General features: G+C 48.0%; 1 pseudogene; it reads left to right on the top strand.

The window, feature by feature from the left end:
• The first annotated feature begins 43,776 nt into the window (after positions 1-43,776).
• Positions 43,777-143,187, top strand: LOC149354046 (uncharacterized; annotated as a pseudogene).
• Positions 143,188-144,179: the final 992 nt, after the last annotated feature.

Raw genomic sequence — 144,179 nt, 5'->3', positions numbered from 1 at the left:
GGTCAGCGCGGTCATCCGGAGAACGGGTGGTCGGTTCGGAAGAAGGTGCATCGATACTCCCAAGTAAAAGATTAAAAGTCTGTGGCATCAGTTCTCTCAGCACTACCGTCAAGAGCCAAATGAAGCCAACGTGTAGTATGAGCAGAAAGCCCCAGACATCCAGTTGATCAGAGCTAGTGCGGCATTCCCGGTCGCATGATGGAGCACAACGTAAGCAGAGGCAGCGGTTCCCCTGGTACAGCAGCGACAGCCTATTGTTCCCATCTCGGCTTTTGCCTTTGTCCGGTGGGCTCTGCGCGCTTCCGTCCCCTACAGCCTCGTACGGGGTGCCATTCGAGAGCGGCGCTGTATTCGATGAGATCTCAGGCGTGTCCACCGTTAGCGGCGGCGATTCTTCGGAGTGTTTCGGGGGCCGCAGCGAAGACGTTACGCGTCGATGACGACGCAGGTGTCTGCACTTGTCGCTTCTCGCCTCCCGCTTCTGGCCAGCGTAGCAGCCGTCGGAGTCGCTGTCTTCCTCAATTGGGTTGCGCATGTGGCACCAGAAAACCGCCTTCGCTGTGCGGAGGAAAAGCCAGCGGGGAACAGTGATTAACGAGACATGCGACTTCTGGCAGTCGCAGGCGCTGCTACGCGGTTTCAAGAGCATGATACCAACGGCAAGTGCATTCACGAGAAAAGAGCTTCCGCAGCCTGGCTAATGGTTGCGTAGATGAAAAAGTAGCATCAATAACATACCTTTCAAATGCTGTTCGAGTAGAGGGCTAACACGTCTATGTCGGTGCCTGCCGAAACGATGCAAGAGGATGCAGTCTTCCTCTGCTCTAGATGCGAGGTCAAATACTGCATCACAATCCTGTGCGGTTGCGGATGTAATGGAAGTTTGTGGCGCTTTTATCTCTTTGATAACTTAACGGGGCTGCATTCCTTAATTCTTGGCGCGTGCAACGATACGCGTTGCGACAGGCAGGTGAATACTGTTTTATTTTTTTTATTGTTAAGCTCTTTCCATACAGAATTCACGGGTTGATGATAAACTGCGATTAAGTGCGTGGACATTAAGTTCCATTCAGGCTAAAATTGTGCGTTCTCAAGGTGTTCGTTGCACGTGCGCATGATTCGGCACGTAGGACCACGTGTGGTTTAAAACTGTAATACCGCTCTTCGATAACATTTCCTGCCTCCATTCATGCACAAAATCAGCACAAAACGCAGGGCAATGTGCTTCGCGGAAGCAGCGTGCTTTGGCAGACGCCTGATGGACCGGCAACTTCAAATCCTCCTTTTAAGGCGAAAGCCTGCCTCATCGTTGCCGACAGAAGGTTGTCAGCAGAAGCTTTTCAGCAGAGGTGTAACGCTTTTGACGGGTGTCCATCGAGATATGTGAGACAGTTACTGGGTAATTTCCTGTCCTCAAATACAATTTTTATTTTCTTCATTACGGCCCCTCTTTCTCTTTCTTCTTTCACTCCCACTTCCTCCCTTCCTGTACGGTGCGTTTCAGGTGTCCACCGAGATGACAGAGAATTACTGTGGCTTTTTTTCCCCTCAAAAAGCGTTGCGTTGCGTTCAAAGGGCAAGGCATCACGCCGAACGGGTGGTGGCGTTCCGTGGACTCCCTGGCAGCGACAACATGCTGTCGCGTTCCACTCCTAAAGGCGAAGCTTAAGCGTCATTAATTAGCAGTTAATTAGTATTAAGTCATTAATCTAATTTGTCATTACTTAGCATTTAGTCATTAATTAGTAATTAGTCATTAATTATGTGTGACGTCATCTAGTGGTGACGTCACCAGTGCAACAGAGGCAGTCAAAGTGGTGCGGAAAACGCTTTCGCCTCTACGCACTTTAGACAGTCAAATTGCCCCTTTAATTTTTGTTTTAATTTTTCGCCGGCCCGCAAAAATTTGCTACGCATTCCTGTGCAGGCACTATGATACTGCCCACAGATTCGCTGCACCGGCAACGCATTCGCGTATCTCTCTGACAAAGCATTATCAGGAACGCGATAATGCGTCGCACAGTGCGAATCATACTGCTTCAAAGCGTCGGCCTCAGTTACAGCGTTGACAAAGTTCTTGTTGTACTCGGAAGCTAATAAGTTTTTTTTTTATGCGCAAAGCGACGAGTCCTAATCATCGAAGGTTCGTTTCGAGCGGTTGTCCGCATATCCTGCTCCATTTCCCCACTAGGTGTTATTTCAAGGCCACCAGTATTTCCTTAGAACAGAGCTGTAACAGCGCTAAGACGGGACAAAGGAACGACACATACACTTACCGAGTATAGTATAGCTCGTCAAGACGTTTGTTGCGGGCCGAACATGCTCCTTGAGAAACTGTGCTGACATAGGACGAGTTGCAAGGACACAACATATAGACGCTGCGCCTGTGCTGTGTTCTTGCTTCGTCCTGTGTCAGCGCTGTTTCTACCATTGTCTAAAACCAAGAAGTCCAACTCTCCACTCTTCTGAGAGCATGCTCCCGTAAAGATTTGAAAAAGAAGTGCAGAACTCTGAAAAAAAAGTAAAGATGTCGCTGGTACAAAACACTCACTGAAGACTTTATTATGTCAATTTTCCCGAACGAGAAACAATGTGCAAAAAATATTTCTCGTGAAAATTTTGAGTTGTCTACAGAGCGAAATCTGCATATCCAGTCGCTATTCTTTATCGACGCATTTGGTGGGTTTGGCATTGCGACGGCGTGGTCTGTCATTAAAGTGTCAATAATGGAAAAGGGGAGAATTTATATTTTTAGAATGTGTTTATTGACGCTTTCACGCAATGCTTGCCAATGATCGGTCCGTCCCTTGCGCGAAACGTGAGTAGCCCAGGCTGCGAGCACAGCTTTCTTCACAATGGTCCATAAGTCCTCCTTGGCACCTTCTGCGTTCTTTTAGGGTACCTCGCTGCGCAGACATGTAGCCATACCATGCAATGGATATAGAAATCATTTGCAGGAGTGCAGCAACGGCTGTCTAGCAGGCACGTACCCAGTGGTGGGAGAGGGTGAAGGGCGATGCTCTCCTACCTCTCGATACAGGAATTTGCCTTGGGCCCCTCCCGAGAAAAAATCTTGGCCACACGTGCTTGCTGCTGGCGTCGGCGAGAGATAATAAGGCATTGGTGGGCAGCTTGTGCGCACGTTTCCATCATCTCGAGATATTTGCTCCGACTGCCTGGCAAAGTCAGTGTCCGCATACTATCGAGAATTGTATTCTACGAAAAATCGAGCTCGAGTAAATAAGTTCGCGTGAGAGATGGACCTAAAGGCGGCGTCACCGTCGTTCTGATATAATGTGAGCTGGCAGCTCGATGCGCTCATTGAAATGAGCGCGGGGAATTTTGGGAGGGAATTACTGCTGAAGAAATTGCGCTAGCTGCAGTAAATGATTAACGCATCACTTCACGACGTGCCAGTTTTGAGCGGAAGCTCGAAGAATTCTCAAGTGCTGCGTAAAAGAAAGGCAATCGGCCAGGAAACACTGGACTGTCACGCAGCCACACAAACCCCTGTTTTTCCTTCTATTTAGCTGTTTTGCATGCGTTTGGTTTGCACTAGTGCTCGCGAGACTGATATTTTTGTTTCGCCACACCTACCGCACGACATTTTCGTTTGTTGTTCGCATTTGCCCCGTTCTGCAAGGCACTGCCTGTGTAAGCCTAAGTGATATATGCATATATATGCCCGTGGTTTGCAGTTTGGGCATTTATTCTTACCGTGCGGTGAGGCATAAGACAGCAAAGGACGGCGCTACCGAACGGATGAGTTCTTTTAGCGCGGCTGCGTCGTTTCCGACACACGGGAGCACGCCAGAAATCGATGCATGCACGAGTGTGCTGATCGAATATACCGACTGTTGCGTCGATGAGAGAAAATCGAAAAAAAAAAATCTCTCGGCCTGACCGCAAGCTTCTCCAGGCTAAAATTTCGCACAGAGGTGGAATTTGGAGGTCATTTTTGCTTTTGCTTTATTGTGCTTCTGTGGAGTACTTGCCAGATTCGGTCAAAATTAATAGCAAATCTCCATCGTCTGCGGTGGCCACGAACCGAAACAGCAAACTTTATCAGCAGTGATGCTGGCAGCGCCATCACGTGCTCTCCTGCCGAATGAGGACACTACCGTGCAGGGAGGCTGCGGAGAAACGCGTGGAAGGAACGCAAGGTGCTGGGAGGGGGGCAGTCGCGCGCAAACAGTTTTAGAGCGAAAGCTGTACTTCATGACCAAAGCTGCGGAAGCCGATTCACCGCTGAAGCCTTCACCTTGACCTTGAATAATTAAAACAAATATCGCCGTGACTGGGTTTCGAACCCGCACGCGCGCGAACAGATAAGGTTCGCTGGTCACTGCTCCAGAGCACTATGCAATCGTTGCATTTTTTAAGTATGATATTTATTACATTGAATTATGTTCTATTTACATCAACTATTTACGAAGCTCTCCGTAAACGCCCCGAAAGACATCTCAAAAAGGCAGAGCAGTAAAGCACTACACGGGAGGTAAGGCTGTGCCCATATCCAAGACAGAGTGCCACTCCGGTTTAAAGTCAGGCAGTTATAATTCTCCATACGTTCTTTCTATCTGTCGGCAGGTGGAAGAAGCTTCCCAGACAAGCATCAGGTTACACGTTGAAATTTATTCGTGGACACCATCATCCGAATCAAAAGCCCCTCGCCATCCTTACATGCTAAGTGGTTAAATATCCCCCCCCCCCCACACACACACACAAACAATGCCCACCAATAGGGTCCGAGGTTCAGCCCCGGGGCGGCGACACCCGCCCTCCGGCAATATGTTCCTTCTTTCCATCGGAGATGGCCGCAAATAAACATTGAACACACATCCTCGCCACTCAGGTGACACCATCGCACAGCTGGTCCAAATGGCAAACATCTCGAATAAAAAAAAAGGAGACGGGAAGTATCCGAGGTAAGATAGCTGCAGTGACAGAAATGGCCACATCCAACAATGTGGTCAGGAGTACTGCGAAACAAAAAATAACCGTCACCGGACTTCATACCGGAATAGAAAGGAGGGAGATTCCGGCCTGGGCGCTGGGAATCATCCCGGACAGTCTCGAGGCGCTCCTGTGGCCGCGCGGCAGTGCGCGCACCCGTGACAGAACAATGGTGAGTCTCTGTGCGTTCATCGAGCAGGCGGGCTTGGCTTTCCGCCTGCTCTTCGCCAGGTAGTGCACGCGTGGCATGAACGCTCCGTGGGTGCGCGCAAGATTAGTCCGAGACAGGACGCTACGCGTGGGCGGCTATGTACGTACATGGTTTACCTTTCCTTCTGTAAGTGATTGTGCTCAGTGGCCGCTCGCGCGCATTTATTTTCGGACCAAGCTTGGACATTAGCGCGCGAGCGGCGCGAACTTGATCACTTTTGTATTTTGTAAATAGTGTACAAAGCTCTCCCCTGTCTTGCTATCCCTCCCCTCTCTACTACTCCTGTCCTCTCCCTTTCCCTTCCGCCGGCTACAGCTCGGGTGTTTAAGATATTAGGTAGCAATTGCCGCGGCCGGCAACATTCTTTTCCTTCAGTTTTTTTTAATATTATTATTAAATAAACCACTACCACCACCACCACCAGATTCCGGCTTGAAACCGCAAGTGGAAAGTGTGCAGAACTTGTGGCTCAAAACGAAGCTCAGAAATGCGAGACGCGCGGCACCTGACTGCTGCGATGAGTGCGCGTAGCGAGAAAATGAAAATTACTGACATATCTCGCTGTGCTAGGTCGAGTGAAAGGCGTGTGCGCAGCTTGAAGCGCGTAAGGCATGTCGGGAACAAATCGAGTCCATGCCGTTGCGGGAAACTGAATGGGAAGAAAAGACGCTCAGTGGGGAGCCCGCGTTGTCGAAGGCGACGAAGAGGGAGGCACAGGATAGCCGGCGCCGATTGGGCTGGCAATTCGTTCTGCGCAGAACTCACGAGAGCTTCTCTGTTTTGCCTGGCCTTTGTAAGCAGGGCACAGAGACACGCAAAAGCCAGCGACAGAGATGGGCGGATTAGCTCCGTCGATTGTCGTGACGACCGGACGGTAGACGCGGCCGCGCCGGGCGCGGCTGAAAGAGTAATCACTGCTCAGTTGAAGCGTTCAGATGGGCTGTGGGTCGAAGGTAGCGTGAAAAAGAAAAGGCTTTGACTTGACGTGCGTCGCCGGGGATCATCGGGTGCCCCAGGCTGCAGGGGCTCGGGCTTGGCTTGTGGAGCTGTTCTTGTGTGTTCTGCTGCATGACAGAAAAGCCATGTAGCACATTCGGTGGGGAGTACGCTCGATGCCTGCCGCCAGGTCGCCTGAGGACCGGAAATGAGCGTCTCCCTCGAACCAGCCTTGGTACAATAGAAGAACTTTCCCCCTCTGGTATGGCCGGTCAGCAGAGGACGAGGCGGCGAGACGCGCTCGTGCTGACACAGCTATCTGCACGTGGTGGCGGCAAGTTCACAGAGGCGAGCCGTCGCCGGAGTCTAAAGGGATTAGCCTTGGTGTCGCGCAGTTCGATAACCCCTGTATGTAGGGAGGGGGCGCGGAACAAGCCGCCTGCGTGAAGGCCGCTGGCTTGGCGGTTGGTGGTGGTGGTAGTGGTTTATTTAAAAATAAAAATAAAAAGGTGAGGCAAAAGAGTGTTGCCTGCAACCGGCGGAAATGAAAGGGGAGAGCTTTGTACACTATGTACAAAATACAAAAGTTGTTTTGCGCCGTGTTCATTGCAATTTAATGGCGCCAAAAACCACACACACACAAACACGCACGCACGCACGCGCGCACACACTCACACACACACACACAAGACAAGAGCCGTGCGGCGGAATTTGTTGAAGACTCCAGCTACGTCCTTGCGCGGGTGCGATGCGCGAAGGTTGGCGCCCGACACGAGGTTCACCTCGTGTTCGTCCACGTGTGTGCTATGCTATTAGCGCCTGCAACGACTAACCGGGAGCAGACGACCATTTTTCGGCGGAGCGAACGGTCAGCATCGGTGAGTGCCATGCTCGCAGCTGACGCGTGTATTTTCTGTCGCCTGTTGCCTTTAGAACGAACATGGTATGATGTTGCACGTTGGAGAAACGCAAGCAACGTGTGTTCAATATCGACATCGCGGGAGAGCAATCGAATATCTAGTTTTCCGTGAAGTACAGTTTCTCATGAACGCTCTCGCTGCCTGCTTGGCAATGGCGAGTGTGACAATTTAGATGCAGAGCTTGCGACAGAGTACCCCGTTCACAAACTGAACACTTTGGGAACAACAGCGAGTACATGACCGAAACGAATCCATGTCTGACCATTGCAGTGTTCGTTTGCGGAGATACGCGCGATGAAATTGAAATTCGGCCCTTCCTTCCGCTTGCGTAAGGCTGTTCGTACTACGAGCTATACAAGTTAGTTCACTGAAAGCAATTCGCATTCTCGCCTACTCCGCTCCTGCCCGTACTCACTGGTTTACAAATAGCAGAATACATGTGATTACACGGTCTGATAGGTTGGCACAGGACGAATCGCCGCACCTGTGTTGAGAATTCCAATCTCAATCGGGTAGGGGCACTGCTCAAGTCGTTGTGTTCGTTGTGTCTCTGACACGGTTATGCATAGTGGACTTTTTTACAGTGCATTCGATGTGATTTCAGTCGAATTATTTATTGCAATGCATGGCAGAGTTTGCCGTCCCGTGCATACCATGCGTTTGTTACGTTGCCGTGGCTGCATTTTTGCTCACTTTGCAGTTGGGTAGAAGTCCTTGTCGCCGCGTCCATTCATGTCATGCTTTGAAAATGAAATTAGTGTCATGTTTTTTGTTTTTGTTTTTCTGTTGGCGATGCCCACACGCTCTCGATGTTGGCGAACATGTGGGGTGGCGAAAAGTTGCGGCTAAATTTGTGAAGTCCGCGCATATAAAACAGCTTTGCAAAGGCCGCCCAAAAGCTTGATCTCTTAAAATTGTGCACAGAGTATAGTTTGGCAAGCCAGGCGCTGCGCTTCGTTCCGCGCTCGATATTAAGCACAGGCAGTGGGTTTGTTTCTGTATGCATTTCGTTCACAAAGTGCGCTGATGTGTAAACTGGTTGTTGGCGCAAGCATTTTTGTTCAACAACTACGTCCACTGCCAACGTAACTTAGGGCCGGCGGGAAAGTGTAGAAGAAATAGACATCGCAGACGCGCTAAGATTTTCGCGTACATACTGGCGGCGTTTTTTTTTTCTGCTTTCGTTGACAAATGTCGCAACCGGCAATAAAAGCATTGATGCCTAGAGGACGTTGCCGTTCCGTACATTGATGCCTTTCTTGTATAGACGCAAACACGCGCTTGACCGGTGGCTAAGCGGCCGGACGTTGCTACGCGCGCCAGGTTATCAGCCCAGCGGAGGACGGCAACAGGCCTCTTCGATTAACCGCGCTCGGGCAGCCCGCTGGCGGCCCGCAAGTTCGCCTATGACAGGAAAACGCATCATGATCACGTGGGCTGGCGGCCACCGGAACCAGCCCACCGGCAATCACGGCGGCAAGCAAGTCGCGGATCACGGATGCTCTCTCTAGCTTCGCGTTCTGCGTCTCACGCGCGAAAGGTAGGAATCGGCTGCTTGGTATCGAAAACAACGACTCGCAGTTATTGAGGGCTGCGTGCCGCAGACTGCAGAACATGCAGCTGATCAAGCTCGCACTCGTATACATCGGCGACGACAACGCGAGCGTGTGCCTTCGGTGCACTGTGTAAGCTTCAAGCATAGGACGGAAAAACTGCCCGTGCGTTGTTTATCAAACGACAAGCCGTACTCTCGGATTATTGAGTGTTTGCTTACTACGCAGTAAGTATATATGACTGGTATGACCGCCGACGATCGACCCTGGTGGACTCTGCTGTGGTCGTTCTACGCTGGTAACCTGCTTCCTGTAAGCTGTAAGCAGAAAAGAATCGGGATACGTTCGTTCAACTGTAGTCTGTCGGCCGCCGGCTTTTGCTGCGGGCAAGGAACGCATAATCTCGGCAAAAGCGCATATCAGCTTGTTGAACGTCCACCCAGAACAAGCGGGTGCACTGTATAAATTTAGCTGTGTCGTTTCTGTAATAATACAGCTTTATAGCAGAGAACTGGCACTGGAATGAAAGGCGCTGCAATAAAGCCCTGCGTGTCGGCGCCTCACGTTCCGCGTGTGTTTGCATGACGATCAGCGCTAGAGCTCATTTTTATCTCTTTTTTAAATGAGCCAAACGCGAGGAGGTGCATGCCTAGGGTAATTCTCAGATATTTTGAGCATATGTGGCAGAAGGCCCGAGCATGAAGCTGTACAACAGTTGGCGACGACAGAATCAGCACTTGGTCGGCGCGACAATTATTGCCCGCAGAGATGTCTCGAGCAATGTGCTCGTGAGGGCTTTTAATAAAGGACATGTTTCAGTCAAGCGTTTTTCAAAGCATATCCACTTTAGCACTGTGCCAAACGCAACGAAGACCATATGCTCCTGTATCGCGCTCAAACAGCACTTCGTAAAACACGTTCAGCACATGCATATATGCGCGCGTATGAACGCGTACTCGGAACTGGAATCCGGTTGCTCTCGTGAAAGGCCTCGAACACCATCGCAATATCCGCCGGGCGCACGAAATTAACAGCCGAAATATTTTGTGAATCAGCTGGTATGCGATCGTAATATGAAGCGAGCAATTGTGCTGCGAGGTGGTGAGACGATCGAAATATGATCGCGCATACGCACGCAAAACATATCAATAAACACCGAGAACTACCGCAAAAGGTGCCATTGCAGGCGACACAGTCGATATGCACCGTGGCCTAGTCGAAACAAGCGCCTGCATCGCGCAAAACATCGCATGAAGAACCGCGGTCCTTCTAGTCCTTATAAAAATGGCCGCGCGAGCTTCCCGCTACCTTACACCTCTCTGTCGTCTGCTAGCTGCCCGAGCGCTGCCAGCACAAAATCGTCCTGGCGAGTCTGGCCGCCGGCTGGCAGCCCGAAACCGCCCAGCCAGAGAAAAACGAACGCGTTCCGGGCAGCCACCGGAAGTGGGCGGAGCAACCCGAGAAAATCGAGCGCGCTCGGGCAGCCCGCAAGCAACCCGCGGGCTGCCACACTGCGCGCTCGCCTCCTCGCCACCGTTTGACATTTCGTTGCACCCGCGTGTTTATCACAGTTACTACGCATGAGCAAGGAGGGCTATATAGCGCGCTTGCCTACACCGTTATCGTGGTGCTCCCAGTGCATTGTGCGCGAACTGCGACAGCCATCACGTCAAACAAAGCATGACTGCAGCTTTTCGCTTGTATATACAGGCTTAACCAGAGCTAAGCCACTGCCAGTTTTTTTTTGTGTGTATGGTTGTTCCATGTGGTGTCCGAAGAGTCCCATCATCTGAATATGGCACTTGTAAAACTTGATTTTGTTGTACGTCCCCGCTGCAATAACGACCTCGGGCCCTGCAGGAATCCTTGAATAAAGAATAAATTTTATAGCGCGAGGGTAACAAAGGACATTATGCGCCAGACGCAGATAGCACATAGAGGCAACTGCAAAGCTCGCTCCCGATAACAGTGTGCACGGACAATCCAAAGGCAGCCACTGGGCGCATTTGTTCTTCCAGTCCCGGACTACTTGCTGACAGGTCTAAGCTTCCGCTCTGACAGGAAACAGCGTCATGGTACCTACTTGCCAGAGGCTGGTTGCGGACTCGCCGCCAGAGCCGGGCTCCCCCTCGGTTACCGTACCAGGACGCTGTCATCTGCTAGCAGACGACGCAAGCCATGGCCACCACGACGCCGAAGCAACGCCGTGCGCTCAATCATGATACTGAGTCGATTTGAAGACCATACTGTCAGCGTAGCGTAGGTGCATTACAGAACTCAGCTTCGGAGGTATGCTCGCCGCTACTGCTCGCGGTGAAGTTCGCACAAAGTAGCTCAACTCGTTGCGGGTAGGGAGATAGAGGAAAGCCTTCGCAAAAATGTTGAGAGCAGCGCTATAGCTGCTCCAGTATACGAGTGGTTCACCTGCGATCCTTTCAGGTAAGCGCACAGACAGCATGTCACAAAACAAGCGAACAAGAATCTCTTGACGACACGAGCAAACAATACGCGTTCGCAGCTCCGAACACGCATCCGTGCGCGGTGGATTTCAAGAAAATAGAACGAAGATGGAAGAAAAAAAGGCTCACGATGGCTCAGAAAGCAGCTACGGAGGTGATGTGAAATTTAACGCAAGATATCGTCCTCCAGGAACACCAAATGCACACGGAGTCTAACTCAATATGGCTGACAGCGCGCCGCGCATCTGTCGTCTGCTGCCTTCCCCGCAGCCCCAAGTAGCCCGCGGACTGCCATAGGCGAAAAACGAACGCATTGCTATGGCGATGCAGGTGGGTGGGCGGAGCTTTCGGGCTGCCCCAGAAAAACGAATACCGGACTCGAGTCTGCAAGTAGTCTCGGACAGTCCGGGACTGAAAAACAAATGCGCCTACTGGCACTCACCCAAGTAAGGCGACGTCGGGCGTCTCAGCTTCGCCGGCAAAGAAGGATGCGTCGGCCGGAAAGGCACACCACGGACGAGCATATGTCCGGATAAGCTGAGCAGCCGTCATCCTGATGTCATAGCTTCCATTGGATTCAAGCGTGCAGTAAACAGGACGAGGGTGGTTTGACCGGCTGGTTGGTATTGCGTGGTGTAAATGCAGCGCAAAAGCGCCTACACCCACAGGAAAAGAAATAGCGTTTTAAGCATAAAATACTTTCGGCTGCCATTGTGCACATATAAGCTCAAACATCGTCCGTATCTGATGTCGAATATGAAGGAGAACCTTACTACGAACATGAGGGCAAACTTATCCGAGATATTTTGAACCTTTCTTCCCGAATGATCTCCAGCCGCAAAAATCTGCCACGAGGGGTTTTAAAAAGGCGGCGACACAAACTGATCAGCCACTCTTACCGCGGCCTTAGATCTCCCAGCCATCACTTTTTTTACCCTTATACATAGTATCTATTACAGTGCAATAATATTCGGTGTATACAAAGTATCCGCAAAGTATTTAGGAAGCAATATGAAATCCGGATTAAATCAAGACACGCATAGGCAACAAAGCATTAGAATGAAGGTATGACTCAGCACGTCGTCGGATGCTATTATTATTATTATTATTATTATTATTATTATTATTATTATTATTATTATTATTATTATAACGCCAGCCTAATGATATAGAGCGGACATAGCCGAAGGAAAAATAATAGAAATCAAATGGTTGTAGAACTGCTTCAATGACACTTTCAAGAACTGAGGAGAAAAGCGAACCTGTAAAAGCAGACGCTATGGACCACCTGCCGTAAACAAGGACGATTACAAATATTACAATACACATTAAAGATAGGCAAAACATTATGTAAATTAAATTGCAAGAACGCAGGCAGTACCGCGTATGACGTGCCTCGGCCATCGCCGCAGCCTATCGAACCAGGTCCAAAGTGGCAGCCTGTCGCATTGTCCGTTGGAAATCGTCTTCATTATCAATCATGCGTTCGCCCTGCAGCGCGAATTTTTACGAGGACAGCTCAGTGAAAAATAGGTTGTGAGGAACGGAAAGGCGCAGTAAACTGCGATCTCTAGAGTGTTCTTGCACCATCTCCTTTTCTTCGATTTGTCGGCTCTTGTCAAATGTAGCCGTGCGCTCTGTCGCTCGCTACGAAAACCAAGCAAAAGCGGCTGATGACGGAGGCCCTAGACTTTAGTGAGGCAACCATCACCTTTGAGCCGTCCTAGGATTCGCTGCGCCTTTTCTACAATCCATTTGGTGCATACATCTGATACTTCTATTTCTGGTTAATTTTCCGCTTCATTCACAGGGTGTGTGCATAGTACGCGCTAGAACAATCAGGAAACTTGAAAGCTACTGGCGCACCGACAACTCTAAGTAATCAGGAGTACCACTTTTGGAATACCCATTAAATTACGCTCCGCATGTCTGCTATCGAGGCCCTTTATATTGACTGGATTGCTACACTTCAATACCTAAGCTTTCTCTCCAGTGAACGTGGCCGGAAAAACCGGAGCCCCTGGCGCTCACCCATAAAGGAAGTCGTCGGACGGCAGGCACGGTTTAGATTATCTACAAGGCACTTGCGTCCAAGGGATGTCGGTGGAAAACCGGATGAGCGAGTAGTGCAAACTGCATTCTTTGGGCGAAAGCTCTCCAGCAAGCAGGCGTCGGTGGTTCAGTGGTAGAATACTCGCCTGCCACGCGGGTGGCCCGGGTTCGATTTCCGCCCGACGCATGAATTCCGTTTTATTTCGATAGCATCCCGGGAGCAAGCCATTGCACTAAAGAAAGAAAGAAAGAAAGAAAGAAAGAAAGAGAAAGAAAGAAAGAAAGAAAGGAAAAGAAAGAAAGAAAGAAAGAAAGGAAAAGAAAGAAAGAAAGAAAGAAAGAAAGAAAAAGAAAGAAAGAAAGGAAAAGAAAGAAAGAAAAAGAAAGAAAGGAAAAGAAAGAAAGAAAGAAAGAAAAAGAAAGAAAGAAAGAAAGAAAGAATTTATTTAGCATAAAACATGAAATACAAAGAGACAATTTCAGGGACCCAACAAAATTTGTTTAAGGGTCCCGACCACTATAAGCTATTACATATGACGTAGACGACAGCAACAAATAACGCAACTATATGACAATAAGCATGTTACAACAGTAGGCACTGGATACTAGTGACAATATCAAATAAACATGTTATAATTAGAAAATAAAAACACAAACCACAGCACTAAAGAATGTAAACTAGGTTGAATTTAGTAGAAAATGTTTTAATTGTTTCTGAAAGGCATGAAGTGTAGGTGAAATTTGCACGTTACATTCAAGACTATTCCACAGATAAGTACCCGTAAATTGCAACGTTTGTCGACCATAATTTGTATGTATTGTAGGAAGCAAGAGCCGATGTCTTGTAGTAGACGTGTTCGTGCGTAGTGAGTGACGAAGACTTACTGTAGTTAAATTGAGTGTGTTGTGAATTATCTGATAAATTAAGGAAGCGGTATTATAAGTTACTAGGTCATATACATTTAGAATACCAAGAACGGCAAATAATTCATCCGGATGAGTATGCTGAATGTTTTGCGCGACAATTCGAAGAGCTCTTTTTTGAAAAGCATATAAGTGGGCGATGTGAGATGAATATGTGCATCCCCAAACAGACACACAGTAATTAATATGTGAATGGACAAAGGCGTAATAAAGGTTAACAAGCACATCAACGGGGAAAAAATTTCGGCATTTGGAAAGTGCATGCAGGCCGTATGAGGCTTTTTTAATTACTGAACGAATGTGTAAATCAAACTTGAGATAACTATCTATCACAATACCCAAAAATTTTGTGTTGGTAGCATGCTGAATAGGCCGGTTATTGTAAATTACATCTGTATGCTGAGACACAATTCTTCTGCCAGAGTAAAAAAGGATAAAAACGGTTTTATTAGGATTAAGGTTGACTGCATTCGCCATGCACCATTTATGTACATTTTGTAATTCTTTATTTACTTTTCTAATCAGGGCACTTTCATCGCGATCTGATAATACTAGAGTCGTATCATCGGCATATAATACAGTTTGGGCATAAGTTAATTGGGAAGGCAAGTCATTGATATAAAGCAAAAAAAACAAAGGTCCCAACACGGAGCCTTGGGGAACCCCAATATTAATCACCTTTGCAGTCGACTGTGAATTTCCGAAGAAAACTTGATGGCGGTCCTTTAGGTAACTTTCAATGAGTGTTAGGGGTGTGCCGTTGACGCCGTAACCAATTAACTTTTCTTTAAGAATGCTGTGGTTTAGAGAATCAAAGGCTTTGGCGAAGTCGATAAATATGCCTGCTGCTAGGGAACCCGAATCAATAAACTTCCTAACTATGTCAACAAAGGTCGAAACGGCAGTTGTTGTGGAATATCCTTTTCTGAACCCAAATTGGTAGGGTGACAGAATACTGTGTTTTTCTAGGTAGCTGTTAATTCTTGCTGCTAACAGTTTTTCAGCGACCTTGCTGAAAAACGGTAATATTGATATCGGCCTGTAATTCTGGATGTTATCTTTTTCTTTTGACTTGTATAATGGAAGAACTTTTGCTACTTTCATTTTTGCCGGAAAAACGCCTGTCGAGAAAATTAAATTGACAATATGGGCTAGCACTGGAGATATTATTTCTATCACCAGTTTAGCACTTTGGGCTGAAATGTTATCAATGCCACAAGAAGCATTACGCATGCCGGTTATTGCTGACTTTACCTCATCACCATCTGTAGGAAAAAGATAAAATGAGCCAGTTGGTCGGACGAGGCATGTGGCACAGGGTTCGGTTGGATTTATATTTTCTATTGACGAAAAGTAATCGCTAAAAGCTGCACAGATATCCTCTGGTGACGTATGTGTTGTGCCATTATATACTACTTTATCAGGCAATTGTTGCTTTCTTTCTCTGCCAAGGTATTTGTTCACGATACTCCAGTTTTTCTTTGAATCCTTTCCATTAAAACGGACCTGATCACTGAAGTAGGCTTTTTTTGCAGCAAAGAGCACATTGTTTAAAATTCTTGAGTACTCTGAATACCGGCGTCTTAATTTTTTTATTTATTGATACTGCGATCTTTTACAAGACCTTCGCAGGGTACAAGACCTTTAATGATGCATTAAAGGGTTTTTTTTTAGTTTTCTATACATATTGTATTTCTTTTTAATGCAAAGTAAGACCGAGTTCGATACCCAAGGATTTCGTGGGGTTTTGTGCTTAGCAGTAACAGAGTAAGAGGTGGTCGCAGACGTCATTGCTTCTGTGTAAAGTTGAACAAATTGGTTATAGCTGTCATTAGCGCAGCTAGATGAATATACAGACGACCAGTCAATAGCACATACATTATTTACAAACCGCGAGTGATTAAAAAATCTCCGATTATAATGCTTATTAGAAATTTTCAAATAGTTTGACATTATAAACAGCACAGGATAATGATCAGTAATGTCGGCCTCTATAACGAAAGAACTACAAACACGGACATTAGTTAACAAATGGTCAATAATTGTAGCACTGTGTTCTGTTACTCTCGTGGGTAAGTCAACAAGACACGTATACCCGTAACTAGTATAACAAGAAACGTATTCATAGCAAGACGGGCAATTGTTATTTGATACATCAATATTAAAATCACCCATAATGATTACAGCAGCATTATCATTTAAAAAAGAACAAAGTATGCGGTCAAAATCAGAACAAAACTCTTGGTATAGTGCTGAAGGCGATCGGTAGACCACTCCAATGATAAGATTCTTAGCCATCTGTAAATGCGATTTTTCTATGCATACCCAAACACTTTCACAATTTTCTGATAAGAAATCAACATGATTCAGCCGTTTATAGCTTATATTTTCATCGATATACAACGCAACACCACCATGGGGAAAATTTGAATTAAGTTTGTTTTTGCGACATTGTGCTTCTAGGTTGTAACCGGTTTTGTTAAAAAGTTGCAATTCCTCTGGACTTAGCCAACTTTCAGATATGCCCAAAAAGGCAAAATGAGAATCGAATAAGTTTGTGAAGTTGAATATAGAATCTACATTTTTTCTCAGGCTTCTGGCATTGAAATGCGCACCCAACAGCACATCTTGCGATGCTATTCTCTGATTGATAACGTCAACAGTCGGATAAGTCGCCTGGATGCCCATTGAGATTATCTAGTTGATACTAGCCAGATCATCATCGCAAGTCGCACGAACAATGGGGCTGTCTGTTGTCTTTCGCGCCTTTACTTGTCCTTGATCTGTCCATACGAACTTCCACCCTTTTTCCTTTTTCCTTTTGACCGCTTCTGCCAAGAGCCTTTTGTTTTCTGGAGTAAGGTGCTCATTCACAAACACCAGTTTGTTATCGCCTGAGAAGCCCAAGCTCTCAGTGTCAAGTCGCGCTTTCATCCCTTTTTGATAAAATTCGTTACGTAGCTTCCGAGACACAAAGCGTACAATCAGGTTCTTTTCGTCTGAGCTGTGTCTGAGGGAAACTCGGTGGCAGACGTCGATATCATCGGAAGTGACAGAGCATCCAACTTTTTTTCCAATTTCTTGTATAATCAGCTCGCAGTTCTCGTTTGTAGTCACAGGTATGCCTTTCAATTCAACATTATTAGCTCTTGAATACTGTTCCAGTGAATTGACGCGGTTTGTCAACTCTCGGTTTTGTTTCTGAAGAAGTTCATTGCTAGCTCTGAGGGATGCGTTCTCGCAAATTACTTCTTCACATTTAGACAAGAGGGATTCAAACTTAGAGTTCATAAAGTTCATGCTTTCTTCTACAGCGTCTACCTTTTCCGGCAACCGCCGGAGTGCCTCTAGTTGAAGAACAATGTGGTTTAATTTTGAGTCTACTGAGGGCATATTTTGAAGCCTAGAAGGTGATTCCACTGCAGTATCTTCTTTCTGTAGCAGCTCGTCTACCACCTTGCACGTACTACCTGAACCGCCTAGCAGAATAACAAGTAGGGCATTTCCACTTATTCAACTCTTCTTCACTTTTAGTCTTGAAAGCAGCTTCAGAAATGCCGGAACATTTTCCTAAATGATATAAGTATTCACACTCACAGCACTTCATCTTGTTACCAACATCAGGCACAGCCTTCTTGCAAGCAATGCACGTTTCACGGGTCATGGTCCCCTCCCTTTTAATCACAATGCACAAAAGCTGGCAGCAGCAGCGGCGAAAAATGATAAGTAGAACACAATAGCAAGAACCAACCTGCAAAGATGCGTTGACACAGTTAGGCCTGCGTCCGGTCCCCACCGCTGCTGCCGCCAAAATGGCTCAAACGAAGTGGGCGAGGCAAGGCTTGTAGCTTCCGAAATTGCAGACGGGTGACGCTGCAGTCAGCTCAGCAGGTAATCCAACAAGAGCCATCAGCAGAAGCCTCTCCGAAGAATCCTCAGCGAAGTACTGGGCTGGTAGCCATCCAGGTGTTCTGTGACAAGTTACTGGTTCGTGGAACACAGCGTCCGGGTAGTCGACAACGGTCTCTGCAAAGATGCGTTGACACAGTTAGGCCTGCGTTCCTTTAGCAACCTTACTTTTTCACGACACACACCGCACTAGATAGTCACAGTGTTTTAAGTCATTCTTCTAGCGTACGCTGTTTATCATTAGTTCTTTGTGTTTTGAGCGATCACTTCTAAGCAAAATCGGTTTATTGTGGGGCCGGGTGTGAGGACCTTAACGGAGTTGAGATAGGAAAAAAATTCATTGCGCTTACACCATTGGTAATGCGATTGATAAGCGTTACTTTGCTCCCAAGCATTTTCTTTGAATGCATCTTCCACGCTTGGGTATGTCATGCTTGTTTCTGTTTGGGATTACAAAGAGTGCTTTATGGTGTGAGAAATGTGTGGACACAGGCTTCAGCATTTTGTCGTACAGCGTGCAATCGGCTAGTGTTCCGAGAGTATCTGCCCTCGGTTCGACCGACTTTTCCACATCAGACCGTCTTTTTAATGGCAGTGGAAAAAGTACTCGAAAGTGGCTCTTAAGAATTTACGCGAGGATTCGAATTTGCAAGTTTCTTTCAATCCCAGTGGGCATAGTATTGTGCGAGTTCTTGTGTTTAAAACGATTTGGCACGAACGCATTCATGCTTCTGTGCATTTAGCATAAATACACTAATGTACTCTGCTTTTCATTAGCTTTCCGGTCGCACTGAGCGATAGCCTAGACCCGCAATAGATCGGCGGGTAAGTTTGCTGCAATCCAAGCACGTTGAAAGGTGAACAGCGCTTCATTCCTGCGGAACTTGCGCACACCTTCTAGAAATCGACAGTTTTTCCCTGCGAAAGTTCATCTGCTGTTCGGATCATTGGTTACCGTGCCAGCAATTTAGAACTTCATGGGCAGTGTATCAAAATTATCTTTGACACACAAGTTCTGAAGATCGACAACGTTTCATTGTTGATTTGGGCGTGATTGAGATAAGGCAGACATGTTAACTGAACCCGGCTCAGACGAAAAGGAGCGGTGTTCCGAGTCGGGGACACTTCCCAGGAAACGAGCAGTGACAATCCGTTTGATGAGCCAGCCATTTCAATGGCATGGGGAAGAGAAACCCCAGGTGTGCAGCTGCTTTGGCAGGCGAAGAAGGAGGGTTTTGGAGGACGTTGTGACGTGTAGGAGAGATGACGGTGGCGGACGCGAAGAGCGGAGAAGGAAGAAATCCCCGATTGTAGATCCCGGGGCAGCCCAGCTCTGGACGCGAGTGAGATGTCTCAACACCAAACTTGCCGCGAACGTTTTTTAAGTAATGAATCAACGTGTGTGTATACGCGATTGCTGTGAACCGATGCCAACCCGTGGTCTTTCGGTCCGCAGACGTCCTTGTGCTGCCCTTAACTTTTTTTATAGCAGTGTCTGTCTCCAATACGGAGAGAATTATAGAAGACTGGAATCCGAAAGCCATCAGGCTAACAATCTGATCCCCAAAACTATACACCATGCGATGCATACACGTTTTTTACAGGGGCACTCTGAAAGACCATTTTCACATAATGCGAGTTTCACACGTGAGATGCGCGTAGGTGTTGTCAGACACCCTTTGACATGAACCTCCAACGAGTTGGTCGCACTGCTGCACCATCGGCACGAACGTTGCGAACTGCTCAGCCATCAGCCAAAAGAATTTCAAGGGAGGCCAGCTGCTAGCAGTTGCGTATCTGTTAACCAGCACGAAAAACTATATTTTTTTTATCGGACATGAAAATGAACGAAAGCTCAATTGAATTTGTCAAGGTTATAAAATAAGCACATAATTAGATGTCGAACATTCATATTCACTAAAAATGCCATGACTGATTCCACTAGCATTTGAAATAGCTGCTTCGATTGGAGTAGCAAAAGCATTTCGACTCGGCCGTGTCTTGTCGTGAGCACCATGCGAAGGAGCTTTCAGACAGAAAGGGCAATGCCACTCCTCGTAATATCAGAACAGTCAGATTTCTAGTTGATGATCGCTTTTGCGACCTAGGATCATAGACTCGGAAACGTGATCTGGAAGCAAGCTGAGTTTAATGCCAAGAAAACACAGATAATTTTCCTCAGGCATCTATGATGCAAAAGAAAGGGCAAGGCCGTTTTCTTTAAAACCTTGAGCACGTCATTCACTTGGCGGGACATTTTCCGGCGGTCTAGCAAAACAAAAATGATCTGCGTGCACTAGTAGCCATCCCACTCAAGCGACAGCTGAAAAAGCTGCCCCCTTTTGCTAGGAGGATTTTCCTTAGGGCCGGCATCAGACAGGAACCGATAAACGTTCCGGGCTTCTCTGCGTACTTCACCCATAGAGGCAGGTGAAACATTTAGCGAGTTCTTGGTGTCTCAGAAACTAAATGGATGGGAATGCGACCGAAAGAATGATCAACTAGGGAACGAAAAAATTCCGTCTCGACATTTATTTGTAGCTACCATTTTTGACGTCTTATCGCTTCTCTGTGAGAAATTAGCGGCCAGTCGGACGGTCCTGGGGCAGTCAGCAATCAAGGCGCAGCTCGAAACCCTCTATGGAGGAAGACATAAGCATTGCGCACCAGGCACATCCACGTATGGTGTAGTGGCTCCACAATGGCCACATTAGTTTTGGCAGTCCTCGTCACCATGGAGATGATTGGAAGCCTTGCATTTGTAGCAGAATCACCCGCGTCGCTCTGACGGACGAACGGAGCGCCACACCTGGAAACTGCTGCCGCCATTAAGTGATTACACTTACTATTCACCATTAATCATCACGTGCTGTTACCGGAGTGACAACAGATTTTTAGTTGTCCTGCCATGCCTGGTAAGCTTCATTGCAGTCTTATTGACTGTTGGTCAATGCTGATACTGCTAATGTCGGGAGACATAGAAGAAAACCCGGGATTTAAGACAGCTGAGGTGTTACAGGCAATTATAGATAATCAGGCAGCGTCTGACAGCCGGTTGAATATTATCAGCAAGGTCATTGGTCAACTTAATGAAAAGACTGATAGACTGACGGATTCTCTTGCAATGATACAAGAATTGAACAAAAGAATTGAATATATTGAGGTAACAGTTCAGCAACAGGCCAAAAAACTGATTGATTATGAAAACTACAGTCGTCGTAACAATCTGCTGGTTTTTTGTGTTTCTGAAAAAATCGGCGATTCAGAGACGGGTTTGAAGGCAGCTGTCATTGACAAAATTTTTCATGATACGCGGGGGGTTGAAGTAAAAGGCGTTGAAAAAATTCATCGCATCGGCAAAAAGAACAAAGAACGGCCGAGGCCAATTCTTATGAAATTTTATCATAGCAGAGAAAAGCAACACGTACTGAAGAACTGCCACAAACTGAAAGGAAAATCGGTTAGTGTAAGCAATGACTATGCGAAGAAATCGGTAGCGGTGCGAAGGAAATTGTGGAAAAGTGCCTGTGCTGAAAGGACGCAGGGCGAGAAGGTGTTTTTGATTGACGACAAACTCAAAATAAATGACAAGTTACACGCATGGGACAAGGAGAAGAATGCACGCTTGCTTCTGAACTCCCGAGATAAGTTCAAGCAACGCACTCGAAATGTAGGCAACACGCATGATGCCTCTGACACCTCGGATAGTTCTGGTGAATCCACGCCTGAACCCACCCCATCATAGCTACGAATCTTATCGTTCAATTCTCGTAGTCTTTTTAACAAAGTAACCGAGTTAGAATATGTATTACTGACGGAAAGCCCACATGTGATAGTCGTGAGCAAAACATGGCTAAAAAACGGTGTGCCTAGTCAGTGTATAGTACCCCCAAACTACCAGATGCTCAGATGGGATAGGGATACTCTTGGTGGGGGTGTTGCAATCATTGTGAAAAGATCTATAAATGCAGCAATGATCGAGTGCACTCTACCTGGGGCGCTATGCTGGAAGGCCCGAGTTTGCTGAAACTCGGAATCTTCCCGAGCTCTGGCGACGCCCTCAGGTGAGTGAACTAATGGTAGCAGGAAAAAATCCCACCCTCGTCACGCCTCAAACTTCATTGGGTTATCTGGATATATTCCGCGCTTTATCATCACATCGGCGCCACCTCATCGGCTTCTTGGGCGGTCTACAAAGAACGGGTCACGTGAGCCAACCGCCGGTGCACTTTTCATTTGTGTGTCGCTCCACCAAGTGCACTGCGTGTGCAATTAGACAAACGAGGTTTGTTGAATTTTATAATGCACTTAATACACCTTTATAAACATTTTACAGTGTGCAAGATTTGCATTTAAAGCGCTTTGGAGTAATTTATGCATTATTAAATTTTGCTTTCTATCGCGAGGGAACGCTACCAACGCCCGTCATCAGCTGACCGCCAATGGCGACGAGGTACATGTGCAACGCTTGAAGGCTACGGAAGTAGTCCGCAAAAAAAAAATGAAGAGTGGTGTATCACTCCGCGCAGTTCTGTGGCCGTGTGGTCTAACGCGTCGCTCCGGAGAGTAGACAGGCAATGGGAGCGCGTGGGTTCAAATCCCGCATGGTGAAAGTTTTTTATCTCACATTTTTTTTTCATCACAAGTTGAATTTCGCGTGACTTGAATGAGAAAACTCGTTTTTTTCAGAATCGCTTCAATATTATGCCATGTTCTCAAATGAACTGCATGCATCTGTTCATTACATGCATACCGCGTTAATGTGAGCTGTCCGAAATTCGTTGTCAATGAGCTCGCGCCGGCTTTTGGTCAGCAGTGGCGGTTATCTTCCCGATTCTGCAGCATTGTGACTATACTTTTTAGATGCAAGTGAGAGGTTTGTGCGAAAGATGACATTCATTCGTCGGATTTAATTAATTAGCACAGTGGTGAGTGCTCTGCAGTGGCCCCATTAACAAGTGGTCATCTGCAACTTTCGATTTCGCCGTTGCCGAGGAGCCCACTTTTATGCGTTGCATATCGCAATCACTCAGTTCAGCCCTTGGGCGCGGCCGGGCAGCCACCATTGACCTTGAGCGCAACCACGTGACGTGACGTCACGACAGCCGGAGGAAAAGCTGGGCCCCAACTCGCGCGGTCGCGAGTTGGGGCCCAGCCACCACCTGACTCCCGCTCCTCCCGCTAGTGGCGCTCCGCCGGCGCGGGACGTCTTGCCGAGAAAATCGAGTGCCGCCAAGCAATACCTCGCCCTAAAAAAAAAGACCGCGCAATATGCAACGCATTCTTGGCTTAACCAAGCTATGCCTGGGCATCTTTTATTTATTTTTTGTGGGCCTCTCTTAAGGTACTTGGCATGTTATGAATTGTTCTGTGGAACCGGTTAGCGGCTGATCCAGTCTTCGCCAAAAGAGTCTGGGACCGACTTTGGCACTGTGCTGTAGAGTAGCCCAGAGGGCTTGGCGGGAACGATTATTTTTTACTGATTGCAATGTTCAATGCATAATGTGCCTTCCTCGTGAAATAGTTGGCCTTCACCATGTCAGGGCTGGACTTCGAAGGGGCCTTTAAGCCAATGTAGGTCCCGTGGATGCATCCCACGACGTCTGTGATGCCGCCGCGCAAAATTAAACGCTCCTCAACATACGCACGCTCGGTCGCAGTCGTGGGCAAAGCGAGCCACCGCTTCTGCACAGCCGCGTCGATAAGCGCGTCGGAGACGTCCCTCACACAGCGGCGCTCAGTGCTTTATTGGCGTCCAATAAAGCGTCTGCGCCGACGCTCCCCTGGAAGCTCCCGGTCGCGAAGAACCGGAGGGCGCAGAGGACTTGCTCTTCGACCGAAAGCGAATGAAGCCCGGTACGCACTCTCCACAGGCGTGGGTCGTCGCGTAACTATTTACACAACCATCGTACCGATTTTTTGGACAGGCGAAAATGTCGCTGGAATTCGTCGTCGGCCAAGGCAGTAAACGGGTCCAGCCCGCCGTACTGACATTTGCCGTCAGAGGAAGCGATTACCCAGGCTGCTGCTGCTGCCGCCATGACAGTCCCGAGATGAATTCGGGGCACTTCACCGTTCACGAGTTTAGCTCCGAGTTTACCTGTCAATCAAAACCATTGGTCACGCCACCGGCGTGCCGTACATAAATTATAGGCGTACGCGCTATGGGTGGGCCACTCCCAACATCCCTGCCGGCTACAGGTATGCTGCGCGGCTGTGCTGATTTCTGACAGACATCGACGATGTTGACCATCGAAATACAACAGGAAAGACAGACGTCATCGCTGATGAATCTAAGCACCTCTGCGAAGGACACGCAACGTGGCTAAAGCCGCCGATTTCTTCGCTCGCATACCAAGATTGCACAACACTATAGCCTGTTGCAACCACGTAAGACACAGCAGAACGCTGAAGGCGCGTCACAGGTGCTTGCAAGTCGTCAAACACGGAGCACGACGACGAACCGGTGCTTGCAGCACGTCCTACTCCAACAACATCGCATCACAGGTGTTTGGCATGGCCGTCCTTTCATCGGTTATAAAGCTCAGCATCAATGTGTCAAACACATCTGGGATCGACAAACGATCACTGCTCCAGACCCAGTGCAATAAAGTGTTTGTAATTTCCAGCACGCACGCACTGCGTACTTCACAACCGTAACACCTTTGTCTGTTATAAGTCCGATTCCATTATTACAAACAGGATCCCTCTCCTGCCCGAATGATATTAATGCGATGTCCTTGCGGTATACAACGGCGATCGACGTTAGTGACCAAATCAGTCCGCAAAACCTTGAAGTGCGCGACGTTAACAAATACTTCGCAGATACGCGCGCCACCCCCTTCACAGCTTTTAGTCAGCGTCTGATGACATAGGATGAGTTGTGTTGCTGGGTAGCACGCTCTTCGCATCCGCAGTGCACCAAAGAGGCGTCACACGCAACAGGCATTCGTAATGAATCATTGAATACAGCCAAACAGCAATTTTTTTTTTCTCACACCGCATCAGAGCCGCTCGCAAGGCCAATTTCTACCGCTGAGATTTGCCAAGAGTGTACTAATAACAATGGTTGGCCATAGTGGGGTGCGGCAGCGGCCGTAGCAGCGGAGAGCTCCACCTGAGGTCACTGCAGAGAGCAGCAGTGACGCGGGGGTGCAGTGAAGTTCAGTTTTTTGCTTTTGTTTATAATGCAAGCGAGAAGATGCATGACTGTTATATTTTGATATACGACACAATAAAATATATTATCGCAATGGCCGAAAAATAAGACAGATTCAGCGTGTAGTAGTTGCCCAGTCTTTCCAGTCAAAGGCAACGCTACCGGCGGCGTGTCAGCGCAGGAGCTCTCTCGTTTTCGACACGGTGGGCTGCCGCTCTAGTTCGTATGCAAGCCACGCTGCAAACAATGGCCTCACTATCGCCTCTAGTGGCAGAAAGTGTCAAATCTTTGTTAATTTCCTAAAGCTATGCTTTTCAACAACGCTTCATTGGATTCAGATTTTAAAATAAATTTGGAAATGAACAAAATGTTCATAATATTATCTGTTGCCTTTAAACGTATTCGAGAGAAGAGAAAGGGTTGATACAAGAGTGTTCCTAGTGCGCACTGATCGTCTTCGGAAATGGAGAGACAGATAGAGCCTGAAAGAGAAGACACGCCTTTGACGCGCCCGAAAAGGCGTGTCAAACAGCTGGCGGCGAGTGTGCAGATAGATAGCAGAGAAGTCACGATTTCGCGATTGCTGATATGGCGCTGATAACTTCAGGTAGCGCTGCGGCCTGGTATTGCGCAGTGTATTGTGTTTGAAGTGTGAAACTGGCGCGCAGGGTGCGCTTGTATCGCTTATACGTTGCTTTATCTCTACATTTTATTTTCCGCTGCCTGTGCACGTTCCGCGCTATCTTCGTTCACTGACTGCCGTCATCGCAAACTCGGATGAAACTCGGGCGAGCGCCAAACTCGGGCCTTCCGGCATAGCGCCCCTGAAACAGTCTGGTGCAAAATTACTTATGCGAATGTTGCTTACCTTTTTGGCGCAGTGTATAGTAAACCAGCCACTTCACCAGGGTTTTTGGATGACGTTAATATGTTCTTATGCGCTCATTTGAACCGTACCGCCAGACTAATAATGACCGGAGATTTTAATTTGGAAGCATTAACTGGACAGATTGCTACCTGAGAACGTTGAAATTTCTAGTTTCGAAGCACTGCTGCAAATGATGTCTTCGCACAATCTGAAACAAATCGTGGAAGAAGACACGAGGGTAACACTCGAATCCCGGTTACTTTTGGACTTGGCGTTTCTTTCGGGCAGAGTGGGTGGCTATATTGTGTCTGTTAAAGGCAGGGTATCTGGTCATAAAAGGGTTTCCGTGCACATTCTGACCAGAACAAGCACTCGTGGCCAACCCTTTGTACCTGTGCAACTTAAGGGTTATGGAAAGGCAGACGACACATCTATTCATGATTTTTTAGAAATGTCATTTAGTGAATTTGAACTTGCTTGCAATTCTGAACCGATTGAACACCTATGGCAACGTTTCAAGAATATTATAAAACATTGCGTTGACAGACTCGTTCCAACTCGAGAAAAGAAAATAAAACCCGGTAATCCTTGGATTGATCGACCTATTATACTTATCAAGCGCAAGATAAAGCGGCTGCGCAGGAGAAAAAACAGCTCAGCTGAGGTATGAAATTGCGAAGGAGTTTAAAAACAGCTCTGATGAAATAAAAAGAGCAATTTTTTAATCAAGAATTAAATGGCTTCGTCAAAACGGCACCTCGAAAGTTTTGGCTTTACCTTAGGGGCCATAAAAAGTGGCTTCACCTTAGTGTAAATTCAAATTAGCCATAAAATAATAACAGAAAAAACATAAACAGCAGATCATTTGAATCATTTTTCCTGTCTGTTGTTTTCTAAACCAAGCAATGATGACTGTCACGCGTATCCGCCTTACTCCCCTTCATCTTCGATAGAAGACCTAATCGTGACTCAGGCCGGCGTGTTTAATCAATTGTCACTTTTGGATTCTAAAAAGGCTAGCGCGCTGGATGGGATACCAAACCAGTGTTTAAAGCGATACGCCGAGTGGATATCATTTTTCTTGACGATAATCTTTACAAAGTCTTGAAAAAACAGCGCGAACGAAGACGAGCACAAAAGAAAAGGAAACAGAGGACACAGTGCACAAGTTCGAGCGTTCAATCGATATTTTGTGTCGAGGGCGTCCAACTTGATGTTATGAGATATGAATTTTGTTTGTTGTACATTGCATTGTATACCTTCCCTGTAACGACGCTCAAGCGAGGGTCAACATTATCAATAAATAAAAAAGTTAATATCACAAGTTAGAATAAAACAGACGCGAAAATTAGGGTTTGCTTGTGGTATGCGTAATCTAACAAGCGTATGCCAGAAAGCCTAATGAGGAATTGGCGCGGTATAGCTACGTCGCTACATTGGAGCGGCTGAAATAAACTTGGTTGTCTATGTGTCAAGATTCGTTACTTTATCGAGGCATGGAAATCTGGTTGCCGTTACAATCGTAATTATTGTACTTTGTTTTTTTTTTGTTTCTGACCTTAAAAAAGGGCTGCAGATTACAGTCGAGGGGGCGTTAGAATCGTGTAAATAGGTATGCCTATTTCCTTGCCGGAAATCCATCGCAAGTTCTAGACTGAAAAACGCTAGACTAACGACTATATTGTCTAATGTCAGTCACCTTTGCAACACCTAACACGCCTGAGATTCTGAGTTAATGCCGTTTTTCTTGATTACAGACACACTTCTTTCACGACATTTTTATAAGTCATGCAGCAAAGGACTATAGAAGTTTAAACATCCGGCCTCTGTGTGTGCGGGAGATCCCCTCGATTCGCTTCAATTACTCGCGCCGCCGGGCACCCAGCGTTTATATCATGGGTACAAGCTTTGCACTTGACTGTTCCTTGGCTCCTCTGGGGTGAAATGATTGAGGTAGTGGGTCCGTGATGCTTCCTTACGTAGGTAAAAGGCTCGTTTTATGGCGCAGTTTGACAAAGGTGCCTTTGCGGTATTGAAAGTGGCACCATCTTATCTTGAGTAACTATTGCACTCTCGAGTTCAGTGCGGAAGAATGCGTGTACTGATGACATGAGGTCCACATATCACCTTCTAAATATAAATTTCGTCAAACAGTTAACCTGTTCTAATCCACTGCATTTTCTTTCCAGGGCACTCTTAATGAAGCACTTCTTGAGTATTCTTGAACAGTGCTGTACTCCTTTTAATTCAGACAATTATTGGCACTGATGTAAAGTCCACTGGACGCGTTAGCTATCACTGAAATAATCCCCATGCACAGGCACTATGGATATGGGTGAGGGGTCTGCAAAAAAGTCGCATCTACGTGATTTTAATTCCATAAGAGTTGTTACTTTCCCACAAGCAGATATGCTACTAGGAATGTGCTGAAAACCCCAAATGCACGAAATAAATATTTAATTCCTCTTCAGAAATTTCTCAGATTCTCGCATTCAGTGAATTCAAAACAATGAAAACGTCGCATTCAACAGATTCCAAGTGTCCCTGGAACCAGCGGACCTCCTTGACTGCGCGTCCACAACAACGAGAGCTTCTACGACCTCGATGTCGCATGAACTGCGTAGAAAGAAAAAAATTGTTTGGTAATAAAATCGATGACACTTCCACACATACCACTACCTGAATATACTTCCACACTTATCACTACCTCAACATATCTTTCCAAGACAACCCGCTCGAGTTCAACGCTGCGACAAGTGTGCTGATCATCAAGTAAATGCGACGGAGAGAGTCGCTGTGTAAGTTGTCATGACAAACATATCGCTAGGGAAGACCTCGCATTGCGTACAGGATGAAGACTCTGTATACGCTCTCTGAATAGGTGATGCAGACCATACCAGTGGTATAATTCCGAGCTCCTGTCCTCGGGGACGAACACTGGTGCCGCTCGTGGTAGAGCAAACGCCATCTAACTCCAGAGAACCCGTGCGGTCGACAGTGTTTACATATGCGAGCCCGAGAGGCTCTAGTTATTCTAGTCTTGCGATCCACACTTCGCATTTCACATTTCACCACGACGGCACAGCGGAATGTCAAGTTTACTGAGCTTGGGTTTCCTAACATCAGAAAGCGAATCAATACCAAAATCGATACCTATACTGATACACAAATTATACATCTCTCGGAATCTTAAGTGTTAATTAAACTTAGTTACACACTTTCAATTCTAATTTGACACAAATCCGTCGTTTTTCCGACCATGCTGTGGCAATTTTCACTATGCCGTCATGACTTCCGGTGGATGTGACGTCACATCGTTCCCATAGATATATCGACGTCCGCGCTATTGGAACGCAATTTTGACATTTTTGCCTATAATTAATTAATTAATCTACAGTCATCAAAGAGGTTAATTTTTTCCTCCTCTATCTGAAGCAACCATTCGTTTTCTCCTATTTTTTTTAGTTCCCGAGTTAACATGAGTTAAACGCTGCCAGAGGTGTGACACCCTCTGCTAGCGGACGACAGTATGAACCATTAAAGGCTTCGCCTTAATACCACGTGACAGCGCTCTCCGTGCGCCCGAATGCGCTGCGATTATAGCGCTCTCATCCGTGCTTCGTAAAACATCACTCGCTTCGCGCCTTTCGTGTTGCCTAAGACAGAGCTTCGCGTTGTGCTTGGTTCTTCGGGCGGCAGTTGAAAGAAAGCGCGGCTCCTGTTTCTGCAGCAATAATTGCGCTCTCACGTTAGCTAAATGCATGCGGAAGAAAAAAACCTCGAAATTTGGGTGCAAGACCCCAACAAGCAAAGACGCATTATAACAAGCTTGATAACGTGGTGTGAAGTACGCTGAAAAACGGGAGCCCCGCTGTCTTTCAACTGACGCCCGAACCCACTGGCGCTTATCTTGGAACCAAGCACAACGCGAATGTCTGACCTTGGCGGCACGAAAGGCGCTAAGCGAGTGTTGTTTTTTACGAAGCATGGATGAGAGCGCTGCAATCGCGGCGCATTCGGGTGCACCGAGCGCGCTGTCACGTGGTATTTTTTTTTAACTCCGTGGACTTTCGTTTTTCCCGAATAAAAATGGCCACGCTAAGTCTATCTCGATGGAAGTGCCTGGGTTGGACAATATTTGTGGAGCGCCACAACCTTCCTATTGACGCCTGAACGTTTGAAGCCATATTTAAAAAGTTAATTTATTTATCTCGACTAATTATTGAAGTAGGACGAGCAAAAGAACGGTACTGTAACTTTAGATAAACCTTAACAACATCCGTGCGATTTCAGTTCTGAAGAACGCTTACGTTTTTTTTTTCAAAATCTTGGTCCAACTTAGCTCGGACAGCCGCATGTACAAGACTGGTCGCAAGTGAAGCACTCAAGGCGTGTCAGTTGTTCCTTGCTAAGCTCGTTTTCCGATGCATTCTCGACATGCCCTGCCGCTTATTGAAACCGTTAAGCGCAGTCGGTTAAAGTGGGAGTCCGTTCAGCAGACATATTTACCACTTAAAAGCATTGCAACGCTTTTCTTATTAAGCAATTCCAAGGCATATAAACAAGCCGCATTACTAATCTTTAATCATCGCACAAAACTTTAAAGTAATAGATGCTACATCATTCTCAGAACTCTGCGCACGTTCTGATTTTAAAAACAATGTAAACACAAACAAAAAATCTTTGGACACGAGGCGCAGTACGCCTTAACGTCTGCCCGTCGTGTACTTACTCCTGGAATCTCATTCCGCTCGCAACCTTAGACGGCCTTAGCACTTATTTGGAATTTTCAGGATGTGCCAACCCCAAAAAACACCACTGTCCCCCTCCTCGCGCCTTGCTATAAAAATTAAAAAAAAAACTGTTGCAAAAAAAGACGAGCCTCAGGGAGTGCAGCTGTTGTGTAAACTATGCGTTAAAAAGGAACCGACCACATCGCACTACATTTACCTCCACACGACTCACCCTCTGCGCCGCTTTAATCTCCGCGAGGATGAAAAAGGTCTCTGCTTCTCACCCCCATCCAGATTTTTTAAAAAGTGCCAAATGTTCGCTCTTCTCACAGTATAATTCTTTGGCGGGACCATGTCCAAATTTCTCGACCAAAAATTTTGAAAATGGGAAAATTGTATGATACTGCTATGAAAATATTGAACGTATTGGTCCATCATTCTCTCATTTACTAAAATCTTCCTTTTAAAGCCTTTCCCTCGATGGCGTCGAAAAGATAAGACTGGCATAGAAAACGAATGGCGGACGCTTTTGACTACAGCAGAAACGTTAATAGAAAAAATGTAAAACTCCCGTCTTGTGATCTCCGGATGTATTTATTATTACAATTAAATCTTTTATCATATGAAAAAATTGCGTTCAGAAATGGTTTCGCGCTGAAAAATTGCTTTTGTCTTGAATTGCTTGGTCCGATCGTCCCCTGGTGCTGGCACGAGAGGATCCATTCAAGCCCACACAAATCGGGATCGTAGCACATGTATAAGTGGTGCATTTTCGGTGACCATTACGTGAAGCAAGCAGTTCGTGAGCAGCAGTTTCGTGAGAATCTAAAAACGTGATGCAAGAGTGCTAATTAAATTTTGTTTTTACATACGACCGCTCAAACACGTGGGGCCTAGAATGAAGGGAGTCGTTCCCATGCATTGCTGTGGTAATATCCTTAGGCGGTACATCCGATCCGGCACATAAAAGAAGTATCGAGCAGCTTGTGAGACGTCAACTCACGCAGGTCATGGGCTGCAGCAGGTGCCTGCAGAGGGCCTCTCTGCATCGATCAGCGCGCAAGAAGCGCATCCAGGCCTTAGCCGCACCAACTCTGCGGTGGTGGCGTGAGTGGTGAGGGGCGCCAAAGATGACACCGCCCACAGAGGTACCACGCACAGTCCAGGGGAACGCACAGGAAGCGCAAGAAAGGAGTTTTTCTGCGTGAAGCCCGTGCCGGTCGTTGGCTGCCATAGGAAATTAAAACGCGACAAAATTGCACAAGTTGAGAGCTACACAAGCAAACACACTCGCTCAGAAAAAAAATGGGTCAGCTTTTAACACGCGCGAAGCAGACAGGTACCGGCAGGATTCGCTGCGTTTCATTATGAGGCAATCCACCAGGGTTATTATTCGCCAGAAGTATGATTTAATTACTCGTGGTTCGGTCTTCCGATTGCAGTACTAACTACATAACACCCCTAAGCAAAGCAGTGTTAGGAAGTAGATAAAAATTCACTGCCGAGTACTAGTATTCCGTGCATGATCATGGAACACGTCATATACTCTCATCTCATCTCTTTTTTAGAATCTAACTCCTTTTTCAGCATTGCCCAGCATGGTTTTCGTAAGTCTTTTTCATGCGAAACTCAGCTAATATGTTTCACACATGACCTTCATTGCATCCTTGACCACGGGTCTCAGGCAGATTGCATATTTTTGGACTTCTCGAAAGCGTTTGACACTGTTTCACATGAGCTTCTCTTCCATAAATTAAGCAATCTTAACATAGACCCTAATGTCCTTGCATGGCTACAATGCTTTCTTTCTAACCGTTCACAATTCGTAACAGCGAACAATATAAACTCTCATTCTTTGCCTGTCCGTTCCGGCGTGCCTCAGGGGTCAGTTCTTGGGCCCCTCCTTTTTCTCATCTATATAAATGACTTACCGGCTAACATTTCTTCTTCAATTAATCTTTTTGCCGATGATTGTGTTATTTACCGCGAAATTAAAGATGGTAATGATGTCTCTTGTCTTCAATCCGATATTAACAAGGTTCTTGACTGGTGTTTTACTTGGAACATGCAACTAAACATTAATAAGTGTAAACATGTACGCATTTCTCGTCTCTCTAATGCCCCTTCTTCTTATCACATTAACAACGTGTCTCTCGAAACCGTGTCATGTTATAAATATCTGGGTGTTTACGTTTCTTGTAACCTGTCTTGGAAAACTCACGTTGAATACATAATAAATAACGCTGATCGCATGCTTGTGTACTTTCGCAGAAATTTCTCACGTTCATCTACTTCAATAAAATTATTACTTTATAAAACATTGGTACGGTCCAAGTTAGAATATGCTGCATCTGTCTGGAGCCCTGGCATCGATTCACTCGTTTCAGATTTGGAAGCTGTGCAGAACCGCGCATGCCGTTTCATTCTTTCTACTTATCACCGAACAAGCAGTGTAACCGCCATGAAATCAAGTTTGTCCCTACCACTTCTTTCCCACCGCAGATCAATAGCCTCATTGTGTCTTTCATAAAATTTACCACAACAGCTTTCTCAATCCTAAGTTACTGTCAAGACCATGTAGATCACTATCTTTGTTTCACTTGAACACTCGCAGTCTCCGAAAGAAGGGAGACCAATTAGCATTGTATCTAGAAGAGCTCTCTTGGGAATTCGATGTACTTTGCTTCACGGAAACTTGGTATATGAATCAATCTGATGTTTATCATTTTGACGGATACCACCACATGGGTTTATTTCGCTCTGGAAAAAGAGGTGGTGGGGTTTCTTTATACACAAAAGTTGGTTTAAATTGCAGTTTACTAGATGACTTTTGTGTTATGACCAATGAAATACTGACAGCAGCATGCAGAGATACCGTTATTATTGTGGTATATAGACCTCCTTCGGGCAAAACAAAGGATTTCCTTGAATACTTTGATGGAGTATTAACGCAGTTGACAGTTTCTGGTCGATTTGGAATAGTTGTTGGGGATATTAACATTGATCTGCAAAGCGTTAGTAGTGTACAAAATGAATTCTATACTATGATGCTTTGTTATGGTTATGAAAATCGTATAGGCAGTGCCACACGTGTTACTGCAACATCGGAAACTCTGATTGATATCTGCTTCACTAATCTTGTTTCGGGCCGAATTGTTTCTGGGGTCCTTGCGGCAGATATTAGTGATCACCTGGCTATTTTTTGTATTTTAGAAGACCTTTCCTCTAAGAAAGTTAATGAAACACAGTTTAAAACGAGAAATATTAATGATGATACCTTGCAAGCTTTTAGAGAATTAGTTCAGGAGGTCGACTGGTCTCAGATTATTAACGAGCAAGATTCAAATATTAGTTTCAATCTATTCTACTCTAAGATCAAAGAGCTCTACTCAAAGGCATTCCCAGTGTATTTTTGGAAAAAACATAAAAGGGCTAGAAAGCCATGGATGTGCCCCGCGCTGTATGGTAAGATAAAACAAAGAAATAAATTGTTTGAGGACTGGCTGAAACACAAAGATGAGTTAAAATTTAAGGAGTTTAAAATAAATCGCAACAAAGTTAATGCAGAACTAAGGAAAGCTAAACGTGAGTATTACAACCGTAAATTTCACAGCGCGGATCAACCTCAAAAATTTTGGAAGGTCTACAAAGAAGTCACCAATATGACACCTGAATTCACTTGTCTCTCGGAGTTAAACACGCAAGGTGAAACACTGTGTGGTGTTGAACTTTGTGAAAGATTTAATAGACATTTTTTGACAGTTGCGATAGACCAGATGCGGGATAGATCAGATTTAGATCCAGTCACTTACATTAATACTTGTACACAAGGCACGCTTTTTTTACACCCTACTGATGAAGGCGAGATCAAACGAGTTATTGATTCTTTAAAGAGCAATAGTGCTCCAGGTCCTGACGATATAAAGGCGCTGCCAATCAAGTCAGTAGCCTCAACTCTAGCCTCCCCGCTTGCACATATATACAATAGTATCCTGCGCAGTGGACTTTTTCCAGATGAGCTTAAAATCGCACGGGTAACAGTGATACATAAAGGCGGCTCAAAAGACGATCTTGACAACTACCGCCCCATATCGCTATTAAGTGTTTTTGCGAAAATATTGGAATGCCTTATACATAAACGACTTGCTGCATATGCAACTGCTTTTCATTTAATCTCTCCCAAACAGTTTGGCTTTTGCAAAAATAAGTCGACTGAAACAGCACTAATTCAGATTAAAGAGAAGATAATCGAGAATATCGAACAAAAGCTTTTTACAATTGGTATCTTCCTCGACTTAAGGAAAGCGTTTGATTCCGTAAACCATCGCATACTAATCGAAAAACTAAATGCTTATGGAATTCGGGGACATGCCAATAACTTAATTCAAAGTTACTTAAGTAATCGAAAACAGTTCGTTAAACTGGGTGATTATGTGTCCGAATTGAGAACTATAAATAAGGGTGTACCACAAGGGTCAATCTTAGGTCCGCTTCTTTTTTTGTTCTATATTAATGATATTGAAAATATTCCTTTCACTCAAGACATACTCTTGTATGCAGATGATACAAATGCTTTTTTTTCCGGATCAAAATTGAAAGAAATAGAAGAAGCAGCCAACACTTGGCTATGTAACTTATCGAACTGGCTTATTAGCAATGATTTGCAGTTAAACATCAAGAAAACAAAATATATCCTATTCAGAGCAAGAAACACACCTATTGACTACAAAATTAATCTCACCTTCCACACTGAAAGTTTGCAGCAAACAAAAACCATTAAATTCCTCGGTGTCCACTTTGAAGAGTTTCTGAGCTGGAATGAACATGTAAATCATTTGAAATTAAAAATGTCGAAAGTAGTTGGAGCATTATGGAGGGTGAAGAACCTGATTCCAACTAGGTACAGATTAAATACATATTATGCAATCATCCAATCCCACTTAACTTACTGTCTTTTGATTTGGGGGAAAACGACTAGAGGTAACTTGCAAACGTTAACAATCATACAAAAGAAAGCCATTAGGGCTCTGGAAAGCTTAAATTATAATGAGAGCACAAGGCCTTTTTTCAAGAAATATGGGATTTTTTATCTTGAACAGCTCTATTTATACAAACTTGCACTCTACATATACACCCAAAGGAAACAAAATTCCCACAGCTTTGATAATACATATCTGATGAAAAATGACAGCTTTTGTTTCAGGAAAATAAATTACATATTACCACGTTTACGAACAAATTATGGATTACAAAGTATGAAATACCTTATTCCCAACGCTTTAAATGAGAACGCGGTGTTAGCTGAAGCTATCAATTATCCTTCTATTAATACATTGAAAAGATTTTTGCGCGAAATTTTCATTGTGTGGTTGTAGTTGGGTTCACGGTTTTTGTGAATTTCTATAATGTGTACTTTCTTTTCGAGTGACTGCTTTTGAGTGGAATGGACTGTATTTGATTTATGTTTATCATACTTATTTGTTGTACATTATTGATTATAAGTGTCTCTCCTGATGGATTCTGTATTTTTCTGATGGTTTCTGCACAAGGTTTTGCTAAAACAGTTTTTATTTTGTTTGAATGTTGGCACGAGTGTTGTGCACAATTTCAAATATCATGCTAAATTGTTTTCGCTCAAAGTGCTTTGTTCGTTTTTCTTCGTTAGTTTATGATTTGTTTATTCGGAGTGCATCGCTACCAACTTTGTTGTGGGGTCAGGGGACCCAGCCAGGTACAGGTATTGTACCTTTTGTCCCCGGCCCTTAGTTTTCTGTACTGAGAACTAAAATGTTAATAAACTAAACTCAAACTCAAACTCACATATCAGCACGCGTTGATGACCGTCATAAAGTTGGAATCCCATCTTGTCACACCAAATGTTTTCATGACTCATTCATACCCCGAACTTGTGTCAGCTGGAATCACCTTGCCCACGACATCGCAGGTATTTCTGATAACAACGCATTTCGTAAAGTCCTTAATGTTTCTTTCTGAGTATGTGTCGTTTATTACTGTATAAAAATTGCCTTTCACTGTCTACACACTGCTGCATTCTAATCCATTGCCTTCCTGTGTTTTCACTTTTTATGTATTCCTGGTTTATTTTTGTTTTCTCTCATTGTTGTTGCTGTTTAGGCTGAATTTTTATGTATTCCCACTCCCCTCTGTAATGCCTTCGGGCCCTGAGGGTACAATAAATAAATAAATAAACAAATAAATATGGTGTAATGTTACAGAAACAGCTTTGCAGCATTGGTTGTAAAGCTAGCTTTTACGTTGGTCTTCCCATTGCGCTGCAATTTGATTTCGCCATGGTTTTTCTAGTGTGTGGGGGCTGTCTGCAGGGTTGGGTTCAAGGGCGCTTGTAGGTGTGAAATGCATTTTTATCCGGGGGCGTCCGGAGGTGCACCCACCAGAGGGTGCTCCAGAAGAGACTTTCCTGGCTCGGAGGGTGCAGAAAAGATTCCTCAATCTACTTCGATCGGCGGGGGCGCGACCGGTAGTGGAAGCTTCAGACACACACACACACAGCCCGCTGTTTTCGCTGATCGAGGACAATACTGCTAACGTAGTGAAAAACTGGACCATGGCGCTATGTTACTGCTTCTATCATTGTTATTATTACTTCCTTATCACTGGTGTTCACTTTGCTTACAAACTGCGGACCGCTTAAGAACCTAACAACGATGAGCAACGAGAGGTGGTTGAGTGCCTCTTAACGGTTCACATTGCAGGCTACCGAAGGACACAGCAACGAAGGAAAGAGCCTAAATGAACCTAATTGCAGTCAGTATGTGCAAAAAGACTGCCTAAATTAAAAGAAAGCGTTCAAAGCCACATTACCGGTTTAAGCACCGTGCACATTGCTTTGATAGGGTATCTACACCTTTTTAATTTAAATGTTCTGTGCGCCAGTATTAAGCAGATACCGTGAGAGAGCATAAGAAATACTTCTTAGGTCTGATAGCATTTGGACCATCGAATGTTTCTATAGGATTTGAGAAGAAAAGCCTCTTCTGAAGAAATATTACCGTAGTGACAGTTTGAAGGTCGACTGGAGGCTCTTCCATGCACGGTAAGTAGCCATGGCTGCTCCCCCACCGTCTCTTGATCCCAACGGCGGGGCTGGAGGAAGCCGCCAGCACCGAGTGCTCCGTGTGCGCTGTCGCAGCGCCGGACAGAGACGACGAGGCGCTTGGCGAATGCGGCGACTGGCAGCTGTCCAGAGGATCCCGCCGCACGGACCGAGCTGTGCCCGCTGCTTTCACGGCAGAAACCGACTCCTTTGCCACCAGCACCCAGCTGCGCATGCTGTGCCCGACCTCCAACTGGGCACAGCCCTGGTGGCGTAGTGAGGGCCAGTTCAAAAGGAAGGGCGCGTGACACATGCCCGGTCTTTCTCGCTTGAAGAAACGCTTCTCGGTCGTGACTTCAGTGAAAATTCTCCTACACGGTGAGCAGAGACGTGGCGCAGAGTAACGAACGCGAGTTATTCTTCGTTTTCTTCTGCTTTGTGAACTGCGCGTCGCGTGCAAAAGGAAAAATGGAGATGATGGCTGCACCTGTAATCGCAAACATCCAAATAGCAAAATATGTGGTAGGGTTTCAACGTAGCTAAAGCAAGTATTCGTGTGAAATAAGCGTTTAGCCTGGTTGGCTGAAGGATTTGCTTTGCTGGGTCATTGGTCAGTTTAGCAACGATAAGTTAAGCTGGTCTGATCACTTCGCGCCGCAGTTGAAAGTTCAAGAACACGACTATCTGCAATGCACAGAGCGAGACTGTGTCGCAGTTTAATACGAGGCGTGATGGACAGCGACGATAGCGTAGTGCCCTCGTGCAGTAGCCAGCAAAGTTGGTCTGATCGTGCCGCCGTTGCTTCTAAACCCAGTCGAAGCAATACATATTTTATTTCGGCATGGACTCTGGTTCAGCTAGATTTTCCCAAGGACGCCTTCACGGACAACCTTCACACAAATTCGGTGAGCCGGTTGGACCTCATCAAGTAGCGCTTTCGCACTAAAAAGAAACAGCTGCATACAGAATGCAAAAAAGGCGCTAAAAAACACTTGATTCATTTCGAGGATGTAACTTACGTTTACTGGGTGCTTCTTGTAGAACGCCCAAAGATTTTTTAATGAGGTAAGTTGCTTTACGCTGTTTTCAGCCCTGGAGCTCTATCGGGGGATACTACGGGCACCAGGTTGTGAAGCAGAGTGCTTTAATTATTTCGCTAACCGGCTAAGTAAGTAGATGAAGTTTTCTAATTTTTCATTTTGGCGATATGCTGTATTGTCAGAATTGGAGATCGTCCTAGGACAGTCTAGCAAAGGAAAAAAATGCAGGGGCAAACTTCTAGCGCGCGTTTCGAGACATAAGCTGCCCATTTTAAAATGGCCGCTTCATGTCAGTCTGGTCCTCTATCATTGGCCACTGTTGTGCCTGAACCCTCATTCCGCTGGCCTGTCGGGGAACCAGAGCTGTGCGCCCGCCGTCGCGCAAAGCAGGCACGTATTCGCCGCCATGGCACGGCGTCATCCTGGCTGGCCGGCTGACCCTTCCTCCTCCTCCTCACTAGCATCAGATCGAGCCAATCCGAGCGGTGACCTGTGGTGTGACCTTATCGGAGCAGAGGAACGCCGGGTGCAGAGGAACGCAACGGTCACCGCCGGCTATAGGCTCCGTGCGCTGCAGTTTGGGGAGAGCGCGTGGCGCCATCTGGTTAACAGCGGGGGCGAAAGGTGGGGGCAAACACGGCCGCCTCGATCACGCGCGCGCGCCGCGCGCTCGATCCAGGGTGGCCGTGGGGCAAAAGGTGGATGCAACTCTCGTTCAGTTTGCAGACGGCGATAGTCAGCGGTAGCGATAGCATGAAAGGACAGGGGGAGCTTTGTGCATTATTTGCAAAATGCCGCTGGGCATTCATTTAATCAGTGCTTTCAGGAAATAGCTGAAATAAAAGTCCTCTAACTTTGGTATATACTCGTCAAGAAATGCTTCGTCCTTTTTTATTGTTAGAGCTTGGTTTTTGGGTTTATTGGGGTTTAATGTCCCCGAGCAACTCAGGCTATGAAGGACGCCGTAGTGAAGGGCTCCGGGAATCACGACCACTTGGGGTTCTTTAACGTACACTGACATCGCACCGTACACGGGCCTCTATAATTTCGCCTTCATCGAAATTCAGCCGCCGCGGCTGGGATCGAACTCGCATCTTTTGGCTGAGCAGCCGAGCGCCGTAACTACTGAGCCACCTCGGCGGGGTGATTGTTAGAGCTATGCTTCTCTGAGGAGAATACACATAAAGTAAAGCAGTGTCAATTCTCATGATATACAGCATTATCTGCGTGTAGTACGAATGGGTTTTACGAAATTGTAAGTGCCCATTCACATAATGAATGTCACATAGCTGATTTGTCTGGGTCAATCAGACACTTGTTTCTTTGACTGTAGGGGCACTTAATTTTAATAAGTTGAAATGTGCCGCCCGATGTCACACTGCCGTCGGGACTGCAACACAGCCATGGTTGCTCAGAATCGATGATCAGCCCAACCTGAAAGCAATATAAACTAGATGCAGCATGCCATCATTAGGTTTGTACTGAAGTTACTTCGTGAATTGTTGTCCCATGTGCCAGCTCCAACTCCTTCCTGTCTAGCTATTTTTTCCATCTTCTTTCCTGCATCGTCATGGGGACGTTGGAGCAGAACTGCATCGCATCTTGCAAAGACACTACTACTGCAAATGTTATGAACCACTTGGGGAAATTTGTAAGCCACCTTCTTTGCAAGGTTTGTTTTCCCTTGAAGGCTCTCCTTCCCGGATGACACTCTCGCAGTCTTCGCGGAAACTAAAAGCGGCAGGCGTCTCTTTACGGCGCATTCACATTTGCGAGTCGCTCTTCAAGGCTGAAGCCTGAAAAATGGCCCGAAACCAGTCATGCTGGAAAAGCAAGGCGCTGTACTCTCCCGTTCACCCTCTATTTCACTGATAAATGGGTGGTAGTCAATCCATGCACTCTTTGGACACCCCTCCCTGAGTCATCTTGCAGTCTACTGGAAACATTCCTGAGTTAACATAGAAGGAGGAACTTGCCTTTTCTCGTTTCTTCGAATAATACGAGTGTCTTCGGGGAACGAGACCTTTTGGTTGAGAAAAAAGACTTGTAAAGAAGCTGACAGGGATTACAAAGAGTGCTCAATTTAAACCGCTGTACAGCACATTTTCAGAGGCCAAATACATTAAGCAGGCCACGAAGCTTACCGTAAGAAGTTGCAGCACTACAGAACATCCTTGGCCGCCGCGGTGGCTCAGCGGTTATGGTGCTCGGCTGCTGACCCGAAAGACGCGGGTTCGATCCCGGCCGCGGCAGCTAGAATTTCTTTGGAGGAGAAATTCTAGAGGCCCGTGTACTATGCGATGTCAGTGCACGTTAAAGAACCACAGGTGGTCGAAATTTCCGGAGCCCTCCACTACGGCGTCTCTCATAGCCTTAGTCGCTTTGGGACGTTAAACCCCATAAACCACCAACCAACCACCAGAACATCCTTGGTGACGTAAGGACATGGCTATATACTGGAAGTCGGAAGTTCTTGTTTTTATGCGGTGTGCTGTCGAACTGCTCACGGGCACTTTTCGTTCTTGGTGCCACCTTCATCAACGATTCATAACTTCTGCTCAGGAACATAAATAAAAGCAATCCAAACAAAAACAAACCGTTGAACTGCTGCCAGGCCTTTTGTAATGAAGGCAATTTCGATTGCCTCATCAAGATCTTGTTGGACGACCTTTTTTATAGAAGAACATCTCTCTTTTGTCCAATGTGTGCTCCATTTCCCGCCTTCTCATTTTCAGCGGGGAAAGGCCTGTAATTTCAAACATTGCACAAATCCGCATAAAAGCAGGTCTCCCGCCGAGGTCCCATTCTCGCAACGATGTCACTGCGCGTCTGCTATGCGGACGGGTTGACGGAAACACACTGGACATCCAGGTAACGCGGGGAGTGCCGTGCGGGGGCTCTGGCGACGCGGTCGCTGGTGGCTCCACCATACCAGCGCACGGAGCCTATAAGAGGAGAGCCGCACTGAGACGCGGTAGCAGACGGGCAGCAGACACGCCATCGTGCCAGAGAGACGCTCTCCGCAGGGCCTCGTCCTAGCCCGATGTGCTGACGGCCCTTGTACATCAAAGTAAAAAGCCTTGTAAATATTGTACATAAACGTCAGTTCACTAACCGTCGCATCGACCGTTCTTCGCTCAGGTCTGCTGAACAGAGGCAGCAGACTGAGACGCACCAAGTCGTAACAGTGGATGGCAGCTGCGGGATCGACCGGCGTCAGCTACCTCGGCGCGGTGAGTGCCTGATGTTTTACCCTCAATTCGCCAGACTGCTCTAGCACACGTGATTGTAGTTTAGAGTAGGGCTGTGTTTAGCACAAGAGGGAGTTAACAAGGCTTTGTTGTAAAGAATTGCTTGCGCGTTTCATACTAGTAGTGCTATAGTAGAGAACGGCAAGGGAATTCTAAGCAAAGGGCGAACAGCAAGAGGCTTTTGTGTGCGATGGAGAACCTTAAAGTGAAAGAACTCATCGAAATTTGTAAAGAGCTGGGCATCGGGCTCAGGAAGTAACGGCTGAGGAAGCCAACGAGGCCTGGGATGAGATCAAGGAACGCCGTGAGCGCGAAGACGCAGAGCGAGAGCGACAAGAACGCCGTGAGCGCGAAGACGCAGATAGAAAGGAACGCCAAGAAAATAGGGAACACGAGAGAAAAATGAAAGAGTTGGAGCTGCGGCGAAGCTCGACGGCGTCTAGCGTATCATCAACGACGGCGCAGGCTAATGGTCAAAGAATCCGAGACCAACTGCCACCGTTCGTATCGGTGAGGACATGGCAAAATATCTTGTAAAATTTGAGCATGTCTGCAAGAGAAATGTCCTTGAACGGGCACTCTGGGCACAGAATTTGCTAGCTCTGGTTCCCGGGGAAGCATCTGACGTGATAACGTGTTTGTCGAAGGAGGCGTTCGAGAGCTACGAAGAGGTCAAAGAGGCCCTGTTGAGGAAATATAAGCTGTCGCCTGAGGCGTTCCGGCAAAGGTTCCAGCACGCAAAAAAAGGCAGTGAGTCGCACATTGACTTTGCGTTTAAGCTGAAAGCCGACCTAGATGAATGTCTCAAGGGCGAGGGAGTTTATGACGATCGAGATAAGGTGGTAGAATGCATTGCGCTAGAGCAATTCTATCGCTGCATCCAGGATGATGTAAGGCTGTGGCTGCAGGATAGGCTTACTGAGGTTAAGCTCAATAAGGCAGCCGAGCTGGCTGAGGAGTACTACACTCGCCGAAACCTGCACAGCAGGGCATTACGCATCGAAAAAGCGGAAATAAAGGACGCTTCTCCAAGGAAGCCTGATGGAAAGAAACAGTTCGCGCGTCGCGGTTATCGAAAAGATGTGTCTGCTTTAAAGGAGGCGGTGGGCGAAGAACAAAAGGAGTGAAGGAAATCTGACGATGCTCCTAGGCAGCGCACTGATGCCGCGCGCGCATTTGAGTCACGGAGGCCTTTGACATGCTACAACTGCAAAAAGGAAGGGCATATCGCGGCAAACTGTAGGCAAAGGGTTGCTTTTGCAACGATTCGGGAGACAGACAAGAATATGCGGTTGTTGGAACCCTATATGCAGGAGATTAGTGTGAACGGTAAGAGGTGCAGAGCTCTTCGAGACTCGGCGGAAACTATGGACGTTGTCCACCCGTCTTTAGTTTCTCCGAATGACTTTACAGGAGAATGCGCGTGGATAAGGCAAGTTGCCGAGGAGCAATGTGCTTGCTTACCGATCGCTACAGTGATCGTTGAGGGTCCTTTTGGTCAGCTTAACACCGAGGCGGCCGTGTCTGCCGCCCTCCATGAGCATTTTCCTTACCTCTTTTCGAACAGCTCAGATCAGCTTCTGAAGGATAGAGGCAAATCGTTCTTTGCCAGTATGGCATGCATGGCCCTTACGCGTTCTCAAGCGCGGAAGCTTTCGCAGAAACTGGACCTTGCACCGGAGAGAGAAACACCGCTCGGGAAGGCGGATGAGCATTGTAGCTTGGGTACGATGTCGGTAGATGCTCACGTGGAGGACTCTCGGGGAAGCAGAGAGCTCGCTGTTGACGTAACTGAAAACATCTTCACCGCTAGTGGCAACGAGAAGGTAACAGTGCCACCGCTGAGCGATGCAAACTCAACATTGACCCCAGTTTCTGACAGTTGGCACGAGCTAACTCAGGTTGACAGAGGTACTCTCGTTCGGGAACAGCAGGAAGATAGCTCGATAAAAGCTTTGCTGGATAACGCTAAACTGGGAAAAAAGAAAAAGAATGTTTCATTTCATGAGAAATCCGGCTTGTGGTACCGCAGTTACACTGACGCCCGTGGTCGTAAGTAGGAACAGCTTTTGATCCCACAAAAGTATCGCCGTCAGCCATTGAACATTGGGCATGAAAATGCGTGGGCAGGGCATCTCGGCTTGAAAAAGACCAAAGCTAGGCTCGCCCAAGAGTATTACTGGCCTCATTGCTGGAAGGACATTGAAAGCTTTGTGCGCTCCTGCGACACATGCCAGAGAGTAGGCAAGCCTACCGACAAGTGGAAGGCGCCCATGAAGCTGGTGCCAATCATAACTGAACCCTTCCGCCGGTTGGTAATTGACATTGTAGGGCCACTTCCCGAGTCCAAGAACGGTTCTCGGTACATTCTGACTGCTCTGTGTGTCGCGACAAAGTTCCCTGAAGCGATACCACTCAAGGAGCTCAATTCTCCTCAGGTTGTGGACGCCCTTCTCTCAATTTTCGCTCGTGTCGGATTTCCTTCGGACATTCAGTGTGACAACGGCAGTGTCTTTACCAGCTGCCTAACCTCTACTTTTTTCGAAAGGTGCGGCATCAAGGTCGTACACAGCTCGATCAATCACCCGCAATCCAACCCAGTAGAGCGAATGCACTCTGTGCTTAAAATAATATTGAGGGCCCTTTGCTTTGAGCGCGACCGCAATTGGGAAGCCTGCATGCCTGCAGCTATGTTCGCTTTACGGTCCGCTCCCCATGAGAGCACAGGCTTCAGCCCTGCGGAGCTTGTATACGGCCGGAGCTTAAGAACACCGCTGCGCATGCCGCGAGAGTCTTGGGAAGTCGATGAGGAAGACCCAAACGTGGTCACGTACGTCCTTAACCTACTTCAAAGGATTGGAAAAACGAAAGATCTTGTCGAGAGCCATATGGAGGCTGCACAAGAATTGTCGAAAGAGTACTACGACAAGTCAGCAAAGAAGCGTACTTTCGAAGTGGGTAGCCAAGTAATGATACTGCGACCGTCTAAGAAAAATAAGCTTGAGGTCCAGTGGGAGGGGCCAGCGAACGTAGTATCGAAACTTTCTGGTACCAACTACGAAGTTAAACTAGGTAGAAGGCATAACAAAATCTATCATAGTAATCTGATGAAACCGTAAATTCAGCGGCACGCTGTTGTGAATGTGATTTTGAATGGTTCGGAAGAGGAAGGTGCAGAAATTCTGACCTCTGCGGACATGAAAGGATGCGGTTCGGATGTACTGTTAGAACAGGTCAACTTAGAACCACGTCTAAGCCAAGCCCAGAAGGAAGACTTAAGAAGGATTATTTCTGAGTTCGAAAAGGTCTTTTCGGATCGTCCCGGAAAGACGGCGCAAATTGCGCACGATATCGAGCTAACGTGTGAAGAACCGATCCGTAGTAAGCCATACCGCTGTTCTCCCATACAGAAAGAAATCATAGCAGGTGAGATCAAGCAAATGTGCGACCTGGGAGTCATAGTACCGGGTGAGAGTGATTACACATCGCCCTTGATACTAGTCCAAGTACCAGGAAAAGATCCCAGACCGTGCATTGATTACCGGCGACTAAACGCGGTTACCCGGGATCAGACCTACCCGATACCAAACCTTGAGGAAAGGGTGGAGACAGTGTCAAAGTCGAATTACATATCCACGCTAGACCTCGTGCGAGGCTATTGGCAAGTCCCCCTTACAGAGCGCGCCAGCCGCTACGCCGCGTTCGTTTCCCCATTCGGGACGTTCCGCCCAGTAATGTTGAGTTTCGGACTTAAAAACACGCCATATTGCTTCTCCAATCTAATGGACCAAGTGCTCCATGGTCTGTCCGAGTACGCACTCCCGTATCTCGACGATGTCGCCATCTTCTCTAATACATGGAAAGAACATGTAGATCACTTACGAGTCGTGCTGAGCAAGCTGAAAGATGCAGGCCTTACAGTCAAACCTGCTAAATGTCATCTAGGTTGCGCCGAAGTGACTTACCTAGGGCATGTGGTGGGGCGTGGCCGGCATAGACCGTCTGAAATCAAAGTAGCCGCTGTCGTAAACTACCCCCGGCCAACTACTAAGACCGAGATAAGGAGCTTTCTAGGCTTGGCTGGATATTACCAGCATTATGTGAAAGATTACTCGGCGCTCGCCAGTCCTCTCACAGACGCGCTTCGAAAGTCAGAGTCCGTGAAGGTGAGATGAGACCAAAAGAAAGAGAACGCGTTTCAAATGCTGAAACAAGCCTTGAGCGAGCAGCCAGTTCTAATGGCATCTGATTTTTCAAAAGGCTTCATAATTCAGTGTGATGTAAGTGATCGGGGAATGGGAGCTGTGCTATGCCAAGAGGATGATAACGGCAATGAAAGGCCAGTTTTGTACTTAAGCCGTAAGTTGACATGCCGAGAAGAGGCGTACAGTACCTCTGAAAAAGAATGCGCCTGCCTTGTATGGGCCATTCAGAAGCTTGCCTGCTACGTCGCCGGTTCCAAGTTCGTTGTAGAAACTGACCACTGCCCACTTGGTTAAATAATATGCCGTCTAAGAGCGGCCGGCTGCTCAGGTGGAGTATGACACTCCAGCAGCACAATCTTGTCGTTCGTTATAAGAAGGGCAAGTTAAACGCGAATGCAGACGCACTAAGCCGTGCGCTCTCAGCCAGGCTACCTTAGACCTCTTCGTGACACTTTTTGTCGCTTCGTGAACGGTTGTCAAGTCCGCTCGTAAATTGGGGCAAAATTGATGTCCTCATTGGTGACCTCAGCCGACGGTTATCCTGCCCAAGTGATCTCAAGAGACCCAAATTGATTGTCGATTCATTTATTTCGTGTGTGACATGCGTTTGGCACTTTGAGTTAATTACTTTAGAGTTCTTTTGTCCCACATGTGTCTCTTGTTGAAGAGGGAACAAAAGGGGGGGGCATAAATGTAGCCAGCCGAGTTTTGTGGCATTAAAGTCTGGCAGTTTGACGGGTGGCAGAGGGCACTTGCTCGTGTTGTGTGTTGCCTGTTGTCGGTCGATTCCTGGCAAGGTGCAGAATCATGCACGACCGGTGCCGAGCAGCAAGTTCTTCCGGAGGACCGAGCAAAGCTGGTTCAGACACCTGGGCGACAAGGCGGAGGCACAGCGATCCTGTCCTGCGAGCGGGGCCTGTTCACGGAAAGGAGCATGGAGCCACCTGCGGCTGAACACCGGACGGGAACTGGGAGGAGCCTGGTGTTCGAGCGCGCCCCGCATCCGAGCCACGCGGAAGCAGCTCGTCTTCGTGGCGCATTGTCTGGCGGCGGGGGTGCTTTGTGCCTGAACCCTCATTCCGCTGGCCTGTCGGGGAACCAGAGCTGTGCGCCCGCCGTCGCGCAAAGCAGGCACGTACTCGCCGCCATGGCGCGGCGTCATCCTGGCTGGCCGGCTGACCCTTCCTCCTCCTCCACCTCACTAGCGTCGGATCGAGCTAATCCGAGCGGTGGCCTGTGGCGTGACCTTATCGGAGCAGAGGAACGCCGGGTGCAGAGGAACGCAACGGTCACCGGCGGCTATAAGAGGAGAGCCGCACTGAGACGCGGTAGCAGACGGGCAGCAGACACGCCATCGCGCCAGAGAGACGCTCTCCACAGGGCCTCGTCCTAGCCCGTTGTGCTAACGGCCCTTGTACATTAATGTAAAAAGCCTTGTAAATATTGTACATAAACGTCAGTTCACTAACCGTCGCATCGACCGTTCTTCGCTCAGGTCTGCTGAACAGAGGCAGCAGACTGGGACGCACCAAGTCGTAACACCACTTAGATATACCCATGACTTTCAAGTATCTGTGAAAAGCGACCGGCTGTTGGGTGGTTGGCGACAGGACCTCACCTTTGGCTGGCATCGATTGCTATGTGCAACCACTAGTGAGGTGCATCGCAGCGCTCTGTCAACACCGGACCTCACCAGTGGCTGCCATTGGCTGCGATATCAGCCAACGGTGAGGTCAGGTCGCCAATCATCCAATGGCCGGGTCGCTTACCATAGCCGCTAGAAAGCCGCGGGTGTATCTGGGTGATCAATCACAGAGGACCAGACGGACGCGGAATGGCCATTTTTAAATGGAGAGCTTATAGAATACGGCCCCTGGTTGGCGGCTTCACATCGTAACTCACCGGCAGTGGGCATATTCAATTTTCAGTCCTGGACCGTCCGGGACTACTTACGGACTCGAGACCGGAATTTGTTTTTCTCGGGCAGCCCGAAAGCTCCGCCCACCACTCACAAAGCTGCTTGCAACGCCATAGCAACGCGTTAATTTATCGCCTTTGCCAGTCCACGGGCTACTTGGGGCTGCGAGGAAGGCAGCAGACGAGAGCTGCCAGGTCAGTGACGTGCAGCGCCGACAGGCATATTGAGTTGCTGTGTGCATTTTGAGTGTTTTTTTTTCTTGTTCCTGGAGGACGATGTCGTGCTTCAAAGCTTCACATGAGCTCTTCACAAGATCTTCACATGAGTTATACCTCGACATGAGTTCTTGCATCTTCGTTTTATTTTCTTGAAATCCGCTTCACACGAACGCGTGTTCGGAGCTGCGAACGCGTATAGTTTGCTCGTGTCGTCAAGTGGTTCTTCGCTTGTTTTGCGACATGCTGTATGCGCGCTTACCTAAAAGCATCACAGGTGAACCACTCGTATACTGGAGCAGCTAGCCTTATTTTAAACGTTTTTCCGAAGGCTTTCGTCTCTCTGCCTATCCGCAACGAGTTGGGCTACTTTTTTCGAACTTTGCCGCTAGCAGTAGCGGCGAGCCCCTCTAAGCTGAGTTCTGTAATCACCTACGCTAAGCTGGCAGCATGCTTTTCAAATCGACTCAATGATTGCGATCGAACGCATAGCGTTGCCACTCAGTGGTGGTGGCCGTGGCTTGCGTCGTCTGCTCTCAGATGACAGCGGCCGTGTACGGAAACCGAGAGGGACCCCGGCTCTGGCGGTGAGCCCGAAAGCAGCCCCTGGCAAGTAGGTGATGGGACCACGACGGTGTTTCCTGTTAGGGAGGAAGCCGAGACCTATGAGCAAGTAGTCCGGGACTGGAAAATCGAATATGACTAATGAGCGCCTCTGACGTCGATCGCCCCACCTTGCGCTTTGCACTGCGTTAATGACGTCACCTGAGGCCCATCGCTTAGCGAAAAAGAGGATGTGCTAAAAATGCATTTCAAACGTATTGTATTAATTTCATATTTATTTCGCATTTTTTCGTCCCTATGCTTAAACTGCAATACGAATGCTTTCTAAGTACACTAGGAATAATATTTTAAACGTTCTTAAAAATACGTGAAAAGTACATTTTTGCCCGCTTAGCATATTTATAATGCATTAAAAATATAATCAAAATATACATTAGAAATATACTAAAAATATACATTTAATACATTAAAAATGTGTTTACTCGGGCTTAAAAAAAGTCTACTGGGCGGCTCCATGGAATGAGACGGGTTAATTCTTCAACTGCAGAACAAATCGTACACGGGTATTTAACATTAATCAACAGGAGTCTGATATTATAAGGTGACGTGATTGAATGGGAACGGCAGATACCTACACACAGCATACCAATAAGACAGTGACACAGCAAACAACAAATCCTACGACAAGCGCTATGCTTGGCTTGCCGTATTTATACCCAGCGAAAGCGACGCACTATTTTGCACGCTGAGGCCTTTTTTTGCGCAAATACTGTGGGCTGCCACATTATCGCAGAAGTACCCTACTGGTCGCGTTCGAGGGGTTAATGGAGAACGGAATTGCTAGTTGAAATTTGCGTCAGGCACAAGTCAGGAGTCGAACTGTCAACTAACAGATACATGGGCGTGTAAGGGAGCCGGTCTGCCCTGCCAGACGGGATCCTTTCCGCTGGCTTATTCGGACCCAGAAGTACCCAAGGCGCTTTTGCTGGTATAATGCTATCACGTTCTCACACGGAAATGTTCGAATGACATTGAGTGGAATGACATTCGAGAATAGGAATGACATTCGGACTCGACGGACTGCCGCGGTGCTGCACGACACTTTCGAGACGCATTCGAAAGCCTCAGCTCGTTTTCAGTGTACAGCAACGACGACGACGGCGGTCACACTAGTCCGACAACGACAGTATATATCACGCTGAACAACAGCATGTAATTATAGTGAAATATCTAGTTTACTATAATATGATTCTAGAGGGACACGTTTTTCAGGCCAACGACACCGACGAATCCGGTCGGCGGACGGTCAGCCTTGTCGGCGGCTGAGCGAGAGCACGGTGATGAGGCGGCGGTGTGTATATGCTCGCGCTTCTAAATGAGCGAAACGAACGGCTATATTTCACGTGTGCACACCTGAACACTCACCAGCGATAAGCGCTTGCCAAATCAATTTCAATCGACGACGGCTCTGTTCCCTTCCGCGACGGCTAGGCCCAGCGAGTTCGCAGGGTTGGATCTGTGATTTCGGCGGTTGTCAAGAGCGAATCACAAGCTTTAGCGTATGCAAATGGTCACCAGGTGTAGTTTTGGCAACAGTGACCTGAAATCAACTATTGCTTACATCGCAGGGCACGCATACGATGAACGGGAATCGCCGGTGTGACCCAGACTGCCGAGCCGTGCTTTACGGCCAGCAGCAGTCGTCGCCGTCGCTAGCTTGTGGATAACAAGTTAGGCCGTTTCAGTTAAAGCGAACAGTCGCCAGACATACTTCTGGATAAAGTAGTTTAAAAAAAAGTACTGGTCACGTCGGAGAAAGCCGGGACAAGAAGCGAGAAGCGCCAGTCCTGCGCGATGCCAACAACCCGGCTTTCTCAGGTGTGCGATCGCATCATTACTTCCCACACATTGTCGCACTGCGTAAGCAAGCACGAGTACAACCAGTAAAAAAGAAAACAGATTGTTTAATAGAACGAAAGCGCAGATTGCGTTTTATGTTATGTAAACAAGCCATGTAAACAACAGTATGAGTGCAGTCGTCCTCATCGGCGCACTCCCAGGGAAATTTCATGCTGACGCGGTTAATATTCATTGGCGTAATATTATCTTCAAGCATTCCCTAAGACAAAACGCGTGTAGCATCTTTAGATGACATTCGGCTGGAAGGCATTCGAAGCGCCCGTGTAGCAGGGCTATAAGTGGTGATCACCTTCCTGCTAGAAGTTATAAACGAAAGGATGACAAGAAAGGGAAAGTTTTCACTCTTCGCTGAAACGTCATTTCGAGCCCTAGATTGTTCCACGGTAGCTTGAAGTGTAATGCAAATGTGTTTACGCGGACAACCAATTTGTTAGAATTTAAATATACGTCAGACGTATTAATTGCGTATTTACGAAAGCACGCTTTAAATAGATGGCCAGCACCAAAATGCGATGTCCCGAAACTCGATTTTGAGCATTAGATTGTTCAACGACAGCTTGTAGTGCGCTGCAAACATGCTAATGCGGACTGCCAATTTGCTAGAATTTCAGTGTTCTTTGGACGAATTAATTGCGCATTTACGGAAGTACACTTCCAATACATTGACGACACGCAAATGCCATTTCCCGAAACGCGATTTCGAGCACTCGACTGTTGAACGGCAGCTAGAAGTGTGCAAAGACGTTTAAAAGGACTGCCCATTTGTTAGAATTGAAGTATATTTCGGATGAATTAATTTCATATTTACGAAAGTTCACTTTTAATACATTGACAAGATGCTAAAACTGCATACATATACGTTTACAAGGGCTGCCCGTTTTCTAGAATTGAAGTATACTTTCGATGAATTAATTTCATATTTCCGAAAATACACTTTTAATACACTGACAACATGCTAAAACTGCATACATATTTTTTCACGTATTTGAAAATTGCTCGAAGTATGCTTTAAGTGAGGTATTTTTGGCACATTTTAAAAATATATTTCGAATAGCAAGCATGAAATTTCAGAAACGTATTTCCGACATATTTTTAGTGCATTCATGAATACAAAATATGTTTAAAATACATTTTAAATAGCCCACCGTATATTCCAAACGTATTAGTTTTTGCTAAGGGATACGGCCGGCCAGTGGTATCGCTTCCAGATTTGCTTCCCTGCACGACTTCTCGCATTGCCGCCGGGCCAGAACCCATTGCGCGCTGTCACTGCGCTTGCGATACGACCTCGGAGTGACTGCATGCCTGTTGTCGTTTGTGGCAGCGGCTAGATGCTAGATGCTTATGCTAGTCATCCTCGTTGCGTGTGGCAGCATCGGCCTCGGAAGGGCATCGCTGTGTGAGAAAGGTTACCCACGGATGAAAAAGAGGACAGGGTAGTCGCGTATGCAAAAATAAGAAAGGGCAAGCGTCTGGTGCGTAGTTACACGCTTCCAAGCACTGGAAACATCGGCTTCCAGCAGAGACATCATTTGTGAGGATCTTCTAAAATTTGCTTCTACAGCTTCTCTGGCGTCAACAAGGTGCCCTAAAGCGTATGTTCCGTACAAAGAGTTTGAAATTGGCGTGCTGGCGTTTGTAAGACTGAAACGGAAGCCAGCATTCGACAAACAGTCGACTGTGCTGGCGCAAACAGAGTCTTGTCAAGCACTGCATACGTGCTTTTCGTATGAGTCTGCACCAGCAGCTGAGTGCGGCAGACTTTGAACGAAAGCAGAATTTCTATAACCTGGCTGTTATTCACTTCGACATTGATCCTGGCTCTTTATAGAGAGTGATCTGGACGGATGAAGCACAGTTGCGTCGCATCTCTGTCAACCTGCCAAATGCCCATTGCTAGGCTGACGTGAACCGTAACTGGCTTCGAATCCAAAACAACAACAAAAGTTCACAGTGAAAACTTTTGCGGCATATTCAAGGACCGAGTCATCGGCCCCTTTCGTGAATATTCCCGGGCTGGCAGAAAGGACTGTGAAAGTACAGGCGGTTCAACAAAATAACCTGCAAAGGCATGTATGCCTTAAACCTAATTGACGACGCTTTTGACTGTTTGCAGGAAGCTGAATTCTCCATTGTAGATCTACGCAGCGGGCACTGGCAAGTAGTTCCGACGCTGACGGCTCCAACACCGCTTTTGGGACAACGGGCGGGGTATACGAATTCAACATCATGCCGTTGGAAGTATGTAATTCCCCTGCCACTTTAATTAGGAGCATCTCTGTTTCAAGCCTTTCAGAGCGAGGAAATCGAGCGCATTTTTCTGAACAAAACCCCCACTGAACACGTTAGGCGCGCAGGAAGCTCGGTGCGAACGCAACAACCTATAGTGCTGCGTTGTCGTGCCAACTGCTCGAGACTCGAACTGGCTGCATTACTGTGCTACAGGGTGCCATTTGTTTTGCTTCGTCGCACTAAAAAATAACTACAGCCAAGTGAGTGATAACTATTATTTATTATTTATTTATTATTTATTATTTATTATTACCCTCAGGGTATAAACATTACAGAGGGGAGTGGGTTTTAATCAATAAACAAACAAAAGATATGCACAGCAACAAGAACATGCAAGTAATACTGTAAGTGACAGTTAAGTTTGGTTAAAAATGATCTAAACAAAGTCCCATAACACTTAATATAACACAATGAAATTCGCGATACCGTTTGAGTGTACACAGTGGTGAAATTAAATAATATATGAACACACAGGAAAGAGGTAGGTTTTATACAATGTTAAGAAGAACTCGCATGGTCTATATTGCGCACGGCAGACTGAAATAACCAAAATTTTTCAATTGTTGCAACGGAAGAGGGAAGGCGGTTCCAGTCTTTAGATGTGCGGGGTATGAATGAATCAGAGAAACATTTAGTGTTGCATGAATTTATGCCAACCTTGTGAGCGTGGTCAATGCGTGATGATACATATGAAGGCGGAATGAGCAATTTATCGTGTAAGTCATCATGGTAAAATATCTTATGAAACAGGCATAACCGTGCATGCTTTCGACGAAATGTGAGGGGTAGCAGATTGAGATTAGATTTCATTGAGGATACACTAGCGGTGCGGTGATAATTATGGAAGATGAAACGAGCTGCATTATTTTGAATCATTTCTAGCTGGTTAATGAGATCAGTAGTGCCCGGGTCCCAAACTGAAGATGCGTATTCAAGTTGCGAACGAACTAACGTTTTGTAAAAGAGAAGCTTGGTACTAGAAGGGGCCGAGCGAAAGTTCCGTTTTAAGTAGCCTAGCATGCGGTTAGCTTTGTTGACAATGAATTCGACATGACTGTTCCAGCTAAGGTTAGAAGCGATATGAATGCCAAGGTACTTGTATGACGCTACTGATTCGAGAGCTACATTGTTAAGGTGATACGTAGGTGAGTTGCTAGATGACCTTGATACGCGCAGGAATTTGCACTTGTTAACGTTTAGCGTCATTTGCCATGCTTTGCCTTCTCTTAGCGGTAAAATAAAATAACGCTATGGTCCGGTGCATTAGCGCCGACAGTTCGAATTAGGCTCCGTAGGCACTCCATGACTTCCCGGCGGGAGTTTAGTCAGAATTTAGCTTCTTCCGCGGATGAGGCACTTAGTGCCGGTTTTGTGGGGGAAAATGCAACGAACTTTCTCGCTGTGAAGGGCTTTATACTAAGACTTTCTTGTTTCAAAAATATACATGGTATCCTCATGTCTGTGGCTTCAAACTCAGTTGAAGCTAACCACCAGAATGGGCTAATTAAAAAGGTAATGAGTCTTAGTTAAATGCTATCTTCCTTTATTATCGTAACCCTCACCCGCCGAGGATGGGAGTTATTTATTTCAACGATATATTTTTAGGAATTTTGAGGAATCGCATATTAGCTCTGGAGAAACAAGAGCAGAAGCAGAACAGCAACGAGAGCAGGCAATAAAAAAAACGGAGAAGAAATGTTAACCTCTGAAACTTTGAATATATTTGGCAAACCACATTTGCGAAAATTGAATTCATACGAATTACCAGCTCCGGAGAGTGTAGAATACGAATTTTTACTTTCAGAGAAAATTCCGTGGCTTATTTAATAGACAGATGTAAAAACGATCTTCAGAACAATTCGCAAAGAACATCGAGGGGGGGGATGGGGCGATGACGTTACGGTAGGGATTATGTCAAAATGAAATCCAACACTCCGGTATTTGGTAACGAAAAGCTTCGGCAGTTGTAAGGAAAATCCAGACAAGACGGAGCTTACTTTACTTTTATTAAGTTATGTTACAATAGCTTGTGACTGAAAATTTCTCAAAGAAAAAATTAGAATTTCCCCGCCAACGTCCACTCCATCAGGGCGGGACTCTTCATTTGTGTCCACGGGGGTGAATACAAATCCAACCGTCGTCCTGCGTAGAAGAATGAGAAGTTCCCAATGCTGTGAAGCTGACTCGCTCTATACTTGTCTTCCATGCTATTAATGATTACTGTTGATGGTAGCATATTGCGTTTCAGAGGCGTTTTAGTTCAGTAAAACGGCAATAAGAGGCTGGACCAAAATCCGAACACGCAGATGCGCTACTCCTCCATTGCCTTGCGCGTTATTCATTGCACAGCTTTTATTTTCTCTCTGTGCTCTCTATGCCCTGCGTCTCTCTATAGCTTACACTTTCAGTACCTTCATAAGATCTCCACACTTGGTTTCTAAGACATCCAAACATCACGTGAGCCCTACAATGCCCGGAAATCGCGATTTAGGAGCGAAATGCTGGAGGACATAGCACCCGTCACTTGCCACGACCGTGTACCTGATGGCCGCCATCTTGTTTTTTAAATCTGGCAATGCTACCAACTACTTCGCTATGTCGCACTGCTCTGAAATATTTTCGAACGTCCGCATTCGACAGTATTTTAAGGCCTCTCCAACGACCTCCGAACGGCTGGCGCTAAACTAAACTTTGGAGCTATGCTGTTTTTGTTTCCCGACGGTAAACATTTCGAATTTTATTAACCGTAATGTCACCTACCTATACTCCATAACTATTGTGCTTGGTAAAAATTTAGCATTTATACTGAATGGTGCACGTGAACAACGGTATAATTAGCGTAGCTCCAGATGGCAGATTTTCGGCAGCAGCCTCATTTAATTCCAAGCAAAAAGATATAGAAAGAAGGTGTCTTAACGACCTGTAAGAATGTAACTAATTATGAATCAGTTATTTTATTTTATTATTGAAAGTAATTCAGAAATACCCAACATAATTATATTATTTTGGGAACAAAAAAGAAAAACATATTTGTACACCTAATTTTATTGCGGTAAATTTAATAGTAGTGATGTTAAATTTAAGGCCCGCGTCTACCGCTAATATAAAAAGAGCGCAGCGAGTAGTGGAAAGAAAAATAAGTTCAACGTTAAGAGACAAGAAGAGTGCAGAGGTGGTCAGGGATCAAACATGGGTTAATGACAATCTAGTCGAAATTAAGTGGAAGGAATGGACTTGGGCAGGGCGTGTAATGCCAAGCCAAAATAACGGATGGTCCGTAAGAGTAACGGACTGGATTCCAAGGGAACGGACGCCAAGGAGGGGGCGGCAGAAAATTAGGTGGGTGCATTGGATTAACAAGTTTGCGTGTATACGTTGGCTGGAACTAGAACAGGAAAGTGTTAACTGGTGAGATATGGAAGAGACCTTTGTCCAGCAGTGGGCGTAGTCAACCTGATGTTCACCGTAACGAGATGACACGTCCCCCGAGTCGGCCGGCACACACTAAGCAGTTTTACATCGACTCAACGTTGGCCCCCCGTCTTCATTACAGACAACGCCCCTTAACTTTTTCATTGCTCTACACACAGAGCAAACGTCACAAAACTAGGATGAAACTCCACTCTGCAAGAATCGCTTCAGGATAGGCACTAGCCCCTTACAATACTGTTGCAGAACTGAGCGCGCGCAGAAATGAGTATGTGAATACAGGTCCACTTAGCTATAAATGATAGGAAGCGAAGGGGAGCAGACAACGTCGCATTGCTCTTCAAAGCACCGACCTTATAAATTTGCGCAGTCTTCGCCCTATCTCTCTGTCCCTATATATGCTCAAAAGTAGTGCAGGCGAAAATTGACATGACCTGGCCGAAGACGTTTGGAGGCGGCGGCCATATGTTTTGACGCTAAAGCTCCGAAAACTGTCCGCTTTCGCAAAGCCGCTGGCCACTTCCACTCATGTTGCAATCGGCATTGTGGTTTGAGATGTCGGACGAGAAAAACAGGCTTTTTAAATTCGTAATATCGGGCTTCCGGAACGCACATTGACCAAATGGCTGCCATTTAATTTGAATGCAAAAATTCTTACGCTGTTCATATTATGGCGTAGAAGATGTCGATGTTTCCCTGACGGTACTACACGCAACGACGCCATTTGATAACTGTACGAGATACAGCCAACTTGAGTATTGGAAGATATCTTTCTTTCGTTAAATATCTGGAACGCCTTCGTCCACTCATCAATTTCAAAAAGTGGTCTCGCTTTTGACGTAAAACATAGGATTACAAAACACGACCTTTTCCCGTGAAAAACCATTTCAAAAGGTGAATAGTTATTTTTAATCAATCCATGGTCTTTTAGTCCTTTTGGCTCTCGTGGATTCGACTGACACTGCAACACAAATGTTCCCCTGCCGCCCCATTAAATGACGAAAGTAGCATTCATTTTGCTCCGGAGTCCCTCTTGATATCGGCATCACTGCTCTCGCATTTTGCATTAAGCTCCGCGGTCGAAGGAAGCAGAAGCAAAGTGCGATAAGTATGGCTGAAGAAGCCGAGGAACAGCAAATTTTTAGATTTGTATTTCACTCAATATTCCTTCTTTCCCACTAAAACATTTGTTTTGTGAAACGCCTTTCCACATTCATATCCCCGTCGTAAATATATTTGATTGCGTACAGTCCTCGCTGCACTGTGCTTTCGACCTATGCGATTCTGACGCCACCAGCACAAAATGGTAACAGAAAATGGCGATCCATTGATCATAGGTAATCTTAATCTTTTACATTTTTAGGTTGCGCTTGTACTTATCAGCTTTGACAGCTGACTAATATTTGTCGCGGCAATTCTTCTTTCTGTGGTTAACGTTGTCGGAATTACGAGCTGCCCAACAACTGCAAGTTACCAAGCGGGCACTCTTAGTTTATGTACTTCCAGCAGCAAACTCGCAATAGTGGCACGCCAGAAATTTACCTGGTATGAATTAGCTGGAGGTAGTTGGGCGAGATGTATCATTTTTTTTTCTCCAAACACAATACGCGCCTCTCCATTTAGAGTGAACCAGCTAGACGAAATTTTTTTTCAAGAACTGGGCATTCTCTCTCGCACCAACAAAACTACATAGCTCTGTGTGCAGTGAACACTCTGCTCACATGGCTTTGTCCATAGCCCGACCCATTTTACTGCGCATTGCTCCGTACCTTCTTGGTGCGAGGGTAATAGCAAGGACTACCCGAATCTGAAATCCAGAAATGTTTTCTCTGGTATGCGAGCTCCATCGCCGTAAATCTCCGTGTTAAATATTAAAGACAGAGTAGTGGACCGCTCTGAATTAACTTCAGCCACCTGGAGTTCTTGAGCGTGCATCAACATCGCTAACGACACCAACATTTTCGCACGTCAGCCCTACCTCTCTCATTCCTTCCCTCCTTTTTTCCTCGCGTCTCGTAGCATGCCAGGGTAATGCTTCTCTCGGCCAACCTCTTCGCCTTTTTTCTCATTAAAGTTTACTTTCTCTCTCAGGGGAATGAAGTGGGGCGACTTACTAGTTGAGCGTGAAGTTTTCGCCGGGAAAATCATGAAAAGCATTAATATTTGGGGGCCGAAAATCTCGAACAATTGCAGCGCGCAAATGCGACAGCCATACAAGAATTTCCCATAAGTCCCTGCCCGGCGCTAGTGGCTCGCTTTGCAGGACACGTTCCCAAAATCTGGCTGTAGGGTAGTAGACTGTGCGGTTACAAAAATGAACCACTGTAGAGAAGGGGAACCCGCATTCCTCGAGTATGACGTATAATTCGCGCACCCCAGCCGGAACAGGTAAGAAAATCAGTTACCGTGGTCGGTGCTACGAACACGGCTGACAGACCTCCAGGCAACGAGCTCTTCCAGTTGCGAACTTGCCAATCCATCGGCTGCCATCGACCTGGAAAGTGGTGGTGATGGCAGTCCCTGGCGCAGAGCTCCGAGAGAGCCTACCCGGAGTGCCTAACCGAGACGACGAGGGGCTTGAATATGTCGACGATCCACTCTCGCCAACAGAAACATGTAACATGGACCAAAGTGTGTGCGTTCCTTTCGCCTCGGGCGGCCACCGGTGATCAGATGGCGGTAATTTACTGCCGACGCCACGGAGAAAGTCCATGACCGCGGTGCCAAGAGGACGAAGCTGGGACCAGCCGACACACCTTGGGGGATCAAAGGTGGGGTAGCCGCGTTTCCCGCAGAAAGTGTGTCTCGTCATTGTCCCTCTGCGAATCTTCCCATTGCTGGAGGTGCAAACGAGAAACTTCGCGTCATTCCTCTTTGCCTCGAGCCTCGTATTCTTCGTGGCTCTTGCAGGAGGAATTATGTTCACAGTGATAAGCAGGAGGCGTATTATACCTAAAAATACGTTACTGATTGAAAATTATGCTTGTGCAACTCCAGCAGTCTTCTTCTCAAAGAGGTGAAATGACGACAATGGAGCCAAAAATGATCGATAGATTCAGGCTCACGGCAAAATGTACAGAGGGGAGCTAACGCCAAACCAGACCTGTGCAGATAGAAATTTAGAGGGGGGATGCGGAAGCGCAACCTCGTCAGAGATAATTCTAGCTGCTGAGATTGACAAATTTTCCTGCTCCGGGAATATTTCAGATGCTGATATTCCGCCGATGTTTAAAGTGCTGTGTTTTGCGAGCTTAATAACGCTCGTCGCCGGAACCTAGATGCTGCGATATACGCTGTAGCCGGGATGATGGGTAACACGGAGGTGCAAACGGGTTGGTTGGTTGACCTCGAATAAAATGGCACGTACCCACTACGGGGGAGTGGCCAAGACACAGGCCACCTCGCGCCATTCCTCTTTGTCTTCTCCCTCGTATTCTTCGTGGCTCGTGCTGGAGGAGCTATGCTCACAGTGAAAGGCAGGAGGCGTATTATACTTAAAAATACGTTATTGGTTGAAAGTTATGCTTGTGGAGATCTTTAGGCAACTCCAGTGATTTTCTGGCTTTAGTGAGTTAATGGTAGAATAATACTGTTGAACTCTTTTCTTCACAGCACGTGACATCATTTTCTTACACCGAGGCCTGGAGAATCGCTTTGCGTGACGTCACTGATGACGACACAGGTTGGCAGCATATTCGCCCTGCAGTGCTGCGCGATAAACGAAACTCTCTGCGAGCACCATGTAGAAGGGAGCATCGAAAATCAGTCATTCTTCAACAATATAATTTGCGAGATTTGAAAATAAATGCCCTGAAACAAGTTGGTGGGCAAATGGTTTACGACAGTTCCACCAGATTCTATCAAGGGCGCGAAAAATTCTGTAGAAGCACAGGCTCCGTTTGATAGCGCCCCAGACCTTGTTCCTAGCAAAATGTTGCGAAGCAACATCGCAACGAAGATGTTGCTGATTTGTGTCCGTGCAGAAACGATGCGTTCTCACCCCAATCAAGCGTGCTGTCATATTTTTTTATCAGAACAAAAGATTTCGCCGTCATCATAAAAGGCAAAGTCATAATTTCTCACTGTACCAGCGAGAATCCACGGTTAGCAGTGTGTTTGAAGATACTGGGCTGCAGGGGCCCGAGATATATAACGGTAATCACAAAGGTGATATCGAAGACGTGATTTAAATACCATATATTCGGTAAGCTCTGGTTTTTAGGGAGAACCAGTGCCCACCCTCGAGGCTCTCGTTAGGTGGAAGACGGGCGATGTAGGGGTTTTCGCATATTCTCGCGCGATGTAGTAAAGGGGCGTGGGGCGGGGGGGTGACTGGTAAGTCTATTTTGGGGCGAAGGAAATGTATTTGTATATAGCTGCTGATACATGGGAGCTTCGTTTCTCAATAGTCCGTGGGAACGTAGAGGCCACGTGCGGCGGCGGTCATGTTGGCGGCCACGTAAGTGCACTGCGTACGAGATATTCCCGACTGACTCGAGTTTGAGGGGAGAACAATTACTCGCTCTACGGGGTCTCAGAAACTGCACAAGCTGGAAGGTTTTGAAGATGCTAAATCCAGCGGCTTCTGACCTTATACGTCATCAGACGGATTATAGGGTGGTTTACATTAATTTCGAGTTCATTTCAATTTGGTGCTCTTCTCTTAAATTCGTCTTTTTCGACGAACAATAAATAAAGTGGGTAAAGTGAAAACATCTCGCATTAACCAAATTTTCGCACTTTTATTTTATATATCGATGCGCTAGAAAAAAGCAAACAGCATAACAAAGTTGATTAAAACCCATCTACGTTCTCTATTTTTCTTATCTTGAACCCGTTTGACCGGTCCAATACGGTCCGAACCGAATAGTGAACTGAACCCGAAAGGCGTGAACCCGAACCTGATACGAACCTGCAAAAAATTCCAGTTGGACACCGTGCCCCTAACCCTTCACGGACAGCAGACGCGTACACGCGATGCTTCATTCCCGCTTCCTTGCTCATGGATTATCGCACTTCATCACACTGCTCCAGACGTGGTGATGCCGAAATTCTAGAGCATAAGCTTTGCTCATGCATACCTCACTGTAACAATGCACTGCATACTATATCAGGGGAAAGCAATGCAAGCGCACTTAACAATTGATTACCGATGCAAATTGCCTCCCATTTTCTTTTATTCTGACGTGGTCGAATTGCAAGCAACCGAAGGTTACGTGTCCCGAACCAACTCAGACAGCGCCTGCACCGTTATGAGTTCAGCCTCAGGAAACAGGAAAGGAAACGCAAGCATTCATTTTGAAAATGGAAACCTTTGTAAAACGAATCACATGGTAGGCTGGCTATTTTGAACGTAGCGACAAACATGGAATGCCCTGCGCCAGAGCCACTGTCGATGGCTGTGGCTCCCGCACAATCACTACCCACGTCCACTGAACTGAACACCGTTTTCTGAAATTCCTCCCTTCTGCAGTCCCAGCTAACACTGAACATCTGTGTTTCCGACTTGTAACCGCCCTCCGAGTTTTTTATTCTCCAGTTTTGAATTAGGGTTAATATAAAGGACTTTGTACAAGAGCAACGATGCTCATATAAAAAAAAAACGGCGAACTAATAAGCTCTGAAAGTTTGCACTTATTTGAAAAACCACATTTTCAAAAATTGAATTAAGAAGAATTACCAGCTCCAGAGAGAGTAGAATACGATTTTTTTCTTTCAGGGAAAATTCCGCTGCCTCTTTAGTAGAGAGATGCAAAAACAATTTTCAGCTCCTTTCGCGAGGAACATCAAGGAGGTGGTATGGCGATGACGTTACGATAGGGATTATGTTAAAATGAAATCTAACGCTCCAGTATTTAGTTATGAAAGAATTTGGCAGTTGTTACGGAAGGTCCAAACAAGACGGAGTTTACTACACTTTTATTATGTTAAAATAGCCTATGACTGAAAATTTCTCAAAGGAAAAAGTAGAATCTCCCCGCAAACGCCCACTCCACCAGGGCGGGACTCTTCATTTTTGTCCATCCACGGTGGCGAGTACATATCCAACCGTCACCCTGCGTAGAAGAATAAGAAGTTCTTGATGCTGCGAGGCTGACTCGCTGTATACTTGACTCCCATGCTAAGAATGATTACTGCTGATGGTGGCATATTGCGTTTCAGAGGCGTTGTATTTCAGAAAAACGGCCTCAAGAGGCCCGATCAAAATCCCAATACGTAGATGCGCTACGCCTCCAGTGTGTTGCTCGGTATTCATTGCACAGCTTTTATTTTCTCTCTGTGCTCTCTATGCCCTGCGTCTCTCTATAGCTTACACTTTCAATACCTTCGAAAGCTCTGCACACTTGGTTTCTAACACATTCAAGCATCACGTGAGCCCGACGGTAGAAACTTCAACAGTTTCTCTAATACTAAAAAAGCCCGATACATTTGTTTCACTTTATACTTCTCAAAATAGCCTTAAAATGAAAGCAAACGAATAAGGCTGGGTGCTTGCGGATGTCAGTATGATATCCATAGACCACTTCTGCTGCTTTTGTATACTCACGTCATCTGCTGGCAGAGGTGAATCTGACAGTCTTGAGCATAGGGACACTAGAGGCGCATGGTTCGAAGCTCACAGAAGCAGCCAACAAGTTACCAAAAAATTGGACCCCAAGCGAGAATGTTAAGAAAAATATTTTCAAAAAGTGGCTGTTTTCTGCAACATGCTCAATTTTCACCCGAAAAAGAAGGATCTCTGTTGGCATGAAAGTGGACAGGGTCTCTTTTGCTGGAGAAACCTGTATCGCGATAGGTATACTCCCACTGAAAACGCGCTACCCAAGCCCATAGAATTACTCCGAGAAAAGAAAAGGTTCCGGTGTCGCCTGAAGGCTTTTAAATAATCATTCACCCAGCCCTACCGATTTTGACTGCGACATTTGGTTTCCACTGATCGCTCCACACCCCAGGGGTGACATCATGCCTACTCAAAATGCTGGGAAGTGGCATTGCCTTCCTATGTCACTCAATGAGTTTGATAGGCAGAACAGTACTGTGGATTGAAAAATTAATTATGCAGAAAACCAAAGTAATCAACAGCCTCGGAAGGCAAGAGCAGTTTACAATTGGTAGTCAGGTTCTGGAAGTGGTAAGGGAATACGTCTGCTTAGGGTAGGTATTGACCGCTGATCCGGATCACGAGAGCGAATTAACAGAAAAATAAGAATATGGTGAGCCGCATTTCATATGTTCTAAGAGATCATGAACGGCAGTTTACCAATATCCCTCTAGAGAAAAGTATATAGCAGCTGTATTTTAGCGCTACTGACCTATGGGACTAAAACGTGGACGCTGGAGAAAAGGGTTCAACTTTACGGGAGACGCAGGTCTTGAAATGATAAAAAAATGCTAAAGTTCATTTTGAGAAAATGGCATGTTCGGGATCAATGCAGTCTAAAATTCCTGCCTAATAAATTTCAAGTTCCAAATTAGACTTTTACACCTTAAAATATCTATGTATTACACCCCTAGAAAGAACAAAGGAAGAGGGCAGAGTTGGTCAGGGATCAAACACGAGTTAATCAAATTATAGTCTAAATTAAGCGGAAGAAATGGGCTTGGGCAGGGCATGTAATGAGAAGCCAAAATAACGGACGGTCCTTAAGAGTGACAAACTAGATTATAAGGGAAGGGACACATAGGAGGGGGCGGCAAAAAATTAGGTGGGCGCATGAGATTAAGAAGTTTACGTGGATACGTTGGCTGCAACTAGAACAGCAAAGTACTAATTAAAGAGATATGGAAGAGGTCTTTGTCCTGCAGTGGGCGCAGTCAGCCTGATGGTCATCATGAAGAGATGATACGTCCCCCGAGTCGGCCGGCGCACACTAAGCAGTTTTACATCGACTCAACATCCGTCGCCAGTCGATTGCTTCCATCTGTATTTCACACAACGTTGTCGGAATTGCAAGCTTCCCAACAAATGTACGTTAGAAAGCGGGCACTCTTTGTTTGCGTACACCCCGCAGCAAAGTCGCACTAGTGGCGCGCCAGAAATTTACCACAGAGAAAAATTGGTTATATGCTAAAATGTCAGCAGTCTGTACCCTGGTTTGAATTAGCTTCAGGTAGTAGGGCCAGATATATCAATTTCTTTTCTCCAACACAAAATACACGCTTCGCAATTTAGACTGCACCAGCGAGACGAAATAGTTTTTTTCAAGAACTCGGCATTCACTCTCGCACTAACAAAACTGCATAGCTCTGTGTGCAGTAAACGTTCTGGTCATACGGCTTTGCCATAGCTGAAACCATTTCCCTGCGCATTGTTCCGTACCTTCTTGGTGCGAGGGTAATAGCTAAAACAAGCTGAAATGCACAAATGTTTTCTCTAGTATGCGTGCTTCATCGCCGCGAATCTCCGTGTTCAATATGAGAGACACAGCAGTGGACAGCTGTGGACTAATTTCGAGCACATGGAGTTCTTAAACGTGCATCAACATCGCTAACCACAGCGACATTTTCGCACGTCACCCCTACCTCTCTCTTTCCTTCCTTTCCTCTTTTTCCCGCGTAGAGTAGCATGCCAGGGTAATGCTTCTGTCGGCGGCCTCTTCGCTGTTGCTCTCATTAAAGTTTTACTTTATGTCTCAGGGTTAGAAAGGGGGGACCTGCTAGCTAAGCGTGAAAGTTTCGTAGGAAAATCATGAAAAGCATTAATAATGGGGAACCAAAAATCTTCAACAATTGCAGCGCGCAAATGCGACTGCCCCTACAAGGATTCCCCATGAATCCCTTCCTAGCGCTATTAACCAGCTTTGCAGGCCACATTCCCAAAATCTGGCTTTAGGGTAGTATACTGTGTGGTCACGAAAATTAACCACTGTCGAGAAGAAGAGCCCGCATTTCTCGAGAATGATTTATCATCCCGCACCCCAGCTGGAACAGGTTCTAAAATAAACTACCTTGGTCGGCACTGGGAACACGGCTGACAGACCTCCCAGGCAGGGAGCTCTTCCAGTTGCGAACTCGCCAAAGCATCGGCTGCCATCGGCCTGGAGAGTGGTGGTGATGGCAGTCCCTGGAGCAGCGCTCCGAGAGAGCCTACCCGGAGTGCCGAACCGATACGACGAGGGGCTTGGAGAAGTAGACGATCCACTCCCGCCAACCGGAACATGTATCACGGGCCAAAGTGTGCCAGTTCCTTTCGCCTCAGGCGGCCGCTGCTGATCCCATGGCAACAATTTACCGTCGACGCCAAGAAGGAAGGCCATCTCCATGATGCCAAGGAGATGCGCCTGGGACCAGCCTAGGCACCCCGGGAGATCAAAGAAGGGGTAGCCACGTTTCTTGCAGAAGGAGTGGCTGCTCACTGTGCCTCTGCTAATTTTCCGATGGTTGGAGGCGCAAACGAGAACGAAAACCTCGCGCGATGCCTCATTGTCTTCTGCATCGTATTGTTCGGGGCTCGTGCAGGAGGAACTATGCTCACAGGGATAGGCAGGAGGCGTATTATACCTAAAAATACGTTAGTATTTGAAAATAATACTTGTGCGGATCTTAAGGCAACTCTGGTGATTGTCTTGCTTTAGGGAGTTAATGGTAGATTAATACTGGGGAAGGCTTTTCTTCACAGCACGTGACATCATTTTTTACACCGCGCAAACAATGTTATTAAATCAGCAGATACCCTGAATCAAAAGGATACTCCCACGCGAGGCCTGCAGAATCGCTTTGCTGACGTCACTGATGACGGCACAGGCTGGCAAGCAAATCGCCCCGCCGCGCTGCGCAAAAAAACGAATCTCTGTGCGAGCACCATGTCTAAGGGAGCATAGAAAATCAGCGATTCTTCAGTAATAATTTTGCAGTGACTGTGACGATTGGTTAATAAGTTGTTTTAGCGCAAGCAATGCCCCATTTGCCAACGCCTCGCAGCGACGCCCAGGTGGGAAGCGGGGGAGGGGTGGGGGGGAGCGGGGGGAGCTTAGCGAATCCAGCGCGCCGCGCTTCAAGAGGACTGCGAAGGGCAATTCCTCACTTCAATTTCGCATTATAAAACGTACAACGTATAGATTTAATACGTCCTACGCTACCCTTAGAGGTGCACGTGCGGCGAATGCCAGCCGTCGCTTGGAGAGGAAATGCAGTGCTGTCGGCAGATCACCGCTATGGACAATCTGGTGCCCAACATCGCTTGTGTATGTCACCACCGGCTGTTGACAATGTAGGGCTTTGGCCGCGAGACAATGGACATAAACTGATGCCAGTTACAGCTTTACAACCCAGTTACCTGAATCACCCCAATGAGAACTGGTATGCACTCCATCATGAGAGCTAAAATACTGCCATTGGACGCATATTCGCTAGAATTGTGAAGACATTTATACGCTCTGACACCTTGATGCAAGTGAGATATCACGTCCAACAACGAAAGTACGATTATTATGGCAACCGAACGTTAATGCCAGTACACATTTCCTCTCTTGCATGGGCAGCAACAGCCTGAATTAGCTCCGTTCTTTTCGTGTTGGTTCACTTCTTTCAATAATTTTAGGAAGTCGGTTTTAATTAACGATAAGAAGACGCATTCTAATCTACCCATCTCTGCTCGCTTCCCGTTCATTGCTGCCCCACGGTATATTGGCGGTTTAGTCGGCATCGCGTCAGGAAACAACGTAGGCATACGTGTGCCCAAAGGGAGGAAGGAGGAGTGGCTTTCCTAATTATCTTAATAGGATGCCAAGTGTGCCCCATACCTTTACTCTGCCGGACATGCCCCTTAAGAGCAGGATTACGGCTGTCCAGGTTTTTTCACAATACATGCATCACCATGTTTCAGGGGCGGTAGAGATCCCATACGCAGCGTTTTCAAAGGTGATAGCAGCACACCTGTCGTCCTTCTCATCACAATTCACCCCAGCCGCATGGCGCTCTTCTGCGCTGTGGTTTCTGTAGGAGCCAAGTGTGCGACTTACAATTACGGAGTTAGCAAAGAAATTGAACTTATCGACGCTGGCTCTTAATCAGTTGACACTCTACTTACACCACGCCGTATGTAATGACGGCACTCATCAATATACAGAAGGCACTGTCTCATCTCTAGTTCCGCTTGCGCCGTGGTCATTCCTGCGAGACAGGCCACTATTAACCAGCTAATTTCACATTGGACAACCCCCACTGGGTCAGAATTGGCGGCTCTTTGTGCGGCTGTGCAGTACATAGGTGCACAAATACGCCACAAATGGCCTGTGTTGTGCGAATGAAATGCTGCCCTAAAATGTCTGAATTCTGCTTTAACAACTCGAAGCGGAGATAAGATATCTTAAACACCATGTACTAGAAGAGGGTCATGGCATCATCTAGTACTGGCTACCAGGACACTGTGGCACCGTCGGAAACGACGCAGCTGGCGCTGCAGCTCGGTCGGCCTTCGGCAGCACCGGCATTGTCCGGATACCACTGACAGGAGGCGACTCTGCAAGACATCTGCGACTGCTTGGGTGGAATGAGATTGTAGCGTCATGGTCTATCGCAGCAAATTCGGCATGCTGTTTGCACCACCTCGACCCTTTACTTCATCTCAATCCTCCATCCGGCCTCTCCCGCTGCGATGCTACGCTCTTTTGCCGCCTGTGGCTGGGAGCAGCGTTTACAAATGCCTACTCCCTCTTAATCGCAATGGTAGACTCTCCTTCGTGTGAGAACTGCGGGTGCGACGAGACAATTCAGCACCTACTTTGTGAGCGTCCCCGCTTTGAACGTGAGCGTGTCGTCCTGCCTGCAACATTCATCCGCTTAGATCCTCTGCCCCTTACAGAAGCAAGAATTCGGGGTCCTTGGAATAAACCTTAATTGCAGAGGAAACCCGAGGAAGCGCTTTTCCCGTTCTTGAAGGACTTAGAATTGAGTTCAAGGTTGTAAAGTTTGAGAGTATGTCCAGTGTACCCTGTTATTTATGGACTTCGGACACGTGGAAAAGTGATCTAACTTTCTCTCTCCCCTTTCATTTTCTCCCTCTATTACCCTACCCACATGTAGAGTGCCATTCCGGGCGTCGCCTAGATAAAATCCCAGCCTTTCCATTACCTTGACATTGCCGGAGGCCAAGGACCCGCGATGTTGCGTTCCAAGAACTATTTACTTCCCACCTTTGCCCCCGGAAAGCCAGGGCAAAAGGCAGACCGTTGTGAGAAGCGCATCAACGCATCATTTTAATTGTTTTATTTTTCTGCGCAAGCCTGACGCCATCTGGTAAATTGCGTTACTGGCGCTGTGAGTACAGCTTCGGCACTCGTATTGTCGGTTGCAGTAGACTAGAGACGAACTAAAGCAGGAGCCAGTGAAAAACTTCGTTTACAGAGAGCATTTTCACGGTCTTCTTTCAAAAGAAGGGGGCAGATGCCTGTCTATCTGTATGAGAGGGAAGTTGTTAAAGGACACAGTAGGGTAGCCCAGAAAGCATTACATTGAGTACAGAATTACCACTGACTCCAGGGTGCCATGGTCGCATCCCCTCAGCAGCACAGGTCACTATCTTTCCACATTGCGGGCTCTTTCGCCTTTTATATTCCAAGCAGGTATGTGAACGCGAGGAGCAAGTCGAGAAAGATACAAAGGTACAAAGATACTAAGATACAAAGTTACCAAGAATGCACCACTGTACCCACTTGGAAACTGTACTCGATTTCGAAAGCTGGTGGTAGCTGGTGGGGCTTCAGGTTCACGCAGATTAAGCGACATCAGCCTCCTTTTTCATAAAAAGAATACAATGGAGGGCGACTGATTCATTTTCTTTCGCGCTAAACCCTTCTGTTGGCAGAGCAGGAAGTAAAAACGCATTCTGTGAGAGAGGGCTTTAAAGCCTGGTATACAAGATCTGCTCGAAGTGCTCGGCGTCGTTCACTGGCGAAACCTAGAAATACCCCGAAAAAAAGAAGTAACACAAAGCACATGTAAACAAATGAACAGGGATCAAAACGCAGTGGCCTAACATAGCGTGGCATGTGACCACAAGTGTGTCTTCAAAGGATCTGCAAGTGTGTCTGCCACATTAGCAGACAAGGGGGAATGTCGAACTTTTCCTAAGATTTTCTCCCCTCCCTCTTACACCTAAGATCGGTGGTCAGTGACCCGGCGGATGTCTAAACAATGGCTTAAAAAAAAGGCAAGCTGAAACTCGCCCGCACTCACACCTGATGAAGAAATCCAGTCTGAAATGTGGATTTTCTTTTTCAATTTTGTTCACCGTTCTTTTTTAACTGTTCTTAAATTCTTTTCTCAACTAGAGAGGTCAGTGTTGAACGTTTCCTTTTGAATCTATTGTGATCGAGCTGTTCCCAACTCCGGCCAAAACACACTAAACCCGTGGGTGTCACTGATGTCTTCAACCAGACGTGACGACGCGATGCCAACCCCTGAAAGCAGGGAATCTCCGATCTCCCCTTTGCTGGTGGTGTTGAGATCGCGAACAAGATCTTAAGAAAAATTCGCTGCAACGATGCGTCAAGGCGGTGGCCAAGACTTAAGTGAAGAAAGGAATCGACCCGTAGAAGTGTTCACTCCAGTTAAGCGAGTTTTAGGTGCGGACAGCAGCTCAATATTCCTGGCACTGGAGCGTGTTCTCGGTGCCCTTAATATCCCGTGAGCGTCAATGAGCTGTTTGCTTTCATGGCACTGCTTCATGGCAGGGTTAAGGACGCTGAACTCTTTGTCCATAACCAGACGGGCTTGTCGAACAGAAGCGGTCAAAGCAATGCGGGATAACTACCCTGCATTGGTAGACACTGTACATGAACAACAGCCAGATACGAAAACCTGTCGAAAAGCAAAAGGACTTCTTGAACCGCTCGCAAGCTTCAGCTTTCTATTCTGCATGGAAATGGCTCACCCTGCGCCGCAGGTGGCCCTCAAGGTTAGCCTTACGCTACAGGCCCCCTAAATAAATCTCCTTACTGCATTCCAGGAAGTAAAAAATCCGCAGTAAAAACTAAAAAAAAAAAGACAGGATAGACGAGAGTGCTTTTGCAAAGGTTTTTCACGATACTGCAGGCATATGCCGGACACGAAGATTTTGGTGAAGCAATCTATGCCAGATTCATGCAGGAAACCCTTGTTCTTATATCTGCCGTTATGAGCATTTCAGGCGTAACTGGCAGTGATGAAAAAATAGACGTTGTCACGGATTATTCTTACATACAGTCTCACAGTTTTGAACTCCGTTTCTGGAAATCGCAGGTCAGCACACAGCAAGCAAAGGTTATTAACTTGAATCAGTGGCGGAACTGGCTGCAGGAAAACGGGCGCGAGCACCAGTTTATAAGGGGCTATTGAAAGTCCTCAAAGGATTTCCAGTAGCGCCTGACACTTGATGCTCATGTGACCAGATGTTTTCAAAGCTTCCCATCCTGAAGACAACGATGCAGGCCACTAGGAGCCATCACCGGCTTCGGCGGGTGCTTCTACCTTTTCTTCAGCAATAGCTTGCGTTAAGAACCAGTTTTGGGTTGGTTTATGGGGTTTAACGTCCCAAAGCGACTCAAGCTATGAGGGACGCCGTAGTGAAAGGCTCCGGAAAATTCGACCTTTGGGGTTCTTTAACGTGCACTGACATCGCACAGTACATGGGCCTCTAGAATTTCTCCTCCATCGAAATTCAGCAGACGCGGCCGGGATCGAACCCGCATCTTTCTGGCCAGCAGCCGAGCGCCATAGCCACTGAGCCACCAGAACCAGTTTTGAGTCTCTCCTTAGTAATTTAGCGCGAAATTCACGCAGACGCCCTCTTTAAGGCAGTAGAACAAGCAAATTTGAAATGATCAACCACTTTCGGGACTGCGTTTGAAACCTTCGTCAAAGTCTCATGTTACGATGAAGTCTGTCTCAACTGTAGATTAGCGTATAAATTCGTTTGTGTTAACTTGAGTAAATATTCTAGTAACACGCTATTTTCCACATTGTTACTTTGTTGTATATACTCGTGCTTGTATGCATTGCATTTGACGTTCTCTTTGGGTTGCGTTTGCGTTCTATGTGTAGACATGTTGGATGCCTTATGACAATTCTCTCCCCCTCAGGCTGCATTCATGCGTTTGCTCTGTTTGTAGACTACCACATATAAGAGCCAGATAATACTGAGGCAATCTTTTCAGGACATTTCTTGCTGCGAACAAAAGACACATGTTTTGTCGGATATTCTCTGGGATTTAGAGAGCATGGGTATTCCTTCGGGAGCATGCTCTTACACTGATGTCTTAGCGACGACTGCCTTCCTCGGCGAATCTTACACATGAAATTATGCCTGTCAATAATATATTGTATGAACGTAGGCACAGCGTCCGACTTCAACCACCGCCTGCTATTCGCGAGACCGAACTCTTCCATCACAGTCATCTTGTCTTGGCAGCAGATCTATGTGAAACGTTCCGAGCGCACACACGCACTCGCAAATCTGCATTGTCGCCGTCGTTGGCTCTACGCTACTTTCCAAACGGCTACGTCATCGAGCATAGGGTTGACCGTAAAGAACTCCGGTCGGACAGCGCGAGTCGCTTGCGCGGGGAGCTATCTTTAAAATTACTTGATGAAAAAACTAAAGCCTTCTCAGCTTTGCTGTCTGGCACACACTATCTTGACACTGAGAACTTGTGACACAAATTTCGTGTACATCTGTTAGCATCGAAAAATCACCGGAGTTTCCCTTTAACTTCTCGTCACCTGGAAAAAAAAATTCGTTGTCGCTCTCGTTCGCGAGATAGATTTAGTTGGTGCTGGTAAACTTTTATTCTTAGGAACATATCCGCAAATTCCAGACTACCAAATTTTTCACCCTGAACTGCCTTATCAAAGCAACTTTTCAGATATCGTAAGACTCCACTATAACAATCAGTATGTCCGCAGTTCCTGCAATTGAACGCTTACATTTTTTTGTTATTAACGTTTTTCCCGTCGACGAAAAGTTGCACTTGGTTTCCTAAGGCAGTATTAACTACTGGATGCGAGCAATGCGCAAGCGTTAAGAGAAATATCTTGCTACGCATTGGAAGACTGGGCCAGTGCCTTCAATAATTCCATACCAGCACGTTACAATAACTCACCGTTGCCTCACATTCAAAACTAATGTCAAGGAATCCTAGACTGTGGGTGGCTGTGGGACTGCTCCTGGTGTGTAAGCATGAAATAGATGCACCACACGGAACGCGTTGCTGGTAACAGCACTCAACATTCATGGTAGCCGTACTCGAGTATTGGCTAGCTCTTTTCGCTGCTGGACGGGCCGTAGCCTTTATCTGCTTCCACTCATCGAATCGAGTAGCGCGCAAGGCCTCTCTGGATGTTTTCAAGGCTAGAGGAGAACGGTCATCAGTTGCTTCTCTTCCAGCTGAACATTATGACGTTGGCGTTTGTTAGCAATTTCGTGTGCTCTCCCTGCAAAAAAAATGTTTTCATGGAGGGTACGGTTCACTGCTATTAACCTGATTCATTCATAACATTGCCTGATGGAATGTCTGGGAGCCATAGCAGGCTCAGGAAGCGATGCTGATGTTTCCACTGAAGTAAACGAACATTAACCGACCACTGATCTAAAAGAGTCACTGATTAAAGGATGCACGCTTGTGCCACCGGAAATTATTAGCGCGGATAGTTACGGAGACACACTTATGCATAAAGCGGTGCGCTAAAAAACGGCACCCCAACAGTTATATTTTCGCCTACAGTGCCTCATGTCCGCTAAGTGTCCGCACTCCTTTTTATAACTTTCTTTCCTTTTTCAGTATGCCTAATGGCAAACAGCTCGAATAAAAAAAAATGTCCGCGCTTTTCGATCCTGCCACCGCGGTTCAAATATAGCGCACCGTTTTCCAGTTGACGGAATGCAGCATCGCCCCACCATCTTAGGGGTCGCTAGGGATGCTAGCGCCTGGCCAGGCGGCAAATTTTTAGTGGCATTGCTTTCCTCCGCTCACTGCCGCTCGTATGCTTTAGAGAAGCCTCCTTACGGGCATATTTTGCTTTAGGGCCCGTGCTGTCTCCTTGTTACTACCTGCTCTGCGCAATGGATGTGGTGAGAATGTAGCTATTCCTTGAATGTGAAGTGCTCTGGAAGTTATGATGATGTAGTAAAGGATCTGCAATTCTCCATTCAGTGACTAACTCTGCAATCATTAATTCATGCTAGACGAGGACTACGTGAAGCAATTGCCACAGCTGCAACTTTTTGTGCAGAATGAAGAGAGTTCAGGAAGAACAGGTGCAGTTGACGATATGTTCATTTAGTAGTACAGCAATTGCTTAGTTACCATGATCGAGAGATTAAAAGTGATTTACGCATTTGAAATCGGATGTGAAAGATAATTGTTCACAAAATGCAGCAAAGTTTCCGTCTAAATGTATAACGACATGCAAATAATAGCTTCAATATTAAATTTTGCTCGAGCAAGATTCAATGCGGAACAACTATTTCGATAGCATTAAAAAGTTCCGTAAAATGCTCTAAATTAATGCCTTCACCCACAGCGGCAACGTCGAGCACGGCGACCTGACCGACCTTGTGCAATCTCGCTGCCAGCAAAATTGATCGCAGTAGGTCAGATATTTTAGTTATCGCCAAACGACAGCCACAGCGGGAGCCGCGACCGGTAACTTCCAGGCGGCTGTCTCAGCTAATATTTAGCGAATGATGTTTAATCGGCAGTACGGCAGCAATGATGTTTCATCGGCAGGTTCTCATCGGCAGTGCAGACATATCCTGTATACAAGATATTTCTGACGTCTGATGCTTCTAGCTTTTTATGCAGCATGACTCTAGCGGCCTAGCAGCGCATCTTTATCTGTACTAAACCGTCCTGCCGATGAAGCATAATTCGCTAAACAGTAGTTGAGACAGCCACTTGGAAGTTAGCGAACGCATGGCATGATAGATTATTCGTGCACAACAGACGATCGCTGCCTCCAATGACGGTCGCGACTCCCGCGGTGCGCTGCCGTTTGGTGATAACTAAATTATTACCTACGTACAAGTTCCCGAAAATAGAACGGAGCACGACAGCAGGAAATCGCGTGGAATCGCGGCGAGGTCTAGCAGCACATCCACACGCATACACTGGCACATTGGTCTGGTTAATATCATACTTCTTATGTTCACTTCAGAAGCGGCGCAGGCGGAGCATCACAGTTTTTTCATATACGCGCTCCGTTTTACTTTTGCAGTGCGCCTGTATTCACTGCAAAGAGTGCATAGAGTGAGTATTTTTCAGCGAGTCCTATGCGCGGATAGACTATGGCTGAACTTGAATTGCGACAGCTTGCCACCAAAGAGCTTGATGAGAAAGGTTCTGTACCGCCGTAGGAAATTAACATAACCCAGGACGAATATCAAACCTTGATGCCGTAGTAACATAAATTTATTACTTCATTGACTGACTCTCCGCCGTAGTGGCTGATGAGTTATTGTGCTCGGCTGCTCACCCGAAAGACGCGGGCTCGATACCTGCCGCAGCGGTCGAATTTATATGGAGGTGAAATTCTAGACGGCCTTGTACTGAGCGATGTCAGTGCACGTTAAAGAACGCCAGGTGGTCGAAATTTTTGGAGCCGTCACTACGGCGTCCCGCATAGCCGGAGCTGCTTTGGGACGTCAAACCCCATAAACCATAAACCATTGAATCACTGCAGGGAAAGCTCAATCAGCACCCCTGCGCAGGACAAATGATAATATGGAAAGCGGAAATTTTCGTGACTAAAAGGCTGAGATGGCAGAAGTTGAAAAATTCTGTATAGTGTTAATGAAATGATTTCCGAAAATAATCACGGGATGAAAATGCTTGCTTATTTTGTACTTTAACGTAGGCGTTACTAGTTCGCAAAATGCCGCTAAATCACTGTTTAAAATAAGTGGACAACCAATAGCTTTATAACTCAATTTTTCTCAAGTACTCTAAAATTCGAAATGCACGCCTTTTCAATAAAAACAAAATTTCTGGAATTAAGCGGCCCAAACCACCGCCTACACACTCAAAGCTGGTAAAGAAAACATACCAAACTGCGAGGTGACAAACCTAGTGCGACGAGCTGAAAAAAAAAGAGGGCATAAGACCGGGTGCTTAATTTCTGTCATGACGTTTACAGTGACAACAAAATCATTTCCCAGAAGGCCGCGAGTAGTTACTTCGGTCGTCTGACGGCCGCAGCTTCTAGTGCAAAATGGCGCCGGCTATGAGAAGAAATGTGATGACTTGTGGCAGCACATGTGTGCCTGTAGTAACCCACAGATGTTGGTTGATCAGATCTCTCTAATCATCAGCTGGGACAGCTGCTTGTAAGCCATAGGACTCTGTTAGCGGTCGGTACGCGTTCCTTCTGCGCAAGCTATCGAGGGGGTCGCGTTGTTGTCTGCGGCTGCCGCGGTGGCTGCAGTTGGATGAAGATGAAACGAATGCTAGAAGGCATATGTAGATATGTAGAGTGGTAGCGATGCTTGCATATTAGCCCATGCGTTGAAAACGTGGCCCCTTATGGTGCGGAGCCAGCGCCGTCTATGAAGGGTGAGGCGAACTAAACAATGACCTCATAACTAAAAAGCAAAAACCCCGTGGCATCACAACCATCACTTTTTTGTTCGTAAAAAATCTTCGAACGCCTTCGAGGTTCGGCACTCGAGACAAAGGAGAAGCGGACAACACAAGTGCAGACTACAAATGCCATTTTTCGGTGGTGAGTTATCGTTGTCTCTTTTACCTTTCCTTCGCCTCGTACGTCACGCTGAATGGCATGGTGTTAACTTTTCAACTGGGCCAGCTCTTTGTCTTAATGATCGAGACGTACGTTTTTTAGGTATATTTATAGGTTTTTGCTGGCGAGCTATCTCTCTGCACCCACGTTTACTAGTAATGCGTTTTGACGAAGAAACAGCAGCGCAGATTTTATAACAACCCGTTTATTCATTAAGATCACCACGCAAGCTCCGACTGTGAATAGTGACGCAATAATAAGTTGCAGAACCTCTCCGCATGAACAGTTGTACGAGCAGAGGAAAAGGTAGTTGGATGCGATGCATAAATGAAGTAACAAAAACATTGCAGCAGAAAAGGTGAGGCGTTACTGTTAACCAAAATTTCGTAATCCAGCGCATTAGCCCTACCTTAGCACTTCATCTTATGCAGTACCTTTCCTTATCAACCAGGTGATCACCTAAAGACGCCAAAAATCATCAGGGATTGCAGAAAATTAAACCCCATCAAATGCAGTTTAAACACTCGGCTAAAATATAGAGGGAGTTTTACCTCCAGGTATATTTACCGAATTCTCAGCGGTTTAGCGCATCAGATTACAGCTAAGACCTGATAACTAGTCGGCTAGTTAGCTAATACTGACTGTTAGCCTCCTTATTTACTGAGGGGGGGTGTCTTCTACACAAAGTAATATCCATCTCACTTTTTAGAAATTTGAAAACGCAGTTACCCTCTGCGCTATGGTCCATAACACTTTGCAAATATCACGACAAAATACATGCGCCTTCGAAAAGCTTGTAGGCGACGCAACACGTAAAGTGCGTACAACTCTTCGAAAAAGACAAAATTTAGTGGGCCACAACGCCGATGGTAACTGCGTTTTCGTAATTATAAGAACTGGTAAGGGTATTTCTTATCATGAGTTACAAGCCTCTCAATAAATAAGGAGCCTAACTTTAAAAAGTTAACAATTCAATACTGCTTAACCAGCCTAATAGTTATCACGTCTTACCTCTATTCAGATGCGTTTCACACACTAAGATTGCTTTACGAAAAAAAGAAGGCTTCGAAGTGAAAAAGCCTATCTTTAAAAATTGCTGACCATCTTATGGGGAACACCCGGTATGTAACACCTTTGATTTCCCGCTGCCAGTTAATTTATGCTTCCAGTAAGCACGTGTTTTGACAAAATCAAGCTTCTCTTTAATGTGCACTATAAGCGCCGCTGGCGTAAATAAAAAAAGCCTCTAAAAGTTTCTACATATACGGCTGAGTTACCAGCGCTCCCGATGTCAAGCATTTGATCTGAAGTTTTAGGAGCAGAGATATTTAGCATCCTAAGCAGCACTGACAGAAAAGGACATAATGTGTTTATGTATATACACTAACAGGAGCGGGCTTGCAACCAGAGTAATTCGAAATGAGGAAGCGACAATACGACTGAGGGAAGTCCGTAAAAAGTGCGCCGTACGTACTGCTACGGTAATGAATTGCGGCTTTGCCTGACCGCTGCGCTTGATGTCCATAGCTTTAGTTCTTTGAGACAGCAGACTGCCACTCTATCAGTACGTCGACATTCCTCGAAATCCACATTCCTCTGAACTGAATATTTCCAGTAAATAATTAATTATTCTAATAAAAACTACATACTCGCAGAGATGCTCTTGAAACCGCAATTTGGTTCCAAAAGTGCAAGACACTCAGCATTCCCAACACTACAGGTTACGATGGTTCTGGCATCACCGCACCTAGACACTATCGGCCACGTGAAGGACTGAACTCATATTTATCAATCGGCTTCACACAGCGGGGTGTGCATCTCAGTAGAACGGCACCCCGAGCTGCCAAAGAATGGTTTCTTTGGAAGCGGGAAATCGCTGATCCCCATTCGATCTCATATTGCCGCTGCAAACGCGGAGGACCTTCTCGCATACGGAACACTCCCAAGGCGTCAGGGGCGCCAGTATCCCCTTACATCTCTTCTGCATTGTCTATCAAAGATCAAAGCGTAGGAAAGCAATGAATTCCTGGCCTTCTAAGCGCAGTTCACGCACGTAAGCAACACCATCGAATCTACCAAGATTTTAGAAACACATAACGAAAACGTACGTGACTGCCACGCACTTGTGTAAGATGTACGACGCCCAACGGGACGAATTTCTCTATGACGTAAATCCGAAAGCGAAGTCGAGCGGCTGCACCATGCAGCCTTGTCCTACTCGCAGAGGAAAGGTAGTACAAAGACGCGTCTCAGAGACCCTAAAATGGGATCTTCATGTTTCCTAACTCACCGCGCATTACCATAAGTCGGAAGAAAAGAAGTACCTCACACTTCCCCTATCCCACGTCACCGCATGTTCGGAACAAAACAAATGAACTGTAAGCTGGTGCCAATCAATAGATCGTGAATGAACAAAACTGACTAGTTCTTATCAGATTGCTACCGGCGAAGTTAAGTCCAAGTACCAACAGTCTTCAAAAGAACAAGTAAACCGCGTCCAAAAAAAAGCTCAAAAATGTTTCACAATTGTTGCCGCTCTAGCACTACAGGCCGCAGTCGCGCATATTCCCGGGATCTGTGGAGCACAGTCGTGACTTTGAAGCGCGACAGATCGACAGGTGTTGACGCGCCTGTCTGCGGATAAGCCAATGTATAGACCAGAATCCAGAGCCGCTCCTGGGCGCGGCCATTTTCCGCCGACTAGTGCGCCGCGGTGCGAGCGTTTCTTTGGAGACTGCGGGGCTGCGGCAGCTCCGCGGGCGCACCTGCATATAGCCGCGCTTCGGGCGCTAAAGAAACATTGCCGAGCATACTTCCGCAGCGTGGCTGTGTTGCAGGAAGTATTCACGTTATCAAAGGGAGCACATTGATGCGTTTTAATGACATTTAGTTTGACATTCACGTGAATTCTGCCGACGCTTAGAACGCGCTCGTGCTTATATCGCTACCGTCTTGGTGCTCCACTGCAAAAAAAAAAAACTTTTCGTTCAATATCAAGTATTAGGTGAGCGGCTAGCACGCAGTTCCAATTCCCATGCCCTCTTAATCCTTCGGCCATAGAGTACCACCCACAAACAGGGCTTTCTTGTAGCATGCGTGGTGCGCCCGTTTATCAACAAATTACAGCTGTCAGCTTAACTGAGTCGCAGCGCCAACAAAAAACAAAATTTGTCATGGTTTATGCAACCTGGTACATAAAAAGGTACTTTTGCTCAAATTATCAAAGCTTGAATAGGTATTAGCAACGGATCCAGCTTTCACGAATTTTGAGGTCCGAAGTCGCGTTCATTTTATTCGATAGCTCTCGCCGCGTGTGACAGCGTTGCGTAGGCGTGTGGTTATGCGTGAATGAACGTATTAAAACCGCGCATATTTTCTTATGATTAAGGTAGATAGCAAAAACAGAAAGACACTACGGTAAACCCTTTATCACCCCCCCCCCCCCTTTGATCCCTATAACATGCGTGCGGAAAGAGCAACTGAGATCAGTAGCGGTCGTGCTTACAATCCTGTGCATGAAATGTGTTTAATGGGAACTAGAGCAAGGTCAGCGCAGGGAAGTGATCGAAAACACGCGCTTCGTCGGGACAACCTTCAGTCTGCAGCTCGCCTATCCAGTTACTACACCACTGAATCAAATCAATAAATCCACATTCCTGTGCCTAAAATTATCATAGATGATAGCGCACGTAAAATACGGCAACGACACGCCAGCGCAGAAATCTACTTAGAAATGCCGGTGTCCATTCCGTACGCTACCTGGCCGACTACTCAGCGGGAAAAATCCTTGCTGTTTGCAATACTATTCCAGAATTTCCCTGAGCAGCGCCGCCGCACGAGCGGCTCGGTGGAGCAGCGTCGCCGCTGCGGTGCCAGCGTTTAGAATCCTGAGCCAGCAGAATATCATCATTAAAAAAGCAGAGTTAGTATGAATGCCTCTGTAGAAGAGAGGCAATAACGCGTACACACACACACACACACACACACACACACGCACGCACGCACCCACGCACACACACACACACACACACACACGCACGCACGCGCACGCACGCACACGCACGCACACACGCGCACACGCACACGCACACACACACACGCACGCACGCACACACACACACGCACGCACGCACACACACACACACACAAAGTGGCGAACAAATGTTGCCCTCGTTAAGCTTGCGCATATTTGGTAAACAACATTCGAAGAAATTCAGACGAATTACAACCTCCGTAAAGTGTAGAATACAAATTTTTATTTTCACAGAAAATTCCACGACCTCTTCAGTGGACACGTGTAAAAATATTTTAGCCACTTTCGCGGGGACCATCGAAGACACGATGTGGCGGTGACGTTAAGGCAGAGATTAGGTGAAAATGAAATCCAACACACTATTATAATTTTACGTAAGGTTTCTGCAGTTGTAACGAAATGTCCAAACAAGATGGCGCTTACTTTACTTTTAATCAGTTATAATACCATTGCTAGTGACTGAAAATTTCTCAAAGGAAGACTTAGAATATCCCACTATACGCCCACTCCAACAAAACTGGACCCTTCACTTCCGTCCACGTTGGCCAGGTCGAATCCAAGTGTCACCCTGCGTAGAAGAATGACAATTTCTTGATACTGCGAAGTTTACTCACTACAGACTTGACCTCCAAGCTGAGAATGATGTTCGTTCATGGTAGCATATTGCGTTTAAGACAACATTAAATGTGTATTCTTGCAAACGCAAGGCCCAGCGACCCAGACGGCCTGTAGGGTCTTTAAGAGAGGACAGCCAACACAAAGCATGGTGATCCGTAACTACGCAGAAGGGCCTTCCAAGCAAATAAGGGCGGAATTTTGTTAACGCCCAAACAAGAGCAAGGCACTCCCGCTCCGTCATGGAGTAGTTACGCTCGGAAGGAGAGAGCAGGCGGCTGGCGTAAGCAATCACACGAAAGTGCTCGTGTTGGCGCTGCGCAAGAATGGCGCCAATACCAAGGCCACTGGCGTCTGTGCGAAGTTCCGTAGGCGCAGATGGGTCGAAATGGGCCAGCACAGGTGGAGCAGTGAGGGCCGCAACAAGTGCCGTGAAGGAGCGAGCTTAGTCAAGGCCCCAGGGGAAAGAGACATCCTTCTTCAGACGACGGCGAAACGAGGAGCTCAGGACAGAAATTTGGGCGCCAGTGTCAATAAGAGCGGTAACTGGTGCACCGTCCACGCAGATATCGAGAAGGTTGCGGCGAGGAGCGAGAGTCAGGAGAGGATTTTCGGGCCGGGTCATCAATGCAGCAGTATAAAATTATGTACAACACCAAAGTAAAATACAACAGTCTCGTTAGGCAACAACATTTTGCAATTTGTAGCCAGGTGGTAGGAGTGGTAAAAAAATGCGTCCGCTAGGGCAGGTATTGACCGCTGATACGAATCACGGGAGTAAAGTGGTTTGGTTTACGGTGTATAGAAGTTTAACGTCCCAAAGCGACTCAGGCTGTCAAGGATGCTGTAGTGAAGGGCTGCGAAAACTTTGACCACCTGGGGTTCTTTAACATGCACTGACAACGCACAGTACACGGACCTCTAGAATTTCGCCTCCGTCATAATTCGACTACCGCGGCCGGAACCGAGCCCTCGTCTTTCAGGTCAGCTGCCGAGCGCCATAACCACAGAACGACCGCGGCGGCACCGGAGTGATAGAAAAAAAAAGGATTGCGGTTTTTGGCAGGTTCTCTCAGATCATGAATTGTAGTTTACCACTATCACTTTACAGAAAAATTTACAACAGTTGTATCTTACCGCTACTCACCCATGCGACATTAACGTGGAGGCTAACGAAAAGGGTTCAACTTCAGGGCAGACACAGGTCTTGAAATGATAAAAAATGTGGAAACTTCAATTTCGCAAAAATGGCACATTAGCAATCAATAGTCTGAAGTTCCGCTCTAAATGTTTCAAGCTCTAAATTTGAACTCCAACCACTAAATATCTGTACATTTCGCGCCTACGAAGACCGGAAATCGCCATTTAGGAGTGAAATGCGGCAAGGCTAAGCGCTCGTCACTTGCAATGGCTGACCCCGATGGCATCCTTCTTGGTTTTGCTTGACAGCTGGACCTCTTCCTCTCTATCTGGTCACTACTCACTGCTCTGGAATATTTTTGGAACGACCGCATCCCGCCATTTTTAGGGCCTCTACAACGACCTACGAATGGCTTGAGAGCGCACTTCGAATCCCATTTTCTCAGCTTCGTGTTTTTTGCTAACTTGACAAGCCATACGGAAGTTTTTCTTATGTTTTTGTGGTGAAGTTTGAATGATCTTATAAAGTTTCAGAAAGAACTAAACTGTGGAGCTATGCTGCGTTTTTTTGGCTCAGTCCACCATTTCAAATATCCTGAACCATATTGCCATCTAACTTTAACTTTTTTTGGCGCTTGAACAAAATTTACCATTTTTATATGATGATGCAATTGAACAAGAATATAATTATCAGAGCTCCAGGTGGAAGCTTGTTGGCTGCAGCCCCATTTCAATTGAAACCAAAACATACAAAATAAAGTGACTTAACGGCGCGTAAGAATATAACTATTTAGGCTTGAGTTATTTTCGTGTAATATGGGAAGTAACTTAGATGTACTGAAGCTAATAATTCACTCCTGAAAACCGTACTAATAAACACATCTACAGACATAATTCATTGTGATATATTTATTAACAAAAATGTTCATTTCAAGACACGCATCCCCTTTATATAAGAAGAGCGCAACTATCTATTCACAGAAAATTGATGAGTGTGACATTAAGAGACAAGAAGAGGGCAGAGTGGGACAGGGATCAAACATGCGTTAATGACATCCTAGTCGAAATCAAGAGGAAAAAATGCGATTGGGCAGGGTATGTAATGCGAATGCAATATAACCGACGGTCGTTAAGGGTAACAGACTGGATTTCATGGGAAGGGACGCCTAGCAGGGAGCGGCAGAAAAAAATTGCCAGTGGTTTAGCTCTGGTTAAACCTGGATGATTGCGAAAGCAACGAGGAGAGAGAGAGAGGCCATGGAGAGCGCGCGGCAGCGGTGGCGGCCCCGCACGCTAGCTATGCGCCGCCACTGCGCATGCGCAACTGGCGAACGCGGCGGCGGCACCTGTGGTGGCTCTGTTATGCTCTGACGCTCTCGACGCGCACAAGCGCGGCGGTTGTTGTCGGACACGTCACGTTGGCGACGCTGCGCCGGGCTGACATTCGCCCCCCTATACTGCAACCGCGTCGACGCGACACAGCGCTTAGCGACAAGCGGCGTGCATGCGCAGAAATGCATTCGTCCGGCCTGCTGCCTCGGAATAGCGGCTATGCGCTCCGCAGACGACGTTTGCGGTGCATTCTGTGTTCGCGGCTTCAGCGCACCCGACGCAGAATAGGCACATTTCGACGCCATTTCGACGCCACCACCATCAGAGCGCGCCGAAGCAGCTGAAGACGTCGGTGGTTGAGGATCTCGCTTTGGACAGCGTGACGTGGCAGTGCCGCGCGTCACATCGAAAGAGCTCACCCGCAGAGCGATGGCGGCAGGCGGGCCAGCTGTGCGCCGTCCTCGCGCATGCGCAGTATGGCCTTGCGTTAGCTCAGCGAAATGGCTCGGCGACTCGCGCTTTCGCAACAAAACTAGGTGGGCGCATGAGATTAAGAAATTTGCGGGGATATGGTGGCCGTTACTAGCACAGGACGGGGTTAACTGGAGAGAGATAGGAGAGGCCTTTGCCCCGCATTGGGCGTAATCAGACTGATGATCATGACGATGAGATGGTACGTACCAGGAGCCGGTCTCGGCACAGACGCAACCGCTGTTCATCGACTCAACATTGGCCCCCTGTCTTGATTGCAGACAGCGCCCCTTAACGTTTGCATGGTTCTAGCCACAGACCAAATGTTACGAAAGTTGGGTAAAACTACCCTGTGCGGAGATCGCTTTGTTGGGCACTAACGTGGCACTAACCCACGACAATACTATCACAGAACTGTGCGCGCGTGGAATTGAGCATGTGAATATATGGGAAATGCTCTTAGCTATACATGCTAGAAAGCCAGCGGGAGCGTAGCATGTCACACTGCTCTTCACAGCACAGACGTTATATATTTGCGCGGTCCTTACCCTATCTCGCTGTCCCTATATAGGCTCCAAAAAATAGTGCGGGCGAATATGGCATGAGCTGGCCGCAGATATTTTGAAACAGAGAGCATTCCTCGCAATGCTAAAGCTCTGAATGCTCTGTTCTTTTCCACAGCCGCTAACCACTTGCCTTCATGATGGCGCTAGCAGACTCCAGGCAAAATAGGCAAGGTATAATCAAGAAAGGTGCTTTCTCTTTTAGCTGGGGCTGAATCACACGTAACTAAAAATCCGTTTTGTCTCGGCTGACATTCTGAAGAAAAAGGCATGGCGCATCCACACGAGGGACTGGACACAGGCACAGAGGAATGAAAGAACAACTTAGAGCGTCTGCTCCGACGTGCTACGCCGGAGAATACATCCGGTGTGGAATTATATGCAGATTTGTCTTTTAGAAGGCGTGACATAGACGTGGTCTGTGCATATTGTCACGTTGTAGTGACGGCAGTCCAGCGGTCAGGAAGAGACCAGAAATACTTGCAAACAAAGCTCTTTATTTGGGCTGACTTGCGCCCGCAAAAGAACTGACTCACTCGGTGGCGGCGTAAGCAACAAGCGTGCTCGTCAATCGTCGAACTACGAATGTCCGCCGCTCGCGGCATCGCTCAATTTAAAGCCGGCAAGGAAACTTCCAGATAACAGGTCAAGATCATCTACGGTAATCTGGAAAAACCTAGATGCAGCCTTTCAAGGCTGCGAACAATCGAGATTAGTCTGGTCGCTTCTCGCGCCACGAACAAAAGTGATAACGACCCTTTCCTGCTGCCTTGAGCGTGAACGAACAAACACTGCAATGATACGTGGCATTACCCCCCTTCCAAAGAAGCATCGTCTCGATGCTTTAAAATGAAAATAAACACGGACAATGAAAACTTCCAGTCCTTTAGCGTTCATAATATGGCTTCAGGCGTACGACATGTACGACTTCCGGGCGTGTGCGGCGTCGCTGAGATGCTGTCGTGCCGTCGGGGATGACTTCGTAGTCGAGGTCGCCGATGCGACGGAGAACCTTGTACGGGCCAAAGTAGCGTCGCAGCAACTTTTCACTCAATCCACGGCGGCGAACTGGCGTCCATATCCAAACACGATCACCTGGCTTGTAATGCGTGTCTCGTCGGCGCAGATTGTAGCGTCGGGCGTCGGTGTGCTGCTGGTCTTGAATGCGAAGCCGCGCAAGTCTTCGGGCTTCCTCGGCGCGATGAAGGTAGGCGGCGACGTCGAGGTTGTCTTCGTCGGAAACGTGCGGGAGCATTGCGTCGAGTGTTGTCGTGGGCTTCCTGCCGTATACCAGCTGGAATGGGGTAAACCTGGTTGTCTCCTGGACGGCAGTATTATAAGCGAAGATCACGTAGGGCAGAATGGAGTCCCACGTCTTGTGTTCGGCGTCGATGTACATGGAGAGCATGTCTGCGATGGTCTTGTTCAGACGCTCTGTGAGTCCGTTGGTTTGTGGATGATAGGCAGTGGTCCTCCGATGGCTTGTCTGACTGTAGTTTAAAATGGCTTGCGTCAGCTCCGCTGTAAACGCCGTTCCTCTGTCTGTGATGAGCACTTCCGGGGCGCCGTGTCGCAGGAGAATTTGTTCGACAAAAAATTTTGCGACTTCTGCTGCGGTACCACTAGGCAACTCTTTTGCTTCTGCGTAGCGGGTCATGTAGTCGGTGGCCACGATGATCCACTTGTTTCCTGATGAAGAGGTCGGAAAGGGGCCGAGGAGGTCCATCCCTATTTGCTGAAAGGGCTTAGTTGGCGGTGGTATGGGGTTCAGGAGTCCGGCTGGTCTAGTCGGAGGCGTTTTGCGTCGCTGACACTCACGGCACGTTTTCACGTAATGGGAAACGTCGGTAGCTAGCCGTGGCCAATAGTACTTCTCCTGGATGCGGTGCAACGTGCGAGCAATCCCGAGATGTCCTGCAGTCGGCTCATCATGGCATGCCTGCATAATTTCTTGCCTGAGATTTTTGGGCACGACAAGAAGATGCACTGTCCTGTTCGGCATGAAGTTCTTCTTCAGGAGGACATTATTGTGAAGGACGAAGGACGATAGTTGCCGCTTGAACCCTCGGGGAGGCGATGCGGTCTTGCCTTTCAGATAATCAACTAGGCTTTGCAAGTCAGGATCCGAGTGCTGCTTCTGCGCGAAACTGCTGGCGCTTACCGGTCCTAAGAAAGCGTCGTCGTCTTCCTCTTCGGGTGCTGCGTCGACAGGAGCTCGTGACAAGCAGTCTGCATCGGAATGCTTGCGGCCAGATTTGTAGACTACAGTTATGTCGAATTCTTGAAGACGCAGGCTCCAACGAGCAAGGCGGCCGGAGGGATCTTTCAAATTGGCCAGCCAGCACAGAGCATGGTGATCGCTCACAACCTTGAATGGTCGTCCGTATAGGTAGGGGCGGAATTTGGACGTGGCCCAAATAATGGCGAGACATTCTTTCTCTGTCGTCGAATAGTTGGCTTCGGCTCTCGACAGTGAACGGCTAGCGTACGCGATAACTTTCTCATGTCTGCCATTTTTCTGAACGAGGACCGCTCCTAAGACCACCCTGCTTGCATCGGTATGAACTTCGGTTTCGGCGTTTTCATCAAAGTGCCCGAGCACAGGAGGGGACTGTAAGCGGCGCTTCAGCTCGTTGAAAGCTTCCTCTTGTGGCCTTTCCCATTTAAAAGGCACGTCAGCCTTGGTAAGTTGAGTCAAAGGTTCAGCGATGCGCGAAAAGTTCTTGACGAATCGTCGGTAATAAGCGCACAATCCAAGGAATCTGCGGATAGCCTTCTTGTCATTAGGCTGTGGAAACTCTGCGATCGCAGCCGTCTTCTGGGGGTCTGGGCGAACTCCATCCTTGCTTACGACGTGACCAAGGAACAGCAGCTCCTCGTAGGCGAAGTGGCACTTCTCTGGTTTCAGTGTCAGGCCTGAAGACTTGATCGTTTCCAGCACTATCCGAAGCCTTCTGAGGTGGTCTTCAAAGCTTGAGGAGAATACAACAACGTCATTTAAGTAGACTAGGCAAATCTGCCACTTCAAGCCTGCGAGCACCGTATCCATTACTCGCTGGAACGTCGCTGGGGCAGAGCAGAGGCCGAATGGCATCACCTTGAACTCGAAGAGTCCGTCTGGCGTGATGAACGCAGTCTTCTCGCGATCTCTTTCGTCGACTTCAATTTGCCAGTAGCCGCTCTTCAGGTCCATCGATGAGAAGTACTTAGCGTTGCACAGCCGGTCCAGTGTATCGTCGATGCGGGGGAGGGGGTAGACATCCTTCTTCGTAATGTTGTTCAGGCGGCGGTAATCGACGCAAAAGCGAAGGGTGCCGTCTTTCTTTTTCACTAGAACGACCGGTGCTGCCCAGGGGCTCCTCGATGGCTGTATGACGTCGTCCCGAAGCATTTCCTCAACTTGCTTGCGGATAGCTTGGCGTTCTAGCGGCGATACGCGGTAGGGGCTCTGTCGCAGTGGTCGTACGTGTTCGTCTGTGACAATGCGGTGCTTGGCAAGCCGGGTTCGTCGCACATTGGATGCTGATGAGAAGCAATCGGTGTACCTTTGAAGAAGACTGCGTATTTGGTCTTGTCTGCTTCGGGGTAATGCCGGGTTGATGTCGAACGTGGGTTGATGGCCTTGGTCAGATGGTTCTGCGGGTTGGTCGGGTAGTGCAAATACGCCTCTGATGTCTGCCAGCTCGTCGAGGAAAGCGATCGTCGTACCTTTGTTTAGATGCCGGTATTCTTCCGTGAAGTTGGTTAGCAACACCTGGGTTTGGCCATTTCGGATTTCGGCAACTCCCCTCGCGACGCCCAATCCTCGATCCAGGAGTAACTGCGTGTTCCCCTCGATAACGCCTTCGGCATTTTCGATGTCTCCAGTACCTATGCCGACGAGAACACTTGATCGGGGCGGCACGCTCAATGCTTCATCGAGGACGTTTAAGGCAACGTGATGAGTCGCGCCCGTCGCAACAGGTATGGCTTTTTCCGTGGAAAGCTTGATCGACTTAGAACGAAGGTCGATGATCGCCCGATGTTTGTTCAGGAAGTCCATTCCCAAAATCACGTCTCTTGAGCATTGCTGTAGGATCAGGAAGGTTGTCGCATAGGTTCTCCCATTTACAGTAACTCTCGCGGTGCAGCGTCCTGACGGCGTAATCAGGTTGTCACCTGCGGTGCGGATCAGCGGGCCATCCCAGGTTGTTGTTACCTTCCTGAGTCGAACAGCGAGTGGGCCACTCATGACAGAGTAGTCTGCTCCCGTGTCCACCAAGGCAGTAACCGCGTGACCGTCGACCGTAACTTCAAGGTCACTTGTTCGCGTTCTCGTATTGTACGTTATCTTCGGTGTCCGATCTCGGCTTCGTCGAGTAGTGAGGCTGCGGTGGGCGTACTGCGACGTTACTTCACTGGGCAGCGGTAAAAGCTTCAAGTCTGGCCGCGTCGTCGTCGTCGTCGGTGTCGTCGTCGTCGGTGTCGTCGTCGTCGGTGTCGTCGTCGTAGTTGAGGCATGGTCTTGAGTACTCGTCGATGGAGGATCTTTGTCATTGCGCTTAGAAGCAACCTCACCTCCAGAGGCTGCTTTATTTAGTTTAACCTTCGGGGGCTGGGGGAGCGTCCACGCACGGCGTAGCCTCGGCTAGGAGATACAAAGCGCGGGGACGATGGCGACGGGGAACGTGATAGGCGGCTCGGCGATTAGTATTCTTCCCGACGCAAAAACTCCTCGATTTCGGCTGGTCGCTGGCCGGGTCGGGGTCGGGGTCGTGGAGCGTCGTAAGAGAACCCTTGGATGCCCAGTCTCCTGTATGGGCAGTGCCGGAGGACGTGACCGGCTTCGCCACAGTGGAAGCATAGTGGGCGGCGCTGGTCGGGAGTTCTCCACTCGTCGCATTTCCTCGGCTGCGCGCGTCGCTCGTAGGATGGGCGGGTTGGGGCGAGTGGGCGGCGGTCCAACGCAGCTGGCTGAGGGCGATAGGGGCTTGGGTCCCGTCGTCGAGGTGCAGGACGGCGCACAGCTGCGGCGTAAGTCATGGCTGGAGGCTGCAGAGGCTGCGTGGGTGTCGGCGTCACACCCAAGGCCTGTTGAACTTCGTCCCGGATTACGTCAGTAAGTGGTGAAACCTGCGGCGGCGTTCCATTTGGCAGCAATCGTCGGAGCTCTTCTCGTACCACTTGGCGTATAACCTCCCGCAGGTTATCGTTGTTAGCGGCGTCCAGGCAGTTTGCTGAAAAAACGCGCTGCTGGCGCTCATATTGGCGGGCTCGGGCGTCAAGTGTTTTTTCCATCGTGGAGGCCTCTTCTATGAATTCCGCCATGGTTTTCGGTGGGTTCCGTACGAGGCCGGCAAAGAGTTGTTCTTTAACTCCTCGCATAAGCAGCGTGACCTTTTCTTCTTCCTTCATGTTCGAGTCGGCACGCCGGAAGAGACGCTTCATCTCCTCAGTGTACACTGCAACGGTCTCGTTTGGGTGTTGTATGCGAGACTGTAGCAGCTGCTGGGCTCTCTCCTTTCTCACGACGTTTGTGAAAGTCTTGAGAAGCTGCTCTTTGAAGGTTGCCCAATTCGCGAGGCTGGCTTCCTCATTCTCAAACCAGACTCTTGCTGGTCCCTCCAGGGCAATGAAGACGTACCTAAATTTCATGGCATCGTCCCAGTTGTTAAAGACAGCCACTCGGTCGAACTGCTCCAGCCATTCTTCGGGGTCGGCGCCAGGCGAAGCGTCGAAGGTTGGTGGCACCCGGGGCTGCTGCAGAATGATTGGAGTCGTCGTCTGGGGCAAGCTCATGGTGGACGTTGCTGCTGGCTTTCGCTTCCGGGTAGGGTCCGGCAGATTCCCGAACTCTGGTGCGTCCCCTTGCAGGCGTCGGCTAGCGCGGTGGACTGGACTCAGGTCCTGCGGTTGATGACTGAGAGGGCTGGCGTCACGGCTTGTAGGGGGTGTCCGGAACATGAAAGGCTACCCAGCACCTCCACCAGATGTCACGTTGTAGTGACGGCAGTCCAGCGGTCAGGAAGAGACCAGAAATACTTGCATACGAAGCTCTTTATTTGGGCTGACTTGCGCCCGCAAAAGAACTGACTCACTCGGTGGCGGCGTAAGCAACAAGCGTGCTCGTCAATCGTCGAACTACGAATGTCCGCTGCTCGCGGCATCGCTCAATTTAAAGCCGGCAAGGAAACTTCCAGATAACAGGTCAAGATCATCTACGGTAATCTGGAAAAACCTAGATGCAGCCTTTCAAGGCTGCGAACAATCGAGATTAGTCTGGTCGCTTCTCGCACCACGAACAAAAGTGATAACGACCCTTTCCTGCTGCCTTGAGCGTGAACGAACAAACACTGCAATGATACGTGGCAATATATCATGTGCGGCAAGGCGGGCATGATACGCGTGATCCAGAAAGTTTGAAAGATCATTGATTCACTACAACCAAATCTATTTCACCAACTTTATCATTTTTTATTTAGGGTACAAGATTATCCTGCGAAGTTCAAGGCCCTCAACACCGAAAGTTTGCTCAGTTTTCAAATTTTGGTATCGGCATTGTGGTTCGAGTTATTGGACGAGAAAAACAGGCTTTTAAAATTCGCTATCTAGGGTTTCCCGCTTGCATATTGACCAAATGGCGCAGATTGACCAAATGGCGCAAGAAATGGCAGAGAGAGAGAGAGAGAGAGAGACCAAATGGCGCAGCATAACCGCACTACGCAACAGAGCTAAGATTAAAACTTTGGCGATCCAGCGACGAGCTGCTGCCTTAAAGTTTCTTTTTTCGATCCCGGCCGCGGCGGCTGAATTTCTTGAAGGCAAAATTCTAGAGGCCCGTGTGCTGTGCGATGTCAGTGCACGTTAAAGAACCTCAGGTGGTCGAAATTTCCGGAGCCCTTCACTACGGCGTCTCTCATAGCCTCAGTCGCATTGGGACGTTAAACCCCAATAAACCAAACCAAAGTTTCTTTTCCTCCTTCATCGTGACGGCATTCATATCAACAAACACGAGTACCTAAAACCGCCATACCAGCCATTCATTTCCCACTGTAACACATTTAAGTATTCCTTCTTTCTATCAGTCATAGAATTATGGAATAAACTGCCACGCGACTTTCTGACCTCGGTATCTGCTGATGCATTTGTTGCTAAGATTGAAAGTTTCTTTCAGGAATAGGATGCGTCTTTGTAAAAAAAAAACATTTATTGTGGCCAAAAAGCAGTGTACCTTTTCCTGTGAATGCTGCTCGTAGTTCATTTTGTTAATTAGATGTGAATAACGTGTAGTTAGTCTGTACTGTTTTTATTTTTGTATTTTATATATATTTAATGTATTCTTGGAATGTGTAGTATTGCTAGAAATATGTGTTTTTTTTATCCCACTCCTGTATGAACCTGTCAAAGCCTACAATATTAATAATTAATTAAAATAACATACCACTAAATCTATTAATGCTTGCACCATCGAGCATTACTTTTGTACAGTCAGGGTACGGCACCTTAGATATTTTAAAAAACAGAGCAAAAAATATGCCACCAATGAAACAAAAATAAGGACCGGAAGAGCGAAATGTCATGGATCAGAATAACACTTGCTGCCTGCCCGTAAATCGCACCGATGTATCTGTCACAGTTTTATTGCGTAAGCAATACTACGCTCCTGAACGGCCCTTCGCGTAGCGGCGGCCGATAGCCACGTTTGACCTTTAGAATGACCTCTGACGTCATACCGGGGTGAGAGATGGGCTTCCAAGTCGAGTCGTCGCGCAGCGGCGTCCGGTAGCCACGCGTGACCTTTAAAATGACCTATGACGTCATGCCATGCCTAGTGACGTCATAGCTTGACCTCATACAAGGGTGAGAAATGGGCTACCAAGTCGAGTCGTCGCGAAGCGGCGGCTGGTAGCCACGCGTGACATTTAGAATGACCTGTGACGTCATGCTATGCCTAGTGACGTCATAGCGAGACGTCATACCAGGATGAGAGATGGGCTACCAAGTCGAGTCGTCGCGCAGCGGCTGCCGGTAGCCACGCGTGACCTGTAGACGCGGCGCGCCGCGTTCCTTCCGTTAGAGGCGCTTTCGCAACCTACCAGGCTTAAAGCTAAGCCCCCGCCAATTTTGGAAAAGAAAAATTATTCGAATAACTTGACACACCCGATATATAAAAAAGCCAACCGGCATATCGCTCCCGAGCAGGTGTGCAGGGAGCCTTCATATGTTCGTTGGGTATTTGTTGCTCTCTATATAGCTTGTCCCCAGCTTACCAAGGAGCGGCTCCGCCGGCAAGGGGCTTGTATGCTGTCCACTGCAATCTCATATTTTTTTTAAAACTCAACGGGGAGTTGTGTACAAGCGCACATAACACGTTACTCACCCTGACGTATGACAGAAGTCGCAGCAGCTCATATGAGCACCACCGCCTCCGACACTCAGGCTACTGCGGTCGTAAACCGTCGGCGATGCATTGGTTCCAGCGTTACAACGGCGACAGGAGCCACCACTCCCCATGCTGCCGAGACGTCCGTGACCACTCCGCAGGGTGGAGATGCGTGGAGCGCAACATTCCAGACCCCGGTCACTAGCTGCACCAGATATGCAATGTGACAACGGGTTCATCGCGAGTAAATAAAAAAAAATACGCTACTACTAAAGCAATGGCCACATCCACCACAAATGTGAATCCCTGTAGTAACGGATGCGCCAATTTGGATATGCAAGCGTCCATCTCAGAACGCAATTTCGGTAGTTTTCAATGCCACTTTATTTCGTTGTAGTCTTAACAGTGCATGTCGATAAATTTGCCTCCATCTGATATTCTTCAGATGGTGGTAATCAACGGAACCTAGTATTTCGGGGTCTTGGCAATATCAGAATCAAAACAGCTCTCAATCTTATTACGTGGTCAAACATACCATGGGAGCTCGACGACACACAAAGAAAATGTATTCATACAACTGTCAAAAGCAAATGCCCTAATACAAGCTACACTCATCCCCTTTGGTATTAAAGGGCAACTGAAGCGGTTTTAGAATTCTATGAGTTTAAGGTTGCCGAATGTGCAAAATGTGCTGGTAAAGCCTGCGAAATCGTTTTGCTATAGCATTTCAAACGGTGGCGTAATCGCCAAATAAAGTCGTTATCAGAGGCCCCGATAATGACGTCACGTATGACGGCACTACGTTTCCAGCGAAGAAACGGTTGTTCCATCGAAGAAAACCGACGCCATCGAAGGTGAAGCTCACAATGCATTGTTTGGCGGCATCTGACGACGCACAGCAGCATGCAGGCGGAAGCAGCGGACATCTGAAGTTTCGACGATAATGACGTCACTGCCGAGTTTCCTCGCACTCCTCCAACGTAGTGAGGAGAAGTCTGAACATCGTCGTGGTTTTACTCGGCGATTATGTCACCATTTTAAATGCTGGTGCAAAAATACTTTGCATGGTTCATCTAGAAGCTTGATAGATTCGAATTCTTGAATAACCTCGAATTATCAAAAAACCGTTTCAGCTTCCCTTTAAGCCTTAGGCGTGTTTTCTCCGGAAAGGAAAAAATGGATAGTGCTTCCCTTGTCGCCGCCAGTTCCGCCATTCCTCGTCTGCTTTACGTAAAAGAAAGACACATGGACCTAAATGACCTCGTTTCATACAGGACGTTCTGATGAAATCTCAGCCAATCTGTTCCACACTGCATGCCCTTCGTTCGGGAAGCCCTCTCCCGATGAGCCAGGGCCTGTGGACCTCGAGTCAAATAAAAAACAAACTACCTCAAGTTGCACTGACTCGGCCCGTGCAACATTTGTTTTGTTTATTTTATTTCATACTGCAGGTCATATTACATATTTAAGCAGAATACGACCGCTACTGATCTCAGTTGCTCTTTCCGCACGCATGTTATAGGGATCAAAGGGGGGGGGGGTGATAAAGGGTTTCCCGTAGTGTCTTTCTGCTTTTGCTATCTACCTTAATCATAAGAAAATATGCGCGGTTTTAATACGTTCATTCACGCATAGCCACACGCCTACGCAACGCTGTCACACGCGGCGAGAGCTACCGAATAAAATGAACGCGACTTCGGACCTCAGAATTCGTGAAAGCTGGATCCGTTGCTAATACCTATTCAAGGTTTGATAATTTGAGCAAAAGTACCTTTTTATGCACCAGGTTGTATAAACCATGACAAATTTTGTTTTTTGTTGGCTCTGCGACTCAGTTAAGCTGACAGCTGTAATTTGTTGATAAACGGGCGCACCACGCATGCTACAAGAAAGCCCTGTTTGTGGGTGGTACTCTATGGCCGAAGGATTAAGAGGGCATGGGAATTGGAACTGCGTGCTAGCCGCTCACCTAATACTTGATATTGAACGAAAAGTTTTTTTTTTGCAGTGGAGCACCAAGACGGCAGCGATATAAGCACGAGCGCGTTCTAAGCGTCGGCACAATTCACGTGAACGTCAAACTAAATGTCATTAAAACGCATCAATGTCCTCCCTTTGATAACGTGAATACTTCCTGCAACAGAGCCACGCTGCGGAAGTATACTCGGCAATGTTTTTTTAGCTCCCGAAGCGCGGCTATATGCAGGCGCGCCCGCGGAGCTGCCGCAGCCCCGCAGTCTCCAAAGAAACGCTCGCACCGCGGCGCACTAGTCGGCGGAAAATGGCCGCGCCCAGGAGCGGCTCTGGATTCTGGTCTATACATTGGCTTATCCGCAGACAGGCGCGTCAACACCTGTCGATCTGTCGCGCTTCAAAGTCACGACTGTGCTCCACAGATCCCGGGAATATGCGCGACTGCGGCCTGTAGTGCTAGAGCGGCAACAATTGTGAAACATTTTTGAGCTTTTTTTTGGACGCGGTTTACTTGTTCTTTTGAAGACTGTTGGTACTTGGACTTAACTTCGCCGGTAGCAATCTGATAAGAACTAGTCAGTTTTGTTCATTCACGATCTATTGATTGGCACCAGCTTACAGTTCATTTGTTTTGTTCCGAACATGCGGTGACGTGGGATAGGGGAAGTGTGAGGTACTTCTTTTCTTCCGACTTATGGTAATGCGCGGTGAGTTAGGAAACATGAAGATCCTATTTTAGGGTCTCTGAGACGCGTCTTTGTACTACCTTTCCTCTGCGAGTAGGACAAGGCTGCATGGTGCAGCCGCTCGACTTAGCTTTCGGATTTACGTCATAGAGAAATTCGTCCCGTTGGGCGTCGTACATCTTACACAAGTGCGTGGCAGTCACGTACGTTTTCGTTATGTGTTTCTAAACTCTTGGTAGATTCGATGGTGTTGCTTACGTGCGTGAACTGCGCTTAGAAGGCCAGGAATTCATTGCTTTCCTACGCTTTGATCTTTGATAGACAATGCAGAAGAGATGTAAGGGGATACTGGCGCCCCTGACGCCTTCGGAGTGTTCCGTATGCGAGAAGGTCCTCCGCGTTTGCAGCGGCAATATGAGATCGAATGGGGATCAGCGATTTCCCGCTTCCAAAGAAACCATTCTTTGGCAGCTCGGGGTGCCGTTCTACTGAGATGCACGCCCCGCTGTGTGAAGCCGATTGATAAATATGAGTTCAGTCCTTCACGTGGCCGATAGTGTCTAGGTGCGGTGATGCCAGAACCATCGTAACCTGTAGTGTTGGGAATGCTGAGTGTCTTGCACTTTTGAAACCAAATTGCGGTTTCAAGAGCATCTCTGCGAGTATGTAGTTTTTATTAGAATAATTAATTATTTACTAGAAATATTCAGTTCAGAGGAATGTGGATTTCGAGGAATGTCGACGTACTGATAGAGTGGCAGTCTGCTGTCTCAAAGAACTAAAGCTATGGACATCAAGCGCAGCGGTCAGGCAAAGCCGCAATTCATTACCGTAGCAGTACGTACGGCGCACTTTTTACGGACTTCACTCAGTCGTATTGTCGCTTCCTCTTTTCGAATTACTCTGGTTGCAAGCCCGCTCCTGTTAGTGTATATACATAAACACATTATGTCCTTTTCTGTCAGTGCTGCTTAGGATGCTAAATATCTCTGCTCCTAAAACTTCAGATCCAATGCTTGACATCGGGAGCGCTGGTAACTGAGCCGTATATGTAGAAACTTTTGGAGGCTTTCTTTATTTACGCCAGCGGCGCTTATAATGCACATTAAACACAAGCTTGATTTTGTCAAAACATGTGCTTACTGGAAGCATAAATTAACTGGCAGCGGGAAATCAAAGGTGTTACATACCGGGTATTCCCCATAAGATGGTCAGCAATTTTTAAAGATAGGCTTTTTCACTTCGAAGCCTTCTTTTTTTCGTAAAGCAATCTTAGTGTGTGAAACGCATCTGAATAGAGGTAAGACGTGATAACTATTAGGCTGGTTAAGCAGTATTGAATTGCTACCTTTTTAAAGTTAGGCTCCTTATTTATTGAGAGGCTTGTAACTCATGATAAGAAATATCCTTACCAGTTCTTATAATTACGAAAACGTATTCTGCTTAACATTATGGCTGCAACGACAGCTGAGCTAAACTCCATTCCGAAAGGGGCCTTTTCGGAATACTTCCCAAAATGGCAGCACCGCTGGGAGAAGTGTGTGGAGTCCCAAGTAGACTACTTTGAAGGTGACTAGGTTTGGAACGCTCCAGTTATGCAAGTTTTTTTTCTACGGCCAAAGGTCGGATACTTTTCTAACAGACCTCGTATCTCGTCAAACAACGATGCTGCGATTAAGATGGCAACCGAGCGTCAGTGTTAGTCCACATTATCTCTCTTGCCGTGACACCGACTCAACAGCCTCAATTAGCCTCAATTACCGTCAATAATTTTGTTTGTGGCGCTCTTGCTGTAATTTTAGGAACTCGGGTTTAATTAACTAAAAGAGACACATTCTAATTCCGCTCGCTTCCTCTTCATTGCTAACCGACGGCATAACGGTGGTTTAGCAGGCACGGCTTAAGGAAACAACGTAGGCAAAGGCGGGCGCAAAGGAGAACCGGGGGGGTGGGGGGGGACGACCATGCAGGTTTTTGTCAATACCGGCAGCCGAGGATCCGCGATGTTGGGTTCCAGGAACTATGGACTTGAAATTTTGCCCACTGAAAGCCGAAGACCAAAGGCAGGCCGTCGTGAGAAGCTTGTCATCGCATCATTTCTGCGACCATGGCGAAGCTTGTTTTCTTTTTCAGAGCACGGCTGGTCCCATCACATAGATTACGCTAAGAGCACTGTCCGTACAGCATCGGCACTTGAATTGTCGGCTGGAGTCGACTGGAGACGTATTAAAGCCGCAGCCAGCGAAAAGCCTCGTTCACAGAGAGCATTGTCGCCGCCTTGTTCGAAAAGGAGGGTGCGGTTGCCTGTTTATCTGTATGAGAGGGAAGCTCTTGAAAGGACAGAGTAGAATAGCGCAGAGAGCATTCCGCTGACTCCAGGGCACCATGGTCGCATCCCCTCAGCTGCACAGGTCACTAGCTTTCCACATTACTCACTCTTTCGCCTTTCATATTCCTAGCAGGTGTGTTATCGCGAGGAGAAGGTCGAGAAAGGTAGAATGGTGTAATAGTATGCACCATTGCACCCAATCGAGAACTATACTCGATTTCAACAGCTCGTGGTCGCTGTTGGGGCTTCAGGTTCATTTAGATTAAGCGGCATCAGCCTCCTTTTTTATAAAAGGAATACAATGTGGGCCGACTGATTCGTCTTCCCACGCACTAAACCTTTCTGTTGGCAGAGCAGCAAGTGAAAACGCATTCTGTGAATGGGGGTTTTAAGGCGTGGTATACAAGATCCTCTGCTCGAAGTGCTCGGCGTCGTACATTGAAGAAACCAAAAAAAAAAAACGTCCTGAAAAACGAAGCAGCACAAAGCGGATGTCAGACAAAGCGCAGTGGCCTAACACTGCATGTCATGTCAGCACAAATATGACTACGAGCGAACGATTGTGCTGGACACTGAGCCGCTTCCGCGCAGCAGCACATAGGCACCATGGGATAGCTGAAAGTTTTGCCAACATTTGTTTAGGTTCTCCTCCGTGTTCTCCCTCCGTTATGGCGCCAACGGCACTTACGGCGCGCCGACAACGCCAGCTAAAAGCATTTCATGCGTTAAAAAAGGCAGCGGTGATGGCCGAGTCGTCAAAGGCGTCAGCGAGGCAGCGAGGCTCTGGGTCGTCATCGGATCAGATACAAGTTTTGAAATCAAAGAAAATTTTTTCCTGGGATACTAAAGAGTGTCATGAGCTTTCATGTTCCTTGAAAGTACGTGGCGTCGTCATAAGCGCGCAGCCGGCTGCTGGAGAGTATCGGCACTCAGTTTGTAAATGCGCACTCGGGCAATTAGTTCTCTTCGTTTGGTCCCCATTCTATACCTTTTTGCTTCTTCACGCCGTGACTGCTGTGAGGTGCATTGCCTTGTGTTATGACAGCCTCGCGCGTGCTCATCACTGTAGATAACACAGTTTTTGCTGTAAAAAGCGGATGCTGAACGAATACTGAACACAATGGGCAGTATTGTGCTCTCGAAGGGAGAAAGAGCTATATGTATATACTGTGTTTATTTGCAGCCCAATAAGAATTCGCTAGTGAAGTCAAGCCCACAGACATGACGAACACGCGTATGGCGTTCTCTGTATCCTAAGTTCGTAATACTTGCCCTAATAGAGGCGTACCATGGAGCCGAAAGAAAGTGGTGTTTATTTCGTTTAAACATTTCGTTGTCCACGCTTCTTTCTTCACAACAGACCCTATCAAGTCGCGTTTTAAAGCTCTCCAGCGCAGTCATATTTTGGCCGAGACCTATGCTGCGCACAAGCCGTTTTAGTGAAGCGACAACACAGATCGCGACGGACGTGTCCACAGCAACTGGTGGTAGGCCGGCATCTTCGTCTTGGATCCTCGACAAAGTTTCAAGGATGCAGTAACGAAGCAACCGTTGCACATATGCGCGCAGAACACCTATAGTACGCGTCACACTTATGTAAGTGCGTTGGGCTCCAAATAAAGCGACAGCTCGCCGCAGGTACTAGGTTCTAGAAAGTTTGCGCTGAAGCTGAGCCGCGTAGACTCAGAAGCCAGGTGGGAAACAGCACCTTGTGCGAAAATTAAAGGCTACTGTCTGATTTTATCACTGTCGGGGGATAAATGTTTTTTCTCTCTTTTTGATTTCACTTCCACTGATTGCTTCGCACTACTCGACCGCTGTAAACGAGGGCGCGACGGAGTGGAGACTTTTAGCTGAGCGCATTTACGCCTCCCAGCGGAGCGCCGGCGGAATGTAGCGCGAGTAAACGGTTTTAGGGCCGCGTCTAAAACGCCCGAATGAGCTTAATAGATTGGTTTATTGATTTATTGGGGTTTAACGTCCCGAAGCAACTCAGGCTATGAGGGACGCCGTAATGAAGGGCTCCGGAAATTTCGACCACCTGGGGTTATTTAACGTTGTCACAAAATTCGGCGCATTTTTGAAACAAACAAAGAAAAACACCGCCGCGCGCACAGCGTCTCGCCGGCGCGAGCCGAACGGGGCAGAAAACCCCCGCTGAGCGCGTGGCTCCCTTTGCCCTCCACCACCGCTCACCGACACGGCGTGCGCCGAGGGAATGAGTCATCCATGCCGAAGATTTCTCTCGAACATACGAGTCGCTTCTACTGCTGACGGGGGAAAAAGGGCGTAGCCTTGCGTGCACTGAGACACGTCCCCCTCGCCCGTCGGCGGCGGCGCCACGCCAGAACTAGCCCGAACCTTCGCGAAACGTCTCCTGACTTTGACCAATGAGGACGCGCGGCCGGCGAGAGTAAGGAAGGGAAACTACGCGGGAAATGCTGCGTGTATGTGCGCGCCTACTTTGACGCGTAGAACAAACAGACGTGAAAGCGAGCCTGTAAAAGAAGGGCGTTGACCGCTCTCAAATTTGTCCGGACCGCCGTTTAAGCTTCATCGAAGCGCGCCCGTTCGACTCCCGGGAAAACACCACTCGGCCAGCATCGGACCAACGAGGCAACGGTCGCCAGTCTACGGAACGGCATCGTCGTGGAACTCTGGTCGTCGGACTGCCGCAGTGCCCGGTGAACTAATTGTGTTTTGTTTGTTTACCTCTCTCTCTTGTGTTAGTGCACTTTAGGTGCAATATTGCCTTTGTATTGTATTCTCTCTCGAGTTTAACTTTGCAGGAGTTACATTGTTTCGTTAATCACTTTGTATGTGTTTGTACTAGTGATTGTGAAATCCTCTGTATCGTCTCATTGCTGTATAAACATTGTTTTGTTTGTGAACCTTTGGCTCCGACCCATTCTCTGGCTTGCGACCGGCGAAATCTGGGCACCAGACGCCCAAAAACCTCTTGTCACTTGGTAGCGGGTCTCCGCTGAGTTTGCCACGCTGAGTCGAGGGCATCTCCTTTGAGCCGGAGACCGCTACCCCCAAACGCTCTAAGGGTGTCTGGGAGCTTCACGCTAAAAGTGCGCGAAGTCTGGGTGACAAACGTGCACTGACATCGCACAGCACACGAGCCTCTAGAATTTCGCCTTCATCGAAATTCGGCTGCCGCGGCCGGGATCGAACCCGCGTCTTTCGCGTCAGCAGCTGAGCGCCGTAACGACTGAGCCACCGCGGCGGGGCTGAGCGTAGTAGAGCGGAGCCCTTTGCTTCTCCACCTGTTGGTAAAAAGTGGAGTTACGCTGAAACGAATATGAATCAGGGTTGCTTTTATTAGACTAAAATTGCTAAAAAAGACATTACTTGTGTTTCTAGTATGTTGTTTGACATTGTGGACCTTACACTCTATTAGTAAGTATGTCGTGTTAGAAAAAAAAAAGCTTTGGGACAGCAATGGTCAAGTGAAGCACAAGCACCTCTCGCTCTTTCGCTGGGCGTTCTCCGCGGGGATGGCCAGACGAGCGGGCGAGCGTGCCGCGCCGTAAGCCCGCTGGCCGCTTGAGCGTTCTGCGCATGCGCAGCGGTGTCCCCTCTAGTCCGTTCCGCTCCGCTGGCTGCTGTCCCGCTCTGCTAAAAGTCTGTAGTATCTCTGCCGTCTGCGCGTTGCCTGCACGTGTTAGCAGGGAAAAAGGCGGAGATCTGACTGGGCAGCAGACGCACGCCAAGTGAGAGTTGTGCCGCAAGCGTACCTCGGGACTAATAATAAAATTTCTAAAATCGATACTACTATTATGCGAAAACAATTCCAGGCTATGTCCGCGGGGTCGTGTCACCAAAACGTGTCTGCGAAAGGTGTCCGCAGAACGTGTCCGCAAAACGTATCAGCAAAATGTGTCCGCAAAACGTGTCCTAAGCAGTTGTGACGTTCTCAGAAGAGGTAGGATCAAACGGGTGGTTGTAATCCAAAGAGGATGACGTGAGGATGATGCGGAAAAAAAAGTCGATAGTATAATTAGTTAATTAATTGGAGTCAAAAATGTCAAAAAACAGTCGAAATAGCGCGGTCGTCGATATAGTGAATGGACGGGAAAACAGTCGTGGACGGCAAAATATCGGAAAATAGGCAAAAGAATGAAAATAAAGTTTTGAACAAATTTAAATGTACTAGATGAGTGATAATTAATCGAACAATAAGTTTAATTCACACAGAATAATTAGTCAATTATAAGCAAAAATCATTGGACGGTTCATTAGGCTTGACGGGGATACAGTAAATTGACGGGAAAACAACCACGGCGTAAAAATTGAAAAACCAAAATGGTTGATTGAGATTAAAGAAGGTACAATCAGAGTAAATAAGTTAATATTTAATTACGCTAATTCTGTAGCTAAATTAACAAACAAAAATAAAATGATAAAGAGAGGCAAAGAGAGGCGAGGAGTCCCGAGGAGGGACTCCAGCATTCTACTAATGCGGGAAGCCGCCGTGATCTCTAATTTTTTTTTTCAGCACCCGTATGCAGTAATTTCACTCTCGGTGCTGCCCCTGCCGCTCTTGCTACGCTTCTGCATCCTTCCGCTTTAGGCGTTTTGCCCAGCTGGAACACACACACGCACCGACTGATCTTGTAGCCTATCGCGGCTCGTCTGACAGGCCATCAACTTCAATTTGGATGCTGCCTTTTTCATTGTTTTTTTGGCGTGAACAACACCTCTAGAGGAGAACATCAGAGCTCGCAGACGTTCTTCGGTTCCCGCGACGCGGGAAGCAGGATTTTTAGGCTGCGGGGGTGACTTTATAGTAGCTTGCTTTTTCCGTTATTACCGATTGGTGCGGTCACGATTATTCGTATCATCTGAGACGAAGCGCCGCAGCCATAATACATATTTTGACGGTCATACCGTTCTTGTGCGTTATAACTGCGGTTGTTATAAGTGGCCTCGTCTGGAAAAGACCCCTAAACTGTAACCAGTCCCGATCACGTTACTGCGATAAGTGGTTATAAACCTTGCCCCTATGGTGGGCATTAAACTGCTTTGAACGTTTTCCTTTTGAGTTGCTAGCGAGTTGGATTGGATTCGAACTACAGAACAAAGGGCTGCGGGGCCAATTCTGTTATGTGCAAAGAAAACGCCACACCTGGCCCTGTCGTTTCCGCTAAATTTCAGTACTGAGTAAGCATTCGCAAAACCAATAATTCTCAGAAAAAAAGCGCAATATGAAAAGCCACTGGTTCCCGAAGATGCCCAAAAGTGCGCTTGAATAATCCCACACGGCTAGAGGTTGCTACGAGATAGACGCCAACAACATATGGAGCTCAGACGAGCCTGGCGATATCACACAAAAAATTACCGAAGACACTTTGGAAATTCTAAAGTGTGCTTGGCGAAAGCCTTGTGGACAACCCACTGCCGCTTCCCCCAACTGCTTGGCACGGAATCACTGGACCGCTTCGGAGCCATGCGTCTCACCCAGTCGACTGCAACGAGACGTCTGGTGAAGGGGTGGCGGTGCAGCCAAGGTCAATTGAAATAGGTCGCGAAGCCGGGGCTTGAATGCGGTCCAGAACCAAGTGCTAGTGACATCAAATTAGTGGTGGAACTAAAGCGCCAAAATGAAATGAGTGGACAAACACGACTAGAAGAGGGAAATAATTAGGCCATATTTTGTGTTTCAAAAACATTCAAAAACAATTGCAGTGATTCAGTTTTAAAGTGTTTTAGTTGTGTGCATTTTGTTAGAAAGTATAGCGCTTGCTTTGTAAAAATTTTATGACAGCGTTCGCTCAGAGCAGCGGCAATGGCAGCGGGACGATGCCAAGGTTGACGGTGCTGTGCTGTAATACCATGGTCATATCTTTTGACCATTCTGCTTTCTTTTGTTTGAAACTCGATTCTGCTAGCCCTACTTTTTCCTCGTTGCTTGTTGCTCGAGTTCTTGGTGTGCATCGTTCGTGTACAGTTTCCGCTTTTCCCTTCTGCCAGCGCTTCTGTGTAGTTTGGTTCGGTTGGCTGCGGTTCTGTCGCTTTTGCCCCAAAAGGGCATCGCCTGTGGCCATGGGGACCCCGTGCGCAAAAAAGAGGTGTGCGGTTGCACGATGTGCGAGCGATAACCTGTCTGGCGGCGTCACATTTCATCGCTTCAGCGCTACACCTGAGGCGAGGACGAAGGAAAAAGGCACAACGAGAACTGACTACCTAAAAATAGCGTTGGTGGTCGGCACTCGTCGTGTCTTTCTTCGTTCTCGTGTCGGGTGTCGCGCTGAAGCGTCGCGGCGTTCAGCAGTTTATTTTTCCCGCCAAGCAGCACGTGACGCTGACGTCACAAATATGACGTCACTAAAACACGTGACTTTGACGTCGAGTTTTTGTTTTAATTATGACGACACTTTTTAGTTGTCCACGCATTTCGAAGACGGCGCTGGCTGCGCACCACAAGCCGCCATGTTTTGAACGTATGGGCTTCTATGCAGCCTACGCTACCATAGTACATCTACCTTGGTGCAGCTGCCACCGCCGACGCGCGCGCCATCGTTCTACAGCAACTGTGTGACGTCAAAGTTTCTATGCACAGCTGCGCCCCCAACCCGCGCGCCGGTTACTAAGGAAGGGAGGAGGTTGCGCTGCTGCGCGGAGGAGAGGCCACAGCTGGTACGATTCCAGTGCACGGATTTACACCACAAGCAAGGACGGACCCTGTGAGCATGAGCCGTTAAAGGCTTTAGCCTTAACACTTCCCAGGAACAACTAGCAAGCGATCAGGGTTGTATTCCCATACACGAAGAGCCAGTTGCGCGCCTAACACGCACAGGGCGCTGAGCTTGTCGGGCCCCCGCATACCGGAAACCGAACTTGAATCGGCAATATAACCAATGAGCAGGACTCCCTATTTATTAACCACGTTAGCTCTCGAAGCAAAACAAATCATCCTTGTGTTTTAGCCGTGTCGATGGTTAGACCGTAAGCGGACAGCCAGAAGGGCAGGTTCTCGGTTTTTTTCATTGGCGCTGAGGTTGGAAAGCCGAAGGCATCGGCGAACGATGACAGCTATCTGAGAGCTGCGTTGCACCTACGACAACCTCGTCTCTCGCCACACTGCAGGTAGCACCAGTCTGTATACAGCAGCCGGGGTGTGGAAGGGGGGGGGGGGGGGAGGGGGGGCTAGACAGTTCGGGCAGCTCCACCAGGGCAATGGAATCGCTTGAGTCACGAGCCCCGACAACGTGCAGTAGAGACGCCTTTCGAAAAGCCGAGTTGTCACCTCAGACTCCTCTGTTAACTCTCGCACCACACGCTGGGCGCAGTCGACGTGAGGATGGCTACGGCTACTTCCCTCTTCCACCCGCGACGAGTTGTTGCGATCAGTGGAGCCCTTCGCTGTCACCAGCCTCAGTAGTGCCGACGACATCGCAGATCACAGTCCTCCAAGCTTGACGACAAGGGGGCCGTCGATATGGTAGAACGGTACGGCTATCGCGTCAGAAAGAATGCGAAAGTGATCCTCGGTGCTTTCAGCATTGTTAACGAGCTCGTAAAACGGTGGACGTCGCAGTTTTGTGTGGAGGGAGTGGGCAAAAGTGACATTGTCTCTTTCGGATTTCTTAAGGCCCACTTCCAGTTGAAGTGTGTAGTGAAAAACGTCAGTGGACTTGTCGCTATAGTTTCGGAACGCGTCGTTCAGGTAAGCGTCGCAAGATCTTCCCACCAGTTCGAAAGGTCCTCCTTCTGCTGCTGCTCCAATTCCTTGGATGCCGTGATGTTCCTTGTAAGCGGCAAAGCTGAACGCCGCAACGAATGGTAGCAGCGCCTGCAGCACGTGCACGTAGGCATCCACCAGCTCATGGCACAGAGTTCTCAGGTCCACCTCTACGTCTTAGCGTAAGTCGCGCACGTACGGCACCACGAGAGCTCGGCCCGCGTACTTCTGGAGGTCGCGGTGGCATCTGAGCTACTGATTCTGGATCGCGATGTTGGCACTGCTGGCCGTCTAGACTACCCGCGGTCCGTGGTAATTGGGCGCCATCGTCTCGATTACGTACCACCTCAAATACTGCTGCGTCGCGGGTGCTCCTATTTTCACCGGAAGAGACAGCACCATTCGGACGAACTCTGCACTGGACACATCGTCCTCGAGCGGCCCATCGTGGCCAAGGCAGCCGTACACGAGCTGCCGCTACATGTGCTTGTCGATTCCCGGCACAAAAACTTCCACGGTGTCTGCATCCAAGAGAAGATAGTCGCCACTGGCTGCCGGTCAAGTAAGCTGCCCAATAAGCTGTTGCGTGACTTGGCTGTCCACGGCTATGAGCCCCTCGGAAGACATGCATAAAAGGTTCTGGAGGCTCCGAGTTTAACGGCAGGAAGAACTCGCGCAGCGCGTGTAAGCCGCTGCAAGCTGTATAGAAGCGACCTTCGGGCCGGTCCACTCAGGGGGAGCAAACAGAACGATAGCTTTGAGCGTGCGTCTGATGATCTCCATGGAGCTATGGTTGTTGGCTGCCAGGTCTTCACAGACTTGAAATGGCATGGCCGCCTTGTGCACAGCTGTTTGATTTGATGACGCCGAGGTCACAATCTTTCTCTTCAGCTCATTCATGGAACGAACCGTCCGTTTGAGGAGTTCATCCTGCACGGAATCCTGAGAAGCACGCACAAACAAGACCACTCTCACACCAAGTGAGTTCCTACAGCGTAGGCAGCCAGAACGGGGTGCACGTACCATGTGCTTTCCTTCCTGTGACCCGCGCACGTAGCTGTAGGTTTCGTCACACGGCTTGACCACTCTTGACAGGCTGGTTCTCAGCGCAGTTGCGATCTCGCGACAAAGGGTGCCGTCGCAGATCTACGTGCGCCTGCACTTCGGTTCTGGCTTGGGGCACAGGAGGTGGTCGCCGTCGTAGACGGCCAGCAGGATAAACGTCAGGGCGCACAGGGCACCACGCAGTGTGGTCACAATCCACGAAGACGGTTGCACCGCGGTGGTGAAGTCCATGTGTTGGTCGGTGTCGCCATTCGATTCAGGTTCTGCGCAGGTTGCCATATCCCTTCCGCAGGAATCGCCAAGCTGTGCACGAAGGAAACGGACGGGCACTTTTTAATGCCCAAATCAGACATTACAGACTCCTTCAAGTGGCACTTTTCCCACTTTTTTTTAAATTCTGCCTCGTACGGTGGGCGGAGTCGACCAACGCGCGGAGTGCCTTTCACTCAGTCCCGTGGCGGCTTGCCGCACTGCCATCGGCGGAGTAATACATAGTAATCCGCAGAAGCAAATAGTCCGCGCGTATTTTTAAGCATGAAATGCTTTTAGCTCCCGTTGTCGGCAGTGTGGTGACGTCACGCCGAGACCGAGAGCCATCATCCGGGCACTGAAATCCACTCATCCGGGCACTGAATTCCAGTCATCCTGGCTCTGAAACGAGAACATCCGGGCACCGTACGAGACTTAACGAGATTTAACGAGACTCTCTAAGCCCTCCTACGCGACCGGCATGCAAGCGCCGGTTGGTCTCCAAACGAGTCACAAAAAATAAGTGCTGCCAGTGCCTTCTTGATGTTTATCAAGGTATCAGTCGAGCTGTGCGTTTGATAATGCACGGAATTATAATTTCCGATTTCTAATAGCGCGTGCAAAAAGCACATACATGCCACAATATTTAAGCATGAAATGCTTTACGGTGCGGTTAGGGTGTCCACCGCGATGACAGAGAATTACTGCTCCATTTCCTGTCCTCAAAAAACGTTGCGTTCAAAGGGCAAGGCATCGCGCCGAACGGGTGGTGGCGTTCCTACCTTCCTGTAAGGTGCGGCTCGAGTGTCCACCGAGATGGCAGAGAATTACTACGTAATTTCCTTTCCTCAAAAAGCGTCGCATTCAAAGGACGAGGCATCACGCCGAACGGGTGGTGGCGTTCCGCGGACTGCCTGGCAGCGCTACAACAAGCTGTCGCGTTCCACTCCTAAAGGCCAAGCTTAAGCGTCATTAATTAGCAGTTTATTAGTATTTCGTCATTAATCAGTCATTACACACTAATCAGTAATTTGTCATTACTTCGTCTTGAATTATGTGTGACGTAATCCAGTGGTAACATCACCAGTGTCACATACGCAAAGTGGTGCTGAAAACGCTTTCGCCTCTACGCACTTCGAACAGTTTCGAACGCGCTGCATATACATTCTTCTCAGGCCTGCGTCTCGTCGTGTCCGCGTGCGCTTCGCATTATGCCAGTAAACATTTCATGCTTATTCTACTCTCGGTTACGGGAGAGGCAGAGCTTTTATTTCTACGGGATTATTTGGCGGCTATATTATTTGCGAATGAAACTATTTATTCACGGAAACCTAAAAAACAACATAAAGCGAAAGCAAAGCCTCCACGGAGCTTGCTGAAAGGCACTCCACGCGTTAGTCGACTCCACCCACTCTACGAGGGATAATTCAAAAATAAAGGCGGGAGCCGGACGTTAATTCAATTTAATTAGAGAAATCGGCCACACAGGGGAATAAGTCGATGTTTCTAAGAATGCTCGGAACGTGTAGATCGAGTTCCCGCGGCAAAAAGGCGAGTTCAGGTTCCTCTTCAGTGCACCTTTAAAGGAGCGCCTCGCAGTGCCTCTAGCAGGCATGCTGAGCCTGGAGTGGTCTTGAACAAAAAGCCTTGTGTACACACAGCGGTATCTGACCGTTTGGAGCTTGAACCTGCAATGGCGCAAGTGAGTGTCTGCGAAACGATGGCGGTGGCGATTATGGTAGCAACAGTCAAAAGAAGTGGAAGAAAGAAGAAAGCCGTACAGCCTTCCGCATTTTTATAATATCGCGCCACGGTCGGCCCTACGGCTTGTAAACGCCTCATAACTGCTATTAACGAGGAAATCGGCGACAGTTGGCGCAAGCGCCCCAAATGTGAGCGTCGTCTGCTGCGCTGTTCCCATCACAAGGACACACGCCCTGCTGTTTGTTTGAGAAAAAAAAACAGCGTGATGGTGTAAAAAAAATGTTATGAAAGTCGCCTTTAGGACCTCCTAGTGACTAAAGCCCTGACTAGAGAGCTGGTGCACGCCTTCGTGATCGTGTCCCTACATAGGAACACGCTATGGCATATCAAAGGGTTCACATTCCAGGCAATAATTCGTGCACGCAGCTGAATTTCTTTTGTTATCTTTTTTTATCTGAGCTGCTTGCCACATGCACGGGCTACAGTCATACGAGAGAAAAAGAGAATTGATTGGAAATACGTTTGATGAACACAGTGGTCTCCACACATGCAGCGGCGACAAAAACGAGAAAGCTCGTCGCAACGGTCCATTTTAGCTAGTCATGCACGTGCTCTTACTTCACGCGAGCTTTTTTTTTTCTTCTTTGTGTACAACAGATAATGCGGCGGGGCGTATGTCTTCGTGAAGGGAACATCGTAGTGGAAAATGCTCTCTTTGTAGAGGCATTTGCGCGCTTGCGCGAACTCTCTCCGATTTCAGCGCTTATCACCGTCACAAGGCGCAGACAAGACGCATGGTCGACCGACAAGCGATATCATTAAATATTCAAAAGGCTCTACAAATGGGTGACACATTGTTATTAGTATAATTATTTTACAATACTGCCAGCCACCTTTTGGCGGCCAAAGCAGGAGTTGGCAGAGTACAGTGCATTAACAAACAGGCACGCACGTGGTGTACATTGGGTTATGGCAGAAAAAGAAACAGGAAAAAAGATACAACAAGCGACATCAGACGCGAGGCCTGTGCATAGTTGACATAACTTCTGTGCAATTTCCAGAGAAAATAAGGAACTGCTGCCGATGATTCACACGAGAAGAGAACATTACATGCACTACTACCTCAAGAAGGTTCGTAATAGCCTCACTCCTTGCAATGCGTTGCGAGCTTCTGCATAAAGAATCAGGCGAGGTATAGTACGGTGTGCTAAAGAGGTTCTTCCACCGGAAGCTATGCGTGGACATTTAGACACGCCGTATTGAAGGCCTTCGAGTTAATTTCCATTGTCTAGGTTCTTCGGGATAGCGTGGCATCGTATAAAACGTTCGTATTTTTGCAATTCGCCCGCATCGAAAAGGTGCGTAGCCAGGGCCGCAGTTCGATGCCGTCACCTCTGGCTCAGCAACCAAACGCCATATGTACAGGGTCCGCCAAAAGTTCCAAGGCCACAGGGTTTGTTTTTGAGCAGCATAGTCGGGCTGTTGAGATACGCTCGAAGCTCAAAATATCTGTAGAGAATAGAAGAAGGATCGTTCTACCATCTGAGAACCTCGATAGCTCTATCGGAATCTTAAGTGCCAGGATATACCGATGAAAAGCGGACCATGTGGCCTGGGAACTTTTGACGGACCCTGTACTTGGCCACCAATATATGGTGCAGAATAAAAAATGGCTTATGGCCTTTGGGAGTTTAACATCCAAAAGCGACTCAGGCTATGTATACGGGGACGCTCTAGTTAAAGGCTCTGGAAATTTCGGCCACCTGCGGTTCGTTACACTGCACTGACATCGCACAGCACACGCGTCTCTAGAATTTCGTCCCCATTGTAATTCGCCCGCTCCGGCCTGGTTCGAACCCACGTCTTTCGGGTCAGCAGCCCAGTGCCATTACCACTGAGCCACAGCGACGGGGTAGCACAAGAAAATGATACTGGTTTTGGTGACAGTTTGATGACCGACTGGCATGGTTAGCATGTTTACTGAGAATTAAAAAAATATATCGAAATCCTGCAATAGACCGCTGTGCTGCGAACACGCTTTAACTGCTAAGCTCCTCGAAAAAAGTCCCCTAACCAAAGCGCTTTAAGTTGGGGGATCCATTTCATACTATCGAGGAGTGCTTGTCCGGGTATTGCGTGCAGGGAGCCTCCGTCGATTTGCATGGCTGTGGCACGCCGCAGCCTTTTTCGGAAACAATAGAGCAATGACTGGACCAAGTGGCGCAGGTGGTTGCCGCGTTTTTAAGCACAAAAAAGTGCATTTGAAAGCCGTATAATTTTGCTTTCCTGTAATGAACGAATCAAACGGTATGAATTATAAGATGAAATTTCTTTCTCGAAACTGAAAGAAAAGCTGAACTTGGTTTTATTACCCAGTGAGTTTATAAGCTGCCAGCAGAACGCTTTACATCGTCAGTCTGCTCCGTAGCTAAGAATGAAATCTTTTATGTGGCATTCCCTAGTTATTACTGCCGGCACCCTCTAGCCGTGATGACTTAGTGGCTATAGCATTCGGTTGCTGAGTCCAAGAACGCCGGAATAAATCCTGGCCATGGCAGCAGCATTTTGATGGAGGTGAAATGCAGCATGAGGAAAAAATGTTATTGGTTCAAAAAAAACATAAGAACGAAACTTGGCACGACGCTAGATGATCAAAAGACCTTGCTTCGTGATATGACTTCGGTGGCTCGCTTGATGTCACGGCGTTGGACAGCCATGTCCGAGCCGAGAAGCGCGATCTCCCACTGCTCAAAAGTACTGAGTGGCGGTTCTGGTTTATGGACATCAGCGGGGTAAGCCCATAGTTTGCTGCATCTGTCGGCATGTTGACCGCGGAGGGCGCAGTCAGACCTATAGCTACCTGGAAACATGGTGGCATACTGGGCCGGCGTAGGGAGAGAAAGTGCTTGATGCGGCTATCAAAGGACTGTATAAGATTTAGCAAGGCGAACAGCAAAAAAAAAAGAAATGGACGGACGGGCGGGCGGGCGGACGGGCGGGCGGACGGGCGGACGGGCGGACGGACGGACGGACGGACGGACGGACGGACGGACGGACGGACGGACGGACGGACGGATGGATGGATGGATGGATGGATGGATGGATGGATGGATGGATGGATGGATGGGTGGGTGGGTGGGTGGGTGGGTGGGTGGGTGGGTGGGTGGATGGATGGATGGGTGGATGGATGGATGGATGGATGGATGGATGGATGGATGGATGGATGGATGGATGGATGGATGGATGGGTGGGTGGGTGGGTGGATGGATGGATGGATGGATGGATGGATGGATGGATGGATGGATGGATGGATGGATGGATGGATGGATGGATGGATGGATGGATGGATGGATGGATGGATGGATGGTTGGATAGGAGCGCCCCCTTTGAAACGGGGTGGTGGCAATTGCCGCCATGCTCAGCTTTTCTTTATTATTTTATTGTTTGCTGTGTTGGCAATTCACATTAAGATTAACCATTAAAATAATGGTGATTAGCGACCCCTGGTGGTGCGGATGATCAGCACTAGCTGGTCGCCATTGTGCTTTTGCGATTGCTGCACTTCTTTTGAACGATGATGTCAAGCGAGAGGGTTGTGTGGTTGTGTTCTTCTTGGGAAGGTTATACCGAGTGCTTTATGGTGTGGTAAATGTGTTGGCACGGACTTGAGCCTGTCCTCGTGCAGCGCGCATGCGGGCATCGTCTCGAGAGCGTTCGTCCCCTGTTCGACCCACCGCAGGTTCTTCGCTCTGGCCTTCCGCATACTTGCAGCATTGGCACGCTTTGCCCGGCCTGCATCTATGGCTCTGCCGCAAAGCGAGTGGTGCGTGCGTCACCGCTGGAGGCTTTGTCAGAACTGCGGCGGCTGCTACTGCGCAGGTGCGCAGGGTGCCGTGCCATGCAATCATCCTTCGCCTCACGCTAACTTAGTCGCCATCAGATGAGTGGACGAAGTAAGCGCGAGGAACGGGCTATGCGCTCGGGGTAGGCACGTCCTCACATGATCCTGTGGCCGCGTAGTATGCTGAATGAGGGCGACGACCACGGCGCGGAGGCCTTGAACCTTGGCTTTAACATATAGCCCTGTAAAACTCACCGGTGTGCTGTGTCATGTTAGGACACGATAAAGCAACTGAAGTGGTCGACATTAATTGTGCGTCGTCCACTACGGTGTCTCAGGCCGCAAACGTGCATGTTTCGGATGTCAAACTCTACTTACCACTAGCACTGCTGGCAGTTACACAACCAAATCAAAGTTAAAGCAGTATACTGCTTGTAAAAACTGTAAACCCTGTAAAAACTGAGCAACACTCTCTAAGTAAAAGTCTAATCAAAAATGGCAACCGCCATGCTTCAGCAAATTCATGCAGAAAGTTCTAATAGGATGCCATGAGCGTTGCAACACGCCGTGAGCGGACGCTACGTTTGCACTGAACTTCCGGTGCACGTGTGCCTCATGTGCATCTTTCTGGTGTTGTCTGGGAAAATAGCACTGGAATTCCACGCGCTGCAGGGAACAAATTTTTCTTCTTGCCAAAAATAGGTAAAGCTTCGGTCGTCTCGATCGTGACCACGAACCCGCGCCATTGGCTCTAACTGCGAGACTTATCAAAAAAGTGTAAGTATTGTTTCTTAGCTAGGTAATTAGCATTGCTTTAAATGTTACGTTTGCCACGGCTTACAGTTTTCTTATGAAAATACTTGTTTCGAGTACACCACATCTAGGCACTTTTTGAAACTCCTCGATGGAATGCGTGGGATATTGTGCGTGCCTTCCGGTAAAATTGTGTTTAGTCGGCGCTTGTCTTGTGGGCTCACACTCAGGCTGCGCCTTTCGCGCAGCTTGACTGCAATCTTTGCAGTTCACTGAGGATCAGCTGCCCAGAGGAATGGCAAAACTATAGACGGCGGGAGTTAGAGCATCTTCTTCTTGTCGTGACGAAAGAAAGAAAACTGGATATCTTAGCGGCTATGCGAGGGGGTCACAGTGTGACTGGCTTTGAAGGTTTTTTTTATCTGTCGTCATGGTTAACACGGAAAATATGGGATATTTGATTAAAAAGATTTTTCTGTACGCCACGGAAAGCCTGGTCATAAGCAACGGAATGCTAACACAAAAGAGCGAACTAAGGGCGGCGTGCAATACCTCTAAATATTTATGCTTCGAGCCTCTCGGGATAAAAAGAAAATAAACTTTCGAGAATATTTCTAGCGGATGTAGTATTGCATGATTGTACATTTTGCTTCGTATAATACTGCAGAACAATAGCAGCCAGCAGGCAGGAACTTAGGGCTGATAAAAGCAGTGAGTATGGGCGTAAGAAGTCCATCCTACGAGAGGAATGCGAGCTGGAGGTCCAGCTAGCGAAGTAGAAATTATTACATTTAGAAACTGCATAGCATAAGTGCAGAGGACTACGGGCGAAGAAAACAGAAGAGACACGACATTTTTCAAGATGTCTTTACTGTATCCAAGGTAGCCGGTATACCTGTCAATTAAAAAAAACACCTTGTAAAAAAAAAAGCCCCTCGGCATTCTTTTGGGTGGTTCCTTGGCTCTCAGCAGCAAGTCCAGCAGTTTCGTTTGCACTGGGGCCCGCCGCAGATATCCTCGTCCTTCGCATCTGGCTGCTAGCGCACACTGCAACCCCTTAGCTGGAGGATTGGCCGCCCCTGGCTTTGTGATACCTTCCTGATACCCCAGAAGCGACGTGACATCCTTCTTCCTCTCCACGGTGGCAACCGCAGCCTCCTTGCTGCCAGGCTTGGAGTGTTTGAAGACCATCATGGCTGGAGATCCGAAAGGAATAAATGAGATAAATAATTTAATCCGGTCTTCATACCTGCGGCACACAGGCCACGTGAACCACTTGAAGAGTGCATGGTCAAATGTTCAAAGCAATCCCCTAAGATGGAGTAGATATCTAGCAATGGAGTAATTACTGACATCCACCGAACCACAGCCATGCGGCTACAAAAGAAAGCTATGCAGCTTCTACAGAAACTTCGTGGTTCAAGAAAAGTTAGTCCGTGTTTGGGGTTCCAACCCGCGACGGTGAGGAATTTTTCTTTCACTACGAAGTTTCAGTGGAAGCTGCATAGCTTTCTTCTTTAGCCCCATGGCGGCACGTGGGTGGATGGGTGGATTACCTTCTTATTATGGAAGGGTGTACGTGTACATCTTTTCGAGTGCTGTCCACTGCGTTGTGAGTCAGGAATACATCTACGCTACGTTTCCAACCAATTACTTCCTGCAAAATATTGATAAGCACACTGTTTGGATGCACTACTTTTCTAAACAGCGACTGCACTCTCTCCCCGCCAGGAGAGCCAAGTGCTCCGTTACTGGAAGTCAAGCACGATGAGGCTTTCGGCGATTGGTGGCGGACCAGAACATGACGTCGCACAAGCGTAAGTGAGCCCACTTCTACACTAAGACCAGATACTGGGGCCGGGGATCGCCACCCTGTGCCCTGTGCTCCTCGACCCAGAGCTTGGGGCCGGCAATCACCACCAGTTCCCTCTGCCAAGCGTTGGCTGCGGCGACGTAAGATCTGGACAAGGATATGCTCGACCTCCGGGACGGGGTGAAAGACCAGTGCCCGGTCAGAAGGAGAAGACTGCGCATGGGGATTGATAGAACCTTTGCGCCTGCGGGTTTGGGAAGCGTCTGGGTGGCACTCATCCTCCCAGTAGTTGTTCGGATGGCACATCCTTGAAGCACGGCAGAGCTGGTTCTCGAATCAGCGGCTTCAACTGTGACGCAGTGTTTGCAAAGCGCTGGAGACCTGGGAGATCAGCCTTGCACAGACCTATGGCCACGGGCGGGTTCGTTTTCATCGGCTTCGTTTTCTCTTTTTGGCACGTGTTCGCGAGAAATAACATTCGCTAGATTTATCACTGTATTAATGATTAGCGACTGTTAAAATTCAGTGCAGGCCTCATAACGACAAAAGAGGGGCTAAATGGTTTGGTTTAGTTTTGTGGGGCTTAACGTCCCAAAGCGACTGAGGCTATGAGAGACACCTTAGTGAAGGGCTCCGGAAATTTCAACCAGATGGGGTTGTTTAACGTGCACTGACATCGCACTGTACACAGGCCTCTAGAATTTCGCCTCCATAGAAAAGAGGGGCTAGAAAACAAAAGCGAAACTTTACTTAAGTTTAAAAAATTTCATTAGCAGGTCCAAAGTTTCTATTTATGCTGCAACAGCGCGAAAGACGAAGACAAAGAACGACGTCATTTTATTTGAGGCCTACCAACCAACCAACCATCGCCCTGTGTCTGGCCTCGTTCTTTTTCTTTTGCGCTTTTGCAGTAAGGACTGTAACCAACAATCCCAGCTTTTTGACCTCTAAAATTTGATTACAAGCCACCTCGTGGTCTTTATGTCCATTGAGTAAAGATTTATACAAGAAAAAAAAGATCCGGGCATTTCATTTTCAAACAAAAAAATTGGCAGAGGCTCAGCTTGGTTAAGCCCGGAAAGTGCGAAAGCAACTTCATCCGTTTTTTCAGCCCGCATCCGCCGTGTCTACCGCCGCTCTGCGCCGACGGTTGGTTGGTTGCGACTGAGAGAAGGATTAAAAGGAAAGTGCACGGGCCTGCCTACTGGCTCCAGCCGAGCCACCACGGCTGCCACGTGCAGATAGAAGAGAGTTGAAAGATATGAGGAAAGATGAACACCACTCATTAAACTTGGACCCTGCACTTGTAGATTCACCCGCATCAAGCGATCTTGACCGGCGTGCTCGCCAGGCTGCTGCATACGCACGTTGTTTAGCTAGCCGTTCTTCCCGTTCTTCGTCTGTTTCTTCGGCGCGGCGCCGTCGCTTGGCCGCAGCAGATCGTTCCAGCCTCGCCTTGTACACATCATCCGACGTAGCGCACTGAGAGGAGAGCAGCTGCAGCCCCCCCCCCCCCCCCCCCCTGTTTTATCCCGCTGTAGCGAGCGCCCTCTCACGGCAGCGGCGCAGCCGGCGTGTAATGCTGTACCTCCACCATCGATGGCACGAGCTGTGGCCCCGTCTCTCGGTCTGTCCTGACGTCAAACGGTCACGTGACGCGCCGCTGTGTAAGCAGGCGCCACGACCATCGATGGCAGAAAAGTGCAAGCACTATTGCTTTCGCAATAAAAGGAAACCGAGTTCAATGCACGGCGCTATCGCAGCCTTCGTAGCTGTCACCTCCCTATCATCACTCATAAAAATTCATCACTCGCCCAAACTGTGCACACGGGCGATAAATTGACTATGAGTAATGTGAAGACCCATTGATTGAAAATATCTTTATTGATAGAATCTTTGACCATATGGGCGGGCCGCCAATTTCGGCAGTTCACTGGTTATCGTGACCGCGTTGGCCCTCCCCACTAGCCAGTGCCGGTAGTCAGGATCAGCGCAGAGCAGAATGGCTTCCCACTGCTCCTCCAAGGGTATGGATTGGGGTCAACTTTGGGATTAAATTGACAGGCGCACACCATGCCATCTGTCAATCTGATGCTATCTTTTTTACTTCGAAAAAGCTCTTGATAGAGTTCTCATGGCCGACTAATGCGCAAACTATCACTTAAATTTTGACCCATTTGTCCTCGCATAGATTTTCTTCTCATATTCATTAATCATGTACCCCAGAGCATAAACAATAACTTCCGGCTTTTTGCAGATGACTGTGTAATTTACGCTAAAATAACTAATCACGAAGACAGCATTAGCTTACAACATGACTTACTAGCAGTAGGAAATTGGTGTGAAAATGGCAAATGTCTTTAAATATTCCTAAGTGCAAGGTCATGCATTTCCATTCACGCTCCAACTTAATTTCATATAGCTACTTTCTCTGCGGTTCTTGTTTACATGCTACTAAGACGTACAGATATCTTGAATTACACCTGTCTGACGGCCTTACGTAGTCAACGCACATCAACCACATCATGAAGCATCCAGCCGATCCCTTGGCTATCTTCAGCGCTCAATGAATTTCGCCCCAGCACGTGTAAAATTACGAGCCTACACCGCGTTAATACTCCGAGATGTAGAATATGCCGCCGCCATTTGGAACCCACGTCACGAATACCATTCTGAGAGCACAGAAACTATGCAGAATCGCGTCATTAGAATTGTTTATTCCGATTATTTATCCTAGAGAACTGTAATCGATCTAAAGAACCGATCCAGATTGCTATTATTACAGCACCGTGAAAAACTATCCAGTTTAGCCCTCTTTCATCGTTTCTACTGTTCACTTTCGTTAAGCATTATGTCACAAAACCCTTCCCGTTTTCAGCTCGTCACAGAAACAGTCAACAGGTGTCAGACCCTTGCCTAAAAACACAAACATTTGCGCATTCTTTCTTCATCCGAGAAGCAAAAGATTGAAACATCCTTCCCAATGCCACTGCAATAATTGAATACACGCTTGAATTCAAAGACAAGCTTAAATCTTTAGACACAATTTAGGTTTCCGTGTACCTTTTCCCTCTAACACTATCTGTAGTCCAGAGTTCGACGGAAATCCGTCTGGTCAGGCATGGTGATGCAATGAAGTGAAGTAGCAGTCACTGACCATAGTCGAAAAAGCCGCCGCGGTGGCTCAGTGGCTATGGTGCTCGGCTGCTGGCCCGAAAGACGCGGGTTCGATCCCGGCCGCGGCGGTTGAATTTCTTTGGAGGAGAAATTCGAGGCCCGTGTACTGTGCGATGTCAGTGCACGTTAAAGAACCCCAGGTGGTCGAAATTTCCGGATCCCTCCACTACGGCGTCTCTCATAGCCTCAGTCGCTTTGGGACGTTAAACCCCATAAACCAAACCAAACCAAACCGTAGTCGAAAAAAGAAAGACGTTTCGAAACCCGTACGGGTTTCTTGTTCACAGTGAGCAGGACAAGAGCGGTGGCGAATTTATATCCGGAGAATGTGACGTAAAGATCGGGCGTAGATGCCTGGCATGGGGTCAGCGTTCTTGTTTAATGTTGCTTGTGTTGTTTGGATGAATAGCGATTCCAGCAGAAGGCGCGTCGTCAGGTTTCTTTCCTTAGATAAGATGGAGGCATTGCCCCAGTCAATCTGGTGGCCAGTGTCGTGTGCATGACCCGCCAGCGCATTTGTGGCATGCTTTTTGTTTTTCACATCACGTTGGTGGTCCTTTATGCGTCTTGAGAACTTCCCTGTCTCACCGATGTAGGCATGATTACAGTTCATGCATGGTATTTTGTAGACGACTCCTGGAAACTGCTCATTTGGTAGTCGGTCTTTCACATTCATTAGCTGATTCCGCAGCTTGCTGACAGGCATGTGGGCCACGTGCAAGTCGTATTTTGAGAACACACGAGGCAACGCTTCGCTGATAAAAGGCATGTATGGAATGCCTGCTCGTGTTCGATACGTCCTACAATCAGTGGTAGCTGGATGTGCAGCTCGTTCTTGTATCTTTGATATGAAGCGGCTCGGATAACCGTTGGGTGACAGTTCTTCGTGCACTCTTTTCAACTCCTTTTCTTGATCATCTTCGCCTTTGCAGACACGTGTCGCACGTTTGGTCAGTGATGTGACGACGGAGGCTTTGTGCGCAACTGGATGATTTGAATGAAAATTTAAGTACTGGGCTGTGTGCGTAGGTTTTCTGTACACAGAGAACAAAAGGCGATTGTCCCTCCGCTCGACCAGGACATCCAAGAAGGGAAGGCGGTTTTCTTGCTCAAACTCGGCCGTAAACTTCAAGCTTGGTTCGACACTGATTAGTTCATGCAGAAACCGCGACGGGCCCTCTTTCCTTAATATGCAAAAACAGTCGTCGACATACCGGTAGAAGACCTTGGGTGCTGGAGTGAAAGCATTCAATACCTTGTGTTGTAGTGCTTCCATGACGAGGTTTGCTGTGGTGACCGATATGGAAGCGCCCATCGCAGTGCCTTGGGTCTGTCTGTAGAACTTTGAATTAAAGGAAAAATACGTATTGCTTAGGCAGAACCGTAGCAGTGTGCTCAGCTCTGGAACGTCGAAGGGCGTACGACTTGCCAGATTGCGGTCCTTCTCCAAAGCTTCCTCGCACGTGGAAACGGCTAGGTCAACCGGTACACTGGTGAAGAGTGCCGTGACGTCGAAGGAGACCATTACGTCCTCTGCGTCCAATTCCAAATCATGCAGTTTCTGAACAAAATTTGAAGAATTCCCAATGTACGTCCCAGTCTTTCCGGATAAAGGGCTGAACACTTCGTGGAGGTACCCCGAAAGTCGATACAGTGGCGACCTTGTGAAGTCCACTAACGGGCGTAGGGGCACTCCAGGCTTGTGGATCTTCGGTAGACCGTATACAGCAGGAGCCGAACCATTTGTGCATAGGAGGCGGTAGTAAAGTTTCTTGTTATCCGGGGGCCCGAGCTTAAATAGGCCCGCCAGCAGTTCTTGCAATTTTGTTTGCAATCTGGCCGTAGGATCGCGTGGTACAGACAAGTAGGTGCCGTCTTTCAGTAAACCGATCATCTTGTCATTGTATTCACTGCGGTTGGGCAGGACGGTAGCATTCCCTTTGTCTGCCGGTAAGATGGCAATCTCCGGGTTCCTTCTGAGGTCGCGTATGGCTCGTTTCTCAGCCACAGAGAAGAGGGGCTTATGCCGCCACTTCGAGAGAACGCCAATGACGCGAGTGCGGGCTTCATCTCGGACGTTCATAGGTAGCAGGCTTACCGCACGCTCAACCGCACAGATTACCTTTTTTTCTTTTCTGGTGAGCGATCTGTATTAAAGTTCAAACCGCGGCAGAGGACAGAGGTTTCTGCTGCGCTTGGCTTGTAGGAGGAGAGGTTCACTACAACCTGTCTTTTGTTCTCTTTCCTTGGAATCCGAACAGCATCAATCTTCTTCTCATGCGATGCCTTGCAATGCCGTTCTCTTACCGCTGCCGTGTAGTTGGCGAGCAGTTGTACGTCCGGAAAGCGCTCTTGGACAATGTATTCGAGCTGTCTCCGCGCGAAAAACGAGTCGGTCTCGAGGCGCTTTATCTTCTGCCGGCATTCCTGAACACGTGCAAGTACCACTTTCCTTTCGGCGTGTTGAATGATCTGGTGGCCCCAGACGGAGTGGACGGGAGTTTTGAGACGGAGAGACTTGGGTACCAGGTTCTCCCACTTGCATGTCAGGTTGAAGTCTAGATGGGTCTTGAAGGCTGCGACTCTTGAAGTTAGTGAAACAAACCGACGAATCTTGGTGACCACGTCTTGTCCGTAGATACTCCGATAGTTCATGTAGTCAAGAGTTCGACGTAAATCCGTCTGGTCAGGCAAGGTGATGCAATGAAGTGAAGTAGCAGTCACTGAACGTCTTTCTTTTTTCGACTATGGTCAGTGACTGCTACTTCACTTCATTGCATCTAACACTATCTATTGCACTTTGTTTTACTACGCAGATTTCATTGTGCACTAATCCGTTATTGAACTCTTACCCACCGCTGAGGAAAAGAAGGAATTGTGAAAGAGGCGCCGTAATGCACTGCTGCAGGTGAATTTCGACCGCCTGCGATTCCTTAATACAGCACATGGGTGCCTTCTGCATTTGGCGTCCACTGAAACCCTGCCACGGCGGCCAGCATTCGATCAGCATCCTCGTGTCGTGCTCAGCAACCGGGCGCTGGAATCACTGAGCTACCGCAGCTGGTGCACCAGGTTATTTGAGACCAATTGGTCTCGAGGTTTGGGTTCGGATACGCCGAGCGTTTTTAGGAGGAGGAGGAGGTCCTAGACAAAGGAAATGCGCATGAATTCCAGAAGTTTCTTAGTACGTCATTCGCGAACTTGAAAGAAATTCACGACACAAGAGCACGTCAATATTTTTAAGTTTATTCTTCCCAGGTTTAGGCTGAGAAGGCTCATTGTTTACTGTTACCATATTTTCGCTCTCGTTGTCATGAACAAAAGCTAAAATTTATTCCACGAGTAACAGCCAGAAGGCTCAAATCGTGAGCGCTCGAGGAAGCGTTCGTAAAAAATGCAACAGTTTAAATGGCCCTGACCAGGTTTTTGACATTTTGCGCAAAGAGCACATGCATTGCGGCTGCAGTCGTCCTCGCAAAATATTCGGATAAAGTTTAGCGCAAAAGGCGATGAAACTTCAGACCAAAAAGTGCTCGAGCCCTCTGGCGACATGACCAATCTTCTCGTCGACGCAGGTGGCCTCAAAGAAGAAGCCACGTGTCGTGCAAGGGCCAAAGAATTTCATTGGTCCATTAGGCTGATTAACGAGTCATGACCCCGCGTTTGGCCACTCGTGTTCCGCAGTCCCGCACTATCGCTGCACCGTTAGCTCTGCACTGCCTCGCGACTCGTTGACAGTGGTGCGAAAGCTACGCACCCGACAAGATTGCTTTTAAACCAATATGGAGAGAACAGTGAGAAGAGCACTTTTGCGACAGCCTTCGTAACTCACTCGCAGCATTACTCGAAAGCGTATAGAGGTACTTAAAGTTTTTGAGGTCTTGCATTGTCGCGTTATCACGTGATTTGTTGGGTTGTTTATTGTTGCGGTGCTAATTTGTCGCGCTTTTTCATCCAGTTCTATCTTTAAGCGCATTCTTAATCCTCCGTACTCCTGTTTGGAAAAGTTTAATTTATTGGTTTGGTTTATTGGGGTTTAACGTCCCAAAGCAACTCAGGCTATGAGGGACGCCAAAGTGAAGGGCTCCGGAAATTTCGACCACCTGGGGTTCTTTAACGGGCACTGACATCGTACAGCACACGGGCCTCTAGAATTTCGCCTTCATCGAAATTCGGCTGCCGCGGCTGGGATTGAACCCGCTTCTTTCGGTTCAGCAGCCGAGAACCGTAACAACTGAGCCACCGCGACCGGGCGTTTATAAAAGTAGTAAAAACATGTCTATAGACGTCCCATGGATGGCGAGCGGTCATCCGATTCGGCCAGAGTGTCGTCGTCTCGGTCCACTAGTGTGATAGCAAACACGGAGGACAAAGGGGTGCTGACGGACGTCGCCGAGCTGCAAGTCACTGCCCACCTAGGCTCTGTGAATGCAAGAGCGCCCAGGTTGGCAGAGCAGTGAGCCGTTCTCCAGGCGTCAACCACGAGGCTTTGACATCGATGGCTTCACCGGTGAGTTGTCCGAACAGAGAACACAATTTAGCAATGAGACTTTTTAAAAAATATTTTGGCAGTATTATTTAGTCAATATTGCGCATTACACTAACTTGACAATACTGTCACGTTAGTGAACACGGACTCCAAAGGCAGAAATACTAGTTTGAAGAGATGGAAAACTGCAATCCTGTGCGCTGAGAGAACCAAGACGAAACAGCCTTTTATTACATGGTGCTTACCCCGTATTCCAGGCGATTCAGATTACCACTGAGGCAAAATTACGTAGGTAATTTCTTCGTTATGAAAATGAGCGTGTCCTTTGAATTCAATATCTACTGCCCCGGGGCAAGCTTTATAATCTGGGCATGTGCGCTGGAGCTATTGGGTGATGTGGTTGTTAGTTATAAAATGTTTTTTTTTCTGAACAAACATGTAGTTGCTGCGAGTCAGTGCACGTCTCTGTTTACCTGTCGTTCTCTTTCATCCGGCCACGCTGTTTCCTTCCAAAAGTCAAAATAAATCGCTATATGTGGTGCTACAGCATTATTAACGTTACAGCGGTCAGGGCTCTGTGTCACAGAAGAGCCGGCGTCGTCGTTAACCGTGAATAAACAATGCGCGAAAATTCCCCAGAGAATCGACCTTGGCGGCAGCTGGGCCACCTAGGTCATGTGACCTTGTGACGTCATCACAACCCACCCACCAGATTCTTAGCAAACAGCCCGCCGTGGCAGGTGGCAGTCACTTAATGACTAGTGACGAGAGGTTGCTCGGGAACAGCAAACAGGGTCTAAAAAGACCCACCGGTGGCAGCACCTGCCATCGCAGGGCAGTGGCGCGTCGCTTAAACGTTGCACCACGGCTCCAGGAGTGGACTAGGACTTCGAGCGATCTAAGAATATAAAACAGAGAATAACCAATTCTGCATATATATGTGCTAATCCATTAACGCTATGTCTTCGCACTATAAAGCGAAGCGAAGTGTCCCCTCTCTTTTCATCATTTTCTTTTCTACTGCTGCACACCGAAATGAAAATTGGCCGTGAGGAAAGTTGGAAGCCACGCCACGAGAAGGAGCGATGAAGAAGGAGGTAAAAATAGGAACGCAGAGAAAGGCGCCGTAGCGGAGGGCTCCGAGTCTAATTCGGCCGCCCGTGGTTCTTTAGGATGCATTGACAGCTCAGCGCACAAGGGCGCCCTTTGAATTTCACTTTCCTCGAAAAGCGGCCACCTCGGCAGCGGTTTGATGCTGCATACGGAGCTCAGGACACAAACTCGCCAACCACTGAGTCACTGCGGCCAACGACATATACTGTTCAATTGCAAAAGAAGCGACTGATGCTGTGTTCCTCAAACCCTGAAAGCAGCCAGAGAGGCAATGCGCGCTGGGCGGTTCGATGAGTAGATGCAGATGAAAGCTGCGGCCCGTCCAGCAGTGAAAAGTCCTTCCCGAAACTCCAGTACGGCTATCGTCTATGTGGAGTCCTAGAATCTGCAACGCGTTTTGTGCGGTGCATCTCATGCTTACACAAGAGGGACAGTTTTACAGACACCCCACGGCCACGATTCCTGGACATTAGTTTCAATTGTGAGCTAACTGCAGAATATTGTAAGGTACTGTAATGAAAATAAAGAAGATAATGGCCCATTCTTGCGATGCGTAGCAAAACCTTTCGCTTAAAGTTTCTCCATCGCTGGCATCAAGCAGTTAGGACTGCCTTTGTATAGCAATAGGGTACGTTTTTGACGGGAGCAAAAACGTTCCCGAAAAAAAGAATGCAAGAATTCCAAAGGGAGACCTTCGGATACAATAATTGTTAAAGCGGAATCGCACGATAAATGAAAAAGTTGCGTTCCTAAGCCACTTCTAGTTTAAACATACGCTTGTGCACGTTTTCCTGGTATGTTCCTGACAGTACAAGCTTATCACAACCATCACCTACATCTACTCACGGCAACGAGAGAGACGAATTTTGTTTCTTCTCCCGGAGGATGAGATGTTAAGCAGTGAAAAAGTATTAAGTTCCGCCAGTAATGCCTCAGCAGCTATGAGCAGGAACTCAGCTATGAGCAGTGGGAGGCGAAGCTGGCTCACATAGAGCTCCCCCTTCAGCGCCTGCTGATTGGTCAGGCCTGGAAGGCCGTATTCGCCCGCTGGGCCTCAGGCGGTGCTGGCTGGGCAACATTATTTTTCTTTCTTTTTCTCTGCCCACATTAATACACGTCTCTGTGCAGCTCAAACTACGGCCCCTGCCTATCCCTGTGAGCAAAGCTTCCCCCGCACGAGCCACTAAAAATACAAGGCACAAGACAAAGAGGAATGGCGCAATGTTTTTTTTTTCTATTTCCTCCTCAATAAAAGCTCCTATTTCCAGCAGTTCACCGCCTGTGTCTTGGCCACTCCCCCGTAGTGGGTATGTGCCATCTTTGCTTGAGGCCAACCAACCAACCATTCCAACCAGTTTTTCCCAAACTGAGCTCCATTTCAAGCAGTTTCTGTGAGCTCTCCAGTCGGCGCAATACGGCGAAGTAGTGAAGGGCACGCCTACCTGCTCACGCCATGGCGCCAGCACGCCGGTCGCTGCGCAGCCAGCGAAGGGCGCGCCCGCGTTGTGCCTTGTGCGCTTTGCCTATTGTTGAGTTTCGCATGGTTGCGCATTTAGTTTTACGGGTACTCGAAGTTTTTTTATGGCCCTCAAAATTACAACACTTCTTTCGAAGTGATATTTGTTGCCGGTTGGGTAAAATGTGGTCAACTTGAAAGATAATGAACAAACGAGTTGAAAACAAGTGTCCTCCCTTTATTAGTACGGGCACGTAATTTTTAATACTGCCGGGGAAAAAAAGGCAGGGCGTTAAAAACTCAAGGACTAGAGTCTTGTGCATCTAAGACTCCGCGGCCTTCTACTGTGAAAACGTGAAGACGTGCAGTGACGACAAGGGAGTGCGCTGTTTAAAACCACAGGGAAAAAGTAAAATTGTAGGACTTTCTAAAAGATTCAAAACCATAAGCAGGTGTGTCGGAAATAGTCTTCTACGCTTCTGATGTCATGTAAATCTCACCCGCGCATTTATTCTTAGTGATCCAACCCAAAGCGAGCGATTGGTTGGTAGCCTCTGTGGTAACGGTCACGGTAGAACAAAACGCACAGCTGGCCGTGGAATGGGACATATAGCTTTTAGAGGACAAATAATAACGTCTGGGAATGGAGGAATGCCTGTAAATCATTGGGATATGTCATCTTTTTTGTGGTGCATCAACGTTCCGTATATGAGATGCGTAAAAGCATGTTGTCCTTTTTTTTGCTGTTTTTGTAAGGTTTATCAGGATGACAGCTCCTTGTAGTTTGCATTTTTCAGCGGACAGTGGCCGTAGGGAGCGACCATCGCTGCTGCGGTCCGTGTTGCGGTAGCAATGGACGCACAAGAAGCGCGGAATGAGCTTACTGATCTACCAAATGAGGACGGATACGGTATCGATTGGTTATTACGTTTATATTGAGCAAAATAGATGTTCATTTCGCAAAGCACATGGTGTCTTCTGAATTGGCACTGTTTGACGAGGGCCCAGGCGGACCTGCGTACATGGCCAGTCAGTACCGCTCGGAATGTAATTTTTCGTTTTTCTGGAGCGAAAATAATTGTATAACAATAGGAGACCCTACTGAACCGGTCTCCTGTACTGAATTTTAGCATCCAAACTGCGCGCGCCTCAAACCGAAACCGGAAGTTGGGTTCTATAGGAGTGTCCGCTCTTTATGAATCCCTTTCTCCATGCTGCTGCATTCGTAAAGACGCTGTGGTTCAACACGCAGAGCCCGCAGCACGCGAAGAACCGCTGCTCCGTATACCTAAGCGGAAAAGTGAAAACTGCTCCGCTCATATCTCACTGGAACGGCAATGTGTTACAGTCGCTTTGGTAGTGTGGTATGCCCTTGCCACTTAGTGTGTATGCCAGCAAGAAAGGTGTCTTATAACGCCTTTGTGGGAAGTGTCGGATGTTATTTTCTGATGATCGCCTGATATCTTCTAAGAAAATGGAAGTTCCGTAGTGAATTCTCTTTTTTTCGTTTTCTGGCACCTACAGTGGGAATAAATTATTATGCTTTTTGTTGACTGTACTGAGTGAAATAGTGCATGCGGGTTATTTGTGGTTCTAGTGCTGAAACCACTACAATGAACGTGCACTGGGGAGTGATTTGAAGAATAGATATGCTTTATAACCTTCTAAATATTTAGGAACGCTTTGATAATGAGGAAGTCTATCTCCATATCCGTCGCAAACATGAGCCTTACGCTATAGACATACTGCTAAGCACTCAAAATTGCAACTGAAAAGTATTTTGTACCCACTGAGTTTTACTGATGTGTTGTTCATGGGATACTGCCTTTATGTATTGCCTTATTATTGTAGACATGAGAAGAGATTGTTGAATGTAACTTCTCTTATCCCTGTACAAAATCTCGGATGCTTTGGGGCTATCTCTATTTGTGTGATAAGCATGGAGCAGTCTGTAATAAGGTCACTTGTGTTATTCGCCTTTCTTGGTAGCATCCAGAAAGATATAATTGCTTGAACGTTTCCTATTCCCACAGCGTCTCTCTTCGCATTTGATCATTTTCCCGTACCTATCCTCGCTTTCCTATTGTGTGAACGCTGCAATGTACGTTTCATCTTGTCTGCGTAGGTTTTGATAGTATTGATGAAAATAACCGTCCCCATATGCTCTAAAAGGCAGCCGCGATTTCAGCAGGAAAATGCGGCGCTATTTGAAGCCATCTTACGCCACATATACACATCGAGGAACTAGGATATCCACTGCACATGTAACTCGCCTGGACAGCAGCTTGGGCATGTTAGTTACTCATTTGTGACGGAACAGCGCAAAACACCAGCACAAGAGACAAGCGCTGACTTACAACTGATTTTTATATCGAAGAAACAGTGCTTCTTATATTTTCTTCACACCCTCAAAACACATCCGTCACAACCATATCGTTCAAGCGTTCTAAAATGACAATATAAGACTTATAATCTGAGAGGTTTATAATCACATTTTTAATATGCCGAATTCTTTCTTTGTTAAAGCAACAGACGGCGTGCTGCGACAATCGTCGCGCAGCCTCGCTATCGAAGCTGCCTCGATTATATCACGAACTAAGTGTTCTTTGTGATTGGCCAAGGCTCAACATTTTTGGAAAACAGGAGCACAAGTTTTCGAAGGGTAGTCTCTGCAATGAATTCCCAGGTTCCTGCAAGCTTGCTCGAAATAAGTTTTGCGCTCTAGTAGCCTTTCATTCATGCACCTGCCAGTCTGCCCTATGTATTGTTTCCCACATGTCACTGGCAACGAATAAACAACGCCTTCGGTACACTCCACAAAGGGGGTTCGACGCTTTATCGCGCATACCTGCTTCTTTTTGGTCGGGTCGGAATTGACTCGTCTGCACAGACTTTTCAGTTTATTAGGAGTAGTCATCACTACATTCACGCCAGCTTTCGACCAATGCTTTTCAGGCGATGGGAAACGTTGTTAGTGTAGGGTATTGCTACCACCAGCCTCCTTTCTTTCTTTTTCGTTGCCTCATCTTGCTGCTCGGGCTTAGCCTGCATCAGGTGCTTTTTCATCTGCTTGGAAACAGATACCAACAGGTGCGAGGGGTAACCCGAGTTGCCAAGCCATTCTGTCTGGCGAAGGATGCTCACTTCCATTTTGTGAACACAGGACTTCCTCAAGACATTTGGGAGCCACAAGTTCACCATACCCCTCTCTGTCAGCTTTGAGTGAGCTGATTGGTAGGGCATTGGCGCATTCTCCCCTCTGGGCTCAGAGGCCCAGCAGGCATGCCGTCTAGTGAATTGAAGTCTCAGGTCCAAAAATCTGAGAGACTCTTGAGCAGGAAGCTCGTGCGTGACAATAAGTGGCTGCAAAGCCTGCGCAAAGCGACCCACTTCCTCCATTACTGCTTCTAGCTTATTAGCGCGTTGGCCATCACAAAAAACAAGGTAGCCATCAACGTACCTAAATAACCTTTCTAGCACTTGTACCAGCGAGGGTTACGTTCAGTTCAGGAACCTGTCTTTTTCGAGCCAAGTAGCCGTCCGGTGCGTGTGTCAGCACGCCGTCTGTTGCTTTAACACAGAAAGAATTCGACATGTTAAAAATGTGATTATAAACCTCTCTGTTTATAGGTCTTAAATTGTCATTTTAGATCGCTTGAACAATACGATGGTGACACATGTATTTTGATGGTGCGAAGAAGGTATAAGAAGCACTGTTTCTTCGAAATAAAAATCAGTTGCAAGTCAACGCTTGTCTCATGTCCTGGTGTTTTGCGCTGTTCCGTCGCAAAACATGTAACTTGTCTCGCGGGTAAGTTCAGCCACTTCATATTGGGTCACTATTCTGAGCCTGAGATTGTGTACTGTTTTCTAACTAATAAACCGGTTTTTATAAAAATTTCCTCTGCTGTCTCTTTAAATCACAATGCATTGCTCGTAAACTCGGGAGCAGATAACGAGTCGCAAACAAAAAGCTATGAATACACCTCAAATGCACCACTCGATCTTTAAGAGAAATTATGGCCTTGTTGATGCATTAACCGCTTGCAATTCAACGTTACACACGAAGCGCCGCCGCGGTGGCTCAGTGGCTATGGTGCTCGGCTGCTGACCCAAAAGACGCGGGTTCGATCCCGGCCGCGGCGGCTAGAATTTCTTTGGAGGAGAAATTCTAGAGGCCCGTGTACTGTGCGATGTCAGTGCACGTTAAAGAACCCCAGGTGGTCGAAATTTCCGGAGCCCTTCACTACGGCGTCTCTCATAGCCTTAGTCGCTTTGGGACGTTAAACCGCATAAACCTAAACCGAGGGATAAGGAAGAAAACGCAACGAGGGCTGACAGCCGAAACATGCAGAGACCAGAGATGTGCCACAAGATTCTGTGCTTTCGCCATTTCTTTTCAGTATGCTGATGTGCGATATTCCTGTACACCCTAATGTTGTAGTTTATATTTACGCAGACGACATGACCTTTTTTGCCTCTGCAACAGATATTCATGCGCTATATCGTTCTCTAAAGGCTTAACTCAGTGCACTCAAGGTTTGGCTGGAAAACATTAGTCTGGTTTTAAATGTGCACAAAAGTAGTATGCTATTTTTTCTATCCAACATGCCTTTATATATCTCGTTACACTATCGCTCCGACAACATACCACAGGTAAAATCTCGGCGGTATCTAGGTATTAGTCACGATGTTACAAAGGATTGGCGGCCCCACATCAAGACTACCGTTAGAAAGGGGTGCGTGCACTCGGTAGGCTACTATGGATAAGTAATAGGAAATTTGTCATGCGCCTGGACACGCTACCTCTTCTTTAGAAAGCCTATGTCGTACAAATTTGTGAATTTGGTTGCATACTCTTTTCCTGCTCCCCTAAAAATAGGCTTCATCCGTTGCTGCTGTTAGAAAGGTGCAAACTGCGCTTCTGGCTAGGTCTCTCTCAATCAGTTTGCGCCTCAGTTCTGCACCTGGAGGCTCGTATTCACGACCTTAACTCCCGTTTCCATCTTTCAACATTCAAGACTTTCTTGGGGGCATTTGTGTCTGCTCCTCGTGTGGCTAGACCAATTTTTGTCTCCCTCCCGACCCTCTTTCTCACTCACCATTGGCGAAGAATCCGCCTCCCTTAAGTTGTTTTTACTCAGAATTTTTTGTCGGGCATTGGTGTCGATCTCAACTTGGTACGTAGAGTTGGTTACTCAACGTCCCCTGTGGATATTAAGGCGGAAGCCTTTAATGCCCCATTGTTGTAAGCAGAAGCTGTTGACAGAAATTTCACGCTTTTCAATTGGTCGAAATGATCGTGACGTCATAGTGCGTGAGTTTCAAACGGGGCCAATTGTACTTTGGCTAGTAACCATGCAATTAATTAAAGGTATCGTATAGTGATGCTCCAACTAAGTGGGACTGAGTGTAGTTCATTACTTAATTAACCGATTAGCTTAATTAAGCTTTCTAGTCAGACCAGATAAAAAAATATTATCGAAAAAGAATTTCGTCCAGTTCGGGAATCAAACCAGGGTCTCCGGAGCGCGAGACGAGCACGGTAACCACTCCGCCATGCCGGCTTCTTTTTCCTTTATAGCTTGTCTTTTACACAGAAAATTGGACAAACCAAACAATCAACAAAACACAATAAACGCTATGTACATACGACTCGTGGTCAGCCAGCATAAATCTGGCTTCATCTAATTAAAATTCAGGCAATGTACAGAGCGGCTCTAGTTTTGAGAGCCACTCCGGAGGATCCGCAGCGGCCTTCTGAATGGCCAGAAACATGTCCATATTTTCTCGAAAGTAAATCCTGGCAGGTCTTGCGTCTCGGTCACAATGGTAGCCTGCCATTCTGGAGCGCCATATACAGTGGAGGCCTGTAAGCATTATTAAGTCGAAAGGCACCCCATCCTCATTTTCAACAGATAAGTACCGAATGCCGTACGGGTCTAGCGGAAATTCTTTCTTTAAGGTTCGCTGCAACACATTCCAAAAATAAACCCCTTCCCAACAGCGTAAAAAAACATGGTCTATTGTTTCCGGCTTCCTGCAAATCAAACAGTGAGATCCCCAGGGCAAAAAGAATTCCTTTCCCTCTAAAAATTTTTTAACCGGTAAGGTTCCGGTGTGCAGCTTGAAAAAGAAGGTTTTTGTTCCTGGCGGCACCTGCATTTTTTTCACTCTCTTTAAAGCATCTTTGCCTGGGCCTCCACTGTACAAGGCCCTGTACAAGGGCACGGGGAAAACTACATCGCACAAAGCACGGTACAGTTTCTTTCGTTTCACAGTGGACAGAAAGTCATTCGAAAACCGCGCGGAAAGAAACCTTACACTGGCAACGATTTCCCGGTAAAAACCGCTGACCCTACTGTAAACCTCAGCAGTTCCGACTACGTACTCCGGCAGCAGGCGCCGCAGCCTAACTTGGCATACGGTGCGCAAAAACGGGTCTCGTGTGTCCCGAAAAAACAAGAAACGATTCACCAGCTACCGAAGAAACAAATGGCCCAGTCCCAGCCCACCTTCCTGTACCCGTCTGAACAGGTTGGTCCGACTGCAGCGCTCCCAGTCAGACGACCAGATGAAGACGGCGAAAATTCTGTGCAGCTTTTGAATGCTTAACCGTGAACAGTGCAACACCTGCATGACATACCAGAGCCTGCTGATGAAGAACAGGTTGCAAACAGTGGCTCTGGCAAAAACTGACAAGGTCGTCCCTTTCCACTTATCCGCTCTCTCCCTTATCTCTTTGACCTGCCCTATCCAATACTGTTCGCTGTCACGGTACGCATCGAGCGGAACGCCCAAGTACTTATCTGGTGTCGTCGTCCAAGGCACACTGGCGAACCGTTCAGGCGTAGACGCCCACCCGCCATGCCACAGCCCGAGGCACTTCGACCTGTTAAACCCGCTTCCCGTAGCTTGGCTGAAATCGCGTACACATTTAACTGTCTCTGTTATGCCTCCCTCGTCCACGGCAAACACTGCAATGTCATCAGCGTACGCTAAGAGCTTAACCTCGGTTGCTTGCAAACTGAATCCGTTTATACTCCTGTTTTTCAGTATTTTCAAACAAAGGGTCTCCACAAAGGGTCTCCTGGACCCGACGGGTTCAGCGCGGCATTCTACAAAGAATTTAAACTTGTAATTTCCCCGTCTTGAAGGTTATCTTTAATGAAGCCTTTAAAATAAAAGCATTGCCTCCATCCTATGGTTCGTCCCACACTGTGCTGATTCCCAAAACGGACGACATTGACAGATTACGATTGGTAACAGCTGTGGGAATCCTGGCTTTCCGCCGTCGCCTTTGCGCGGCTAGCCGGCCTCCCGCGTTGTTTCTCCTCTTTCCCTTGCTCCCGCCTCAGGCGGTGGAGAGGCGGCTGGGTGACTAATCACTGTCATTTAGCCACAGCTCCGCCCCGGCTCCCCAAGGGCCTTTGCCATTGGCGCCTTTTGGCGGGAATTTGGGACCGGCTTTGGGCGGCCGCGCACCCCGCGACCGTCCGAGCGGGGCCCAGAGAGAGAGATCCCTCCGAGACAGCGTAAGGTGCGTACGTTACTGTTTGTCCCGGCCGGCTTTGCCGCTCGGACCAGTGCATACTCGAGCTCGCCCGCACGTGTCCTCTGACCTGCAGCGGCTCGAGCCTGTCCACCGGGGTCCAGCGACCTCCGACAGGCGTACCTTGCGTTGATTGCCCACTCTCTCTCGCAACCGGCCCAACGGTCGACACGAGAGGGAGATCACAGCACTGCCGCGGGGACATTCTCCTGCAGCGGCGTGCTAGCGGCGCACATTGCTCGAGTCGCTTCGTGCGCGCAGCGGAGCCTTGCTCCTCGCGCGCCCCCGGGACGGGGTGACTATTGAGGGTGTGTGTATCAGCTGGAGGACGACGTGAATAAACGTCTCCTTTGTGAACTTGGAGGCCTATTTCTTTGCGGCGAATCGCTCTCCTCCCAGCGGAGGTTGAGTGCACCGCATCGGTGTCCCAGTGTATGTGTGGTGACGGCTGATCGGGGCCCTTGGCTCGCGCGAAGCTCGAACCCGCGGTAGATGGTGGCCTGTGTCCACGTAGAAACCCACAACTGGCGCCCAACGTGCTAAGTCATTGGCGCTTACGCCTTTGATGGCACATTAGCCGAGCAGGTCGCCTTGCCGATCACGCTTGCGCACCGTGTCTACCACCCACAGCGGGGCACTCGGCAGCTACATGTCGGCTCCCTACGGAGTTGTAGCGTCGTTTGATCCGCTGGCTGCTGTTCCTTCGAATAGCTAGACACCGTGGTTGGCCATTGGGGTTTACGGCGACACAACCCAAAATGTCGACCACGCGGCTCCCTTTGGAGCTGTATCGGAAGCACCCTGCGGTGCGTCCGCTGGTCGCATGCCTCAGCTGTGCACGCTTTCCGCCCAGTGCGAAAGCAGTTCGTGTCACGCTGCCGCAACCGGCAGTTTCGAACAGCAGCAGCCGTGCCCCGCGAGCAGTCAATTCTGCTCCGGAAACGGCGAGGCGCTGGCCCGGTTCCCTGCGGAAACCGCGCCGCTCATCGAACTAGGAGCCTTGCCTCCCTCGTTCGTGCAACCCGCCCAAGCCTCCACTGAGGCAGGGGCGCAGTCGCTGAGGCCGGGGCTCCATTGAGCCAGATGCGGAGAAACTTCGAGCCATACTCGAATTTCCCGCGCCCAAGGACGTACGTGGCCTGCGCCGTGGTGTGGGAATGGCCAACTATTATCGTCCTGTGCCCGCGTGCAGGCACCCTTGACCGAGCTCTTGGGAAAGACTGCCGCGTGGCGATGGGAGCCCGAGCAAGAGCGATCCTTTCGCCTCCTGTCTAGTGCCATTGCCGAGACAGCGCAGCTCAGGCTACCCGACCTGACCAGACAGTTCGTAGTCCAGACTGACGCGAGCGATCTGGGTTTAGGAGCAGTTCTCCTACAGGAATTCGATGGCGTGCTGCAACCGCTGGCCCTTGCCAGCCGCTCCTTGCTGCCCTCGGAGAGGAATTATTCCGTGACCGAGAAGGAGTGCCTCGCCATCGTGTTTGCACTGCGCAAATTTGACGTCTACCTTGATGGAACGCAATTCGTGGTGCAGACAGACCACAGTGCGCTCAGTTGGCTGATGCGGCTCCGCGAGCCTGCGGGTCGGCTGGCGCGCTGGGCTCTCCTGATACAGCATTACGACTTTTCGGTGCAGTATCGAAAAGGGAGCACAAACGTGGTAGCTGACGCGCTATCCCGTGCCCCACTCGCCAGCGGCGCCTTGACGCCTGTAGGCGGAGGGGGCGAAACAGCGGACGAGCCGCCGGGCGGCAAGTAGGGGGAGCCCGCAAACGGGTTAACCCATTCCGCTAACCAGGCAAGCAGCGCTTCGCAAGGCGGACGAGAGGTAAAGCTCTTCGTGAGCGCCTCGGAGTTGCCGACGCGAACGGAAGTTTTGGCTGCAAACCTGAGTGGGGACGAGACCAGGCTCCCCTCTGGGATGACTGGAATCGTTTTCAGCCCTAAGAGCTACTGAAAGCCCAGCAAAATGACCCGTTTTGTCGCGAGGTGAGCGACGGTCTCAGGGAGACGGAGCGCCGTGACGCTACTTGTATTGTAGCGGGCGCAGGGGGGCAGAAGCCAGCGTGTGTCGCGGCGAACCCCGGGGATTCATATTTGCTGGACAATGACGGGCTCGTGCTGAAATACATAGCCACCGATGACGAGTCCATCGACTCGTTCAAGGTGGTTATCCCCAAAAGTCTGAGAGGCGCACTGTTGAGATTCTCTCATGACGAACCACTGGCCGGTCATCTGAGTGACTCCAAAGTTTTTGCAAAACTGAGTCAATCGGTGACGTAGCCCGGCATGAAGCGTGACATTTTCCGCTATTGCCGTTCCTGCCATGTCTGTCAAGCGGTGAAGTCACGGGGCGGCAAGCCGCCTGGAATGATGAAACCGATTGACAGTGTGCGTCCGTGGCAGCTGGCCACCTGCGATTTGATGGGGCCTTTCCCCAGGAGCAAGCAGGGGTTCATAGACCTGAAGGCCTACGCGTCACGGTCTGACGAGCTTGCGCCGGTACCCATTGGTATCAAAGGCAAGCGCAAAGGCACAACTGGTGCTGCGGAACGCAAGCGTACGGAGCACCGGTACAATCTGAGGCGACGGTCACCGGTGTGATTGATGCCGGACGGCGGACTTTTCCGCAACCGAAGGCACGCAGCCTCAGCTAGCTGGCGAGCTTTCTCGTCAGGCCCTACCCAGGCAAAGCGCGGTGTGTTATTTTTTTGTTTTGTTTTGGCAGTATGCTCAGTTCCAGCCTTGTGGGTTTATCAGTTTATTTATTTGTTTTGTTTTAATCAGTTTTCTAGCCACTTTCGTTTCCTGCTGGCTCGTCTGTTTTTGTTCTAACGTACCCAGATGTACATAGGCAAACTTCAACCCGCTCGTGCTTGCTCTTATCTTCTAGAAGCAAAAGATGGGTGTCGTTTGTACGGCGCGCCTCCTCTCATTTCCGGCCCGACTGTGGGTGGTGGGCTCGTTAAGGAGCCGTGTGTCGCGGTGCGAGTTTCTGTGCGGCTCGTATGGAGGGGAAGTTGGCGGGGCGTTTGAGGCGATAGGGGGCGGAAAGTGCACCCTTTGACCCTCGCCGCGGCGCCTCTGGACGCTTCTGATGAGGGAATCGTTGTCGCCGACCAGCGTCCGCGCACGTGCCGGTGTATGCGTGTTTGTGGCTGTGGCTGTGTGCGCGCGTAACCATGAGCCAAGGCGACGCCTGTGAGTTGTGCCGTGTGCTTCTGCGTGAGCGCGAGGATGAGAAGGACCCCTCGCTGTGGCCAAGGTTACACATCAGGACCCCGCCGAACGTCCTCGCCCGTTTCAGCCGGCGTGAAGGGGGGTGTACTAACTGTCTTGTGCCCGAACGTGATGTCGTGTCCAAGGGCGCGAGGTCAGTGCCCTGCCGCTGCCCCTTCGTCATCAACGGAAAGAAGACCGCCATCAGTCGTCGGCCCTCCCAACCCGTTCAACTTGAAGTCTGCGAGCGGTGAGTCGCCGACAGGCCCACTGGGCCGCGCCATCGAACTTTGAGGCTGGCATCCACCTGTAACACAGCTGTACAGTGGTATTCACATCTCCTTGTGTACCGTGTATATAATCTGCAGGCTGCTTTGATTTACTGAAGCGTATGCCAGTGTTTGTTTGTTTGCCTTGTTTTCCTTTGTTTGTGTTGTTTTTTTTCTTACGTTGTTGTGGCTGGAACTGAAGTGTAGCTAGTTTTTTTTTGTATGTATTCATTTCTTTATTTTGGAACTGAAGTGTAGCTTATTTTTTTTTCTCTATTCATTTCTTTATTCTGGCCGCGTGCTTTGCCGATGGGTAGGAGGGCATTTAAGGAGAGGGGGATGTGGGAATCCTGGCTTTCCGCCGTCGCCTTTGCGCGGCTAGCCGGCCTCCCGCGTTGTTTCTCCTCTTTCCCTTGCTCCCGCCTCAGGCGGTGGAGAGGCGGCTGGGTGACTAATCACTGTCATTTAGCCACAGCTCCGCCCCGGCTCCCCAAGGGCCTTTGCCATTGGCGCCTTTTGGCGGGAATTTGGGACCGGCTTTGGGCGGCCGCGCACCCCGCGACCGTCCGAGCGGGGCCCAGAGAGAGAGATCCCTCCGAGACAGCGTAAGGTGCGTACGTTACTGTTTGTCCCGGCCGGCTTTGCCGCTCGGACCAGTGCATACTCGAGCTCGCCCGCACGTGTCCTCTGACCTGCAGCGGCTCGAGCCTGTCCACCGGGGTCCAGCGACCTCCGACAGGCGTACCTTGCGTTGATTGCCCACTCTCTCTCGCAACCGGCCCAACGGTCGACACGAGAGGGAGATCACAGCACTGCCGCGGGGACATTCTCCTGCAGCGGCGTGCTAGCGGCGCACATTGCTCGAGTCGCTTCGTGCGCGCAGCGGAGCCTTGCTCCTCGCGCGCCCCCGGGACGGGGTGACTATTGAGGGTGTGTGTATCAGCTGGAGGACGACGTGAATAAACGTCTCCTTTGTGAACTTGGAGGCCTATTTCTTTGCGGCGAATCGCTCTCCTCCCAGCGGAGGTTGAGTGCACCGCATCGGTGTCCCAGTGTGTGTGTGGTGACGGCTGATCGGGGCCCTTGGCTCGCGCGAAGCTCGAACCCGCGGTGGGTGGTGGCCTGTGTCCACGTAGAAACCCACACAGCATACCGACCGATAGCACTCACGAACGTCGAGTACAAAATTTACATGAAGGTTCTGGCGCGAAGGTTGCAGACCGTGATTCATTACTTAGTTGGTCCGCATCAGACCTGCGGGATTAAAGGGCGGTCTATTTTTACAAATATTCACGTGGCGCGCAGTGTCTTAGAATGCTGTGATGACACTAGTGGCCAGGTGACATTTCTCCAGATCGATTTAGAAAAGGCATTTGACTGCGTCGCCCACGAACTTTTGTTTGCAGTATTGGGCCATGTTAATGTTGGTTCTGTTATTCGCGAGGGTGTGGCCCTGGCGTATCGGAACTGCACGACGAGATTGATCGTTAACAAGAGTCTGGGGGCCCCCATTAGCGTGCAGCGTTCGGTGCGCCAGGGCTGTCCCCTCAGCCCCCTTTTATTTTGCATTTATGTGGAGACTCCGCCATGCCGGCTCGATGGTTTGGAAAGAACAAAGGCGTCACTAGTGAATACGGAGTCTTCGTTGACTCCCATGTTCCTCCCTTCGCTTTAGGCGAGGTTCAGGTGTCCACCGAGGCAGACACATTTCCTTTCCTCAAAAACTAATTTACCAAGCAAGACGTCGAGCCGAACGGGCGACGGCGTTCTGTGGACTCCCTGGCAGCGTTGCAAGACGCTATGGCGTTTCACACTCAGAGGTGAATCTTGACATCTTCACCACACATCTGGGACATTAGCAGCAACCCCGCGCTTAAGGCTTTCGCCTCTCCGCGCTTTAGGTCAACAAAGCGCCCCCTTGAATTTTTGTCTTTAATAATTTGTTCCTACCCAATGTGAAGCGTCTGCCTGCCAGGGCACTAAATGGTCTCCTCTCTGATCACGTTGACAATTTCCCTCACCATAGTGTCAATGCTACAGCTGCGTTTGAGGGCGGTGAGAGGGCAGCGGTTGGTATTCTTTAGAGTCTCTCTCCTGTGGCTTTTCGGCTCGAGTACCGGATCACACACCAGTGTTTCTAGCGGAGTTTATGGCTCTTGGGCTGGCTGCATTGAAAATTCCCTCCGAAAAGAGCCCTCCATTAGCGGGATTTAATGAGTGCGGGGATAGTATTAGGTTGATTTAATAGAGCAGTATGACTTCCAGAAAATTACACATTGATCAGTTAGCTACCTCACCTATCACATACATTGCCACAGCACAGATGCAAGCATAAAAGCAACACCGGTGCTGAAGAAAAATGTTCACGTATGGACAAGGGCGTCCGCAGAAATTTTTGCAGGGGGGGGGGGGGGGGCCATTGGTTGTTGGCGCCGGAGGGGGGGCGGGTATATTCGTAGCAAAAAGGCACTATTTGCGGAATAAACTTATTTATTTGTATATAAATAAAAAATAAGTAAAATACACACATGAAAGAAAAAGTACAAACAGCAAACTAAAGCGCGGCTAGGAGAGATACATTGGAGTTTATCAACGAAGAAACCATTAAAACTAATAAAAAATGCAAAAAGATACTATCACTTCGTGGAGAAGTGTGCTCAGTCTTGCTGCATACGGGTTCTCGACTCACCCGGATTGATGACCAGCACACAGCACAATATGTTCACAAACACGCAACTACAGTCACTCACTCACTCAGTCAGTCTTCCTTGAACAGCAACTGTAGGCGCCTCGGATTTTTCTGGGCGAATTGCGTAATTACACGGGTGATAAATTCATTTCAGTGCTTCATTACACGCTCTCGGTGCACACTCATCATACATATTGATTGGAAAAACGGTTGAATGCGTACGTCGAAAACAAAAGATGACTATATATGTAACTAAAACTTATTTACAAGATAAATGCACGCTCGCAGCTTCATACACCTCGCTCCATCTTGCTCGCGCATCCGCACAGTCGGGCAACCGCACACACACTGCTCGCCGCTCGTCATTTTCTCGTCCGCTGTCTTGGTTGTTCTCAGCTTCGTTGACAACCGGCCACTAAAAACACCGAAGCACAAACACAGAGGCGCGCACACGTGCAAGGGCTTACTTGCCGCAATATCCCCGAATGCGCACTCTGGGGGTGAAAGGAACGCCGCGCGACTTCCGAGGGGAAGGGACACTCGCCACTCCGGTCGGAAAATTTGTTTTTGTGTTTTTATGGGGTTCACAGCCCCAAAACGACCCAGGCTATGAGGGACGGAGTATAGTACAGAGTTCCGGATAATGTCGACCACCTGGGTCTGTTTACCATGCACTGACATCGCACAGTACATGGGCGCTGTTGTGATTTGAGGCCCAGACAGAGGGGACAGGCGAGCCAGGCGGGCGCTATCGGGCTGCGTTGACCAAAGGGGCTGGTTTTCGGAGAAGACGTAAGGAACACTGGTGTGGGGCGCCTCTGGAGACTGCGTCGCCGTGAACAAAAGCAGCTAATCCCCTTTGCCGAAGATTCTGAAAGCGGCGCTTCTACCGAACTGCGCTCTCCCGAGGATCGGAGGAGACAGCGAGCGGCGGTGGCGCCGTCTGATCGCCCGCTTGCCCCTGAGCAGTCGGACAAAGCGGGGGTGGACACGGCTGATTTGTCCTTCCCTCCTGAAGGATTCATCGGTGACTGGCGTAACGAAGGCGAAAACAAGATGTCCTGTGCACTGTCTGCCTCCGTGTCGCTATCTCTCTAGAGATCAAAGAAACAGACACCCATCTCAAGACGGCTCGAAACACATGCTCGCTGGTGCCGCTTTATGTCTGCAACAGGTCGCCCTTCAGTAGAGTTAACGATGGCGTGGTTTGAAAACGGCGGAACGACGCGCGCCCGGACGCGGCATTTCGCAGATATGTGCCCCAAAGCGTGGAAGCGGGGCTGCTTTTACCCTTTTGGCTGAGCGCACCACCGCCCCTGGCGTGCGGCCATCACTCACGGTTCGAGTGAGTGATTTTCCAGGGGGGTGCAGCCGCCCCCCCTTGCCCCCCCCTCCGGACGCCCATGCGTATGGAGGCTTCTCTAAAGCGTACAATCGGTAACGAGCGAAGGAAAGCAATGCCACTAAAACTTTTCGTACGGCCAGGCGCAAGCGACCCAAAGCACGCATGAGACCGTGGGTGGCTCTGTATTCACGCGAAAATTGGACGAGAAGTGGACCTTCATTCCGCCACGTCAACTAGGAGACGGTGCACTGGATTTGAACGTCGCTGGCAGGACCGAAAAGGCGCGCACACTTAGCGGACACGACGCCCTGTAAGCGAAAATATAGTTTGTGGGGCACGATATGTTAGCGCGTCCCTTTAGTCCCAAAGGGGTGTTTCTAACTGTTCGCGCTAATATTTCCGTTGGCACAACCGTGCATCCTTTAATTAGTTACTATTTCCGAACAGTCGTCGGTAAGTGCTCCATTACTTCAGTAGAAGCATCAGCATTGCTCTTTGAGATTGCCAGGGATCCTAGGCAGTTCAGCTTGCAGCGTAATGCATGAAAGCAGGTTAACTGTAGTGTACGGTACCTTTGAATATAGGCTTCCTTGCATGGTGAGCACAAAAACTATGTAACCACTGAGACATTGCGGCCAGCGACAAAGGCATGCCGTTCAGCTGAAAGAAAAGTCGCTGATGGCGGTGCACCTCAAGCCCTGGAAGCAGCCAGAGAGGCCATGAGGGCTGGTCGATTCGATGAGTGGAAGCATATGAAGGCTGCCGCCCAGCCAGCACCGAAAAAACTTAGCCAATACTCGAGTACGGCCACCATCAATGTGGCGCTCTAGAACCTGCAACGCGTTCCGTGCGGTTCGTCTATGTCGAGCTTCCACACTAGGCGCAGTCTCAAAGCCAACCAAAGTCCAGGGTCCTTGGGCATGAATTTTAATAGTGAGGTGAGTGGAGAATATTGTCAGGTACCGTATGGAGATATTGAAGCCGACTGTTCAGTTTTGCGATACGTATATTTCTCTTCAAGTCTGTCCTTTTGCTACCATTGAATGGTAAAAACTGTCATATGAAATCATGGTAGAGAGAGGGTGCGGTAGATGGTCCTTGGCGATCACAAAATGAACAAGGGAGGGGAAAACCTCAGGTTGCTGGAGCCAACGTTTCGACAAGGGGACTTGTCTTCGTCTTGTGGAACGTTTTTCAAGATAAAGGAAACGTCAGTAGCAAAAAAATGCAAGTGTTTCGAGGAGAGATCTGTGGACATACTGACTGTGGCAGTGCAATCTTACAATATTTTTTTAAAAATTACGTTCATGGGAAACGTAGTGGTGAAAAATGCTGTAGTCCGGAATTTCCGGTTATGTCCCCAACAATACTAGCTTTTCATCAGAACCACCTACATCTACTCTCGACATCCAGACTACTGATTTTTGTCTCTTTCCAGGTGATGAGATGGAAAATGGCAACTGCAGTGATTTTTCGATGGTTCAGATCTCAATAAAATTGGTGTCAGAAGTTCTTCTCGATGTCAACACTGTATGTTGCAAACAACACTGCGGAGAACACCGTAGTTTCTTCAAAATGTAATTTTAAAAAAGGCTGTCACACTCCCGACTCATGCGACCAAATAGGAGGTTTTTTACGGCCAACCCTGTGCTCTATGACGTCACAGGTTTGGAAGCAGCGTGGAGCAGACGACGTCGACAATACACACAACCATCTAGGCATCGCCTTTACCGATAACATTGAAGACCGCAAAGCTCGAAGAAATAGAGGTGGGTTGGACTGTACACTTACAATTAGTGCTCATCCTTGGCACAGCCTTATACGTGGCTGGACGACTGCGGCGCTATGTGGAGCAGCATGTCAAAGCACAGACTGGCGGCGGCCTGCTTGCGACCGGCTTCGTGAGTTCACCAGATAGTTTTAGCTCTCGTTTAGTACATTGAGGTCCCTGGAGGAATGGGTGGCAGCTGGTGATGCCCTGTGGGATATCCAAATGACTCAGCGAAAAACAAGAGAGTCGTTTAACACTAAATTGCGAAAGACAAAGAAGGATGCGACAAATAGAGTAATGCTATTCAGCGCGTCAATTTGTCCCTGAATTTGCGAACACTTTTGAGCTGGGAAAATTTCGCTAGGATCCGTTGCCAAGACAGGATTCTTCTGATGGAGGAGTTTTGATGACGTCAAAGCAGACCGAGGTTGAGGTCGGATGCTGTGGCTGCGCTGTTCCCATGCATGATGTCTGTTAAACCGTCCATATGGCGTCAGGAGAAGGAATGACGAGAAAGCGAGCAGAGATAAGTATATTAGAATGCGTGTTCTTTTAGGTCATTAACCCTCACTTCCTAAAATACTGCAAGAAGCGAACCGCAGCCAAAATTATTTTATTAATTCAGGCAGTCGAGTTTATATCGACGCAAGAGATAGAATGTTGTCTAGCAATAACCTATCGGTCGGCATCGTAACTTCAGCGTCGTTGTTTGACGAGATATACCAGACCCATCAACATGTCAGAGCGTATAAATTGCTTCAAAATTCTACGGAGTATGCATCCTGGAGCAGTAATATAGTCGTCATGGCGCGGAGCATTCTTATTCTCATTAGGATGCACCACGTAACTGGTGTTGTAAAATTGTACCTAGCGTCCGTTTAGGTCCACGATATTGCGGTGAAGGAATAATATTGAGAACAACCGGTTAACGGTTGTTACAGATCCAACCAATCTTGGGCAGTAGATTGATTTCGTCTCTTAGCGACGAGCGGCATTCGCCACATGTGCATAATTATTGCATATGTCTTGTTAAATCTATACGTTGGACCGTTCTATACTTCGAAATTTCAGGGAGGGTCACCCTTGGAAGCCATGTCGAGGCGCGACGAGCTGCGTTCGCTCAGCATTGCCATGATCAGCCCTCTGCCGTCGCGGCGGGTCTTCGTCAAATCGGGAATCGCGTAGGCTAAACGTTATCAACGAATCGTCGCAGGCACAGCCTGATGACATTTCGAAAGAATCGCTGATATTCCATGCAGCCTTCGACATGGTGTCCTCACAGCAATACGCTATTCGCGCAGCCCGGCATTTGGGCAGCGGGCGCATGCTGCTCACTAGGCAGACTGTGTCGTCATCACTGACGTCAAGAAAAGCCAAGCTCCGGGCCCAGCTCGGAAGTTCCGTTACCGATTCAAGGTTTTTGCTACACTAAAATATTATTTGCGTAGTGTAAAAAATGAAGTTGCATACTGAGATAAAAAGCCTTCAGCAATACAAATGAGCCGTTAAATCTCGGTGGGCAGAAAATCGCCGGAGTTCCCCTTTAATGTCTGAAGAAGTATTATTTTCCGCCAGTTACGTATTTGTAGTTAAAACTACGCCTTCTGGTCATCCCTGGGAGCATAGTTCCTCCTGCACGAGCTACAAAGAATACAGGGCAAAAGACAAAGAGGGATGGCTCGAGCTTTTCGTTCCATTCACGTTTGCAGCCCCAGCGATCGGAAACTTCGCAGAGGCATCAGAAGGGGCGCTCTTTCTGCAACAGACTTGGCTGCTAGACCTTTCTTCCCCTTTGGTCCTAAGTGGCAGGCTATTTTCTTGCCACCACGGACATGACCTTGGTCCTTTGCGTCAGCGTTGAACTGATGCCATCAGATCAGCAGTGGCCGCCTAAGGCGAGAGGAACGCGCACACCTTGGCCCGTGCTGCGTGTTCCTGTCGACGGGACCGGATCGCCGACTTCTCCAAGCCCCTCCTCGTCTCGGTTCGGCACCCCGAGCAGGCTCTCTCAGAACTCTGGGCTTGCGACTGCCATCACCACCGCTCTCCAGGCCCAAGGTTGCCGATGCCTCGGTGAGTTGCGAACAGGTAGACATACCCTTGGAAGATATATCAGCCGTGTTCCCAGCGCCCAGCACGGTAACTGATTTTCTTACCTAGCATAAATAACAAACATA

The sequence above is a fragment of the Amblyomma mixtum genome, chromosome 3, assembly GCF_055824585.1.
Source record: "Amblyomma mixtum isolate Tamu chromosome 3, ASM5582458v1, whole genome shotgun sequence".
Classification (NCBI taxonomy): domain Eukaryota; kingdom Metazoa; phylum Arthropoda; class Arachnida; order Ixodida; family Ixodidae; genus Amblyomma; species Amblyomma mixtum.
This window is presented reverse-complemented; position numbering and strand designations above follow the sequence as displayed.